This window comes from Melanotaenia boesemani, chromosome 15 (genome assembly GCF_017639745.1).
Source record: "Melanotaenia boesemani isolate fMelBoe1 chromosome 15, fMelBoe1.pri, whole genome shotgun sequence".
In the NCBI taxonomy this organism is placed as follows: domain Eukaryota; kingdom Metazoa; phylum Chordata; class Actinopteri; order Atheriniformes; family Melanotaeniidae; genus Melanotaenia; species Melanotaenia boesemani.
In genome coordinates this window covers 11,248,820-11,362,490 of record NC_055696.1, presented here as the reverse complement: position 1 = coordinate 11,362,490, position 113,671 = coordinate 11,248,820, and the positions used below count along the sequence as shown (strand labels likewise).

General features: G+C 37.7%; 2 protein-coding genes across 10 annotated transcripts; both read left to right on the top strand.

Annotated features, from left to right (window-relative positions):
* The first annotated feature begins 17,900 nt into the window (after positions 1-17,900).
* Positions 17,901-72,205, top strand: LOC121654571 (T-lymphoma invasion and metastasis-inducing protein 1-like). Of its 3 annotated transcripts, none has more exons than XM_042008775.1 (29): positions 17,901-18,333; positions 36,019-36,130; positions 37,471-38,129; positions 38,784-39,070; positions 40,134-40,406; positions 40,511-40,742; positions 41,419-41,591; positions 42,483-42,707; positions 44,081-44,266; positions 46,725-46,871; positions 47,039-47,113; positions 49,988-50,158; positions 50,981-51,085; positions 51,896-51,977; positions 52,241-52,327; positions 54,636-54,848; positions 55,999-56,132; positions 64,235-64,459; positions 64,772-64,840; positions 65,467-65,592; positions 66,005-66,113; positions 66,461-66,640; positions 66,782-66,900; positions 66,991-67,099; positions 67,922-67,980; positions 68,404-68,500; positions 69,357-69,444; positions 69,573-69,745; positions 69,871-72,205. In XM_042008775.1, the coding sequence occupies exons 3-29, from the start codon at positions 37,478-37,480 to the stop codon at positions 70,518-70,520; spliced, it is 5,046 nt and encodes a 1,681-aa protein (XP_041864709.1). In that variant the 5' UTR covers positions 17,901-18,333; positions 36,019-36,130; positions 37,471-37,477; the 3' UTR covers positions 70,521-72,205. The 3 variants fall into 3 exon arrangements, with proteins under 3 accessions (XP_041864709.1, XP_041864711.1, XP_041864712.1); XM_042008777.1 differs by lacking the exon at positions 17,901-18,333 and adding an exon at positions 20,740-20,758; XM_042008778.1 differs by lacking the exons at positions 17,901-18,333; positions 36,019-36,130 and adding an exon at positions 37,300-37,377.
* A 1,076-nt stretch (positions 72,206-73,281) lies between these two features.
* Positions 73,282-107,746, top strand: LOC121654860 (glutamate receptor ionotropic, kainate 1-like). 7 transcript variants are annotated; one of them, XM_042009195.1, is made up of 18 exons: positions 73,282-73,641; positions 83,001-83,168; positions 83,631-83,888; positions 84,675-84,856; positions 85,395-85,448; positions 85,648-85,818; positions 86,129-86,272; positions 88,935-89,042; positions 89,284-89,328; positions 95,486-95,602; positions 95,924-96,127; positions 96,658-96,881; positions 97,529-97,647; positions 99,295-99,512; positions 101,243-101,468; positions 104,724-104,974; positions 105,424-105,586; positions 107,220-107,350. In XM_042009195.1, exons 1-17 carry the CDS (start codon positions 73,560-73,562, stop codon positions 105,547-105,549), a joined length of 2,697 nt encoding a protein of 898 aa, XP_041865129.1. In that variant the 5' UTR covers positions 73,282-73,559; the 3' UTR covers positions 105,550-105,586; positions 107,220-107,350. The 7 variants fall into 7 exon arrangements, with proteins under 7 accessions (XP_041865129.1, XP_041865128.1, XP_041865126.1 ...); XM_042009194.1 differs by having other exon boundaries at positions 107,217-107,344; XM_042009192.1 differs by lacking the exon at positions 105,424-105,586 and having other exon boundaries at positions 107,220-107,746.
* The last annotated feature ends 5,925 nt before the right edge of the window (positions 107,747-113,671 follow it).

Here is a 113,671-nt window from a genome sequence, read left to right as displayed (position 1 = left end):
AATTTTGGGGTCTGTTCCTCATCCATCCATTCAGTTAACAACTACTCCCCACACAGGCAAGCACACCCTAACATACATCAGTTCATACAAACAGTATATTCATTGCTGCCTACAAACAGCCAGTGCATGACTGCTGGAATTGCTACCCTGAAAGCCTTCCTTTCAATGGGAATGGTGGATGTGCCCATGTGAATTGACATGACTCTGTGATCTTCTCCCAGGAAAATGAGAGATTGGAGGCCTTTTAGTGGAGTTAATACCCCCAGGGGGAGAAATCCAGAGGCTCACTGCAAAGTGTGTGGTTTAAATTTATGTTGGCTCTGAGGATTCTCAGTGGAATAATCATGCTGTATGTAACAAGGTAGGTAGCAACAATTTCCATTCAGTAGATTTTCTACTGCTTGTAAGTTTTACATTTGAAGATGGTTAGGCATGTGACAACTTAAAAGTGATAATACAAAACAGAATTCTTGGCATATATTTCATCATTTCATCATTTATTTAGTGTTGATGTACAGAATAAAACAAAAAGGACAAGACACGTCAGAAATATTTTAATCTAGAGAATCAAAATAAGCTGATTTTTTTCTAGATTTTCAGATTGTTGATCACATGTTTGCTTTGTGTTTGGGTACCTGAAGTAAAGCTTTATCAGGCCAAAAACTCAAAAGCAAGCCAAAGCTGCATGTGGATTTAGTTGTATTTGTGTAGACAGATGCAGCCACTGAAGCAGAAAGACAGACTGACTGTAAAAGCGGGTATAAATAGCCTGTGAGTGGAGATGATGAATAATAGAGACTACCAATGCAACTGACAGTGAGGCAGAGGGGCCATGACAGCAGTCCAGTAAAATCTGGTATAAAAGCAGAGGTCATAATAGGAATGCACAAAGGAGAATTAAATTAGAGACAAAATGAAACTACGGCAAGTTGTTTGATGATTATATTAGATGAATATCACCATCATGTGTCTCAATTATTGTTTTCGCTGTTGGATCAAGTTTAATTTCAATATATACCATCACTAATATGGTGACTGCCACCTGTTGGCAATGGTGCTATGCTGGTTTGTGCAATAAGATGACTCAGGGGTGGGCTTTTCTCTTCTCAGCAGAATTACGTTAGCAGAGGAAGGTGCTCATTACTGTTATGGGTATTGTTTGCTTTTATGTGTACTTTGTCTCGGAGATGTCACAGTTATTTTTATTTCTGTCTGAGTGTTGAATTGCTGTCAAGAAGAACCAGTATGATCACATTTCTTCCATTCTTTCCTAGCGATGGAGTACATTAACTGAACACTTGACAAGCTTTTTACTTACTTTTTAACGTTCACCTTGAAATAAATACAGATTTCTAGTCTATACTCTAGTATCACTGCTCCTGTCAAAGTACTGTTGGTCCCTCCTTTTAGGCCTTTCTCTAGTTTCTGAGGTGAAAGTTCACTTCTGGTACAGTTTCTACCTCTGACATTGTGGGGATACTTTAGAGACCAGGAGCCATAGGTCAGGGGTGAGACGACATAAATGGTGCCCATCCTATGAGACATGGTTGGGTGGTAGACAGGCTAATTAGAAGGCCCCTTTGACCTAACCTCTGACCCCAGAGCTACGTGGCGTGGGATCATTTGAGTGGAGCCCCTAAAAGCTACATGTTCTTAAATTAGACATTATCTTTTTCGTGTAATTTTTTATTATCTTTTTACCCAATTGTTATTTCACACTATACATAGTTTCAGGAAGAAGGAAAGGTGAGAGACGTATGAAGATTTTGTGCATGTTACATGGCTGAGTAGCTATTTAATTTAACTGAACAGCCTTAGCAGGATGCATAGGACAACACTGAGCATGAAGCCAATGTAGAAATGACTCCAGCGGGATTAAAAAACTTATTTAACACATCAAATCCTTCTCTTATTTATTGTCAAATAACAACCCAAGGGATTGACCTTTGAACTTAACAAACATTTTACCGCCACATGAGCATAACTGACACCTTTACCCAAGATTTAGCTTATTTTCTTTTTATTGGGGAAACCGCAGAAAGATCTTCAACACTCTACGGTTGATTGTAAAGTAGGGAGGCTGACATGATTGGTTAGCCACCAACTGTCACTCCTGCTATACATTGACCTGTGTGACATTCCTCAGATGCTTCTGTGTAAAAACTCCTTAAAGTCCAATAGTACCTTGTTAAATAGATGGATTCTTGCAAGATTCAAAGGACATGATTTCCATAAGAATCCATCTTGCCAGACAGCTTTGCATTTGTTGCCATGGAATGTCCTTTTTGAATCTATATATGACCAATATCAGCAGCCACAGGATATGACCTCATATCAGTAATGGGATAAACTGAAAACTGCTATCAGTTAATAATTGGAGAGACAGTGAAAGTGTGATTTGACAATTTGTCCTGCTCATAGATCTTATTCATTGAACTATCATCTGCTTAGATCATGCTAGTCATACAAGCCATCTGCTCACCTGCCAAGATTATATTTATTTCTATATTTATTTGAACATTTATAAAATTTTACAATTTATTAATGAAGCATGTAAGTGGGTCATCAGGCTAGACAATGGCTTGAATATAAATAAACAATAGTTTGCAAATCATTGGTTTTTATAGAACTATAGACAAACAGTCAAACTAAACTAATAACACACAAACAGTTGCAGGTTTTCATTTCTTTACTGAACATGCTTGGCAGCTGTTGCTGAGGAGACTGAGCAGATGGTCCAGTAATTGGCTGGTTGGGGTTGATCTTGGGCTACTCTTGTCCATATGTCAAAGTGGTCTTAGGCAACCTAAAAGGTTGCTACCAACCTAAAAGATATTTGGAAACATGAAACTTGAAGTCCTAGTAGGAAAGACTCTTTTTCTTTGAGTTTAGAACATCACAGAGTGCCTTCAAACTATGCTCACATGTCCATGAAAATAATAAATAAAGAAAAGTTTATGAGTTACTAATTTAAGACTAAGGTTTTCTTTTTGGGTGGTGCCTGTGCACCATTTAGTATTAGAGTGTTAGCATGTAGCATTTAATATACTTCACAAAAGAAGTACAGCTGAAAACTATGGGACCATGTCAAAGATGATGTTCATAAATTAACATAATTTATATGAATTTGCCCCATTCTTACTGTTCCCTATGCTTTTTCTGATCCCATGCATATTTATCCCTGCAGACAGACTCTTGATTCCATTATGTAAAATTATATTCCACACTTAAATGATTTAGATACACAAAGTGCTGCACAAATAAGGACAAATCACTTTGCCAGTGTTTGTTAGTAAAATTGGTGGTGAGGACACTCAGTGGAAAAATGTGTTTTATAACTGCATTTGCTGCTGGGTTCTAATCAAAATGACAGATTTATTTTTACTTGCATAAAAATTTTGGTTGGCATGTAAACTGTCTGCAAGATAACTTTTTGTATAGGTTCACCACACAAATTTCACACTTTGACAATAATTGCTCTTCTTCTTAAAAGCTTACAGTGTTCCCTGACAGTGTGCATCCATTTAAGACTTCCATATACATCTGTGAAATGTCCTGCACAGGTGTGAAGTGTTCCTCAGTCCCGCATGTCCCCATAGCTACTATTTCCTTTATAGACCTCTCCGCCCCCCTCAGCTCTTTCTATCTTCTGTCAATTACAAATAATGGATAGGCTCTTGGCTCTGACCCTCTTGCTCTTTGAGATAAAGAGAAAAATTGCTGTGCTAATATGCGCATATTTTGCATTCCTTTGAAATTTCCAGCCCAAAATTATATGCTTTGCCCTGTGTTTTGCTTAATTATTCATCTACTTGTGAAACATTTTTGGAAAGTAAAGTATATTCAGAGATTCTGAACTGTTGAAAACTGACTGGTGCTCCATGTGTTTGGTTCTCTCCATTAACCCTTTGGCCTATAAGACCTCTGGAAATAATAAAGAATGGCTATCATAATGTCCCAGATATTTTATTATATTGGAAAACAAAAAATCATACTATCATTAAAAGATGTTAACTGTAAATTGTAGACACTTTTGTTTAAAAAATAACTTGAATAAATCCTTTTAACTCTTTTTGTGATGACTTTTCAAGCTTAGTGCACCTCTTTTTTTTCCAAGGCTTCTTGCTTTCCTTTAGGGAAAATAGTTAACTCAACAACAGTGGTTTAGGTTAGTGCTCAGCTGTTTTCAGGTCTGCAGAAATGTAGGATTTAGGTCTCTGCCCAGGTCACTCTTGGACTTTCCTGAATTTTCCTGAAGTCTCTGTTGTGTTTTCTTTACAGAAGAAGGTAAAAGGCTTTAAAAAGCTTTCATTTGAGATCGCTTTATACATATGTTGATTCATGTTGTCCTCTGTCCTGAGAAGTCTCAGGACCCCTTTCACAGATAATTTTCAATAACACCATCACCATGTTTGACAACAGGGATGGTATAAATAAAGAGATGCACAGCACCTGGTTTCCTCAAAACACACTCTTGGCAATCTTGGTCTGATAGATAGATCTTTACTTCATCAGTTCAGAGTTTTTCTTTATGTTTTTAGGCTGTCAGGAGAAATGGTTTCTGTTTGAACCGAGAGATCTTCATCTCCACAAAACATTTCTCAAGCTCATTCATTGTGCCCATTGTCCAGCAATCAGAGGAAGTGGGAGAATGCCTTCATGGACAGCTGGGAAATATCAGCTCCAGCCATAGTACCATGACAGTTCTTGTGATTGTTGCTCTGACACAATCCTGTCTCGCAGATCTACAGTCAACATTTCCAACCTTATGGCCATGAGACCATTTTATAAACAGGTGTGTCTTTCTAAATTTGGACTCAAATCAAGGTGTAGAACATCTTTAAAGTAATTGATAATAGAATGCATGTCGTCCCAAAAGGGTCTAAATACTTATGTATATAGGATATTTCAACCTGTAACTTTAAATATATACAGATTTATTAATATTGATAAAAATGCTGATAACAAAAACAGTTAAAATTAAAACTTGTGCACCATGAGCTTTGTAACAATCTAGGAAAGACTCCCTCTTCTTATATTTCTGCTTATCATATTAATTACTTGCAGCGCCCTCAGTCTTGTTAGTCTTGGACAGCAATTAACCTGTTTTAATTGAGCTCATGCTGCCAAAGGAGGTGAGACAGTAACAGCTGTGATTACAGAGAGGAGCTTAGAGTGACTGTCAGTGAACACACCCCCAGCTTCTTAGATCAGACATTACTCATGTTTTCTCTTTTCCTGTACTGAGACAAACTCATTTTATGCACTGACTTTAAAACACTGATCATTTTTTAATTTGACTTATTCATCCTTTCTTTTAGGATTCATTACATGTAATGTATTACTTGCTGTCCCACATTTATTTAGAGTGATTGGTGTTCATCTTTCATGGCGAATAATTCTCTCATATTAAGAAAATAAAATAAATAAATTATCTGATGCAGAGTTAAAAAGAATTCCAAATCTAATTTCCTTATAGTGTAGATCAGGGGTAGCCAACGTTGGTCCTTGAGGGCACCAATCCGGCAGGTTTTCCAGATTTCCCTGCTCCAGCACACCTGACTCAAATTAAATGAATCCAACAGCCTATAAGGATCTCCACAATGACTCGTTAGTTTAAGTCAGGTGTGTTGGGGCACGGAAATCTGGAAAACCTGCCGGATTGGTGCCCTCGAGGACCAACGTTGGCTACCCCTGCTGTAGATGAACATTTTTCAAGGTTTTTGTTAATGGAATCGACTTTGTTGTTTCAGCCAGTACTATTTTTTAAGGGGCTAAGTTGCTCATAGTAAAAACTTTGTCTGGTGTTTTCAACCTTTATTGGAAGATCATTAGGTTCCTGCATAGGTTAATGTATGTGTAAAGTTACCCTAAAAAATCTTTCACAATATGTGACAATTGGATGAAGGCTAAATGTAAACCTGTGAGTGGAATGTAGAGTCATAAACATGTTAGTACACATAAATGCCTTTTACCAGGATCAATAGTTACTCATTAATTGTGATCATTTATTTTCTTGGTTAAGTTTTTTTTATATTTTTATTCAATTAATCCATTAAAAACAGCAAAAGGAGAGGAAGTCATCAAAAGGATCATTTCTGATTTATTTGGGATGTTGCATATATTTATTTGCTCTTGACTGTATTAACATCACTTCATCCACTTCTGACTTCTTATAGAGTTTATGAGAGCAGTTTGTGTAGAAGAGAGAGACCGGCTCTATTTATGATGTGCATAATTGAGACATATGATATGACCAGTGTTTTCTATTCTAATCCAGTAACTGGAAATCAATTCCCTAATCCACTATGTCATCGTCAGAGCATCTGCCATACAAATTACAGAGAAAATAAATGCAGGAAATGAAAACAATGCTTAACCTCAGAGAGACCTTTGATGTAGATCAATGATCATGTTACTGATTGCAACCCTCAATGACAAAAAAAAAAAAAAAAAAAAAAAAATACATTAAATTTGTCATCCCAGGAGAATTCAACAAATGACATTTGTTTTTCTTATATATAAAACTTTTTTATTTAGTAGATAAGAAGGAGATAAAAAGGAGAATCATATTTCTTGTCAATTTACTCCTAATTGAGGTGTTTATTAACTTGGCAGCATGATTTAGCCTCACTAAATCCCATCCTTCTCTGCCTCCTGTTGTTTTCTTCTTTCTGGCTGTTTGTGCCCCTAATTATTGGACCTTGCCAGCTAACACATCAAAAACCCACCAAAGCACTGATGTATTAGCCACACCAGTCCAAATCAAACATCAAAACTCACAATACGTTTTTTCCTTTCATAGCAGGGCACAATGGTCCTTGGTTTTGCTGATGTACACAGAAAGCTTTATAGCTGTTGAGTTTTGTGTCCTTACTTTAACAGCTCATTGCACAATATCTTGCACCTCTGCAGCCTAAAAAAATTTATTATTTAGTGTGTACTTATAAAAATGTAGGTATTTTTGGATTTCAGTGTATTTTTTTCATAGAACATTATGGGAATACAAGACAAAGGAAATAAAATATTTGTAAATAACAAGCAACCTAAGAGCAGTCCTTTTTCTTTTAGATTTACAAACAATATTTTTCAACCATTTGTATGTCTGTATTATTGATTTGTTTATTGTTAAAATACCCATATAAATGTACTCTGCTGAAGTAGAAAATATTTGTCTGCATGGATGTTTGCCCACATGGACTTGTTTAAGTGACTGTGTGTCTGTGTGCGAATGTGTCTCGTCCCTGTCTCTGTGTCTCTTTCTTGGTGGGTGGTAACTGTTAAACTCTTCCATTTGGTGGGATTACTCCTCCAGTCAGGCCTGTGGGAGCAGCCATCAGCCCGTCATCCTTAAGCAGAACACTATGCCTTCTGATGCTTTAATCCCTTCTTCCCTCTCCTCCCCGCCTTTTCCCACACTCAACCTCTTAACCTCGTCTCCAATTTTCTCTTCCCTCCCTCCTTTCTTGTTGTGGCTGTCAACTTTTAGCTGAAGTGGCTGAAACTCACAGAGGAGGTGGATGTGTTAAAAGCTGCAATGTTGCAATTCAGTGCCAAAATGCAGCCGTTATTTATGTTTTTAGGAAACAACTATCAGTGTTGTGTATGCTTATCTTAAATAAACTGTCCAAGAAAAAATAATGTAATTGTTATATATTTTTCAGATTTCTCATATTGTGAAACTAATTGATTAGTACAACATTATCCCTCATTTAGATTGACTTTTTAATCTGTTTCATATTTTAAATTCTTCAAGACAGTGTTAGACTGTGTCTTACACTGACAATATGAATGGGTCTAGATGATGTGAATCTGAGCTGACTGTGGGTCACAGATGTAACGAGACCATCAGAACTGACAAGCAAGAAAGAGTCTAATTCTGTCACTGCTGCTTGACCTGGAAACAACCCATACATGGAAATTTTTTAAATGAGCTGAGAAATGTGCATGTCTGTGTTTTGCTTTAGAGGGGGCGAGGGTGTAAACTTGAAAAATGAATCATTGAATCCTTAAAATAACAGTAAAAAGAGCCCATACACATGCCCATGGCACTGATGAGGTGTTTGAGTTAGATGCTAATGTAAACTTGCAAACATGCCCACTATAACCACAATACCCATTTTAAATGTTGCAATGTTACCAGAGAAATCAGATATATCTGAAGTTTTGTGAGGAACATGGCTTTTGAAAGGTTGCGTTTTGGGTCAAACTCAGATCTTTTCTTAACCAAGCTGCTTTGGTGCCCAAACCTAACCAATTTTACTGCCTCAACCAAACTTAACATTTAGCATGAATAAAAGTTAGATAAAACAAAAACCAGTGGTATCACCAGAGATTGGATTTGCATTATAAAGGGTAAAACAAAGAAAACAAAATGAATGACTCGCACAGGACTACTTTTTCTGAGAGTATCATTCTGTTGCTTCAAATGTATCATATGATAAAAATATAAGTTGATGTTTATGTTTATTGAGATCCCCATTAGCGTCAGCAGCATGCTGCATCAGCTATTCTTCCTGGGGTCAGTTTACAGTAGAAAAAGTATACAATTCACTTTTTTCACAGATTACAAATTAAATATTACAATAACATTTTGATCATCTTACTTTTTCGACTAATACAATATTAATTCCCATATATTGTCATAATTTATACATTAATTTACAATGTAGTCATACTTATCTTATATACTATCATATGAAAATACACTCGCACATTGCTAATTGCTAATGCTAATGAATCTTCATATTGCTTGCGTTTGTTTCTCATTACCTCTGCCAAAGCAATGGTTATGTTTTTTGGGGGCATTGGTCTGTTTGTCTGTTTGTCTGTCTGTTAGCAAAATAACACAAAAGCTGTGGACAGATTTTGATCACTTTTCCAGAAATCTCAAAAATGCAATAAGAAATAAGTAATTACATTTTGAGGGTTATCCAAATCACTGTATGGATCCAGGTGTTTTTCTTAAAGGATTCTTTACTATTGGAAGATAGGGATAATTTTACCATTAGAGCTTCTAACTCAACAGATAATGCCCAGAATATTGGCAAAATCAAATTAACTACGTAGCTGTTAAATAGTAATAATAAGCACATTTCTTTAAGGACAAGACTACACAAACCATTTTTTAATTTTGGTATGTAAGGGTATGTTTCCAGGGTCAAAGATTCTAAATAAGATGTGGCATCTATCCTGATAATAGAAATAGATAGCTATATTAGCATGAAGTACATATAAGACTGCTGGCATGGGGTTGGTACCTGGGTGGGCTGTTGGGCCTTTTGGGGTTTTTCACAGGTGAGTGACCTTATGGGTTGGCAGACGTTTGCACTCTCTGAGTGCCTCTAGTTATTTATTATCATGTATTTATGCTTACATATGACTTTTATGCTGCTTTGTGTTGCTCTCTTGCTTCTGAAACATGGTCATTTCCCCTCAATGAGAATAATTAATTATATCATGGTAAATGGTAAATGTCAATATCATAGTCATTTTGTATTCAAATGTTGGCAGATATCCAAGTTCTACATTTGTTCTGGATTTGGATCAGGACTCTTAAATTGGCACATTTTAAAATTTTGGTATTGTGAAAGTAAAATTTAGGACTAAATATGAAGGTCTATGTAGTCAGAAAACAACCGGTATAAGGCAACTGTGCAGGTCCTGTTTTAAGCCGTATAATTATTTAACAAAAATTTTTTTTTTTCAATCTGTTAATTGAAAATAGGGAATGGGGAACCTATGGTTCAAGTCACAGAAATAAAGGCTTTGTGTGGTCACATGTGTTGCAGTGCTATGTCTCCTATCGGCACCAGGGCTGGCGCAGTATGTACGTCATAGTGCCAGTATGTTTTTTGGCTTGACAAATTACACTCTAATCCACCACCAGCTCTCCACATGTGGACTTGTTTACCAACTGATTTGGCATTAGATGGTGCAATTTACTGATGAACTGACACATGGATAAGTGTTTCTCAAAGATGAAATGTTGTTTTGTTTCATTCTGGTGACTGAATTGTGTTCATGACGACAGTCCTTGTTAATTATGCTAGCATGCTTCATCTAACAAGTTATTTATAAAGAACAATTGTGGGAACATAGGAATTTTGAAAATGTTTAAAATTAATTTAATATTCATTTACATATTTACTGTATTTTTATTAAAATTGGTTTATATCTCAGATTAATTATATTGATAATGATATATTCTTTGAGGAAGAACTAAGACAATTTGATGATCTCGAACTTCCACGAATACAACTCATTCTTTTGTGTCCAATGTTAGAAGTGACAAATAAGCATTAGGCTGAACTATTTTCCAAGTCAGAGTCAATTTACATCCTCACTCAGACAAGGAGAGAATTTTTTTTTATGTTTTGGCTGCAGCCCAAAGGAACATGCTTTAATAACTAAAGAACAGAATGGTGTGTATTTATGTGTGTGTGTGTTAGTGGCTGTGTGAGTAAAGAAATAGGCCATGCAGTTTGTGCTCATGAGCTTGTGACAAGGTCAGGAGGTTGTTTGGTGTGTTCAGCTGTCTGAACACTGCTACATCCTTATCCATCTCCCATTCTTGCTCTTGCTACACTCTTACCTACATACACTATTTCACACATTTAATTTCTGTTTTTCACATCTTTTTTCTTTAATAAAAGTAGACACAGGGAATTAGAGAGCTGGGGTAAGCTAGCATGAAAACAAAAGAGACATGCTGTGTTCCCACCCCTCCCAAGTGCTAGTATCCCAGATTATCATCTCTGAATTTAGCACTCTAATTATTTCTGCTCCATGTTTACATTGGAGGGGATTATGGGTGAAGAGAATGATATTTTGCATTAACCCCACTGATCTGAAGAGCAATATCATGTGTGGAGAAAGCAGACTTTTATATTTCACATTTGCTTTGTTCATTTGATTCTGAGTTTTAATGATTAGGCACACCAAACAAATTGACTACTAAGTGTTGCCTCTTTCTCAGCCCATATCTCCTATTTCTCTGTGTAACTGTAGATACTAAATAGACATGATTCTGACATGTTTGACTTAGTCTTATCATTTGTGGTTGTTAACAATCCTCCTGAAATAGTGCAGAAACGTCATCTCTCCACATTTTGCTCCATGTATTATCTTCTTCTCAGAATTATAAATATTTTATGTAGTTATCTTCTGCTTTAGTCAAAATTCCTGTTGTTGAAAGGATTTAGTACAAAGCCCCAACAGAGAATTACATCTCAGACAAAATCCTATAATTATAATATTTTTGTCACAAAGATGTGCTTTGTCACCCATTTTAACATCAACCACATTGCTACTTATCATGTCTTAAACTTAACTGATCCCTTAAACCTATTTGAAGTAGTGCTGACTGTAGGAAAAAAGTAAATATGAAAAAATATATAAAAAGTAAAGAAGAGCTGTTTTAAAGGAGTGTAGCCTATAATACCATAAATATAGTGAGAGTGATTTAAGTTTCAACAGAGCAAGAAAAGCAGCAAACAAATACAGCCAATTTACCTTTGTGTTCTACATTGCAGATATTTCTCTGCACATAGATTGTACTTTTCTTAGTCCAACATGACCTGAAAAATAGTCGCTTGGTGAAATGAATGCAACATTATTGAGGTAAAGCAAGTTCTCATCAACTCTGGTCTGCTTAACTTGCCTTGTGTGGTGAAAACAAACATGCATTTGTGTGAAACTGATTGGCAGAGTATGTCACTTGTCCTATCTGGAATCTGAATTTCTTATTATTTTTTCTCCTAATGAAAAAAATATGTTTTACATAGGGGAGCAAGTCACCAATGCCTAAATTGAGATACATTTCCGCCTTGTCAGACAGATATAACAGCACTGAGGAAGTAGATTGTCATCACCAGACAGCATGTTATAATGTAAATTACCATATTCTAAGTTAGTTTTCTGTGCCTGCACCATGAGTTAAATGTCACATATTCTCTGTGAGATTGTTTTACAAAACACACCATGTGTGTTACTGAGGTTTAGAAACAGTAATGTGAGATTGGCTGCTAGAATAAACGGAATAGGGTACAGTGTTTTTTCATTACATAACTACATTGCAGATAATTAACTTTTTTCTCCCACATAAATTCTCATTATACTAAAAGCTTTTGGCTAATGTCATACTGTGTGACCTTGCAGATCAAAGAAAAAAGACCCCACTAGGCCATTAACAAATGTCAACATCATCTTGGCTTTTATTAATTTATACCTGTTTTAGGACTATCTCCCTCAAAGAGAAATCAGGAGGCTGATAACAGTGAACAAGAATTTAATCATGTGCCACAACTATGCAAGCATAAATGCATTTCATCCAATACACAGTTATTGTGTATTGGATAATAGTTATTTTTTTATATTGGCAAGATGAATACATACAATTGGATGGCAACTTGAAAATCAGCTACTTCATGAAATAATAATTCATCTTGATGAAAACAATTGCTTATGTCCACAAATACTGTATGTCATACCAGCCCAGAAATCTGTAAGCCCCCCCTTTTTGAAATCTGGAAATCTGTCACAATTCTTGCTGGAAACAAGATTTTAGCTGCTCAGCAGTATGTGGTCGTCACTGTTTGATGCTCGTCATCATGATGCTCCACATCCGAGACAGTTCTGTACTGCAGGCTGGCAGGCACACAAACATTATCAACCAAAGTTGACCAGTTTTTCATTAAGAATTTCTTTTAAAATTGATTTTCTGACAGAGTTTAGCACAAAGTAATGATCTATAATCCATACTCACTTGTAAAGATTAACTGGCGAATGATTCTTTTATACCAAATATTGACACCCTTTCTTTTCACCAGTTAATCTGCTAATTGTTTGATCTTCAAGTCCGACGTTACTTCTTCGTTCTATAAACTTGTCTATTATTTTTTCTCTTTCCTAACTTTTTTTTATTTTAGCTGGCATGAAATTTCAGATTTGCTTATATTTTCTACATACAATGAAGTTGGTCAGTAAAAATGCTGAAAATCCTTTCCATTGTTCTTGAATCCGTTATATGATGGTTCAAACAAATGAACATGTTTTGATTGTACTCTTTTTTTTTTTTAAGAAAACTTACCAAATTTTATGGGATGATAAATGAACTCTGCTAATAGCACTTTTCTAGTCATATGTTGACTACTCAAGGAGCTTTTACAATGCTTTTACAGTACATGTTACGTTCACACAAACACACACACACACACTCATATAGCACGTCTTTTAGTTTATACTAAGGTCTTTTAACCCAGAAACCATGGAAATGGAGTTCATAGTAATGTTTGAAACAATCATTTTTGTCCACAGTTGGTTGGAGGTATATCAGAGCCCTGCTACTCCATAGCAGAAGTTGCTACAGCTGCTCTCTGTCATCAACTACTTGGTCTGTTTTAGTGTGTGTAAATGATAGTTAGTTTCTACTGTATGATTCCTTAACACAGAGGGCATAGTTAGCCGTCAGACAGATGTTTTTTCTTACTTGGACTGTAGCGAGTTGTGCATGTTTTATAATACATTTTATCTGTTAGGGCAACCATGAGGGCAACAGTGAAGGAAACCCAAAAATGACATGTGAGAGTTATGAGAATAAAACTTTGTTCTTTTGCTTAACAGTTGTATGTGTAGCTCCACCATTCATTTTCTCCCAACTGTCACAAAGTGAGGCTGACCCAGATTTAGAAATGCAACCTTTAATAACTTACTAAACAGATTAAATTAAGGGCTCTGTAGTAGCAATGAAATGTGTATGTGGACAGAAATAAACTGATTTAGTTTTTGTCTGTTCACATTTTCTTATGAGACTGGGTTGCTTCCTCTGATGTAACCTGGTGATATAAGCTCCTTCCCTTTTCCTTTTCTGGCTTTTCCCTTCAGGAGTCACCACCGCAAATCATTTCTCTCCATCTAACCCTGTTCTCTGCATCTTCTTCTCTTACATGCCCTTCAAGTCAACCTGACAACTTCGTGTCCTCTTTTACTCCATCCATAAATGTCTTTAGCCTTCCTCTGGGCCTTTTGGCTGGGTTATCCACTATCCTGCCTCTGTACATGCCCAAACCATCTTGGTCTGGCCTTTTATGACTTTGTCTTGCCAAAGATCTGCCACTGAATTTATCAAAGTATTATGCCAAGCTCTACACTGTCTAGCATGGCATTACACTTGAAGCATGTCACAGTTATTGCTGATCACAGACAGATGCAGTCTCACACCTGATGCCTGCTTTCTCTCCATTTTAAGGGGCCTGTCAGTCACATCATTTGTCACTATTAATGAGAGCAGTTGTGCCTTCCTTTATATCTGTCCAATATATCTTATGTTCAAGTGTTTAGGTCTGTGTGTGTTAAGTACACAATTTTTACTTGTACATATGTGCATGTGCATACTGTACATAGTGGCACTCCATGCTAATGGAAAATGTAATAGTCCTAGACAGGATTTAGCTGATATGACTCTAAGCAGTTTAAGAGCAACCAGTAGCTAATGTGACTAAGAAAAAGGTAGCAGGCCAGAAGGGATATACTATTGTAGCCCAGCAATGCATGCATTATTCATCAGCTCTGCTTGCATGACTGGTGGTAATGATTTTGATCAAATCTGGCATGATGGGTGTTGGTTTGGTTGGAGAAATGGGCGTCAGCTCTGCACTGATACTGCCACCCCCACCGTTACATATACTCTGTGATAATATCTGATAAGGAATGAAAGACAGAGTCTATTGTACTGAAAGGCCAGCACAGGTATGTAGGAAGACAGGGAAAATGCTATGAAACCAAGTAGAATTAAACAGAAAACACATCTGGTGAGTTGGCTTTGATATTCATATAATCCACAGTGTGCTCACTGCCTACTGAGCAGCTGACAAACAATGAGTTTGTTCACATCACAATAGCAACATTCCAAACAACACATATAGACAGCGAAACAAGCAAACAAAAATAGAAATCCTGACATCCTGATGTTTCTTCAGCTCTCCTCTCTTCTTGCATAACATCCTCCACCTGCAGATGTTGTTGTTACCTCCTCTGTTTCTTGCTTGTTTGAACATGCCAGCACATCTTTCATTAAACTACTAACTAATTTATCTCCACTTCTTGGATAATTGCATTAAAGACCAATAAGGCTATGTTTAGGTAGGAGTGTGGGAACCGGCTGTCGTTCATCATCCTGTGTTGGTGATTTCCTGTTTTAGACAGCTAACAGCACAACACAACCATCTTTAGTTATTCTGTTAGATAACACACACAAACACACACACAGAATAAAGGAAGGAGAACGTCTAGTAGGAGAATGAGGTCTTGTGATCTGGCAGGTGCTAGGCGACAACCAGACAGGTCACATATGTGAACATACAATCTCTACACAAAAGAACTGAGATAGGCAAGAAGCACCACGCTAGTACTGTCTGAGCAAGGTGCTGAAATGTCATCATGCACCCGGGGGTGCAAATCTGCAAATGTGTGTGCCTGCCTTTGTTGCCTGAACATCGGTGTACACACATAGTAATGACTTTGTGCTTGTGACTGTCTCCCCTCTCCCCACCATGGAGGCTGTGTGTCAACTTCTTGTGTTGGGTGGATCTGTTACGTTTCCTGCCCCTTTTCCTGACATGTTTGCCTCCATAATTGTTAAATCCCCAAACATTTTTTTAGAAGCTTCACAGTGCAGCAGACATTCTCAGCAGAGATCACCAGCCTGTTATGTAATTATCCCTGTTGTCTCACAAATTCACATATTTAAAAGCAAAATATTTTGGTCAGTGATTTTGATTACAACAGGCTTGATTTGAAGTAGATTTCTATGGTTATCGACTTCATGCACCAATAAATAAATAAAGTTTCATAACAAATGAATTTGAATTAAATATGACACAAACCCCAGAGAGTGTGCAAAAACACTAACTTAGATCAACAACTGTACTTTTGTACAACCCTGTTTCCTAAAATGTTGGAACACTGCAACAGCATTGCGTTGACTGACACAAAACCTGCATTTGATTGAAAACAGTTCAAAGATGTTGAAACTAAATAGATGTTTTTCTTTTTTTTTTTTTTTTTGGAATTTGATGGCAGTAACACATTCCAGTAAAAGCAGGGGCTGTTTGCTGCTGTGTTGCATCACTTGTCTTACATCACGCCCTGTTGCTCAAAGGGGATTGTTGGTTTTCCTCTGCTTAAAGGGCACAAAATCACTTTTTGATACAGCTTGTCACTACATAAAGGAATTCAGATTAGAATTTAGTTCAACCTCTTCTTTTAACAACACTGTTTGGGTACCACAAGAACTAGCTACTGAAATTGAGAGTTTGAAATGTTTCTCATTATTGGTCCACTTTATATCATCACGCAATCTAAAAAATAAATTGAATTGATTTTTGGAGTTATTCAGTCTAGTTATTGTTATTATATAGAACCTGGTTACCAATTTTATGATATAGTATATCTGAAGTTCTGGATATTTTTGTACAGTCACACATGCTATGGTGCTATGGTGTTTGGATCTTACTGTTTCTTTTTCCTAAACCCTATATGGACTCATATCACATGCTGGGTTTTGGATTGTGTGCTAATAACAAGCTGTTTGGTCCTCCTTAGCCCCTAGATTCCACAGCACCATGATTTCCAAATCAAACTTTCCAACAATGGCTTTTAAAAGTTTTTTTTAAACCCATGAAGTGATATACAAATGTTAATATATTGTCTTACTGTTATTTCAAATTGAGTACAGGGTTTAAATTGTTTGTATATAATTGCATTTTGTTTTAATCCACATTTTCATAGCATAGAGTTTTTTTGGGAAATAATATTTAATGAGCTTCTGTCACTTGGACCTATGTTGGCTTTGGTTGAACACAAACTAAACAGTGAACCATGAAAATAATAATCAACATTTAACCATATTGAGGTACATTTTGGCAAATTTTAAGCATTTAGGTGCTTCATGCTGGTGTGGCGGTTAGCAATGTTGCTTCACATCAAGAGGATTCCTGGTTTTAATTTTGGCCGGTGCCTTTCTGTGGGGAGTTTGTAGGTTCTCCCTGTGCATGTGTGGGTTCTTTTCAGGTGCTCAGCTTCCTCTCACAGTCCAGAAACATGGATGTTAGGTCAGTTGTTGTTTCTAAACTGACACTGGGAGTGAGTGTTGTTTGTTTTTCTCTGTGTTGAAGTGGGCTCCAGCCCTCCTGCAACCCTGAATAGGATGGATCAGGTATAGAAATGGATGGGAGGTGAATATTGAGGAGAATATTTTCTGCATGTAAATGGACAGCAGAGTAGCAGAATGTTACTCTAGATATTTTGCTATAAGCTGGGTCACTGTGGGAATCCACTGTTGCAAGTCCAAGCTGATTACAACTGCTGTCAGTGAGAAAGCTGTCAAACTTTTCAGAGCTGCTCTTAAGCCCACAGGTAGTGATTACTGGAGTGATTACTGGAAGCTCAAAACATGGGAGAAAATCTGAAAAATGACAACTTGGGGTTTGGCTTCATGTTGTTCCTTGTACTTGGAGCTGTACTTACAAAATGCCCACTGGGTTACAAATCAGTGAGGATGGATGAAAGAGAAGTTGAGAGAGAAGCACCAGACAGAAGAGGGAGCAGAACTCATGCAAGCTTTAAAAAAAGAGAGATGGATTTCTCTTGTTCTCCATCGCTCACCTTTTTCACCCCTCTACTAAACCACATTTGTGTTCATAGTGTTTCTTTTTTTCAGTTACATTAAAAAGCACTTTTACCCATTGGATTATCTGTTATCTTGTCAGAAAAAAAATACTCCAACTTGCCGAATTTGCTTATATTTTAAATGCAGGCAGATGTGTTTGTGCATGCCAGGTCTTATCTAGTGTTTTTTGTGCTTTGTTTTTAAGCAGAACTCGAGGCCAGAGAGCCAGCAATTAACCATAGGACTGGGACATCTAAAGGCTTAGAGGCACAAACCCAGCACACATGCTGGCAGTCAATTGCCAAGCCAGGGGAGGTGAAACTGGAGCGAGAAAGGGAGTGATGAGAGAGGAAGTGGGAGGAGGGCTGGATGAGTATGTGAGGGAGAGCAGGGGAAACCAGAGAAAAGAGGGCGGGCTCAAACTCAGGCAGTGCACACACACCCTCTACTCAGCATACAGTCTGGTCTGGGCAGTCAAGAGGCAGCGTGTGCTAGTATGTGCTGTAATGTGTGTAGAGTGTAACGCTACGCCGGAGTCCAGGTGGTGTCTCACCGATGCAGGATTTCCCTCTTTTCTCTTCAGGAGGACACGTGCTGACTGTGTTTTAACTACCACAGGGAATTAAGGAGGACATTCACAGGAAATACTGGGAGCTTAACTGAAGGTGAGGACCTACTTTTATTCTTTTGATTATCTTAAGGGAGATTTTTGTGAGCAACAAAGACAGAAATGGAGACAGAGCTGAGTGAGGGGTTAAAGGACTTACTTTAGATAATGATCTAAATGTTAATGTCTTTTGGAGAAAACAGAAAGCTAAAGTGACAGTAAAAAGTCCAGATTTAAGCATGTTTCTTCTGTAAGTGTGTTATTTTGTCATGCATAGTGTGCTCTGTTGTGAGGGTGTGTGTCTATTAAATTACACCGACATTTGTTGTGAGATTGGACTGCTTTTTTAGAGTGTCTCTGAATGTGAGGTACAGTATTCTATTGAATGATCTTGGCTTTTTTCTTTTTATAATCACTCTTTATGACTCTGTGGAATACACACAAAGGGCTTCTTGAAGCTCTAACAACACACATATTTACATTTTGAAATATTGTAAGCTTGCAAATGTTATATTTAAATTGCTGTCATGCATGGGCCATTGTGTGTGTTGATGAAAGGAGTTTATCAATCATTAATGCTTTCCTCTGGGACATTGCCTAGTTTTCGACTTCTGCTAATTCATTGATAATAAAATGCCTTAACAGCCCTCTGGACTGGCAGCACCTGGCAATCCAGGGCACTGAACAAACTGCACAGCTCAAAGGGCAATTATAGTGATGAATTCTGTTGCAGTGCATGTATCTTGATGGTTTGCCTTTACACATGAAAGACTGACATGATATTATATAAGATAAATAAATCAAGTAGTACTTGCACCCAAAATACTACTTTAAATTTCTGCTCATCCCATCAAAGGTTTAACATAGGAAGAGAATCACTCACTAATGAATTAAGATCTGACAAAGATATTTATCTACTATTTGTGATCATGTGTGCTGTGTACTGTGAAAACATTAATGGGGAGAGGAGAGGACAGGAGAAGAATAGAGGAATACACTGACAAAGAGGGAGACTTAAGTGCTGCCGAAAGTCTTTTGGGAACAGCTGTTAAAGGCAGAGCTATGCTGAAGACTTGGCTGAAAGCAACAATAAAGACAGTTGGATGTACGATGTAAAGTGAAGTAAACACAAAAACAGTGGTGGAGGAGCAAATGTTTCTTTTTTGTCTTAGTTGGTCTTGCAGACGTCTTGCACTCATTTGTATGTGTGTGTTAAGTAGGTGTTAGGTCAAAGCTGTGCAGAGGGTCATTTTCAGGAATCCAGACAGCCAGCTAATTATGACAGATCAAAGAGCACAGTTCTGGACTTTTCTTTTCTTTTCCCTTGAGTTCCCGATTGTTAAGATAGAGGGAAAACCTATACTTCTTAGTTTGATCCATTAAAGAATTGTAAACAAATGCAATGCTTTTTTTGTTTTTCTTGATCACTTCTGGGGACTACAGTGGAAACCAATAACAACAATCTCTCAGATGCCTTATGATCATAGGTGCAATGTAAACTATTTATTATGTATTACTGTATTTCACTGTGTAGTTTGAGAGTGGTGTGGCAGTCTTATCGAGCAAACAGCAAACAAACACCAAAATATTCCTTTTATCAATTGTTAAAATTTCTGGAAATCAGTAGTTGAAGCTCAGAAGGAGTTCTTTAAGAATATCCACGCTCAGAATCACGTCACATACTTGCAATGGGCTTGCCATCACACAGTCACGACTGCTTTGAAATTCATGAACATTTAACTTTTACATTACATTAAAAAAGACCTTGTTAGGAAAGTTAAGCTTAAGCTGGGCTTTTATTACAGGAATAAAACCTGTTTTTCCTACCTTGCCAGAAAAAAAGCTGGTCGAAGCTACTTTCCTCCTTATATAAACTATAGAAACCTGCTGTATATGCAGTCCTTGCTCTCTCTGGGCAGTGTGTACCACTTACCTTAAAGGGGCACTGTTATGCTATTTTGACTTTTTTGAGCTTTCTACAGTGTTATAATGTTAAATAGTAATCAGAAAAGTGAGTGGCGCCATGTTTTTTTGTTTTGTTTTTTTTCGCATAAGCGCGTGTTTGAGTTTTCATGGTGCTGAAAACAGTAATTTCAGTGATGTCGGGGGGGGGGGGTTATTAGTCATCGTCTCCAGTTTGTACACTTCATGATAGGAAAGGCACACCCACCTTCACTGCTCAGTGAAAGGTGGAAGACACTGTGGTGGACACCGCAACGTTTTCAGTGTCAACATGTCACACAAGACATGCTTCTTGGGTTTTGAGGGAAAGCTACATTTGTTCAAATTCCAGAAGAAACAACGGTTAGACAGTGATGGATGGAGTTTGTTTCTGGAAGTTGTTTTTGTGACTGGCATTTCACCAGACTGCTGGATGAATAAGGGCCAGTACAACAAGCAATTTGCAGCCAGGCTTTAGCTGAAGTTAGGGTCTGTTCCTATCTACAATCAAGAACTGCATTTCCTATTCTGAGTCACAAGCTGTAAGTAAAACCGAATAAGTTGTCTGTTTTGTTTTGATAGTGTGTGAGCAATGGTCCAACTAAAGGAATTAACCCTCACTTACTTTACCTGATCACTACCAGCGGGTAACACACATGTAATGATGACCAGAAAATTAGCGATCAACACTGCAGATAGAAATGCTGCAAAAGTAGCAACCAGGTTAAAAACATCCAGCTGATTAGCCACATGAAAACAGATGTACATGGAGTGGCTAGAAATACAGCTAACTATAGTGTAACAATGCATGAAAGTGTTAGCAAGTAGCATCATTACCTTATCTATTTCTCGGCTGCAGATGTTTTCCACCTCTGTTGGCATTGTGGTACATTTGCCACATGTACACCTATTAACAGGGGCTTCTACAAATATATAAGGCGAGTGAAGGAGTGCAAACAATTTTATATTAGACTATAACTGGTAAGCAGAGTATTTACCAAACAGATACGTCCTGCTGCATTCCTTGCTGTGGGTTACTGAGCTGTTCACTCTTGTTTTTTAGCGTTTGATTTGGGCTTGAACATGTACGGCTGTATGTTTTGTGTGGACATTGTTAACTGAGTATTCAGTTTGTTTACAAGTTCTGCTGCTGTTTCTATAATGAAAACGGTGCGCCCTCCAAACAACTACTCCTGGCAGTTGACCAATCAGAGGCAGCATCAGGAGGAGGCGGGGCTCAGGGCAGTCTCATTCTGACTTGAAACTGACTTGAAATTGCAGGAACTGATGTCAGAGCGTTTAAAAATGTCTTAAAGAACAGGGAAGCTGACTCAATAGGTGTGTGTAACTGCTTGTCCAGCTAACTATGCTTTCTGTATTTTATTGCCCTCTTAGATTTATATTTTATGTTTCATATAGGTGTGGGACTTTAATTATAATTAATTAATTACAAAAAAAAAAATAATGCGTTAAAAAATTTACTTATTTATTCGCAGTTTGCATTCCAAACAATGCGGAATGTTTGTCTGTGCATCATTTCCGGTTCACCATTTAGAGCAACACATTCGTCGGAGCTCGGCTAAATCAGCTAATTTAACTACTTTGGTGCTATATTTAGCGAGTTTTGGGACCCGTCTAGTGACTCTAGTTCAAAGAAGTGACTAGTGACATACCAAGAGACTTTTTCTGGTGTTAGTGAAGACTTTCAGAGACTGACGTGAAAGCATGCAACGTTTACTCTTTTCGAGTAGTGGTGCTGACTCGGGCCTCTCCCTCGTCCAAAAGAACGCACAGCTGCAGTCAAGGCAGGAGATGTTTACCTCTGCTAGAGGTATTAAGGCCCATTTATGCTTGACACAGAAGAGGAACACGCAGCCGGATGGACAGTTTCATCTGTCTTCTTAGCACTGCCCACTAGTGAAAGAATTGACTTAACAACCACGGCAACGCAAAAGACGCATGGAAGCATGAGGACGACAACATATAACAACGTTTTAAACGGCCGTCGCTCAAAAACATTTAAAATTTTAAAAGTACTGTAACATGTTGTAGACTCTTAATTGGAGAAAAGCCAGAGATGCTAGTTAAAGTACTTTAAATTAAAATTTAACTCTGTTTTATTTTGGCCAGGGCTATTTTCTATTTCTTTTTCTACTGTTTTGAATTAAAAACCAATTAAATTTTCCCAGACATTACTAGAGCTTGAGTATACAATATTAATGTCTGTGTCTATTATTTGATTCACTAAAATCCATTTAAATAAAAAAATGCTGCTCTTTGAGGCAAGTATTGTTTTGTGATTAAAATGTGATTAACTGGATTATTTCATTACAAAGCCCATACTTAATTGGATAAATTTATTTAATTGAGTGCCACCCCTAGTTTCAAACTGTATGTTTTATGTTGTTTTGTATTTTGAGTGCTTGTTTTAATGATTACTGTCTGTGATGGAACTTGGACTGCTGCTGTCTTGGTCGGGGCTTCCTTGAAAATGAGACTTTGTAATCTCAATTTGACTTCCCTGGTAAAATAAAGATTTAAAAAACGAATCTTTCCTTTTTGTTCCTCTTTTTGTCATTCTATCTTTTTTTTAAGAATTCACTGCTTCGGTTGCTGTCACAAGGACGGTAACTATTGGCAGGGTGTTTTGAGGAAGTGATCTGTGACAGGATTTATAGTGACAGATAAAAAACGTTGTGCCTGTGTGTGTGTGTGTGTGTGTGTGTGTGTCATCACTGACAAAGACTTTCCGAAAGCCAGAGGCAGTAAAAAGGGGGGGTTAGGTGGAGACTAGCCTGTCTTATCTCATACACTGCATCCAAGTTGTTGTGTATGTGTGTCCATTTACTAGGTGTGCTTTGAGGGCAAGTATATCAGTGTGTGTGTGTATTTGTGTGTGTGCATCCATGCAACTATATGCTGCATCCAACTGCTGCATACAGAAAGTTAATATAGTGTGTGAGCGTGAATGGAGGAGGGGATTTTGTAATATGAGCCTTGTGGGTGTATCTGTGTTCCCAGTGTGTGCATATACTGACCCAGACTGATACGATGCTCTCATGCTAAGTCAGTTTACCTGTATAGGTATTCTCTTTTACACTCATCCAACCCTATGTAGTTTACAAAGATTTAAAACTCTCTTAAGAACATGCTGAACTTATTTAAAACCATGCCTTATTAAACCCAGATCTCCACCTAAGCTTATCTATGTAACAACCAAGATAAGTTTTAAGAGTTTTCCTCCAAAGAACAAATTACATTACAGTTAGCAGAAATAAACAATCACGAATACACCGGTTTTTTATATATTCTGCAACTTTTGCATAATCTGTCCAGTTTGAAACAAGTCACACTTCTGTTTATGTTAAACCTTAAATGTGTTGCATGCATTAAGTAGTAAATATACAAAAAATAAGTAACTGCTGATACAAAACATAAGAAGTAATTTTATGAGCATGTGGTAGACATGATAAAGTCCTCATGTAATCAACATGAAATGGATGATCTTTCTTCTCTTTCTGTCTCTGCATCATCTTTTGACTCTTTGGTTTTCTAAAAGTTGTCTCTCCAATGCTTCATCCCTCTTCCTCTGTGGTTCACTTATTTCTGCTTTTAAGCAAATGTTGAGCTAGGCATTCCCCAGTGCCTATCTCCTTGTATACAATCAAGCTGTTTAAATGTTTGTGTTTGACCATGTGCCTGTCATGTGTGTGCATGTTCCTAGACCCCCCCCCCCCCCCCCCCCCCCCCCCCCCCACACACACACACACACAATTATCTGCTGCTGTCACTTGCAGTCCAATAGCCAAATGTTGTTGAAGTCTGTTTTGGGAGAACTCTGACAACACTGACAGCTGAGGGTGGAGAGAAACTAAAAATGTTTTTCCTCCTTTCTGGTTTCATTATATGTGTCTAATGTCTAATTAAGGCGGTGGCTCTGTCATGGCTAAGTACAGTAGGGAATTCCTTCAATATAGATTGTAAGATAAGGTAGTAGTTCCCAAGCTCTCTAAATCTGTCAGGGTTGTAAAACAACAGGAACAGCAAAAGAATTTCAGCTAAAGCCGACATTTTATGATTTTCCCTAACCCTTGCAGCATTTCTTTCTTTCAATATATACAGTTTAGAGTTATTTTAATAAAACAGTAAGAATACTTTGATTGATTGTCATGGACCATATGATTATGGGTCATAAATAGAGTTTTATATGGTTGGGAACCTCTGGGAGTTGTGTTTATGTGTATGAATGTGTAGGCTTTTGACAAGGTTGGAAACCATGCAAGACATGACAGGCTGAATGAGTCAGTGTGAACATTGTGGCTCACTGACGTCTTTGCTTATTTGCAGCCATTTGTAATGTCACCAGTCTGGTTGAGCAGGACTACAAGAGTTGTTAACTGGGAATTTCAGGACATCAGGTGAAGAACATCAAGCTTTAACATCAATCACATGATGGGAGGGAAAAAAAACACTAAGCAAGGGGGTGCAAGACAAGCAAGAGGGGATGCCTTTAATGTGTGAAGAAGTCCAGATTGGGGGAGGGGTGTCTCAGTAATGACATGAGCTGGCATGTGCCCCCATTAATTTCCTTCCTTTTGTCTATTCCATGTCTGCTGATGAATAAGGACTTTTCCCCTTCCTTCCTTTTTTTTCTCCCACCCTCTTTCTCCTTTGCTCTCTTCTCTTTTTGTTTGCCTCCCTCTGTCACTCCATCATATTTCCTTCCATCCCCTTAGTGTGACTGCTTTACCGTCCTTGTCATGTCTCCCCATTATCTCTGATCAGTGTTGCGTTCCAGCCCACACATCAGTTCTGCTTGCTAGCTGATGATGGTGAAATGCTGTATACAGAAGGTTAGATATTTATATTTTTTATCTGTGGCTCCAACGGTGCAACAGAACTGAAGACAGCAAAGAAAGATGAACTCTTTCGAATTTGTGTACTAAGAGATCAACATACACAGGATGTGAGCAGTGCAAACCAAGTGTGCAGGAAGTTGGGGGGGGGGGGGGGTCTAATGGTCATTACCCCTTCAATTTGCACCCTTGTCCCACATTCTTTTTATTTATGTATCAGTGTGTTTCAATCATTGAACTTAAGACATTAGTAAAAACACAAAAAATGTTTGCTAGTTTTGATGCTGCCATTTAAAATTTTTATGTTAGTTCCTAGACATTTGCTGTCTATGGTACAACAACACTTTCTAGGATATTTCCATTAATTTTAGTTAAAATTTTTTCATTATTTCAAGCCACTTGGCCTCCAGTACAAGGAGGTTACATACCAACTCTGACTAAATTGGTGGTTAGTCAGCTCAGTCTGTAGATTGCCTGTCCCTCAACTGCAAGATTAATGACTCAATCTCAGCTTCTCTAAGTAGGAACTTGGTGTTTCTCCACAAATGAAAATTAAATGAGTCCTCCATCTAAACAAGATGATATGTCATCCCACACAAATACATTTTGAAAATTTGATGGAAACAGTCAATATGAAAGTCGGGTTTCATGGAAAAGGGAAACATGCCTTGACAAGAGATGTGTCACCAGAGCAAGAAGCTGCAATGAAACACCTCAGAGCAAGAAAGTGGAAGTACATGTGTGTGTGAAGTGTTAAGTAGAGTTTTAAGGGAGGATTTAGAGCAGAGGTGCAAAGAGTGTCTTCAAAGATCCTGTTTATGCTTTGTTTACACTGGGGAGTTTTAGCCTACCTTGGATCTCCTTTTTTATCTTGCAAATCTTTACCCTTCCTACTCTCTGAGCCTGTTTTTCCGACAAACTTTACATCCACGACTGGGTTGTAAAAGCAAAGGAAACAGGCAACTTAGCCATTGTCTGGCCTTGTCTCTCCCCCTCCATATTTCAATAAAAGGATGTCGACTTGGTTGGCAACTTAGTGCTCATCACATAGTCACACTTCACGCTCCTGCTTGTTGACCTGGAAGTGATGCAGTGGGATATTACAAGGCGGTTTCAAAAGCCTGTGTGTGCATTTGTAAGTGTGTGCTAAATATGTATGTGAATATGTGTGTGCGGGAGTGACATAAGCAAGGATGAAGGCTTACGGGCAAAGCCACATGGATTCCTTTGTTCTTTGGATTTAGTTTCTTTGGGGACAAAAAACCTGCATTGAGTACTGTATAAGGTTTCTATTAGTCTGCATTGTTTTGTTGTTGTCCTGTGGTGCGTTAGCGGTTAGGCACGTGAATGTGTTGACATGTGTGTGTTTGTGGTCAGGTTGTCTTTTTTGTCTCCCCTCAGGCTTGCACTCAGATGTCAAAGAGTCATGTGGAGCTTATACAGGTCACTAATGCACTGAGAAGGGAGGCTGTATTCACTGAGGCCACTCAGAGATCAAGCAATAACCCCCAGCTCAAGTCTGCACAAGAGTCAACTCCCAGGAAATGCACCCATTGACCTAGATCCAACCCCGTCTACTAAAGAGATGCCACATAACTGGCATGTTGTTGGCATCTTCGTATCAGCCATGGTATTGTGTTTGTCACATCTCATATTCTTTGTCTACAATCTTACGAGGTGTGTTTATTTCGACTTAAGTTTATGTTCATTAACCTAATTTGCATAATACAAATTGAATTTTAAAGTAGAAGGTGCGGGTGGTCAGGTTTCTCATGTAGCTATAAGGGATGTAATGGTTTTCTTTCTTGAAATTATGTTTATCAACTAATAATATTCGCATATATTTTTGATACATGCAGTCTGTTTAAACTGACTTCAGTCCTGAAAGAAATAATAGGTATAAGGAATTACATATGCAGATATTATAATGAATCAGGTAATCACATCTAAAAATAAAGATCTTTCTACACTTTTACTATAGTCTGAAGCTTAACCTTTGTCTTGTGGGGCAGATGTATTTTGTACTAGGATTACTGGAGTGGTTTAGTCTTTTGCAATTTGCAGAATATGTGTGCAACGGTCGGGGCGTAGGTCCTTTCATTGTCTAAATTTCTCACACCTTATTGCATGAGAGCGTTATTTATGTGCCTGTGTGTGAGATGCACAAATGGAGTAGAAGAGGGAGTGTGGTTGGGTGTCTCTTGCAAAACAATCATGCAAAAAAACTCTGCAAATGTTTTCTGACATAGATTAGATTTATTTCACATGTTAAGGTCTTTTCTGGCAAAAAATGCCATCCCTCTCTAGGTTTTGTTGTAAGGTTGTTTATTTTTGTGTGTGGTCAGCAGAAAGCCCTGAACTTATTGTATTGCTTTTGGTTTCTGTCCTATGTTGGCTTAAGATACAGAGACACAGCTGATGTTTGTCTGTGACATTCTTGCTGAACATTTTTTACCCCCATCGCTCACTGCAGTACATTGTCTCCTGTCTCTCCTCATAGGGGGCACTTTGTGAATGCTTTTGTTGATTCAGGTGCAAGGATGCACTAAGATAACTTCCCCTTCAACATCCCACCATCCCCCCTCCTGACCTGCTCTGTTCTGCTAAGATCTGCTGTTTAGGTCTTTCATTACCATACCTGCACCTCTGTCGGTTGATTCTTAGGTAGTAGGTTTTGTCCCTGTGCCTCTGTACCACCTCTGTACTTAATCTGAAGTTGTTTTTATTGCACTGTACTTTTCCATTTAAACATCATGACATCAGGATGACTTGCATTTCTTCACATAACTCAGTTTATTCTTTGATATATTTACATGTATATTGTGTGTATGTAAAGTACTGTGCAACTGTCTTGCAACTGTCTTTATATTATGCTTCTAGGGAGCCTGATTTAAGTGGTCTTAAGCAACAGTTCTTGAGGTTTTTTTCAAAGGCCTTAAAGCCTCAAAGTTTATCTTTGGACATTGGATACCTTTTCACCCATTTTCAGATGAATATGATTTTTTGTTTATTTGTTAAGACTCTTAACTCTGACCTATGGAAGCACAAAAAGGCACCTAACTCAAAGGATGAACCAGTGCTGTGTCTTTATAGACAATCAGTAGAAGACATTTTGTTACCTGAGACTTGTCACAAAGACACATAATATGCTCCCATATTTGTACTCAACTCAACTCAACTCAACTTTATTGTCATTCCACCACTGGCATGGTAGTACAAAACAAGCATCCTCAGGTCTTTGTGTGTGTGTAGCTTTGATATACAGTAATGTGCTGTATATGTTACTGTATATTTCATGCAAACCTGACTATGTTTGTCTGCAATTGTACTTGCATCTTCAAAAAAACAAACAAAAAAAACCAACAACAAACAAAAACAAAACACACACACAAAAGAAGACAGACACAAAACAGTATTTCTGCACAAACATGGTAATTCTCAAATTTAACCAGAAACTTGGCAAACCATAACATAATGTGCAGCTGCACAAGTAAGGGCAAAAGAAGAAGTAAATGTAGAGAAAAATCTACAGCAGATAAACAGTATCTGAAAATGTCACGACCTATGGGTATTAGTTCTGTTTGGTATAGTTCATGTTAGGTTTCTGTTTCTACCCTTGTTTTATTTCTCTAATCTGTACCTTCTGTATAGTAGTTACATTTCACTTCCTGCTCCCATGTTATACCTGGTGTTCAGTTGCTAAATATCACACCTGCATCTCAATTCTATTTTTTTTCTTTTGTTAATCCTGCCATTGCAGCAATGTTAGTTTAATTTAATAAATCCTGGTTCCTTATTCTGCACACCTCCTGCCTTGTAGTTCTGCATTTAGGTCCTTTCTCCTCGTCTCTGCCTCATGACAATGAGTTATGTCCTTAAGAAACAGGAGGGGGTAAAAAAATCCAGGAGATATGACACAAGACCTGACAGATGCAGCTGGCTCTCCTGTTGGTCCACCTACTGTTTGCTGAGAACTCATCAGAAATGGTTTCCATGGAAAGGCGGCTGTTAAGATACCGATCTCAAAGAAGGGAAACAGGGAGAAAAGGCTGAGCTGGTGCACCACGTAACAGTTGTGTTTTGAACTATATAACAGATAACATATGTGCTTGAAATTAAAACATCTCTCCTTGGGAATGTTTTTTTGTCCCCCCCCCCCCCCCCCCCCCCCCCCTTCTTATGGTTTCAGTTATATTGTCTCATTAATATTATTGGAATGTCATTAGCAGCAAGATTCATTAACTGTAAAGCTAACTACTCTCTTCACACACACAGAGATTCAGTCCCTCATCCTACAGGCTTTAGTCTAGGTAGCTTGCAGTATTTAGTCCTTAAACTGATTGAAACATTTGTGTGCCTGTACAGCTCCTCTGGGTGATGTCCAGAGAAGTTCAGGCCTGCAGAGCATGTGTGAAAATGAATTTGGAGGCCATCTGGTCACACCTAAATACACACAAATACACAACAAAGACAAAAGCCCCCTTCACTGACTCTCCCCCCATAGTCCCCCAGTCATATCGACACTGACAACAGATCGGGCCTGTTCAAATCTGCCCTACTTTGAACTGACAATGGATCTATCTCTATCAACCCCTCAGGACCTATCAGCACCACTGCACCTCTTTACCCCTAATGTCTCCTTCTACCTCAGCACACATCATTCATCTGCCTACCTGTGGCCCAACACTCGATTCTACCAGCTCCCCACCACATTAACAGCCTCTCATCCCCCTTTCAACACCATCATTTATTTTTTTTCCCCAGACTCTCTTGCTGCTCTCATACCATCCCCCCGTCTCAACCTCCCACCTCAATCAGTCTACCTTTGCCTGAAACCCTCTTATCCCTCTCGCTCATCCACTCAGCCACCCTGTTATTTTGCTGTCCCTGCCTGCAAAGCAGGATTGAAGTATTACCTGCCAATTTGGCTGCATTCAAACCTGACTATGTTTGTCTGCAGGTGTATATGTCACTGTCTGATTTTGTAGAGATGCCAGGGTTTATGTAATGTGAGTTTATTAAAAAAGATAGAAGTTTAAATATAAACTTATGCACATCTTAATTTGGCAGTAATTTCTGCCATTTTAGTATTTTTCCATTCTGACAAGATGAATGCAAACTCTGAAAGTGGTTTCATACATTATGAAACAAGCTTACGTAGTTAATGTGCTAATTCAAGCTTAACCGCTCTTTACAGAACAGCCCATCCACACTTCATTGCCTTATTGCCATGTCAACCAAACTGAGGCGAATTAGTTTCCTTAGATAAAACAGAAAAACAGGAAAGTTGGACACATCACAGCAAACTCGTACAAGAATCCAGTCATGCAAATAGCACAGGAATCCAGCGTGTGATTAAATTTTGCAGTGACAGAATCTATGGTTAAACAGACATGAAGAAAAACACCTGGTTGGGTCATTTAAGTTATTGATTTCTGTATATGTTAGAAATTAGTTATGTTTTGTCTTTCCTTATTGCACTCATTTGAAGTTTTATTCTTATTAAATCTTATTCCCTGACACCCACATCCTCCAGTCTGGGTTTCTGTAGTTACTGGTTACCACACCTCATCCCATTCTAATAATTGAAACAACACTCTTTTTTGCGTCTCTCGTGTTTAAAATAGAAAATTATCACATGAATATTCAGCTGATTGATTTTGATGGCTGTGAAACAATTGTCTTCGCAATCACTGTTTCATCAGGAAAAACCTAGTGAGCGTTGATTGAGGCATGGCACAAGACCTAGCTGATCTATTAATATTTAACAAACAGCAAATGGAAGGTTTTCATTTATCATTCAACCTTCTGCCTTTCAAGTGGCATATTAACTACAGGGGAAGTCCGAGGAGGATTTAGTTAAGGCTGACATGCCCGGATCTTGACCTCTCCAGAGCAAAATGTCTGATCATTGAGTGTAAAATCCTCACATTAAAATACATATCTTTTACACTCATAATGGAAGGTCTGAATTATTGGGCTTCGTGTCTTTGAATCCTCATGGGGACTCTTGGTAGTTGAAGTTGCACTTTGCTGCAGCCACAACTGAGTTGAGAAGTCTGCAGTTGAGCATCAAAAGCTCCACACATTCATTGACTCTCTTGGGATGCTCGCTCAATGGAGGGCTTGTGGAAGGAGAAATCTTCTTTAAAATATGGTAATCCCTGACTGCAGCATGCTGCATAGACAGTCAGCTGAAATCTGAGTGAAGGAGCATACAGCATAAGCTGCTAGAAAGAGGGAAGAGAGTATTTAATGAGGTTAGTGATTTTTAAGGAACCAACTGGAGTTAACTGACTGACAGTGAATTCCACCACACTGAATCTCTCTCTGATCCTCAGTTGCCACAATGACCCTTTTATTTTGCAGATATGTTGCACCACTATCTTTGTTTTAGGCTGCTGTCTTTATCTTTTTACTTTCCTTATCTGACTTTCTTTCATTTGCTTTGTTTCTATACGTTAAAAAAATTCTTCTCCACTTCTCTATTTGCAGATAACAAATTTAAGGGTTTTGTTTTGTCGCCTTTATGCTTTGCTTTAGATAAATGCGCTCCCTTGGAAGCAAATTATTATTTGTCTTTCACCTGTTTAAAAAAATTAATGTTTAATTTCAGGAGCTGCTGAGACTTGTGCTTAGAGGCATGCTGTTTGTGGATGTGAGTGTTTAAGCTCAGAGTGGGGGGAAGGTGGCACGTGCTTTGTCAGATCCCAAAAGGATGAATAAAAAGCTAATCTCCCTCTTCCAGGGAATTCTGTGTCTCAGACAGTCTTCTCTCTGAGGGAATGTGGGAGTGCAGTGTACGCTCCCATATCTACAATGGGATGTTTTCAGAGTATATCAGACTCTTGTCTCATCATAAGATAATTGTAGTTCCTCTTAATTTGTGAACAATGCATGCATACCTACCTACGTATGCATGTACAGACAGGTGCTCACAGATAAGCCCCCCAGTAATTTCTTTTGGGCCCTGAGTCTTTCTGTATTAAGTCTTCATTCGCGTACTATTCACAGTGTGTTCATTGTCTTTAAAAGCAGCTTTGCACGTTTCAGGTGTGTATTTCTGTTGGTGTGTACAAGTGTATATGCAAAAATGGGGAAATGGAAACACTGGTAAAAAGCTTTTATCAAAGATTTTTTTAATTGTAGTCCATTCTGACTAATTTTGGAACTAAGTTTTCCCCATCCATTATTTACACTTCCAGAGAGAACATAAATAACTTCACTCTGTGCCTTGCAGGAGGGGGTCTGGTAACAATGTGAGGAATGTCAAAGGTACGGGAAAAGGCCTGAGGGAACGATGACTCCTGTGACTGTGTAATGTTTTGTCGAGCTCAATAGGAGGTGGTCAAGGTTTGAGGGTGCAGAGAAAGGTCAGAGAAGACAAGCTTTCAGCCTCTCTGGTTACCCCTGTGTGGTCACTTCAACTGGGGTCTTTTTTTTTACTTAAAGAGAAACCACAAATACAGCAAAAATTGTGTTTGTATTTTAAAAGTTTAAGTTGTTACTATAAGAAAATGCCAATATCCTTATTAATCATCATTAGTCATTGGATTAAATACATTAGCAGGGTTTTATCCGGGATTTTAGAATCACGCACTTTTTCCTGCTGTCAAATTGGAATGAAACCCATAGCATATTATCCAGTCACATTCTTTTGTGGAACAATTAATTTGATGTTTATAGCTAAAAGCTGACAAACCTGATGTGTAATACGCTGACTAATAACTAGCAGCTGAGAATAACTATGAGTAGGATGTAGGATGAGTTCTCTGAGTGCTCTCCTAGTTTTATAATGTAACCTAACATGCTCTAAATGCAAGAAGTGTCACCTCTACATATTGACACTCTTCATAAAAATAGAACTTAACTTGCTTTCTTGGAGGTTGTTAACTTATCTTACTAAATAGCCTATAGAGTCATATTTATTGTTTATGAAATCTAAAGCTCTAACACAATTTAACAGAAATGATTGTGGCCATCTTAAAAATTATGCAACTCAGTGAAAGACCATCTATATTAAAACAAGTATATATGTGATGATTTTTATTTAGGTAATGTAGATCATTAATAAAGAGAGTATAACTGGCATTTAGTTACAACAGCCACTCTAGGATGACGTCTAGACTATGACAGGCTTAAAAAACAATGACACATGTTTTATTTTTACCTTACACTTGCACAGTACTGTTCAGTAGTACATCCAAGCCATGTGCGGTTTGAGTCTGCAGAGCTGAGCTGTATGTCAGGTTAGGGTGGAGCTGTGAGACAGGTGCAGGGATGAAAAGACTGGCAGGGGGGAAGTGTAGGGTGTGCCTACTCCATTGCTGTTCTGACAGGCCCTTGGTATTTTTCCAAAGAGTGTGAGTGCATGCGTGAGTCGAAAAACCTGCTCACATTTCTCCTGGGATTGTGCATGTTTTTTTGGCGTGCGTGCCATTGTACCCTGGTGGGTGCCGCAGGAAACTACCTACTTTCTTGAGTGTCTGTGTTCAGGTGTCTGATAGACATGAAGGCCTATGGGTGCTGAAGATTTTTTAATGCAACTGTCTTGTGGCAGTAAGAGTCTGACAGCTTTAATACAATGGTATTTCTGGTACCTCCAGTCTCAGTGTGATGCTCTGCCATGTCTTTGTTTTTCAGTCTTTTGATATTAACATTTCATTGAAACAAAAGAAAAAAAAGAACCTTAAAATGAGGAACTTTATCTTCTTTAACAGTGTTCTTGTTTACTTATATCTGCACAGTAATGATGCTGTGGCTGCAGTTGCATGGGGCACTGTGTTAATACACTTTCTCAATGTGCTAATATACTGTGAGAAATGAGACGCTGAGAGAAAGAGAGTGAATAATTATGTTTCCCTTTTGTCTCGGCTCCCTCAATTAGGCCTGAGGAGAGGCAGACATAGCACATGTCTATTTATCCACTTGAAGCTCCACAACAATAGGACCCCCCAATTTCTCTCTTTTTTATCTCTCCTGCTTCTCTGTCATTTTTCTATTTCTTCCTCCCCCTTTTCCCCTATCAAATTTCTATTCATTGCACAGTACCCCAATATTTTTACCCTCCCTTTTCTGCCTGTACCAACCTGAACACTCTCTTTCCTTGTGTGTTTCGCCTCTAGCCTTGCCTCACCTCTTAGCTCTGTGTGGGTTTAGCAGTGAGCTCCCCTCCTCTTCTTGTTATCCCTCTCTGTCTCCTGTGCCTTGCTGCAGGGCACAGGGAGAGGAAAAACGAAGAGACTAAACATTTTAGATTCCGCACAGCCGGAGGAAAGGCAGCAGTTTGATTTCCCCTGTGTGGTGTCAGATGGGATTGTTCTGTTTGTTTGGTTGGTCTCTTTGTGTGTGTGTGTGTTTTTCACCTTCCCTAGTATAAACGTTGAAACAAACTGATCTGATATTAGCTTTGCAACAGTGATGCACAGTCATTGTGAAGTTCATCTCTAAAATCTGACTTTAAGTTCTTGATAACCAAATATCTTTTGTGTGCTTGATTGTGTGTCCACAGCTGGTTTTTAGGAGTGGGTTAGTGCTTTCTTTTCAGCCACTATGTATGGACTATCAATCATTAGTATTGTGTGTGTCATGTATTTCTGCTTGTTACAGTGGGTGGGTGGACAGAACGTGGGTTTGCCTCATCAGGAAAGATGAGAAAGAGGAGTGATGAGGAATAAAGGGCAGAGTGAGAGGCAGAGGAGGAGAGGAAGAGAAGTCTCAGGGTCACGTTTGGCTTATATAACTGTTTCCCACAGCTGGGATGAAATTTGCTGTATTAGCTAAGCTGAAATACATGAGCACACATACATGCTGCATTGTGAAAGATGATCAGTATGTATTCTATAAATTTGCTCAACCAAGTATTTTACTTCTCTTGTTGTAATTTCTACTTCTTCCTTCTAAACTCTCATCTTTGTATATTTCCCAGAATTGTAGCACAGTCGATCACATGTATTTCTACCCCGGAGAATAAACAAATGCACAGTGTTATCTGATTATTATCAATAATCTGATAACTCTTGTAATAAAAATAGCAGCTGCAGCCAAAGTTTGGAGAAAGCAACATCGTATTCCTACCAACGATGTAGTCCCAAAGGAACATATTAATGCTAGAAAAAGAAGAGAAAACGTCTAAAATGTCTCTACAGACGTAAGCGCTTCAAACAGACCCTGTGCTGATGGCCATCTGCCTTTTAACTGATAAGCACTTTATCTTTCTTCTAAGAGGTTTTCTTTCGTCGTTTTTCTTCTTATTGGCTTATCAGACCACAGTCAAATCTGATAATTGTGTTTGAAGCATGGAGGGCAGCAGGCGGTCCAACAACTATTGATGCTTCTGAACGCTTGTACTGACGAAACAGGATCATAAACAAGATCTGCCATGTTCTGTGTAAAAACAACAATTTTTTAATCTGCTTTTCACTGGAAATGTGTACACAAATACACACGATCAAGAGGGCATACCTTCACACTACAGAGTATGCAATATGTTATGGAAACCTTGGTCTATCCTAAGGGCTGGTATTAGAGAAAATTAGGTTGTGTTGGCAAGGATCGTTTAATTGAGTCTTAAGTAGTAAATCATACTCCAGAGCTTCTTTCATCTTCTTTCATTTTACCAACAATGTGTATGTCTGCTCCTGTTTCTTTGTCTGCAGGGAGACAAGGGGTGTTTTCCCAAAATGTCTTGTGCACATGTCTGTGCATGTCTGCCTAGTTTTGGGTGGGCAGTGACTGTCAGGATGCACCAAACTGCTTTGTTCTTGATAATATTTCTTGCTTTTCTGTGTGTTATATTGTCCTGCAATGAACAAAATGATTGTCTGTAATTCTTTATACAATACACCTTGCAGATCCATCTACAGTTGTTTATCTGGACGCGTCTCTTTTGATCTGTGATGCTGTGAGAGCCCCACTAAAACACTTACCTTCTTCTTTCTCCAAAGGTTAACTGACACCAACCTATAAGCCTGTGTGGAACATGAGGTCAGTGGAAGATGAAATAATGCTGATGAGGGGAAGATAGTGGTGCCACTGCTCAACCATAGATAATTGCAGGTATTTTGGGGTTCCTTTTCTTATTTGACATTACCCTATGTAGATTTGTTTAGTAGATTCTTGATTTCAATGCAAGAGAAAAAAAAAAAAACTTGTTAAAACAGATTTTTAGTCACTCTCCCTGCAGTCTGAGCCCACGCTGAGAGATGATGGTGTGCACTATGATGATGCGTGATTCACAGAGGACAAACTGATCTGACAGCAGTTGACTAAGCAGTTCCCTGTGCTTGAATAACAAAAAGCTTTTAGTAATAGAGGTTTCTGAGACTACATGGTTGACAGAAACTAGTTTCCACAAACTGGATTCCTGGATCATTTTAAATCTCTAAATACGGTTGATGTAGAACATTTAACACTAAGCAGAAATTAATGTGGTCCTATAAACTTGAAGGCCATTCGATAATGTCTTCAATCACAAATGCACTCTACAGAAGACTTAAATTACCCAATTTTTTTAGATTAGTGATTAAGATTTAAACTAAAAAAAGAGAGAGAGGTTTTTGTATAAGACATTATAAGAGTCTGTATGTGATCTTTGTTTATCCTACAAAGGAATTTTTAATAAAAACAAAAAATTCTCTGTGCTACTCTGTCAGTGTGCATGCTCTATTAAGATCAGTTAAAGTGGCCTAAAAACTGGCACATGAGTTGCTGCCTTACATGTGTCTATCTGATCTCTGTTTTTATTTGCATGACAGTTAAATATGCAAAGCATTCACAGTGAAACTGCAAAACCAGCTTTAACCTGTCACTGTTAATTAAAAAGCCATCAAATCCTCTTACAATATTTTCTATCTGCTTTTAAACAGAACAATGCTTCTTTTAATTTTCATTTTCATTAGAAAAAGTGCTTAAAACACAATGGTATTCCAGTACTGTACAGATGTAAACAGTCTAATGGAGCATCTGACATCAGTTTTCTGTTTTAGATGGATTTCAGTAGTTGTAACCACAGACTTATTTGGGTACCAAGATAGTATTCACTCTTAGCACAGTACCTCTCTTATTCAAAAGGACAATGGAAGTTTTGTTCAGTTCTTTTTAAAGTCTAAACTCAACCCTCTTTCTCACACATTGACTGTTGTGAGTTCATGTGTTGGTAAATCAAATAATGGATGAAAGAATACTTTACAAACACCTGACAGTTACATGTTCTAGTAAGAAATTTGTCCTTTTCCACCCTTAACGGCTAAAAAGTGCAGACTTGCATTTACATCACAGATACAGTTTGATGGAGATCACTTTAAGTGTGTCCTTAATTTTTAAGCTTATGATTAGTCAGATTAAATTAAGGGGGGATGGTGACATTGTTTTACAAAGTTTTTATTCTTGCTCCACAGTTGAATCATGGGAAATGTGGAGAGTCAGAATGGAGACAATGGTTTCTATGTTGACAGAACAGGACATATGTCCCGTAAGCACACATCCCGCTCCATTCGCCTCTCCAACAAGCAGCTGGTCACCCGTCGTACAAGGCATTCCTCAACAGTGAAACAGGAACACAGGAACTCTGAAACCTCAACTCGCTCCTCTAGTACCCCAAGCATCCCACAATCCTTAGCAGAGAACGGACTTGAACATTTCAATGCAGCAGATGAGTTGGGAGAGTTCGGCATCAACCCACACTGGACACAACGAGTTGCTATGACAATGAGGCCAGAGTCCTATCAGCATGATGAGGACCCCCTGGCAACACCTACTCCTGAAACCTCAGAAGCAGATACTGTCGCTCATGATGGAGGAGAGGACTCGTTGGGGGATGGGGAGGGAGATGTTATTGGAGTGGAAAGATACCTTCAGCGGATGACTGAAGCTCCCCGAGAGGGAGGGAATTTTAAAAAAAAGCGGTCAAAGTCAGCAGACATGTGGAGGGAAGATAGCCTGGAGTTCTCACTGTCTGACCTCAGCCAGGAGCATCTGACCAGCACTGAAGAGATGATTGATGGAGGGGAGGAAGAGGAGGAGGAGGAGCAGTTCCCATGTCCCAGAGGCAGTGCAGGTGAGGATGGTAAACACACATGGAAGCACATACATTTTTGACGAAGACAGATATAAAGGTTTTTTTTATTCAGTCTATTGTGCTGCAAGTGAATTTTCATTGTGGCTCCAACTGCTTGACTGGACTTTAAATCTTCACTCGCAGAACAAATAAAAAAAAAGTTCCTGGATTTCATAAAAAAAAACAATATTGTGAAAATAGTTCATATATGTGCACACATAAGTATGGGTGTTTATTTGATTTACTGATATAGGGAAGGAGGTAGAAAGAAAATGCAGACTCTCACTGAGCAGGGACAAATGATTACAGAAAATCTGGTGATTGCAGGTTTGTTGCTATCCATCACTTGCAACAGTTGAGTTGATCACAGGCTTGTTAGTTTAACTGGTGTAGGAGCTGTTGGAGTTCAGTATTCTGTGCTGCCATAAGCAGTCAGGTGTCTCAAAAATGATGCATCACCCCTCTGCAGACACACACACACGTCTACAGATCTACAGTTAATTGCAAAAATCATACAACACAGAGTTAAAGAGAAGGTTGAATATGATGAAAAGCCTGATAGCAGTCATCAGAACTATACTATACTCACCTTGTTCACTCATATGCACACACATACACACATTACTCTACAATAACCACCTGTGTATGTTCCAGGCTCAGCTGAAAGGGCGTCATCCCTGGACCATCTGTGCAGCCAGCAGAGTCCTGGCCTCCGGGGGCAGAGGAGTCGCTATGTTAAAAACAGTAGAGAGGCAGAGTGCAATGGAGATGGAGAAGGGGAAGACGGGTTGATGTCTCCAACTGAGGAGGACAGTGGCGGGTACGGAGCATTCACGCTCCCCTGTCGACGCTCTCACTGTCTCTCTGAAGGCTTATCAGGGCTGGGGATCCCTGCTGCACCGTGCCCTGCCTTCCAGGGACGGCGTGCACAAACTACTCAGGTTTGATCGCATTTCACAAATGTATGTATAAATATGCAAAGCAGACAAAACACTGATCAGGATAAAAGACTTCCTTTGATACTTGGTTTGGTATTTTCCCCTTCTCCTTTCTGCAATAAACAGAGAATAATAGAGCACTTTGTTTACCAGTAGTGTCCAGGAAGTTCAGAAGGTTCATACATCACAGGGGACAACTGTCAGTTCAGCAATTAACATTTTGTTGACAACCAGGGATATTTCCTGCAGAAATGTGTAAGCATGTTGTATGTTTGCAAATTCAAGCCTATTTTTTTCCAGTTCATGAAAAGGGATTACAAGGATTCATATAGAAAGTGGGCTTCTTCTCCCACACACGCTCTTTCACACATAAGTATACACAACAGACATATCGAGCATAATTTAAAAGATGTTCTTATCATCTCTCTAAAGCTCTAAAGAGTAGGAGAAGAGGCATCTATCAATAGAAATTTAAATAAAATAAACAAATAAACCAATAGTTATTGTATTTTCTGTCATTGTTTCTGCAATGCACTTAAAAAAAAAAACCAAATAAGAGAAGAGTACGAAAACAGTAAACCGAGCTTTTTGTCCATCTCATTCCCACAACCCACAAGCAACCTTGGAGAGCAGATCAGCCTAAGTGCTTATTATAAATTCATCTATCCAGGCGGAGGGGGTTGTTAGATATAAATAGACAACACAAAACAGAAAAAGCAAAACAAGGAGGGAAAAGAACAGAGGGAGACCCTCTTTGGTGAAAGGATGGACAAAAGTGAAAAGCTTTCTTATATTGGGGATGCATTGGAAAACATGAACAGATTTGATGTACTCAGGCCTCTAAGCAGCATGCACTATATGCACACAACTGCAAGCTTTGAAACCTCTTGTGTAGTTTAGACTGTGAGATTGATTTGAGAGAACTAACTTCTTGTATTATGTAGACTGTCAGATCAGTTATTCAGGTCAGTCAGAAAGCTACATACTTTCACAAGTTTGCATTTAGACTGTCCCTCCTGTTTATGTTGCATCTGTTTTCAGCTGTTCTTCTTTTTTTTTTTAACAGGACATCTCTGGTGTCTTGGGTGAGGGAAGTGAATATGGCGACAGCGGAATTGATGGTGTTGCCACAGAGATAGATGGAGATGGAGAACTGGTTTCCCGGCGATGTAAAGCCATGTCTGCCTCTTTCTCAGTGTACTCAGCCACTGAGAGCAGTGTTTTTAATGGGAGCGACAGTGGGAGCAGCAGTGCTGGTGGAGGAGAGGGAAGAGGGGGTGATGGAAGCAGGGGAGGAGTGTATGAAAACTTCCGGAAGGAGCTGGACAGTCAAGTCTGGGTTTGTTACTTTTTCCATCAGTGTGCATTTCTTTAAAATCAAAGTATTTCTGGTAAATTCTCTATGTTTCTGATCTCTTCATGTCTCAATCACTGTCTTATCAGACAAATCTGGGCCGAGACTGCACGGAGGAGGCAGGGTCAGCTTTAAGTGATGAGCAGAGTAGTGGCACCCTCAGCAGTGTGTATCCATCTGACACTGTGATTAGCTGTGCTCAAGGCACAGTCAGGAAAGCTGGGGCTCTGGCTGTGAAGAACTTCCTGGTTCATAAGAAAAACAAGAAGGTGGAACCTGCAACAAGACGCAAGTGGAAACAGTACTGGGTGTCTCTGAAAGGTGCTGCACATGTTCATTCTTTTTATGCTTAAGATTAGTTTTATGCTTAAGATTACTTTGGGCTTTCTATAGCTTTGATATTGAATAGAGAGGAAGATTGCCGCTGGAGACATTTTCTTGCTTGTTGTTTAGCTCAGAGCCTGATGCTATCATGATGCTCCCTGTCTAATATTCTTTGCAAGTTCTTGTTATGGAAAACAGCTTATTATAAACAAAATCTTGCAGCTGTAATGTCACATTCAGAAAAGCATTGCACCTGACCCCAGCTCGATCAATCTCCCACACTGTTTCTTCTTTTAGACTGTAATCACATCAGAATAAACACAGTCCATGCCCTTGCTTGTCACCCTGACTGTCCTCTCTCACACTCCTCTCTGTGGCGGTACATTACCTCTGCTTTGCCTCATCACAATTTAATTTTACGCCAGGATCTGTGTCTAATCCAATCTGGTCCTCTTGAAATGCATAAGATATAACATCAGCAGCTGCATTCCTGCCTGTTTTCACTGTTCCTACCCACCGTCCTGACCTCATGTTATATGTTTGTGCTTATAATCAACAACAAGTATTCACATTCATTGTCTTTTTCTTTTTTTTATACTAATTCCAAATTCAATAAAAAATCAGTCATTTTTGTAGCTGATCTTTGTAATCATCCTTTTCTGTATTTTTCAAGGCTGCACCCTTTTCCTGTATGAATCAGATGGTCGCTCATGCATTGACCATAACAGTGTTCCTAAGCATGCCTTGTGGGTGGAGAACAGCATTGTCCAGGCTGTACCTGAACATCCCAAGAAAGACTTCGTCTTCTGCCTCAGCAACTCAGTGGGAGACGCCTTCCTCTTCCAGGTGAGAAAAACACTGGAATTTTATGCATCCATGTGACATTACCCTTGGACAGTTAAATAAGCATTATATAATAAGTCTAAAAAGACAATAAAGATCTATATCATTCTGAGTCCATCCATCCATTATCTATACTGCTTCATCCATTAATGATTGTGAGGGAGCTGGAGCCTAACCCAGCATTTAGCAGGTGAGAGGCAGGGTACACCATGGACAGGTCACAGGTCACCCCAATAGTGCCAACACAGAGACACTCATTCTAATTAACCTAACATGCATGTCTTTGGACAGCGGGTGGAAGCCGGAGTACCTGGAGAGAACCCACACATACACGGGGAGAACATGCAAATCCATACAGCAAGGCCTCTGTTTGAACCCCCCCTCCCCCCAGCCAAGAACCATCGACCTTCTTGCTATATTTATATGCTGACTTATTGTCTCGCAAGTCAGCATCACAAACCAGTGGAGACAAATGGATGGTGTTCTGCTTGGGGGATTTGTTTGTGTGGGTGTGTGTGTGTCTTTGGGTGTATGCCACAAATACATGACCTTTAATCATGTGTGGGGGATACGACAGTCCTATGTCCATGTGTTTGCTTTATGTTTGACATGTTTAAAGGCCACGCTGTCATATTGTGACATGAGCCACTGCAGTGATCATTGTGTCTATTTGAATGAATCTATTTATATTCATGACAGCTCTCCACAAAGACATCTAGTCTGTTTAAAGAAGATAATTAATAAAATGATGATGAGGTTATAGCCACACTGACGTCCTCATCTATTAAGCCAATATTAGGAATCAGACTTCAATCCTTTTAGCTGTCAGTTTCTCAATTCTATACCCTCTTTGGTATTGCCTAAGTTGCTTTCTCTTTTTCCTTCTTTCAACAGACATCAGGCCAAACTGAGCTAGAAAACTGGATCACGGCAATCCACTCTGCATGTGCTGCTGCTCTTGCTCGACAGCACCACAGGGAGGATACAGTGCGACTGCTGCGAACCGAAATCCGCAAGTTGGAGCAAAAGATTGACATGGATGAGAAAATGAAGAAAATGGGAGACATGCAACTGTCCACTGTCACTGATGCCAAAAAGAGAAAGACCATACTCGAGCAGGTAAGCAGCCTAGAGTTGTGCCAATATCTAAAACAGGTCAAATACCACACTAACAGATAGGGATAAAAAATAACACTGATCTTACAATAGAGCAAGCCCAAGTTCAAAAAGTCTTTCTTTTTTCATATCAACCAGCAGATGAGTAAAACTAAACAACCACGATATGCTGATGCGAACCAGACTTGTGATCTCATGTGTTACAAGCCTTACTTAAAAGTGCAAAAACACCTAAGGGGCTTTGCAGATACATATCTTTGCACATTTGAAGTGCAACCATACTCTCACTCACTGAAATTTTGGCACTAAATCATCTTGTCTGGGTGGCGTCATTGAGACAAAATGTTCCTCATAAGCACGTCCGACCACAGATGTTTTCAAATATCCCAACTGGTGCTCATTTATAAACACATGCAAGTGCAGCATAATGCAGAATATCCATAGCACATGTTGAAACACATGCAAAGCCTACAATAGCAGGAAGGTAAACCTAAGATCCCTCCCTAATCCTTCTATTTTTTCTTTTTAAATAGCTGTTCTCGAGAGTCTCTGCTAGATTTTCTACACCGGATCAATTCTGTACACTTTCACTGAAACAAAGCCTTCATTTTATCCCATGCATGTCTGGGGTTGCTGCTGAATATTAAAGCAGCATCACATGTAAACATTGCAAGGTAGCTTGAGAATATCATAATTAAAAATAAGCCTTCATACCTAAGGAAGTTTCTGCCTTTATATCTGTGTGTGTGGCATTCGGAGGACTCTCAGAGAATAAAATGTTTCATAAAAAGTACCAGGAAGTTGTTGATGTCAACTTTTCACAACAAGTGTAATTTAACACACACACACACACACACACACACACACACACACACACACACACACACACACACACACACACACACACACACACACACACACACACACACACACACTGAGACTTGTGTTGAATTAAAAATGAACAAAGAAATTTATAATTTTATATGAAGCTGTGGGATGAACAGGTGATAGCAAGAACTAATGCAATTAAGTCTAGTTTGAGTGTATGTGTGTGTCCTTGTGTTCCTCCTCCCACGGCCCACTCTGGGATGTTCTGCACATAACACAGCATGTCGGAAACTGGTGTGGGTTGTGAGGGTGAGTAATACCTCTCCACAGGAGCTTTAGCACTCCCACATCTCACTCCTCCTAAACAAACAACTAAACATCCATGTAACACCAAGTGAACCTTTATGCAGGTTGTTTAATTTTTGTTTTTCTTAATTTATGTTGTGGTTTTCATTAGTAGCTGAATCTGGAGGGATTTTAGTTAGCTGATGTTGCATAATCATAAATAAATCCATTTCACTTTTTATTATATTCCTTCCTACTGTCAGATCTTCTTGTGGGAGCAGAACTTGGAGCGGTTCCACATCGATCTTTTCCGCTGTCGCTGCTACCTGGCCAGTCTGCAGGGTGGCGAACCTCCCAATCCCAAACGCCTCTTGGGTTTTGCTTCACGTCCCACCAAACTGGCCATGGGTCGCTTGGGCATTTTCTCTGTTTCTTCCTTCCATGCACTGGTATGATCAAAAATACTCTTACACATTCATTCAGTAATTTTTATTCATCTCACCATATACTGTATTACAAGTGTTTTCTTAAGTAGAAGTACATTAACTTTGCTCATAAATGTAAAACTTAAACTCCGTGTCACATGCCTCTGCATGTTCCAGTAGGCATTGCGTGTGAGGTTCCCAACTGTCGGCCCTCAATAACAGCCCAGCTTGGAGAGTGGGTGTGTTTATGCGGCTGCGAACGTCTTGTCACATACGCCTACTGAAAGCAAGAATTTCTGTTTCTCTGAGAAATGCTCAAAATGCAATGCATTTAACCTTTGAATAAAACACAAAATAACTGATTAAAACAGTACAGATTTTTTTGTTACAGAAATGAATGTCAGTGTCAGCCTCTTTGCAGCCTTATAATCCTTTTCAGAGATTTAAAAGGCAAAAAATGTCCTGTCTGCGAGGACTTGTACTCCTCTCTCGCCTTACATCAGTGTTGCCTGTCATGCATTCTCACTGAAACTTACCTGAAAGCTTGAGATGATAATGAAACAATCTTCTAATTCGTACTTTTGTATGTGCTGTTGACAGCTTTACCTTGTGGCTAAAAGCCAAGTCATGAAGTCTGTGCTTCATACCACGTTCTTTGGTGTGTGAAGCGCCTCAAGAATGTACGGAATGAAATACCATCATTCATGGAATGATTGAAATTGATCAGTGCAATAAAAACCACTGAAGGGTGAAGTGTATAATACTGATATTCTTATAACAGTCGCATCTATCAGAAGTGTGATTTATAAGCTTGTCTCTTGTGTGGTCTTCCAAGTAAACATTAGTTAGCACATACCAACAATGGCCCAAGGAAGGACAACCTTCAACAAGCAACACAATTATGGGGACATAAGGCACATGTTTGGAAGCAATTACCAGCCAATCAGATCCCAAAAGTGCTTACAATGGGTTTGAAATGTTAATTTGGATAACTGTCACTGTGTATGTAATTGTTGACGTAGTTGCAGACCACCTACTCTCCGTTACTGAAGCTCTATTCTCAGATGGCATTTGCTTCGTTCAGTTGGATTACGTGCTTTGTCACACTGCAAAACATGCCTACAACTCAGTCTGGTCAAGCATCTGTACTGGAAAAATGTACATTTTGGTGCCTGATACCACAGATATAAGTTATGCCTCAATGACTTTAAGCTGTTTTGGCAGCACCAGCAGCAGCACACATGCAGCAGAAGGCAACCAGTTTTAATGCTGTGACTGAATAATGTATATGCTGTTGGGTATCATGCAGCTATATACTCTGCCAAGTATCACTGAGGCCGGCAAAGTAAAGCAAATGCAGTGCAAAAATATTGCTGTTATCCAAGCCACTGGATATATCAAACATATTTAACCCTCTCTCGCTCACACACACTCAACATCAGGCATCAACTGTGTTATTTTGTGATTGGTGAATCAATATAAACTCTGTTAGTAAGCTGCCATCCCTGAGGCAGTTTCCCACAAACAGGCTTAACACTCACTGCCCCCTGCCCACACCCACCCCCCAACTTTCCCTTTACTGTCTGCACCCTCATGTCCTTTGTCTGTGTCTGTCTTCTTCAGTCTCGCTTGCCTTTTATTTCTCTGCCTTATTTTTTACTCTCTTCTTTTATTTCTTTTGTCTATTGTTTTACATAATTAAATTTTGCCACTTATAAAAGACAATATTTAAATTAAAATGAAAGATTAATCGAATAAAGAAAGAATCCTGGCAACCAATTGACAACATTTAAAACATTTCAAATTAATTCATTCATTTTGCCTAGAGCAAAAGTTAACTCTCCTCTCTCCTCTCTCTTAGATGGTTTTACTCCCACATAATAGGAACTACTTTTGGTTATTTTATTTTCATTTTTCTCATACATTAATTCCTTCTGTTCACCAGGTTGTTATTATCTTTAGTAAAAAAAAAAAAAAAAAAAAAAAAAAGCAATAAGGCAGGTGGTAAAAGACCCACATGCACGAAGCTTATGTAAGAAACATCTTAAGGACAGTTTGATCTGTTATGTTTGAAGTGTGTGCATCTCACGAGCAATGACTGGTGAAGAGCCAGTATGTGCTTTGTGTATCCACCACACAAGTGCATACTGTGGACTTGCATAGTGAATCTAAATTGCTCATAGTCCAGCAGATGAGTGTGAATTAACCCAGAAATGCCAAGAGCTGTTTGTCTATGCTCCTGTAGTAGGTCAGTGAACAAGATGAGAGGTTGAAAGCATTTACAAGTACCATCTCTGAAAATGTGTTTATTGCTGTTTTCAGAAAACCTGAGATGCTCACTAAAAATAAAAATAAAGACAATACAAACTGAAGTTTTGAAAAATTTCTCTATGAAGAAGAGTTTTTGTGTATTCTAATTAAGTTGCAGATTTAAGGCTATTTAAGGTTCATGCCATGTTTTCTGTGAAAATCACTGTCCCAGGTGTCTGCCCGGACTGAAAGCAGCATCAGGAGACGGAACCAGGCTTTGCCTCGTACCTTCAGTAAACGCCGAAGCCGTTTCTCCTCCCTGTGGGGTCTGGACACAGTTTCCAAGAGGAAGACTAAGGGACATCCTTCAGTTGATCAGGTTTTGGCCCAGTTCACAAGTCAAAATTGGAAATTAACCACTTGACATTTATGACAATTATCTAGAAGTGCTACAGAAATTATATGACACTTTTGTTTATTTGTATTCATCACTGTTTATTATCTGTTCCATGCATGATGCATCTATTATGCTCTTTGTTCTTATAGGTGTTTGTTGATGGGATGGAGCCTGTGAGAAAACCCTTGGAGCGCATGTCTGAAGACTCTGCCAGTGAAAGATCTGTAAGCCAACTTTACAAGTCATGAGCACCATAATAACACTCCACCATTACACAGAGGCCATTTATAAACTAACTTATTAAAGGTATTGAATAGTCACAAGATTTGTCTTACATCAGTATTTTGAAGATGATTTCAAGGCAAAAAAATAAATAAATCAGGACAGCTGTGTGGAGTCCAGCGAGAGCAGCTGAAACCAGGAGAGCTGTGCTAATAAAGACTTGAGGGTTTTAATGAAAGTCAGGAGGAAGTTCAGCTAATTCAGATTTTTTAAACAATGCTAAATTAGAAAAGCAGTGGGTGAAGGATAACAACTCCTTAAACTTTACATGTCTTTGACAGCTTCATATTAAAGTCCATAGTTAGTGTCATCTTAAGTAGGTCACAGCTTGTCTTCCTTTCTTTTGTTGTTTCTCATGCTGCAGCCAAAATGAGATGAAAAGGCCACAGTTGATACAATGAATGTTTCCCTCTAAACAGTAATAATCTTCCAGAGGCGAAGCACAAAGTTCTTCATCAGTCTCTTTCTCTCCTTTTCTCTCTTTTTGTTTGGCATGCACTACAGAGAACCAGACTCTTGTAGCTGCAGGCTAATTACTTGTCATTGTTTAGCTTTATTGTAAACCATGAAAAAGATCACTGGAGCATCTGATGACCCTTTGTATTTTATAATAGGATAGGGGCTTCTTAAGAACCTGAGGCCAGCAGCATTGCTGGATTTTCCACCTCTTTTCACTTAAGTCAGATTCTTTTGGTGCTCTGGCTCTTGATTTGGTGGGTTATCTAGTGGAGGCAGAAAATGCCAACACCCTTCTGTGCCAGTGAACATTTTAAAGTCATTTGACAGCCATTGCTTTAATATTTTCAGACATCCACTTCACTCTTCCATGATGAGTAATTGGAGAAATTTCAGACTTATGAAACTTTAAAATCAGCAAGAATCTGTCTTGCTATATCATCAAATGATTCTTGAGTTTATTTGTAGTGCATTAATAGTTTTTTGCTGCTATTTCTCTTATGCTAGTCAATACATGAACTTTATCCCCCCCCCAACACTGACTATTCTCACACTGTTATTCTTTTTGTTTGTCGGCACGGTATTATTTATTTTTTTAGCTTGTCAAACGACACTCTCCCATCATTGTTGATGGTTTTCGATCTCTTTTTTCATTTGCTTCAGGCAATTTCATTTCTATCAGCATCACAAAGCCTATCAGCTGGAGGGATATTCCTGTCTGCCAATCCCACTGAGGAAAATCTGATTTGATATTTGCAGATCATTAGCTTTCTGATGATTCAAGAAATTATGCAGACATTTGCTACCAAAGGGCCTGGCAGTTTCACCATCTGTGTTCTCTTGTGTCCGCTATATTGACCACAATTTGCAAATGGATTGCAAATGATGAATAATACCTAAAGGTAAAAACAGTATCACCCTAGGTCAGCACAGGACTGCTGTAGTTTACTATCTTATCACAGGTGGTGATAACTATAACATCTTGTGTCCAGTTATACATGGGTAGCACAAGGAGGAATATTCAATTTCTATGTTTCATGAAAACTGATCAAAAGGCAGCAAAGATGTGGGAGAGGAAAGTTAGGTCTCTGACTGAACCTTGCAGAGAAAGGGAAACTGTAGCAATAACCCATTCTAGCTGCAAAGGCCCCCAGTGGCAGAATGAGAGCTCAGTTTCCTTCCACCCACGCCTAACCTCAGCTGGCAGGGTATGGGATGGCCGTAAAGAAATGCATAAGAAGTAATAGGAAACAGAGCTGGAAATATTGGATTGCAAAGATTTACAGTTACACTGTGAAAATTTTCTGCAAGATTAGCCCCTAATGAACACCTCTGATTAACCCATGCCAGCTTCCAGGGATCTGATTGTCAGTATCAGAGGGAATGAGAGAACAGGAGAGTTTAATATGCCTCCTGGAACCCCCCCCCCCCCCCCCCCCCCCCCCCCCCCCAGCAGAGGAATCCTAGATAGGCCAGGAGGGAAGCCAGATGGTGCCGAGCAGGGCTGGGAGTTCAGGGAGTTGGGGGAGGTACTGGTTACAGGCCCCCCAGTCTGTTGTCTGTCTGTCTGAGGAAATGTGTCCTTCTCTATGTATCTGTATTTTGCTTGTGTGTTAATGTGCTTGTAAAAACAAAACCTGCTGTTAAATATGGCTCACTCTTTCAATTTCCACCATTCTTGGACTTTTTCTGAAGTACAAGAATTCAGAACACAGAACACAAACACACACATATAAGTATAAGTTATTTTCACCAGGGACAAGAGGACCTGATTGTTAACTGTCAGCAGATTGTATGGTATAAACGAAAGATGGGAAGGAGGGAGCTGATGGGATGATCCACAGATAGGGGAAAGGGCAACAGAAGGAGAGGCAATGATTAATGGAGGGTGGCTGTGATAGGAGAATGAAAGAAAATTGTGGATGCTGTTACTTGATAGAAGATAAGTTACAGACAGTGAGAGGTCAAACAAAAGACACAGAAAAGAGGCTGACATGGTGGCAAGGTTGTTGTTGTTGGAGGGTACACTGATGGGTTTAAAGGTTGTATGTGATTATAACAGAATACCCATGAAAATGCAAGCACACTCACATAACATACTCACACAGTGGCATCAAGAGGCTCTTGTCAACACTGAAGTATTCATTTTTGTCATCAGATATTCTGCTGCTTACAGGCCACCATCATATGCCATCATATTAGTCTAATTATCTAAAAATATTGCAGATTTCCCCATTTCTCATTTAGCATTTAAAGGTTTATTGATTATAACTTGACCTGCTGTCTGTTTTTACACAATACAATACCTGCCCAAAGATTAATTAGCTGTGTATTTGTGTCTGTGTGTGTTAAATTTTCAGAAAAAAACTCACGACTCTGTAAAAAGTCTTCCTCAACAAAATGTAGAAAGTGATATTTGGGTTCCTGATTACCTAAAACCCTCCTGGGTGAGTCTGCCGAACAATCAGCCTGTCCTGGCGATCATACAGCCTGGCGAGACAGCACTGGAAATCCTAAGCACCATCTGCAAGGTAGAGTATTGAAAGTATCATATTATTGTTTCTAGAAGTTGCATGTTGCTCTCAACACATCATAGAAAGATGGTAATAGCAGACTAAAAATCAACCCTTCCAACAAACTGGACAGGAACAGTACTTTATTTTTCTGTGCTAGCACATAATTTTACTGTGTGTTAATCTGTACACACATAGTAACTAAGTCGATGAAGTCAAGCTGCTAAAAGTACAAATAATCTATGTTAATAGTTAAGTTTATATATATATATATATATATATATATATATATATATATATATATATATATATATGCTGTCCCATAAAATTGTTCATAGCTGTAGAGTTTACAATATCAGGAGTATTTGAATGAAGACAATAAAATGTTTGTATTTTGCTGGGTGTTGACAACTAGAGACAAGAATTCATATTTGTAATTCAGATTGCCGCAGAAAAAGTGCAATTATCTTGAATGCAGATGTATTAAAGGCTGCAGTAATGGTACCTGATAAGGCCTTTTTGGTGCTCTAGGACCTGTTAATTAGATTTAGAAATATGTGAATTACTCAGATGGGCTGATTTATTTATATTGCTTTATATTGTCAGAGGATACAAGTAGCTATATAATGTATTTGTAATAAAGTTGAAGATATTGATTGATTTGTGACTTTAAAATGTAAAGTAGTTCTTTAATTTAAAACAAACGGTGATAGCATCAAACACAGAGAGAATAAATATGAATATGTGAATAAATATATTGCGGTCAGATGTGTGATTTAGGAGTTTCTTCCAATATAATATCAACTTTTACCCATTGTTTTCCTGTCTTATTGTTCACAGACTCATAAGATTGATCCTTCTGGCCACTACCTACGTGTGAAGGTGTGGGTTGACAACCAAATGCTTTTTTATATTCCCAAACTTGAAGAGGACGTTTCTGATCTGGTAAGGAAATGCACATTATACTGCTGTAGCATGATGCTTGTACTGTAATGAGTTGTAATCACCCCTGTCAAGTATTCAAATGTATATTGTACAGTCATTTGATTATATTTATCATTTACAGTTTTTTCTTTTCTCTATTTGATGAATTGCAATGTAAGTTTAGAAAACATATCCGGTTTTATTTTCTTTTTTTTAACCTTCATTTTATCATTAATTGATTTCTTTTGATTTATCAGCAGAAATGGAGGCAAACGTGTTCATGTTTTATGACTTGGTTGCTGATTTGATTTGCAATGCACACAAAATCCCAAAGATATGAAACAGCCATTATTGCATATGCTATAAATTATGCAAAATAGTACTCCAAGTGTGTTGTTTGCACTATGAAAACCCCATTTCTACTTGTTTAAGTGTGTACATTTTTTTCTTATTGTTCATATAAACAATCCCACTTGCTGACAAAAACCTAAAAATCCCCCCAAAATAATTCTCCTTTTCTCAAAGTGTAACATAATTCATGCTTTTCTTCAAAAACCCTTTTATCTTCCATTTTTGATCAGGGACTCATCCTCCCTCTTTCATCCTCAGTGTATAATATTACACTATTATTTCTCCTCAATTAAGGCTATTTCATTCTGCAGATGTCTGTCTTATGTGCTGTTTTACACACAGCTGATTCTATGGTCTTGAGGTTAAAGCATAGATCTTATTCAGAATAATATGATGGCTTTGACTTAATCCGTTTAACAACAATGCTTTCCATCCTTTTTCTTTTTCCAATTAAATACATTTTTCTGTATGTGTCCACAGCTCTACAAAGAGATTGAGATTTGCCCCAAAGCTACCAAGGTGATCCGGTTTGACAAAGCCGAGTCCTGCACCATTGGATATGGTATGCTTGTGTGTGACCTTAGTCCTCAGTTCCTGGCACACTTTAAAATTCTGTTTCAAACTGATTTCTTAATGGATTTTTTGAGTCATGCTTTGATAATGACTAAAAGAGGATGACCCACTGAGTACACTTGTGGTCTTAAGTGGATCTAATTGCTTTATATTCAAGCTGCAGCAGTGCAAAGTGTCAAATAGACATATTTTAGAAAGGTCAAAAATAATTAATAAATGAACCTCACTGTGTCTAATTATCCATGTCTATAGGTTTTTCTGTGGCAGTTATAGATGAGGATGGAGTGCAGCAACTTCATATTACTGAGGTGAAAACAGGAGGACTGGCGTCAGCTAAAGGTACATTCTTTTATTAAAAAGCAAATATGAAGTGTGTAATGCTGTGCATTTGTTGTCCTGAGAACTGATATTTAGAGATAGAAGAAATTATAAAAATCCAGTAAAAGAATTTAATTATGTTGCTTCAACAACAAAAGACATGCATATTCTGGACAGGTTTCTCTTCAAACTGAGATTACATAGTCAACCCTCAAATTCATGAGAAACACCTGATTCCACATGACTTCTTATCAAGGCATCTTTGTGTATTTTGCATCACATCAGCGACTAAGTAAACAAAGCTAAATTCCTTTAAGTTGGAATGGAAGCATAGTATATCAGGAGAAGATGCGAGAGAAGTGTACGCACATAACTGTGAAGCAGCCTTTTCATAAAAATTATATGATTCAGTATTTTGGTACACCTGAGCTTTTGTGAGGATTTGAAAAGGCAGTCATTGCTAGCATAGAAATGGAGCTCATAGAGAGGCCATTCTCTGTCAGGAAATAAACCATCAGTATGTAAAATAATATAGCAACCACTAAATAGAAAAGAGTAATAATGGAAAAATATCTGGACATTCAGCAACATCTCTAAAAAAGACTTACATTTGTCATTGAAATAATTTATAGATTTTATCCTAAATGCACACATTTTCAATAAAATATAAAGTAAAAAAAAGATTGCACTAGAGCTGTAGATTTGTGCCAGTTTTGTCTTTCCTTTGTCTGCTTTGAGCAAACTGGGTCTCGAGATCATCCCCCACTCACTGGTCACTATCTTTTAACCAAGGCAGACCTAATGGGTTGGAGAAACATGCAATCTCTCAGTAGCTACAGCACTAATTTATAGAAAATAAAACGCACCACTACTATGCCCCAGGGTCAGACCAAGGTTACTCATGTGTGAGATTGTGGCCTCCTGTGTATTAGCAATCTAAAAGCTGCTAGCTTAGCAGTCTGCCAGTAGCCAGAGGATATAGCTGTACTGACTATCCATCTCTGTAGAGAGAGAAAAAGCTTGTGACATCCAGTTAAAAGAATAAGTCTTCCTGCAATATTACTATGTTTTGCTGCATCACAGAATTCATGCAACAACAGTATGCCAGGCATTGTGTAAGTAGATTCACATGTACACTGTAATAAGCCTGTACATGTATGCATGTAGTTCTTTTAAGAGTTGGGAGAATAAATAGTGATTGGAAGTGATTATCCAGAGCACAGCAGTGGGCAAGGAACTCAAAAGGGTCTGTTTTTCACTCTAAGTTCTTTTCCTTCTCCCCCAGTTCCACAGAATTGCATTTGTAGCACACATATAGACACAGACATGCAGCAGTATATGGCCAGAGGGGTTATCGCTATAAAGACTGCTCCAGCTGATATTTCACATCCCAGACAACTAGGTCATAACTTATGGCTAAATGTGTGCCTTGTGTGTTTATCTCTATAATGATGTGTGTCTCCTTTCATGTATCCGTTTATGGCAGCATTTTCTGAATGTCTTCTTAGTGTCTGCTGTTTTTATCACTCTACAGATAATTTAAAGTGTAACAGAAGTTGGTGGAAGTATTCAGGACCAGTTGTGGTTGTGTTAATGGGACCAAAATCCCTTTGTGATACTTAATTCTGCACTGAGGGGAGGTGAGATCGCTGCCAGGTCCCTTAAACAGCTGTCACAACCAATCAGGTTTAACTGGTGGAGTTGGCTGATTGAGTACTAATTCTCAATTAACAGTGCTGAGCACAGTGCTGGACAAGGGGAGGGGAAAGAGAAAAAGCCTCAGACTAAAGCTGTGTGCCAGTGAAGTTAGTGGCTTCCCTTTCATATATACTACCATATGAAAAATATATCAGATGACACGACAGGACAGAAATAGACAGACATTGCACTCTCCCTCCCACCTTCCATCCTGTCTTGTTAAATCAGTATTTGCCGCAAGCAAGCAAGCATGGAAGGATGCATTTTTAATGTATTGGAACACATTAGAGTCCCAACATGTCTGATTAGTCTCAGAGCTGCTGTTGAGAAGTCTGGTGCTCAAATGTTGTTTGTGTAGATCATTTGTCCACATTATCACCTATCAGGATAAGCATTGTGTTGGATGGTGTTTTGTGTTAGGTCATGACCCTAATGGATAACCTTGAGACTTGTTGAGTGTTTTTCTTCCCTTTTTTTAAAAAAAAAAAACATAATTTTTTTGTCATTTCTGGTGTGGAGTATTACTTCTCAAAATCAAACCTCTTTCAAGAACAAGTTGCTGTTATTTTGCTGTCCTGTACATTTTTAATGTTGCATTTTTCCCCCTTCTTCCTTTTAAATGCCCCATCAGGTTTGAAAGCAGGGGATGAGATTCTTCTTCTCAACGACAAACCTGCATCTGCCCTCCAAATGGATGATATGAGGGCTGCATTTGTAAACCATATGTTAACCTTGAGCGTCAGTGCCCTGCCCCAGCTGGACCCGCAGGTGCTGTGCACCCTTCCACCTCGGCGATCTGAAGGGGAACAAGACCCAACCACAGACATCTTCTCCCAGAGTCATGGTAAGACTTTATGTTTATTATAAAAAGTAAAAAGGGTTAGCCACTTGATAGTTTTTGTTTTAACAATGGTAAATTTTTTAGTGGATGTACAGGTACAGTCTCCACTTTCAAACATAGCAAGCTTTCTTTTAAGTTTTTTTTTTGTTTGTTTGTATGTTTTATGTTTGTAGTTTGTGAAGGTGAAAATCCCATGTTGTATCATAGGTTTTTGTTTTTCATTCAGGATATGTGAATATTTTTATAGTACAATCATCCATGGCCAAAACCCCCAACCTCATATAGTGAGAGGAAAAAAAAGCAAGATGCATCACTATCTGCAGGGGGCAAAAAGGGTGGTCTGCTAATTATGCATGAATGCTGTCTGATAACTAACCTGCAGGCAGCTGCCAGCCTTCCTCTGACCTGCTCTTTTTATTTTTGCAAGGGCACCATTTGTATTCCTTAGAAACAGGGGTTTGTAATGCACAAGATGACAATCTGGCTTTGTTTATACAGGGACTCATAGCAGCATGAATATTAATATAAATCTTTCAGCAGTGTGAAACTGTCATTGCTGAGGATGTACCATATGCAGAGGGTCAGATGGAGAGTAAAATACTTCAGTAGCCAGATGGAGGTCACTGATGATGTCATGCTTAAGAGAAGGCTGGTGTGCAAGATTTCTTAACACAGAGGAGACTTTAAATTGGAGAACTCTCCCAAACATGGACAGAATAACTAATCTGATACGGTTGCAAGAGAAGGACCCATTTATGAGCATGTTTTTATTACTTTTTCAGCATATCCTAAAAGAAACAAGGGGGTGCTGTTTGTAAAGTAAATAATATAAAAAGCAAATGAGAATATATGGCTTTCTATAAGCTACTTTTTCCAAACCAGAAGTGCATATATCCAGTAAGATCCCAGACAATGTTATTTATATTGAACATGCATGTGTAGAAAAGAAAATCTGATCAATTTAGTGCTTGTTGACTATTGAATATTGGATTTTCTATGTAATACATATCAGTTTTGGATTTTATATACATATATATACATTATAACTTTAACTTTGAGGCTATAACTGGGTGTCTGAGAAAAGTGGCAAATATTCAATGCATGAAGCACATGTGCACTCCCATCAGCTTTGTCTTTTTGTCATTGTTTGCAGAGGACATCCTGGATGAGGTGTCCGGTTTGACAGTGGAGAGCCCAGAAGAGAGTTTTGAGGAAGGACCACAATTAACCCCTCAGAGCCCTGGAGCTCATCCAGAAGACAGATCATTCATCGGTACTGGACAGAAGGTAGGATATGACGTGCAAAAGCACAACTTTGAAATGCTTACATCTGACACACCAAGCTACACACAGACACATAACATGCAACAGTTCAGTGTTCAGTGGTGTAAAGGACAGTTTAATGAACACCCTGGTAGACAGATTGTTGCAGTCAAAGATCAGCAGCTGCAGCATCCCCTTTAAATATCTCTTTTCTTATTTTTTGCTTGATGACCTTTGCTGCAGTGGTTAATTTCTTTTTCATGCTATTCGTCTCAGAGGACAGCAGATAAAAATGCCGTCATTGATCAAAAAGTCAACACCTTCTGGATCTATGTGGGAAGAGTGAGAGTCCTTGTTTCTGATATGTTGAAACCCATTGAGGACATCTGCTCAATATTTCTCATCCATTTTTTTCTTTCCCCCTGGCAAATTTGTATGTAACATTAAGCTAGAAAGAGGTAACCTTAAAAGCTTGGAGGTGATCAGTTGATGGAGATGGAAAAATTTGAAATCTTCTGATACACAAGCATTGCAATTACATCGTTATTTCCAAATGATGTAGCCTTTAACGTCTGTTTATTTGGGCCTGTCAGTCCCGGGATATTAATGGATTCATCTACAGTATAAATCTATAAATCAAATGTGTGTGCATGTTGGAGCACAAAAATGGACACAGACAGGTGAGTGGAAGAGTGCACGAACATCACTTTCTAATTAAGATTATGTCTGCTCTGATCAGGGTCAGTGCAGTGATTGCTGGAAGAGGCTGTGTGCCAGCCAGTCTCCCTTGGATACGGTTGTCACTTCCATTACCGGGGTAATGTCTGATAGCCAGAAACCACCAGAAACATTTAATTTTTTTTTCTCATCTCTGTTTGATAGTGTAGTCTTGAACAAAAGACGAGGAAAGGGATGGCTGAGTCGATGCTGCATTCTCTCCGGGATGTATGCCAGTCAGCTTCAGTCTTTAGGGAGGGCTAACGGGTGAGGTCAGAGCTGTCTCCATTCTAGGCTCTGTCCTGCTGGACATCCATGGTTCTGTGACTCCATTGTGCCATTTTTGGTTGGAGGGAAAGTTTTTGAGAAGATGAGACATGCAGGCATTGGAGACAGGAGGCCAGTTTATGTCTCATTTGATGCACTTGGTGTGAGGAAACCATTTAGTTATTAAATTTGAAAAAAAGAAAAAGTTGGTACAGTTTTGGATCAAATTTAAAATGAAAAAGCTTTTTCAATGCCACTTTCTCCCCATGCTGTATAAACAGTGGCACAAATGTTTCATTTATATTTTTCCCCATATATGTCCAGTCAATTCTTGGTTTAGCTTAAATATGATTACACATGAGCCAGAACTAAAGAAATAGGGATAAACATTTTCCTTTACATTATAACAAAGCTCAGGCTGTCTGATCTTCATCTCACCTCTCAGTCTCTCACTTCCTACTCCTCTCTCACATGTGCTGTCTGATTCGTGTCCTAATTTCCATCTGCTGTGTTTTCTCCCTGCCTTCCTTTTCATCTTTTCTATCCTCTTTATTTACCTCAACTGTTTGATTTACTGTCATATTTTGTTCCCATAATTGAGAACAATGTGACCATGTCCTGTCTCAGACAGTTTTTTTTTTTCCTTTATTTTTTTCATCTTCGTCCTCTCTGATCAGTCAGTCTCCTCATCTGCTAGTCTTTGTTTTGAATGCCCTTTCTTTCCTGCTGTCCTCGCAGTTTTCTTCTGATCTCAGGTTCTTTCCACCCCCCTCTCATCTAACCCCTGCTGTTCATTATCATAAACAACATGAGGCTGCTGTTGGCTCTCAAACAGCTCCTTCTCTTTAGCTCTCCAGCCAGCTGTGAGCCCTGACCTTAGTCTGAACACTTGGATGATTTTGTCAAAGATGATCCAAATTTGCAACACACATTCTATGGGAACTTTACATATATATATATATATATATATATATATATATATATATATATATATATATATATATATAGTGTCTTATTTGTATTGCAACCCCCATATTTATCACTCCTTTGTTTCTACTTCACTTTGGAAAAGCCCAGAACTGCTGAGGATTCTTGCACCATCACATCCTGTGCCTCCGGTCACATAGTGGCAGACGACTGAAGGAAAAAGAAGCAAAGTGGGACAATTTTAATTATCTCCACACTCTAATTACTTCATTCTCCAACAGTGTTTCACATCATTTAGTGGAGATAAATGAGTGTCTGGTTAGCTGGAGGATATGGAAATGTTCATTGTTTTAGACAAAGCACACAGCCACCTCCTTGTATGGAAAAACAACCAAAGAATATAATAATGATTGCTTAGGATAACATTGAGAAAAAGATTATTGTTTTTTTTATTTTCTTGGTGTTCTCCAAGCTGTAGTCAGCTGCACTCAAACATGTTGGTTATGATTTTTAAATGCCCATCATTTTGGTCTGAGGGCATTTGAATGGAAAATACATTATTCTATGTTTTAGGTGATTGATTTAATCATTGCGTGCAATAATTGTGCACAATGAAAGTCTTTAATGTAGTTATTCTAAATGCATTTGTACAGTATTTCTTTAGCCTTCTTTTTATACATTTTTTTTACTAACCCCTTCACTCCATCAGGCCCCAACAGCTTTGTTTGACTCATTGCTATACTTTAAGTTTTCCACTAGAGGGAGTTCTGTGCCGATTAATGATGCTTGCAAGACAAGGTCAATGTCTACTTTATTTATACAGCATTGGGCAGCTGGGGTTTTTAGTGAAAGTGCTGTACAATTCAATGTTTTGTGAAAACAGTGAGAATACAAACAGAACGATATGTTTTTTAAATTTAAGGCATTTACAGATGTTATGTGTGACATAATTATAATAATAATAATAATAATAACAACAATAATAATAATAATAATAATAATAATGATAGTGTATTTTCTAATAATGCATGCAGTTTAATTGCTTAATTGCCAACACTGTTTGCACTCACCTCATCCTCATAACTTAAATCATCTGCTCAATTGGATTTGAGAAAGCTCATGTCATAACATAATTGCACTTTTACTTGAGATTGTCTGAGTACATCTCATCATTCTTTTTACATATTAATGGATTTGCATGGTTTCTTGATTGTGGATGAGACTTAAGACTATTTCCCTTTATCCTCCCCCTCCCTCTCTTTATGTAACAAGTATGCACCTGTTCTTCCTGAGAATTAAGGTCCAAGAAGGACGAATGCTCTCTATAATTTTTCTGTAAAAACAAGCAAACAAAAGCAAATATTGTGGCTTTGAAAGTGCGGTGTCTTCTTGTATGTCAGGTATGTAGACATTCATCATGTTTACCATGGCTCTTATTGCATGAGGTTTCAGCTGATAGGAGAGAGAGCAGGTTTCTGCTTGCCTCCATGCTCCTCCCTGAGGCTGTACTTCTCTCCCCCACTGTACTGAAGTCAGAGATGTAGTACATTTAGTGACATGGTCTGTGGGGTTAGGGAATGCATGTGGACTTACTACAGAAAAGCTACTGGTGCTGTAACATTTTATTCACTTTCTACTTGGTTTTCTAAGTAGCTGTTTTCACATGAGGTCAGGTTTTGTGTGTTGCATATGTCTATAGGTCTGTCTGTACTGTTTGCTATTTACAGCTAAGTGAATTGAAATTGAAAGGTATTTTTGTTCGATTCAATGCACATGATTATAAGTACACTTTTGTTATTAAAGCAACACATTTTCTAGGTTTTAATAGTTTTTTTTTTTTTACAAAACTGACTTGGATTCTCTAACATGTGGAAACACTTTCATACTTGCTGGCAAATATCCTCCCGTTATTTCCATCAGCTGTATCATTGCTTTTTTTTTATCTTCAGTCTGAGATCTGCAATGCAATAAGATTTAAGGCAATGTTTTTTCCTGTTAGAATATTGTAGAGCTTGTTCCTCAGTAATAACAAGTCTCTAGTAGTTCGGTTGTACCTGAAACTCTCTGAAACTCAGCCCTGGATTTAGAATAACCATCAAAGCTGCTTTGACTAACAAAATGTAGATATTTAATGCATAGAACTAAAAAACTGTCATTTTCCTGGTTTGGAGTACCAGTGCCTTGCTATAGACTTTTTACTGTCATTGTGCAACTGACTGCAATATGTGTAAGCACACTGAGTCGATGTTTTGCATACTTCAGAGACTCATTTTAAAACTACAGCAGACCTTTGCTGGATGAATGTGACCTATGATACTAAAGAAATGTTTTTTCTTACAAAATAATGCCGAGGTTCTGGAGTAGCTCCAGGTGTAAAAGTGGAAAGATTTAGAGGTGAAACTGATGTTTTTAATACAAAGAAATTGAAATTGTAGTGAACAACTGCAAAAGGTAGATTGGGTTGTGATAAGTTAAATGTAAAAAATATGCAGTTGTCTACAAGTTTAACTTTAGCTTCTCTTTTTTTTAGGAATAAAATTAATTGTGTGAGTCATAGTTTATACACTAGCAGTCATACATTTGTGTCCAAACTTTTTACTGGCGAACAGCAAAGTTCCAAAAGTGTACCAAAAATGCAAATAGAAATGAAAAAATATGTTTTTTTGTGTTGTACTACACACCTACTACACTTTAAGAGCAATGTGGTTTTTATACACGAAGTGTACTGGATTACACTTGATATTTGAATAGACTGCATGGGTGTTAGTTAATGCTGCTGAGTACATGACTCATCATGGTTCTTCCCTAGAACAAGCTTTTTGTTTTGATATTTAAATGATTGAAATAACCTAAAGTATGCAGGAAGAGATGGATGGCAAACATGTAGAGAAGAAGTTGGAAAAAATAATAAAAAGAAAAACAAAAAGCGTAATAAAAAGAGAAACACAAAACTAGAACTTCAAATCCAATCCAAGCACAATGTCTTCAAACCTCTCTAACCTGTGATAAAAGGAGAGAGAAGTTGAACATAATTTCCTGCTGGAGGGTTTGGTTCTCAACACTTGTGTCCTCGTCTCCCATTCTCTCCTCCCCTCGTTTCTCCTCCCATCTTTCCTTCATGTGGATGTGATGTTTGATCCCATTTGATGTTGCATTCTGCTCTGCTGCTGTGACTGCACTCAGATAGCTGGACAGAAGAGGAAGAGATTCAGCACAGAATAAAAAGGAAGAGCAGAAACAGGGAGATGACACTGCACTGGTCCATGCAATCAGACTGGATTTAAAAAGTGATTGGATAGAGGCTGTAGGATAAGGTGACATGGGAGCGTTGTTCAGTGCAGTCTGTGTACTGACCTATTTGTTCAGATGCAGCTGTAGTGATTGTACTAGGAGCTCTGCGTTTTGCTGTGCGGATTGCTGAGTAGCCGGCATTTATATTTACACTTTGAAATCTTCTTCACTGGAAGTTCAATAACTCAACTATAGATTCTGCATCATCTTACATTTTTTGGAATGAATCCAACCTTCTGGCATCATATAATGTATGAGAATGGACAATACCTGGACTTGATAAGCAGGATAGGAAATAAATACCTGTATTCTTAGTGAAGCTTTTTTGACCTGTACAGATGTCGGCTTTTAGGAGAAGTAGGAATTCCAAACCCTCGACTGAATCCATCTATGACATGTTCCAGCAGGTGAGCCTTGCAATGTGATTGTATGAGGCTTGTGTTTTAGATTAGATACTGTTCAGGTTACTGATTATGTCATGGTACTGTATAGAGTTGGAAGATATGTACTCAAATCAATATCACAATTCATTTTTCAAATAATTGCCCAGCCCTTGTACTGTGCCAGCAGTGCTAGCTTTTATGTTTAAGGTCAGGTTCTGGTGGACACATAATTCAAACTATTTATGTAACATTCATTTCTTATCATATGCATTGATTGCATTGATCTTTCATTAATGTATCTTGCAATGAACCCAGCACTATTGTAGTGCATAAAATCACATAAAATGCCATACTGCTGTTTTCAGTTGCAGGTAATCATGACAGATGTTTGTGTAACTAATAGAATTACTGATTGTACTTTTATTAGGATGGAGATTGGAAAGTTAAATGGTATTTCTGCTGCATGACTCAGACATGCATGACTCCATCTGTCTCTTGGCTGTCACTAATTTGTCTGGCTGTCAAGGTCAAGACCCTGCTTTGTGTGGCAAGACTGTCATTCCAGTCCTTTGTGTATAGAAATAGAGAGGCTTTATTACAATGTAGATCATTGTATAACCACTTAGATCCCTATATATTTCTTTTGTTTGGCCACCTTGTCTTTTGAGATTTAATGTTCATTTCAATTTCAGTATTGGACAGATGATAATGAAAAATATTCTCAGCTATGAGTCTATGGGTAGCTTTGAATTTATATGCAACGTGACTGATATTTTTTGAAGTGGGGCTTACAGTGTATCGGCTAAATTATTAAATTGCATTGTATACTTGGTGGTTTATTTTGTGGCAGTTTCCTTCCAGTGACTAAATGTGACTCCATGATAGGAATTTTAGCATCAGCATTTTGTGCTTATTTTGGTGTGGCTCACATAGTGTTGTGCAACTGGTTTGAGTACCACAATGGAAAATTGGTTGTCAGCAGCAGGTTAACGGGACACAAACCACGGAATCACCAAAGACAGGTTTCCCAGCCGTGTCCAAGTTGCATACACACAAGCAGATGCAATGTATTGTCATATTACAATTAACAAAAACACATGCACTGGCCCAATGCAGATGAGGAATATTTGTGTGACATGCATTTGCAGCACTTCTGAGTAACCAAAGAGGATTGAATTAGAAGCAATAATCCCATCAAACTAAGTGGTGACTGAAAATGGATTGGTCCTGCTTTGAGCTTTCTGCACAAAAAGATTTTGCCTGGAAGCATCCGATCATCTGGACACAAAAGTATTCCACTGCAATGATTTTCTGCAGCTAGTCATACCACTTTGGGATTATTTTACTATCTTTGTTTTGGGCGGTTGGGTCTAAATTGAGAGATTCCCTGAGTTAAAGTGGTAATTGGGATTAGTAAAGCTAAGAAAAAGCCTGTTTTTTTTGTCTTGGATGACAGTTACAGCACATTAAATCTTAAGAAAATCTTTTTTCCTTTTTAAATTTCAGTTTAAATCTTTTTTTTTTCATAAGAAATAAAAAGATAATTCTGCTTTAGTCATTTGTCTCAGAGCCTAGTTCTGGGAAAATCTGTATATTAATACAGTCAAATTAACAAATGTCTTAAATCTAGAGATGTTAGACTTTTCTCTAACCATGGGATAAAAACATGTGTTCCAGAAGACCCTTGAAAGAGTGATAGTTGTTTTCATCTTTGGAAGAATTGTTGTATTATTTCCAGAATGTCTCAAATTAGTCTTAAGGCATCCAGCTTCTTGCCGTCAATTCTGCTGCTATATCTTTCTCGTTTTCTTTTTTAGTTGTTGGTACATCATGTTGTTTTATCTTTACTGCCGTGACAGTGATGGAAATGGATCAGGGGTGTTTGTCTTGCCTGTAGCTCTGAGACTTTTTTTCCAGCTGTTTTTGAAATTGATCATGAAAAACATTCTTACTGAACTGAGGATTTTTGTCATTGCTTGATACTTGATCAGTTGACATGGGAAGAGTTTTTTTTTTCTCTTCATTCTTCCAAAACCTGTTGGGTTTACCATCACTTGCTGTAAATCTGACAGGTCTGCTCATGTTTGGTATTTTTTGTGCCACTGATGTAGGTGTGTGCATCCTGGCAGGTTGTCAAGAATGCACTTTATGTGTGTTTCTTGAAGTGCTTGTATTCATTTGTCTCACAAGGTGTGGCTATTAATAATAAAACCTAATGCTGTAATAAGGTTTACTGAAGATTGTGATGTGGCACAGGGCTACAGCACTTCTTCCACAACAAGAAGCAGGACTTTAAATGAAAAGCCTTATTGTGGACTTGGTTTTTACAGAAAAAAAAATTCACATCACCAGATCTTATGCTTCATGTCTAAGAGCAAAAGAACTGAATATTGTTTTTTTTTTTTTTTTTTTTTTTGTGATGTACTGCTCTTTGCAAAGCTATTATCACTAAACTTGATTTATTTTGACCTTAAAATGACTTAAAAACAATTCTGCAAATTACTGCAAAATAACATGTTGTTTCTTTGTCTTTCTCTACAGAGCACAGAGCAGGTCACTGCTTTCTGTCGCAGTCTGCACGACATGAACCCCCTCGAGTGCCCTATGTCATCCTCCTCATCTTCATCATCTTCATCCCTCTCCCCGAGCCCTGTGTCAGTTTTACCGCCCACAGCGGGCAGTGCCACCCTGAGACAGCTCTCGCACACAGACAAACTGCGCAAGGTTATCAGTGAATTGGTGGAAACGGAGAAAACTTATGTCAAAGTGAGTCTTTAAAATCAAGCAGCTGTTTTTACTGATGATGATAATGCACAGTCTAGCACTCACACCATTAAGCTAAATTATTTCTGACATTTAAAATATTGGCAGTGATTCCCCATTAAACAGTTCTCACATCGGACACCTCAACATGTTGTGCTTCATTCAAATTGTTAAAAGTAAAAAATGTAAAAATGATCAATTTAAAATTTTGCAATGTCCTTTAGGGGATTAATAAAGTATCTTTTTTACATTTAATTTTTTTATTTTTCTTGCTTGGATATATTACAACAAGTTAATGTTTCTTGTCTTTTTCAGGACCTGAGCTGCCTAATAGAATGCTACTTGACGCCTTTGCAGAAGGAGAGCTTCCTTTCACAGGATGAGGTACTTTCCATTTCTAACATGTTAATTCTAAGAATTGTATGAGCATGTGGTCAAGTGGGTGAACTTTAAATTGTCTATATGAACTGCGTACATGTAACTGACTAATATTCACCTTCAAGAGGATTCTGATATGCATATGATCAAGAAAAAAAAAACAAAACAACATTGCTACGCATCTGCAGCTTGCTAATGTTCACATGGACAAATCATTTGTGGACCAATGAGACCCAACTTGAACTTTTTTTTTTAAATGACAAGCATTACTTTTCAGAGTGTGAAGTTTACATTTAAGACATGGTGGTTGTATTATGAGTGTGGACCTGGCAATTTTAGGCCATGACTCATGAGAAGAAATTTCAGAAACAACTTCCTGGCTTAAAAAGAAAGGAAGCTGATTTTAAATAAATAAAAATTTTTGGAGGAAGTAGTTCTGAATTATACAAATGTATTCAAGAGGAAATAAGTCTTCTTTTCTTCTTTTTTTTTTTTTTTGTATTTTTTACTACAGAATGACTAATGAAGAACCAAGTTAATGATGCACTCTTAAGTTTTAAAAAGAAACCATGACAGATTACTTATTTGTGTGTGTGTGCGTGTGTGTGTGTGTGTGTGTGTGTGTGTTGTAGCTGGACGTTTTGTTCGGTAACCTTGGTGAGATGGTGGAATTCCAAGTAGAGTTCTTGCGGACACTGGAAGATGGAATCAGACTGGTGCCAAATTTGGACAGACTGGAGAGGGTGGAGCAGTTTAAGGTAGGAAATAGTTATTCTCTTAATCTAAAGCAGGCATGTCAAACTGGTCCAGCAAAGGGCCGTGTGGCTGCAGGTTTTTGTTCCAGCCAGCCAAGAGCACACAGTTTGACCAATCAGCTGTCTGAAGACTGAGATCAGTTGATTGAATCAGTCAAATCTGGTGTGCTGCTGCTTGGTTGGAACAAAAACCTGCAGCCACACGGCCCTTTGCTGGACCAGTTTGACATGCCTGATCTAAAGCATCATTCAGGTTTTATTTTATTTGTTTTAGGATTTCACCGTAGGGGTGCTTCCACTTGGCTCTGCTGTTTAAAAATGCACCACTAGTTGTATTAAATCCTGACTTATGGCTTGTGTTTCATGTAGTGCTGTAGGCATTTTTGCAAGAAAACGTTTTTGCTTGTTTTTACAGAAGGTGCTATTCTCCTTGGGTGGGTCATTTCTGTATTATGCGGATCGGTTCAAGATCTACAGTGCTTTCTGTGCCAGCCACACCAAGGTCCCGAAGGTCCTGGCTAAAGGTAAAAACATGCACACATATACTGACCTGGTTTAAAGAGCACAATCACCATTTTCTTTTGAGCTTTGAATATTACTCATTTATTACTGTTTTCCATCAGAAGTGTTGCAGCTGAATGCCTATAAGTATGCTGTTTTAGTCTCATGTTCTGCATAACAAATTCTGAGCTGCAGCAAGTGTCAGCACAGATTCAGCAGTCACACAAGTCATAGATATAGTCAAGTCCTTAATTTGCAATTAAGCTTCCTACCTAATATTGACAGCTTGTTTAGTTTTCTTTTAGATACATTTATTCTGTCCTTTGCCCTCATTCCAAATCAATGAATGCTCATATTTCTGCTTCTCCAGCTAAAACTGACCCAGAATTTAAGGCTTTCCTGGCTGAGAGAAACCCCAGACAGCAACATTCATCCACTCTGGAGTCTTACTTGATCAAACCCATCCAGAGAGTTCTGAAGTATCCTCTACTGCTGAGGGAGCTCTACTCTCTGACAGACCCTGACAGTGAAGAACACTACCATCTGGATGGTAAGCCCCCCCCCCCATCCACACACACACACACACCTCATCATGTATAGGCACTGTGAAATGGTTTAATATCATTTATGCTCTTCACTATCAGAACGGTAATTATTGTGGACACAACTAATTAGTCATTGTCCCATTCAGTTGCAATGAAGGCCATGAATAAAGTTGCAAGTCACATCAATGAGATGCAAAAGCTTCATGAGGAGTACGGAGCTGTTTTTGACCAGCTCATCAACGAACAGACGGCAGATAAAAAAGAGGTATCACCCATTCAGTTCAATCCCATTTATTTTAAAGACAATAAATGATCAAACAATTAAATTTTTTTTCTTATAAATTCTCTATCTCAGGTGCCTGATCTCTCAATGGGGGATCTTTTGCTACATTCAACTGTGGTGTGGATGAATCCTCCAGCCTCTTTGTTTAAGACTAAAAAGGATCCTGAATTAGCAGCCTTTGGTAAGAGTTATGTGGAGTTTTGCAGTAGCAGGATGGAAGTTAGTTCCTTCCTGCTACTTACTTAAGAGATTACTGGTAAAGCAATGCACACTGGTACTTTTAATGTACATTTAAAATTAAAAGCATTATTTTAGGTAAGTAGGGACTTTTAAGAATCATCTGGGGATAGCCTTAATTCAACATGTTGCTTGATGAAATGCAAATGTATTTTTAAGTTCCATAAATATGGTTGAATTTGTTTGGATATTGTTTGCTGGAAAAATATATATAGTATAAATACTCCAGTTTATGTGATCCTAATATTTGCAGGCTCCTAACACTGCACTATGCAATCCAATCAGACTTTAAATGCTGTTGGGTCCCATTTCATTTGGTGCAGAAATATAGAGAGAAAGTTAGAGTTTATACACGTGAGGATTCCCTGCATTACTTTGTACATGAGCTGAATATTAATGAGTCATGCAGTTGTAAAACACCTTGAAGTACCCGTATGTCTTCGAATTTTCCTCGGCTTGCGCTGTTTTGTGGCAATGAATATTACATCTATGTGCTACAATGGCTGACTTTTGCCAGGTGATCGTGAGAAGTCTTTGCACATGTGTGATGTTGTGACTTTGGTCCATTTTCAGCTTTTGTTATACTGGAATGTGAGTTTGGGGCCTTTTTTTTTTTTTTTTTTTAACATTGTGACTAAAAGCATTTTCTTTGCGTCCTGTTTCAAGCTGCTACTGTTTGAAATAGAATAATGAAAATTAATTTTATGTATTCCACGAATACAGACCATCTAATGGTTTTATTCCTTTATCTCTCTCTCGTCCTCAGTGTTTAAAACAGCTGTTGTATTTGTGTTCAAAGACTGCTCCAAGCACAGGAGGAAAATGGTAAGTACTCCTCTATTTTCATATAACTTTTGAGGCTGAGAAACTATGTTTGAGGATGCACTCTGTAGAGTGAGCCTTTGTTTCCACTGAATTTTCTTTTTGGAATTGAGAATAGAAAGCTTTAACCAGGCCTCATTAACTGATCTTAAATTTCCAATTTTTGTTTTTGAGCAAAATCCTTTAAAAAAAATCTACATCAGAGCATCTTCGTCTTTGTACACACGTTCTTATAATGATAAATCCCATAAAATTTTTCATTTAGACAAGTTATGGCTACTGAGTGGAGATTTAATGTGAACACCTTGACTATTGCCTTATAAAGCACGGTGGAGTTGTACTGCACTCTTGTGCTCTCTGCTGTCATATGGATGCACTGCAATTGTTTTTATCCTCAGATATCCAACCAGTCTTTCCTTTTTTCAGGGTGGCTCTCATCGCGTGTCTGTGAGTGATGACAGAGATCCCTTCCGTTTCCGTCACATGATTGCAACAGACTGTCTGCAAATCCGTTCTCTTGCAAGTAAGTCTATTGCTATTTTATACCATTCAGTAAATGCAACTTTACACTTTTCCATCAGATGCCATTAACACTTTGAAGGATGATATCTGTTAGAAAAGCCAGTTAAATTTCTGCCAGACATAAAGTTGGAAAAATGATTGGTCAAAATCACTTGGTCCAAAATATATATAAAACTTGAATAAACACATGAATTACTGCAATTATGGTATACTGTAATTGATGACCTGTACAGTTTTGTTCCAACTGAAACATTTTATGTGCTTGTTAGTCTGCGTTTATATGCCACACTATACAAATGTTTTGGAAATTGCATGACGTGGAGACCTTGCATTAGTCTCGTCTGGGAAGTGGAGACTTCAGAACTAATTTCTGTCATTCAGGTATCCCCAATAATAAGAACCTGTGCAGTGTGGAAGTTTTTGGAGGGATTTTGGATTGTGTTTAAAGCTTGTGCTGGACTTTGACAACTGAAATCAAGTCTTTGCTAAAATAAAGTTCACACAATATTGATTAAAACTATCAATTCAAAGCAATAGAGGGGAGGAATTATATGATTCCTCTTTGCCAGAAGGGGGAGACAAAGTACACAATTTCAGTTTCTCTGCACATTTTAATTTATTACAAATGAAAGACATAAGATTGGATTTTGAAGATAGATAACTTGGTACTCATACTCAAATAACTACTTATTGTATGGCTGCTTGCAGTTTCCTTATATCCCTTCTCTGTAAGTGAACCTTAAATCACCCTCCTCCTTGCAGCTCTACTTTCTGTGTGATGGCCTCCAGCAAAGACACAGAAAGTGGCTGGGATACATTTTAAAATGTAGATCTTGTCTCTGTTTTCTCTGTCTTAGACACTGAATCCACAGCAGTGTGTGAAATAGTCCACACAAGGTCTGAATCAGAGGGAAGACCAGAGAGAACCTTCCAGCTTTGCTGCAGGTATTTTATTTATTTATTTATTTTTAAAAAACATCCACATTTATTACATGTATTTGAAGTAAATGACAAATTTAAATTCTTTCACTGGTATATCATTTCAAGGCCCTATTTGTTTTCATGATTGGCAGCTCACCAGATAGCAAAAAGGACTTCCTGAAAGCAGTCCACTCCATCCTCAGGGAGAAACAACGCCGGCAGCTTCTTAAGACGGAGTCTCTGCCACCCAATCAGCAGTATGTCCCATTTGGTGGCAAACGCCTTTGTGCCCTCAAAGGTTCACGACCTGCTATGAACAGAGCAGGTGATACAGCTTGAGTTTATCCTCTATTTTACAGAAATTTCATCATACAGTTGGACTCAAAATGTTGCACCAGTAACTCTATGGACAAACGCATGATATTAACACATTATCTTTATCTTTCTCAGCTTCAGCCCCATCTCGTACACTGTCTCACAGGAAGCTGGTGAGAAACCGCATCACCATTGATACTGATCTGGTTTTCCATGGCAACAACAACAATGGTGATTATGCCAACCCTTTCCAACACTCATCTTACCATTCCACTTCCTCACACTCCCAACATGCCCACCATCAGTCCCATAAACCACAAGGTGAGGATACGGATCGTTGGGTGGAAGAACAGTTCAACCTGGGTTGCTATGAAGACCAGTGTGAAGGCATCGATGTGAGGCAGGTGAAGGAGACAGACATTTTGAGCGATGACGATGAGTACTGTAAGTCAGTCCGATCTGCATCAGCAGAGCAGGAAGCCCTGGAGGTGGATATGGAAGGACTGAATTTGCAAAGCCGTAAGAAAAATCGGAACAATCAGGTGGCAAATATAAGTGAGATCATGCAGAGTGTGCAAGTCGATCAGATACAGCACACGGACAGTTCAGGCTCTGTAGACTCCTTCACATCTTGTGCCACCTCTGTCTCCCTCTGCGCAACCTCTACTGTAAAGCTGGCCCCATTGAAGCAGTGTTCTGTGGAGGGGGCCACAAACAAGGACCATGATGTAATCTGGGTGCGGCGAGATGATTTTACTAATGGGTGCAACAGTGACATCTTCTAATGGGGTATTGCAAAAGACACAATGAAGAGCGACAAATGGAGATGTCTTCCGCTTTTTTAATTAAAGTAGGAGTGAGAAAAAAATGCGAGAAAATGGACACAAGCTTTAAATATGTAGAAATTTTGGAACATATACAGCCATCTGTCACATAAAATAATCCTAAACTTATACCTGAAACCCCTGACTGTTCTCTCAATCCCAAAGTACTAAAACACCCACTGAGTGAAGATGATGTGCGATGAAATTTTAGTCCAGAGCTTTTTCTGTGAAGATGAACCAGAGAACCTTCATTGTGTTGGACATGTACCCTGGCATCTCACACACACTAGTAAATATTTTACATGAAGAAAACACTGCATGTACACGCAAATAAACAAGCAAGTGTGTGTGTTTATATATTGCAAGTGCACATAGTTTGCAAACACAGGCAGCTACTGTCCCTTGTGCACACACTGCACCATGATAATGTTATCACTTATCTGAGACTGCGGCCAAAATGTCTATTTTTCAACACAGGAATGTGAGTGTTATATTTTTGTGACTCAGAAGCTTTGTTTGTATTTTAACACCCAAGGGCTGCGTGTTACTGAACTTTTCTTCAGGGGTTTTTGGCTTAATGACTGCTGTGTAAAAGATGGTGTGCTCCAACTAGCTTTATTTTGCTTTGTATTGTTTTAACTTAATATCAGCCACACATCGATGTATAGTCAGGTGTACAATAGTGCCGTTAACCTCTTGTATAAAACTTTTTAAAGCTCACTTTCTCCTATTATATCCTTTTTAAAAAAAGATAGTTTGTACAAGAAATATTCTACCTAGCCACTATTTAATATTTAGTTTTTAAAATTTACTGTAATTCTTAATGTTAACACCATATACAGCTGCCCATTGTTATAAACTACCTTTTGTTTGTTGTGGTTCCAAATGCAGGCTTCATAAAGCCTTCGCTTATGCCCTTTATAAGAATGTTAAGTCATTAAGTTTTTTCCCAAATAAAATATAATTTTATTTTTGATCATTTATGCATTACACCAAGTTCATTAAAATACTGGACTCTCTCTTCATGCATAGTTCCCCAGATATAGAATAATTGCTCCAATCCTGTGTACTTGAATTGTCTTAAAGGGGGTATTTAACAAAGCTGTAATTAAAAGACCAATCATGCAGCAATCTCAATTTTCAGACATCTCCTTTTTTCCCTCTATTTTTTTCTCTTTTGTCCCATTAACATTTTACATCTCTTTTTGCATTTGTTTCGCGGTCCTGCAACTCTTCCAATCTTACACCAGGTGGTACTGTTTCACTGTCATCACAACCTGCTGTATGCTCTGCTTCAACACAATGGTGTACACCTTCATGGATGTATTGATTGTGCACTTAAAATCAAACTGCAAGGATGGAATCTAAGCTACTCTGATTCATAGTGAAGAGAGAGAAGATGGAATTAACACTTTATATGTTTTTCTTATTATTGTCTGTTTATTATGATGCTGGTTACTTAGATGTTAGCTTACTGTGGGCCTGACCCTTGGTAAGGACTTCCAACTGTGAGGTACAATCATTTGCCTTGAAGGTAAATCCTGTGAGAACCCTTTTAACTCCCACCCCTTTGTACTTTATAAAAACAATGTTCGTACTTCAATCTGTGGAGCATTATCATTTTTATGTGAAAATAAATTTCTTAAGTGAAATTTGTGTGAAATTTCTCTTCTTTTGGTTAGGTTTAAGGGTTAGGGTCTAAAGCATGTTATGCCTTTTATAATGTTTTATAATGATAAGTAAAACTGTTTCTCCAGCATTATCAGATATTTACATGGTAATGAATTTGAATTAAGCTATGCAGGGAGATAATTTGGCTCAATTTTCATATCAGGTTCTGTGAAGGTTGCTGCCCATGCACTACTCGTAATAGTGCTAATTTTTCTGAGATTAGGTTTGTCTAAAAGCTGTTTGTCTGAGGTTCATGCCTTGGCCCAGAGCTTCAAGAGACTTTAGGCATTGTGCCAAAGAAAAATGCCAATCCTGACTTGATATGGATTTCAAAGACAGCAAAATTCTGACATAGCTGGTTCTGGAAGTTTGCCTTTTTCAAATGTCACAATATTGAACAACAGTTAAAGTTTTCAATATAGTGGTGGTTAAATGTCTTGCCCTTAGAAATCAGTTAAAAAATAGTATGACTCAATCTGTTGTTGATAAGGGATGTTTGAGCACATCAGGCAACTAAATTACATGAAGTACACCCTAAATTAAGTACTTTGAGACTTGAGACTATATGGGAAAGCATCCAATGATCCAGACTGATTAAGAAAAAAATGTTCATGTGCAAAGACAGATAATCTGGCATCTGCCCTGTAACCTGAAGATTATGCTCGTCTCATCAGCACCGGTGCACAGAGAACCACTGCCAATCCATCTGCTCCTTAATCCAAAGCCACTACAGCCAAACTCTGCAGGACATGGTCAAAATTAGACCACATGTACTGTCAGTATAAAACCTTGGTTTCCAAGTTCCAAGCTTCCTGCCATCATTAAAACAAAACCAAACAAAAAATTCAGGTTTAAGTCTAATCAAAGTCAAAATCAGGTTTGAGCTGTACAATAAGGAGTATAAACTACTCATCTAGTTTCCGGTAGAAATTGTAGCTAAATGTGATTGTTAAAAAGTTTTATTTTGAAAAGTGTAGCCGAAAATCAATGTTGAATTTCTTGGGCTTGACGCAGACTCTTGCTTTCCACAACCTCTGCCGCCCTAGAGGCGCACAGAGAGGTGGATGTGTTTGTTCCACTGCCACTTTTTGCTTAGAAGATGTGAACTTCTTTACCATTTATTGTTTTGTAGTGGTACCTTGGATTAACGTGACGTTAGGTCATCCGACCTAGTTTCTTTTGCACAACGGAAAGATGCAGATCGGATCAAGTTTGGAATAAAACTTGGATTGCGCGCTGGCATGGCACGTCGGTGGTGTCCCCACTTGGATAGAAGCTGTTTCAGTGTGTCATGGTCCCAATATTCGTGGTGAGTTCGTCTGGGAAACTATGGAGCAGAGCAAGAGACTTTGCTGCTATGTTTTCATCACGGTGGGGCTCTGTCTGAGCTCAGCACAAGTCCTCAGGATCGGTAAGAGCAACAGCTGTTTACGCAGAACCAAATGGTGTCCTAAAGCTGTACGTGTTGTCCCTTTTCTTTCATGCAGTAAATAGTATTTAATACTATTTACTATTACATGACTTTCTCTGTAAAGTTTGTGGTCATTTCGTTTCAATTCATCAATATGTACCCCAACCTGTGGCATTGATTGTGAAATTGATCTCACTATAATAAAAGGCAAACGGGAAGACGTAAATTGTGCAGTCGTAAGAACAAAGTTAAAGCTTAATTTTTAATTCTAAGGTATTAGGTCATAAAATCATCTGATCCTCATCAAATCTAAATACAACTTTAGAGAAAACACGTGACATTACACCGTGTCATTATTTAAATGCCAAAAACTAAGTCGAAATTTGAAATTTGAAATTTATTTAATGGATAACCCCTTGAGATGCAACATCTCGTTTTCAAGGGGTCCATAAAACAAAAGAAACACCACACAAATGCAGAAACAGTGTGCAAAAACACACCTATCTAAACCTTACTGTTTCAGTAGGAATTAAGAGGGTAACTAAAAGCCAGGCGTTGCTGATCAAATGCACTTCATCAATTGATCATCCACTGAGCATATCTATATAAGCTTAAGTTTAGGCAGCAGTCATGTCTGTAGCATTCAGGTGCTTTTAAATATAATTTTAATTTTAAATAAATATAAATATAATTTAAATATAATGGCAAGGAGGATTAGCAAAAAAACATGACAGCCCAGCTTAGATTTGTGGAGTTCAATAAAACATCTGGAACCTTGTCCTTTGGACATCCAAGACCAAAGTAGTGATGTTTGATCATAACTGTTAGCACCATGTTTGGTGAAAACCAAAAACAACATATCAGCACATCATCTCAAAGTAATTTTCAAGTATAGTGGTGGGGGGGTGATGATTTAGGTTTATGTAGCAGCCACAGGAAATAAGCACCCTGCAGTGACTGAATCCCCCATGAGCTCTTTATGCCAAAATAATCTAGAAAAAAACTGTGTCTGTCTGACATTGCAGATGAATGAAACTGGACAAAAAAAGAAGCTGAAACTGGTTGAACGTGACGGTGAGCCCAAGCACCACAGCAGATTTACAGCTGAATGGTTTAAAAAGAAAGTAATTTTAGTGTTGCAATGACCCAGTCAAAGTCTAGACATTGACCGGCAAATTTAGTGGCAGAATCTCAAGAGAACTGTGCTTAAAGAAATACTTTTAAACCTCAATGAACAAAAGCAATAATTTAAAGAAGAGTTGGCCATTTTTTTCTAGAATGATTTTAAAAAATCATACTGAAAATGAAGAAAATGATGATGAAGTGATAGCTGCTAAAGATGTTTCTGCAAGCTATTTGTTCACATGGTGTACTAAGTTTTCAATACCCATTTTCTGCGTTCTGGCTTCATTTTTGTTCAGTAAATAATCACAAGGTATAAAATATGTTCTTCATCTGAGGTCATACTTAACTAATTTTAAGACCTGGTAAGCACCAGATAATCATTATGCACTGATACTTAAAACCTAATGTTTTCCATCTATGTTGTTCAGCAGATAAATCTGTACCAGAAAAGTAATGTATAGAAAATGGATGGATGGATGGATGGACATCCAGCAAAATACTGTAACTAAATGAATCCAAGGATTCCAGTCGAATGTTCTCTCTGAGCAAGAAGTTCAAACTCTCAGCTTAGTAAATTAATCATTTTCAGCAGGCACTGTTTGTGATACTGTTATCATAGTTATCTCTCACTTTTTTAAAGGTTGTTTTATTAAATACAACACTTGTAACCAAAATCATATACTGAGCTTTCAGCATGCTGTGCCATGTGATGGCTTGTTTGACAGTGTAGTAAAAAAAAGTAGCTAAAATGAACAGATTTTTTATTTTTCTCTGTATTCTCTTCTGGGTAACATATTAATGTTGAGGTCTTTTCACTCTGAGCATGTGTCTCATCAGCGTACTTGTGAAGGTAAGAGGAGTCAGAGAGCTGCACCTATATTTGATTAGAAAAGATGAGGCAGGTGAGTACTGAACACTGTGTTCATCATTTGAGCGGCTAACTTTCAGGGTTTGAATCAGACCAGAGATGAACAAGACTGTGTGAATCTCAGTGACTGATTGAACTGAGTTTATGTCACTGTCACCTGTTTTTAGCTTGTGAAGCCGAGCAGATCTGAATTCAGTAGTTCTGGTTTGGATTAGTAACACTTTTCACATGTTAGAGTATTCAAAATGTACAAAATGTGATGTATAAATGTGACATAATATATATGATAATGTTAGTACCGCAGGAAACTGCACATTTAGACACAAACTGTGTCCACCATCACCAAAAAATCCAAATATTTTTATGATGGAGCACAACTGGCCTCCAAACTAGTCTCACAAACTGTTCAGTAGAGTAGATGAAAATGAAAAGTGTCCTTTGTGGTAAATAATTTGTATCAGTTTAGGGTATATATATAAACATAGGGTCTCAAATGTGAGAAGTGATGAAGAAAAAATAGTTAAAACAGATGTTTAAGTGAATGGCATGTTTAAAAAGCTTATAGAGAACACTAGCAGCAGCCTTAAGTATTTTTTTTAACATATGCCCTCAACTGCAGATCTACTATATATTCACAGACTGTTTAAATGAAAGTCACCGCGATGTCACGCACTGGTTTGTGAACTGCTGTTGGAAGTCTTGTGTGTGGCAGCAGGCTGTGACCATTTTGGTCCTTGTGGATCTGAAATGACAAAATCTGGGAAAGAGGAAGGAGCTGGACAGTGGTACTTGAAAACTGACAAGACAATAGCACACATCTTTGAGCCATAATTTATGCTTAATAATTTTTTTTAGAAGAGTCTCTTGCATTCGGAGCAGAAACTGTAAATTTATAAAAAGAAAAAAAACATTATAATGATAATTTCATTGACTCCATATTCAGCAGAGAAGTTGATGTTTTCTTTTTGTTTGTTTGTTTCTTTGTTTTTTACTCATCTAGTTTTCTTTTACTTGTGTCCTGAAGGCATGCTTTGTGGATACACATATTCAACTAGACTAAAGGATGAAAAGATTAGATTCAGGTCAATGAGGTAAAAGTAATGAGAAAATTTAACAAATATACTCTATGTTCTTCTAAACACTTTTCACTGAGTATTATTCAACTCTGTAACTCAGGAATAAAGGAAAGACTGCCCACCTTGGTTGACTGCTATGTTAAAAGTTATCTGTTGTCATAGCTCAAGTTTTGTGTTGTAAAATCGCTTCATAAGACAAACATAAATATTCTTAATACCTTTTATTTAAGTCCTTGAAATTTGTTGCTAAATGTTCTTTATGGGTCTGGATAGAAATAGAGTAACATGTTAACTGACTGGTTGGCAGAAGCAACTTATTTAAGTATTTTAATTTAACTGTAAGGCTGATTCTGACTTTTTTTTTCTTTTAGAATGATCTAAAATCATGATGGAGAATTATGTTAATTCTTTAAAATCAATGCGCTACATGAACAGTTTTGCTTGTATGACTTTCTGTCAGTACTGATAATCTGTCAAAAGCTTATGTCTTTCTCTGAAACTGCTATAAAAATATCATATTTTACCATCTGGAATGAAGAGTTTAATTTTTCATATAATCCATACCATCTTGATGTGTGCTGGTTTATGTGTTAGATATCGTCTTAGCATGAACAGCATTTGTTCATTTGTAGTGAAGTCCAGCTGCACATGAAGAGGATTTATGATGTGAGGTTTAGCTCTGGGTCACATATTAATATTCAGGGTTGTTTAAGACCAATCCGTTCAGCTTCGGTAGTTCAGCTCAGATCCTTTGAGCAACGTGAGTCTAGAAATTTACAACTTGAAAAAATTAGCATAAATAGGCACATGTGTGTGAATGCACATATGAGGAAATACAGATCTTTAAAGTTTGACCCGGAGGTGTTTTCTGCTCAGTCGGTTTGCTTAAACTTAACAGGAGCTGTCACATACATTTGTAAAAAAAATTTGCTATTAAGAAAACAAATTAATCTTTTATAGCCAAACTGCCAATATTTGGAAAAGTGGTCACACTTTTGTGGAGGACATATATACCGTTATACTGTGGCACTGGCTGCCTTAGGAACATGATCGTTCATCATTCCGGCAGAAAACCAGGACTTTGGCTCTGAGGAAGAAAAAGAAAGCTGAGTCTGTAATGGAATTACACAAATTACCTTATTTATTTGTATATATTGATTCTGTGACTTTTTTGTGATGCACTGACATAATTCAGAGAATCTAGTGAAGCCAAGCCACTCCTATCCATTGCTTTCTTTCTTGTTTGTGGCTCTGAATATGTTGGATTTCTTGGATGGAGAAGAAAAATAAGTTAATGATGCAAATACTGTATATAGTGTATAAAGTGTATACATGGGAAATAAAGAGGAGGAATGAGAAGTGGAGGAAGTACTCAGTGCATCATGGGATGTCCTTCAGCAGTCTAAGCCTATGACAGCATAATTAAGGTATGGGTAGACCACCCCTAATCAAAAAAGGAAGGTTTTGAGTCTAATCTTAAAGATAGAGAAGGTGTTTACCTCCCATACAACAAACTGGGAGCTGGTTCCATAAGAGAGGGGCCTGATAGTCAAAGGCCCTACGTCCTATTCTGCTCTGAGAGACTCTGGGTACCACAAGTAAACCTGCAGTCTGAGAGCAAAGTGCTCATTTGTGAATACATGGAACTATGAGATCTTTGGTATATAATTGGAGCCTGGTCATGGAGAGCTTAATATGTGAGGAGAAGAATTTTAAATTCAGTCTTAAATTTAACGGAGCTAATGAAGAGAAGCTAAATTTCACTGCTGTGTATGTATGTCTTAAAATCTTTGCTTGTCAAATTATCATTGGTTTTGACCGGATTTCTGACCAAATACATAGAACATTGAGAATGAAAATTAAGCATAATGCAAAGACACAATGCACTGCATCCTCCTTTTTGTGAATTTGCTATTTATTTTAAAATTATTTCTTTTTGTTCTGTCTCTACTTTTTCTCTTCAGGCGTTATGTCCCTAGGGACATTTTTCATTGTTTTTCATTAGCATAAGAACAGTACTTTTTTAAAATTAGATTAATGCATGTTAGAGATGAGTATCATCACTAATTTCCTGAATCGATTCAATTCAATTCACAACAGCTTATTTTGATTAGATTTAGATTAAATCCGATTCTATATCCATTCATTTACAGCTAATTATGTAACACTACCTATTTTTCTTAAATGTTAAAAACGTTCTCAGATAAGTGTTTTTGTTGTTGTTGGTTGATCTGACACACATTCATTTCTGAAGTACCATAACAATACAGTCTTTCCCCAGATTCAGAGCCAGAAAGGCTGTGATGAAAATAAACAAATAAATATCAATTGTTAGTGTATTTTTTATTGTCTGTTATATTTAATTCTACTTCAGTTTATGACTTGAAGAATTGTCCCTTCAGCCTCCTACACTCAGAGAGTTATTGACCTGCAAAAGAGGGATAGAACACATTATAAATTACATGAATTTTATTGATAGGATAATATGTTTTTTCATGTCAATAATGTCATTATTGCCAACTCTTGACCACAAGAAGTAGAACATTTATATCATGACATACTTAATTTAGATCTATTCTTATTTTGAATGCATATGTATCAACCTAAAAAAAATCTTATTACTTTTAAAACCTGTAACTAACTGATTAGCAGACAAACTTTTAGTTATAAGCATACAGGTAACACTGGCAGTCAGACCAATGATAAAGTTCTGACTAATATCCCTCAACAATGCTCCTCTGTGTTGTTTTGTGATGTCAAACTCACCCTTTTAGATTCATTTTTAGATTTTAGATTAGATTTTTAACAGTTGTGTGAAAGGTGGGGCAGTCAAGTAAAGAGCTAGAACAGCAGTGAGGCCTGAAGTATTCTTCTGGAACATATTACACATGAACGCTGAGATAAAACTCTCCTACTCATCCATCTCATGATCCTTTAAAGCCATTGCCAAAGTCCACAATTCCTGTTTCTCGGGTGCTGTTTTGCAGTTTGATGTGTAACTCACTTCTGTTGAGTTATAGTGCTAAATGAGATATCTCAACTACAGCATTCTTTTTTATTATCATCAGAAGATTAAGTGAAACCAATCAGTTTGGTGTAATAATAAGCCATTTAAATCATTAAATTTTCAATCTTTAATGTTTAAGTTGAGTCATTTACTTAAACTATTAGGCAGAAAAATTAAAATAAGAACCTTTGCTATACTGTAACATGGCGCAGTCCTAGTTAGTTATTCTAATTGTACAAGGCTACTAATATGTCTCAGTAATCTTTATGCAAGTAGGTTAGTTCATGTTGTTCTGCAGATCAAAAGTCTTTTTGATCTAAAGTGAGAAATACTGAATCTTGGCAGTGTTTCTGCAAAATACAAATGAAGAAGATCCTGAGATTTTCTGTATGCATGTCATTCTTCTGAAATATGATTTAAAAAATGCTAGAAATAAATATATTAATACTAATAGTAATAATTGCTTCTGGTAAATATAGCTATAATTTGTAAGCTACCCTATGCTTTAATCAACCTGAATGTATCTTCAGTGTGCATGAATGCTCTGCAGATATTATTTACATGCAAATCACAGGCACATGTTAAAAGGCATTTATGAAGTCCTGTGAGACTGGTAGAACTTTTAACATCCATTTATAATATTTTGCAATGGCAGATAGATGTGGTTTCATGTGGCAAATTATTTCTCATTATTTGGTGGCTCAAAAAAGCTTTTAGTGCTTTGAGGTACATCACTTCATTTGTTAGAAAAAGAGAAAAAAAATCATTTTTATTTTAAATGTAACTGCAGCAGTCACAAACCTCAGTAGAGCTGAAGCTGCTCCATAAGAAGGCATGACAAATGACTAATACAAAACATAATTATTTGTAATTAAATAGCAATGTGAAAGATGGATGGGGAGAAAATCTCCATGCATACAAAAAGACCCAAACATCTTTGTCTTCATGCTCTAGAGATTGATCAGGTCTGCTTGACAGGTTGGAACAAAGCTCTAGTTCTCCAGCTTTTTGTTTACCTTTGACTGAAGGCAAAACAAAGCATTCATCCATCGTACTGAACTACACATCTGATATTTCTACAGTGCATTTTTCTGACAGTAGCCTGCTGATCAGTGGCTGCTGATTAAATTTTGTTTTTAATGGGTCTTTTTGTTTGATTACCAACTGGCTGCTGTGGCGTTTGTGACCAGCAAATAAGTCTCAGTGTTTTTGTGAGGTCTTCATTTTGAGTTTGTACATTGCATTAATGCATAATAGCAGACTATTTACAGATAAGGGATTTTGTGTGCTCAAATTGGCAGCCCTCCATGTTTCAGCCATTGACCATGATCAAGTTGATTTACTTTTTGTCCAAGATATTAATTCTAATCATGTTGCAGATAAACTTCCTCGAGTTATGATAATTAGCCTGCAAAAGGGTGAACAAAATATTTATGCTTTCCAACTTGCTTGCTATGTTTGGCCTTTTTGTTGTGAACAGCACGCCCCAACATGTGAGAGTGTGATATTGCTGCTTGCAGTTCATTGTATTGCTGCTCTGTGTTTCATATCCCCAGACCCGAAACTGCCCATGAGCCTCTGGGGCCTAAGATACCACAATTCAGAAATTAGTTTTCCCACTTGACACGACATTGCCACATTCAAATACTTCACAAATAGGTAAAACCGAAATCCCTCTAATGGGGCTTTAATATTTGGTGAAATCTTCTGATTAATTAAGTTAAATGTGAGGCTTTATATTATTAGGGTCACAACCAGCAAGCAATCAGCTTGGCAGATTTGTTGCTAGATTTAGCTATTTTCCAGACCTTAATGTGCACAGCACATACTTTCCTCATATTAACAAACAAACATATTGCAACAATATTTCTAACTCAGTGGGTGCCCTGGGCTCATTTCTTTCTAATGACAGCAGGAGACAGTTTGCTTTGCACAAATATTTAATTGGAAGTTTCAGTACATTTATGGGTAAGTATTCAGTTTTGATTGTGATGCAGCATGCAGGTGGATTTATTATAAACAAAGTTTGTAGTGCACTGTTATTTCCAAGTGACTGTGTCTGCTGTGTGTGCATTGAGTTTGGTGGTCAGATAAGTGAGAAGCAAGAGCCAGACTGTTATTTTCCCAGATAAAAGATATCCTTGGGAGATGGTTTGGTCTTTGAAAATAGAGCTGAAAATGGTATGGTGTCCAGTTAGTGTCCAGTTTTTGTTGTGAGTCCTTGTGTTCTCTGGATAAAGGAAAGGGGTGCTTCTTTATTGTCCTTGAAAAGTTAGCAGCCATGTCATTTCTCTTGGGAGAAATTTTAGCCTGACACTTATCTCATATCTTTTACTGAAGGAGTCTCATGCAAGCTTTGTGTTGCTGCTGCAAGAGAGAGACAGAGAGAGGAATCGGTGGCTACTGGCAGACCAATTCAGTCCTGGAGGCTTGTGGGAGCAAGTTGAGATTAAGAGGTCTTGAAGTGCAAAGGAAGGGATGTGGTGTCCCCTGGAGAGGCTTGGAGAGAGTGCTTTTATGATCCTCCCACTGGAGAGTCTGCAGGGACATTACGCCTATGGCCCTAGCTCCTGCCGGAGGGTGGGGAGAGAAAGAGGAAGTGTAGACGAGGTCTTGAGGTATAGTCGAACAGTAAATATAATTACTTCCTATTATCTTTTCCTAAGCTCTTTAGCTTGATTTTATTGGAAAACATAATGGCTTTAAAGAAAGGTAGGTAGGACAAATTCATAAGGTCTCAAGATGACCATGCTTTAATGACATTTCTGTCTTGACTTTTGAGCTTTAACTTATCTTTACAAAAACCTGTTTGAACCACTACATGAAGATGTTAAAGTCTTTTTTATCTTCTGCCTTTCGATATTTTAAGAGCAGTGGAGTGTGAAGGGCATTTCTACAAGTCTGCCTGAACAGCATTGTTTCTATAAAGTGCTGACAGCTGGTCCATGCAGCAATTTGGCGCAACACTGCAAAATCAGAGAAGGAGAAGAAAAACTACCTTTACATCTAAAATCTAAAACCTCCTCGCTGTTTACTTAAACAGATGGCACAAGTTGTCTTCATGTCTGCCAAGTTGCTTTTTCTTTATTTTTTATTTTATTGTAGTTTAGATTAGACTAATTATTAGCCTATTATTATAAAGCTTATTATTTTTCACATCTGTTTATTGAAATAAAATGGAAATTGCAACAGTACTCATCACATGAAAATAAATGTGTATCTTCTGTTATGCTTTCCTCATTTTAACTCAGTCCTTGTGTTTTTCATCCATCTTCATGTTCAGGTGGAATTTTTGAGACCAGAGAAAGTGAATTAGTGAGTATGGATGAGCTGGCTTTCAAGTTTGCTGTCAATAACATAAACCGCAACAAGACTCTGATGCCCAACATGACTCTCACCTACGACATCCAGAGGATCAATGTCTTTGATGGCTTTGAGGCTTCCAGGAGAGGTAGGAAATAATGATGAACCAACAGTTCACTTCTTTTCAGTTTTACTTAACAAAAGTCATCTCAGGGCACTTCACAGAGAAAGTTCATTTTCAAGACCAGTTCAATTTCATTCAAGTCATTTTTTAAAGGGGCTGATTAAGTGTTTTAAGTTGATTGATTTTATATTTTATTGTATTGTATTGGTGCCAGACATATTTTAAAATAACTACATAAAACAACCTCTCTGTGGTGTTGTTTTCACATCATTGTCTTTTACACAGTCTATGTTAGACACTGAGGTACAAGTATATGGTTTAATATGTAGTTTAAATTTCTCCAAACCACAACATTTTTTCAAAGTTTGGGCACTTTTTTCAACAGAGGACAAATCTGGCTTCAACTGAAATTCAGTTGGAAAAAAATAATCTTATTGACCTATACCATACTCATCCATCTGACATTACACTATTCTTTTCCACCAGTATGTGACCAGTTGACTCTTGGGGTGGTTGCAGTGTTCGGCCCATCACACAGCTCATCGGTTAGTGCAGTTCAGTCCATCTGCAACGCCTTGGAAGTACCTCACATCCAGACTCGCTGGAAGCACCCATCAGTGGACAACAAAGACACATTTTTCATCAACCTGTATCCCGAGTACACTGCAATCGCCAGAGCCATCCTGGACGTAGTCACTTTCTTCAAATGGAGAAAATTAACTGTGATCTATGAAGACAGCACAGGTAGGGCCCATTAATTGTATCAGCCTGCCACTGTCACTTTTAAAAGATGATTCACAAATCATTAAAAGTGCTATAAGCCTGTGCCCTGAACAATGCAATGCAATGCAAATGAAACATCAGATGATAAACACACAGATGCGTAAGCATCTTAAATTAAAGCAGACATGCACAAGCAAAGTTGCATTGAATTAACCACATTAATAATTGACTGAGGACAGCGTTTTACTTTTGATTTTACTTTCAAATGCATTGCAGGTGTGGAACCTTACAATAGCATGACATTTAAAAGCAGTAAAATGAGACTGAGAATAGGTGAAACATGTCTGCCTTGTGTTTCTGAACCTCCTTGTACATTGATATGTCATGATTGTAATTACAAAATATAATTCTGTACACCTCTTTGTGCTGACTGGTGAACCCAATCTGTGACAGGGCACCAGTTCCTCATATCAAACAGCTGCAAACACTCCTACCCTCTGACTTCATATTAAAGAGAGCCAAACCAGAACACAGATGGCCTTGAATCCTGTTTTTCTGCACATATTTTATGTCACGACCCCATAAATATGAATTCAAAAGGTCACAGTTCATTGTTTTTTAACCTATAATTTTCTATTAGAAATTCAGTTTTCAGAAATGTCTTGTTGGCAAACTCCTTCACATGTATACACTGCTGTGCTCATCTACGCATATATAGAAACACAGTGGGTGGATGAGTACAGTTAACCCAACAGAGGTGTGGCTATTGCCTTGGAAACACTCTAGCTCAGTTTTTTTTTTTTTTAGGTCTAATGCGAATGCAGGAGTTGATCAAGGCACCAGCAAAGTTAAACTTAAAGATCAAGATCCGCCAACTCAGCCCGAGTAACCAAGATGCCCGACCATTGCTTAAGGAACTTAAGAAAGACAAGGAGTTTTTTATTATCTTTGACTGCTCCTATCGCACAGCATCAGAACTCCTAAAGCAGGTCTGTACAGGCACTGGTTTTATATACTCTCTCTCTCTCTGTCTCTCTCTCTCTCTCTCTCTCTCTCTCTCTCTCTCTCTCTCTCTCTCACTATCTCTCTCTGTTTCTCTCTCAATACCTTTATGTGTTTGTTTACTAATGGTGCCTGTATTGTGTTGTGATTAATAGCCATTAAGAGAACCTTTTTTGTGGCTCCTCAGGATGACATAACACTTCCTTCTTATTGTTACACTTTTAAAGGGTCCACAATTTATTATCCAACTGATGGATGAGTTAAATGGTCACAGCCCATTTAAGTCAGTGGTGATGGTTTAATAATTAATCTAGTGAGTCTAAAAATGTGGCCCATCCCTATGTTCATTAATTTCAGCCTGACGGATGAATGGAACAGATGAGAAAATCTTGTAGAATAAATAAAAGTGGGTTGTGGTTTCCTGATATCTCACATATCATCATTGTTCTTTGTTCATGTTTTAAGCTTCACTGTCTATCACTGAGTAATCTCGGTGTTCTCCTTTTCTTTTTTCTGATCTTGTAGCTTTCATCAATGGGAATGATGACAGAATACTATCATTTTTTCTTCACAACTTTGGTGAGTAAGTAAAAAGGTAAATTAAAGCTGTTTTACAGACATTAACACAACGTAAAACCAAACTATCTGTGATCATTTGCTATTCTACTGACCAGAATTTACTAGGAATGTTAAAAGAGTTTTGGTTTGTCACTGAAAAAGTTGCACACAGCCTGAACTCTCACAACTACACATTTCCATCTCCTCTGTCCTCATCCAGGATTTGTTTGCATTAGATCTGGAGCCCTACCGCTACAGCGGGGTCAACATGACAGGATTCAGACTGCTTAACTTTGACGACCCAAAGGTGACTTCCACGATGGACAAGTGGGCCATGGACAGAATGCAGGGTCCCAAACAAGAGAGTGGCCTGATAGATGGAATCATGACTGTAAGCCTTGTTATGTTACTTTACACTACAAACAGTCGCTCTGCTGAAAGCAGTGCAGGTGCAGCGATGCACATATTTGGGCTTCTTTAGTATAATGTAAACACTGTATTCCTGTTATATATTTTTCATCATTATATTTACACTATATCCTGTTTACTCCTTTATTAGAACACTTCCTAGAGCAAATAACAGTTTCATCTCATTTACATCTGCAAGACATGCGCTCTTGGCTCTGTAGTTCAGTTGTTTACAGCCAATGTTTTTCTTTTAAGTGTAAAAGTAAAAGTCCCTTTCACTGCTTCCTCTGCAGACAGATGCAGCCTTGATGTATGATGCAGTGTACATGGTTGCTGTTGCCTCCCAGCGGGCCACTCAGATGACCGTCAGCTCCCTGCAGTGTCACCGCCACAAACCTTGGCGCTTTGGACCTCGTTTCATGAACCTGTTCAAAGAGGTATGGGTCAAATTAGAAACAGTGAAGAAACCTGCACCATCACCAGTACCTGCTATTCCTTTTGCTTTGCTATGCATTTTTAATGATGTGTTTCAGCACGTTTTCAAAGGACTTTGTGAGCAAAAGAATATTTGCTTTTGTATTGACCTAGTTTTGGTTTTGAAAATCAGCAAAATGTCATCTCAGGTCATAATGTTTTATAGGTTCTCTGTCACAGACGGTGCTTTTCCCCAGAGAGTGCTTGACAAGAAAATACACAGCATTTATGTACTTATAAGTTGAAAGCATGTGGCCCAGCCTTACTGTCAGACTGGATGCCTAAAGACAGAAATGAGGCCTTTGATGCATGAATCTTTTGATCTCTTAAGTCTTAAATCCAGCTGAGGACCGTTGCTTGCCACGGAGAGGGAACATTATCACTCTATCCCCTCACTACTTTTCCTCTTTGTGCCTCGATTTCTTCTCATCTGTGTGTTTCTCTCTCCTCTTTAGCTTTCAGTTCTGTTTGCCCCTGTCCATCTTTTAAAGCATTGGTCCTAATGTGCTATTCATCACTTCATTATAGCCTGTTTGAGTGTAAGAGCTGGTAAAATATCTCAGGCAACACTCAATTAAAACTATTTCTGACAATAGAGCAGAGAATATAAGGACACAGTTTTCATCTCTGAAATTAAATCTTGGACAATACAACCTGTGTGTTCTCTATGTCCTCTGGTTATTGTTAATCACAATATTCATGGTGTTTCTGTGGATGAAATTAATTAACAGATATATATTTCATGCGGACACACTTTTGCCATTGTCATTTCCTCACCTAAACCAACGAAAACAGGCTAATATCCTGGATTTTACCATTATTTCCAATTAGGATTGCAAATTTGTGTACTTATTTGGAGTTTTAACCTGATTTTGATCACATTTGTACAGGATGTTTACACAGAATATAAGAAAACTGGCTACTGAAACTTATGTAAAGATGGGCATGGGTCATGTATTTTGGGTATATTTTTTCCATCATAGTCTCGATGATCTTTTTCAGCAAAGAAGCTCATTCAAATATTTCAAAACAGGATAAGACCTTTTTTTTCGCATTTTGAAAGTCAAAATAAAATAGTACATGAAACAGAACACTCCAAAAGTCCTAAACATTACCGACTTTATCATGCACCTCAACCCAGTTATTCATACGCTGCTGCTCTTTCTCAGCTGTTGTTGTGGAAGAAAGTGCTGCCATCTGATAACTGATGTCATTAGAAGGAAACAAATCACCAGACTTACGAATGTGTGGAGAAGTCAAGAAATGAACCAAAAAGAGGCAAGCTTCTATGAGAACATAATTATAAAACCATAAAAACAAACAAACTGAGAGTTATTGAGTCAACAAGATATCTTCAAAATATGTCATTAAGTGATCTGCAAGGAGGGGAGGCTGAGACTACAAGAACAAAGTAAAGCAGATTAACAACCATTTCCTGGGATTATTAAACATTGTTTTCATGTGCATGATTCTTAAAACTTTCATTACATATTTTTTTAAGCTTCATACAGCTGCTAAGAGCAATTTGCTATGTGAAGACATAAAAATGTTTCTACCAGAGAATGCAATCGCTCTGCCTCCCCACGTGTGTTGTAAACCAAACTGCTGCATTGTGAGTTGTTGTGCATGTGAGTCCCAGCTGTGCAGTCCAAAGTGAAAAACATCTTTCAGCAACTGGCTTTTTAGCCTGTTTAGACCAGAGTCATACTTGCTTTGGTTTCTCTGAAATTGTAAGCTGGACAATCAAGACTCCAAGTCAGGTTTCACTTTACTGTTGGTTCTCTGAACTGAGATTCTGTAGATCTTTATGGTTTGGAAGAAAAAAGCTGAATTACTGGTATTGTTGCACCTCCTCTTCTCATATTTCTGTACTGTGTATAGTACATTTTGGCACTCAAACTAAATTTACAGAAGATTGTGAGCAATTTTACAACAGTTTGGGGCAAGATCTACCAGAATCCAACAAATTTTTAATACAAGTCACAGGCTGTAGGTTTTATTAGTTCATTTACTGATAATATTAATTTGCCATACTGTTAAAAGCTGCTTTTTATTTGCTAATTTATTTTTAATATTTTAATTGTTTATTTTATTTTTTAAGAATATATGTATATATATTATTTATGTATTTAGTTTTTATTTGGACAGTTATTTGTGTTAAGTAGGAATAATGATTTAAGAAGAGTGCTACTGTATGTAGCTGTGAAGCCATTTATTGTTAAAAGGTACACATGTGTCATGAGTAAAAATATAAATTGTGGTAGCAATAAAGTCCATTATCCCAGTGCAAATTAACTAGATGAATATGAAGTCGTTCACACAGAGGAAACTTGATCTATGTTTAGATTGTCATGAGACAGGCTAGTTTTACCATATCCCTGCTGTTAAGACAGCATAAACATGAACTCACATGTTATGTGGATGCAGATATTTTGAGACTATGCCTCAGAGGTACCTGGATTCATTTTTCTGTATTCACCTGATGCAGTTCAACAAGTCTTTTAGATAAAACATCCCTTCTCCTTCTGGGAGTCTTTTCAAGCTATTTCAGTCAGGCTAGCACATTCAAAGAACTCGGATGATTTCTCACTACTGTTTTTTTTTTCTGCATGTCCCTTTTTGTAGGCACAGTGGGATGGACTGACAGGGCACATTGTTCTCAATAAAACAGATGGCCTGAGGAGAAACTTTGATTTGGATATCATCAGTCTCCAAGAGGACGGCACTTCCAGGGTAAGTACAGAAGCCTGAAACAGCCAATTACGTAGCTCTCCTGCAGCATAAAGGGCCAGGCTGGCCAATTCACATGTGTATGACAAAGAGAGAGGGGACACTGTAAACATGTTTCCTATTATCTGTCCATTAAATTATTATGTTTTAAATGTGTTTTGGTACACATATTAATGCTGCAACAACTGACTTTTTCTTTTTATGCTGTCTGTGCTTCATGTTGACTTCTTCAAAATTTCAAAAGGGTATTGTGGAAGGTGCAAGTCGCCTCACGAAAAGGTGGATCAAGGTTTGTTCCAGTGCCCTGTTTGGTAGAAACCTTTGTTGTTTTCCTGTCCTTCCCGTATACTCATTCCACATGCCACGCACCTCCCTGCTACCTACCTTGTCAAGCTGGTTACTCTTCACTGGGTTTGTGTGCAGCAATACCATATTTGACATTTCAGTTTTCCTCCTCTTTGGGTACAAACTCTGAGTGGTCTGACACATGTCAAAACTTTTTTTTAGCAGCTTTAGAAAACAAACTATTTTGTTGTAGTAGACAAAGTGTTACCTATGAAAGGAAGAATAAGCAATTTACTTTCACTCACTGTAATGTCGTTTATGTTCCACAACCACTGGCTGTAGTTAACGATGGAAAAAAAGGGAAATAAGCAAAAGAAAGATCAGTTAGCTCCTTGGCTAAATGTCCTTAACTATTAAAATGCTGTTGTAATTTCATGGAATTTAAGCAGCCAAATGGAATTTATTTTGTGCAAAATATGTCACCTTTAGTGACAACTAAAGATGAGATGAAGAGCAGCTAGTAGAGGACCAGAGGGCTGTTTTAAAATACTGAGATAAGTAATTACGCTAGGATTTCCCAGTTATCCTGACGGAACTTATCCTTAATTTTTTTTTTTTTTTTTTTTACAACAGCAGAAACACATCAGTTACCATGGAGATTTATTCTGTGCAGCTAGCCTGCTCCAGACCAGGCTAAACACCAGGCTTCGTTAATACTGGAGTTTGCCACTCCCAGTCAGAAGTAATTCTCAACAGAAATGACTTTTTGTACAGTCTTAAAGCAATTTAATTAAAGCCATGTTTTCATTCAGTCATATGTTCTTTGCTTGTTATTGATTAAGTAGCGATAAAAGGAAATAACTAGGCTCACAAATTACCATTCAATTATATAATTTAACTGTCATCATTATCAATGATTAAAGTCACTGTGATAGCAAATTATATGAAAGATTACTAAACATATATGCAGACATGTTTGTTCTGTATCATTTGTGACAGCCCCACCACCACCTGTTTTGAGTTTGTGTTGCAGGTACGGACTATGGTGATTAGTGGCACACTTGGGTCCGGTGTGCTCTGTCTCCTATTTAAGAGCTTCACCAGCTCATCAACTCAGTGTGTGACTCCAAGGCTTGAGCCGGGAGATCACCTGGGCTTATGCAGGCACAGCATGTTTGGTTTTGTTGGTTGGGTTGGTTTGTGTTGTGTTTCACATACATTCCCATACATACAACTGCTTACATCACCTTCACATGTTTAAATTGGTTTCTCCTTAATAAATTATATTTTTGTAAAGACCCACCATGTGCCTGCTTCCCATTTAGTTGCAGCTATTGAGTTGGGCTGTAACACTGCAGTTGTTAAAATTACATTATTTTTTACATTATTACAGTCATTTTTAAGAAACGCTTTTATCCAGAGCGATGTGGTTAGGCAGTAGCATTAAGGTACTGGAAGGAGTCAGTATTTGTCCCCTGGGGGAATCAAACTCTGGTCTCCCACATTGGAGACAGATGCTTTCAAGATCCAGTGAAAATTTTTTACATATATGTATTTTATTTATTTCATTTGCTCTATGTTCAAAATGACGACTTTTAAACTTTTGTATCCTTCAGTCCACTTAGCTGTCAGCTGGGACCTTGAGAGTACAAAAACACATAAATTTGTACAGTTTCCAGGTCCAGTGTCTTCAGGGTTCTCTCTCCCTTATTGCAACCCTGAAAGATTCACCTCCTGCAACTGAATTAGCTTTGCAGTTGTGTAGTGACAGACATCTGACCACCTGTGACTAGATTTTTTTCTATATTCACTTACACTTCACCAACTAATGCTGCTGTTAGTTCAGCATAACTATGTCTATCTATTTTTGTTGTTAATGTACTAGCACTTTATGTTGGTCCACTATTTGCAAGGCTAGAAGTGCAGCCTTAATCCCCTTTACACATAAAGTACTGCATGGTACAGATAACAGCTAGTTGGCTTGGTTGGTGCCGTTTAATTTTGTTGCCGATGAGGATGACAGAGGGGGAAAATGCCCTCTGCACACCCATTAGACTCACAGTCCTAACATAAAGTTAACACAATTGAACAAAACAGTGAGTACTATTGTTTAGCACCGTTTTGATTTATAACAGCTAAAGCAACATTAAGATGTCTGTTTACATCATGACCTCCCATGAGACTTAGCTGTTGCCTTCACTCAGAATGCTACAATATTATATGATTTAATTCTTCACAAGCATTATTACTAGTTGTTGCTCACTTTAAGTAAAATAAAATTAAATAAAGTAATACTTTATTAATCCACAGAGGTGAAATTATAAAGTTTTAATAGATAATAGGCCTCTTCACATACTGAAAAAATATCAGGGTCCTCCTTTTCTCACCTAAAATAATAAATATCTGATCCAAGGTTGATGTTTTTTTTTTTTGTTTTTTTTTTTGTTGTTGTTGTTTGTTTTGTTTTGTTGTGTTTTTTTTTTTTTCTTTTAGCTTTTTGTTGCTGTTTTCTTTTTAATCATTCACACTGAATCGGTCAAGTTTTGGTTTGAAATTGGAACTGTGCAAGCTAAAAATCATAAAGTAAAACACCTACACACTGTCACCATCACCTTTGGGAAAGCTTTCCTCTGTACTTGTCATGGACTGGTTTGCAGATAGGTGTGTGGTAGATGTTGTACTGTTAGTTAAATGGATCAGTGTTTGAATGTGTTTGGAAACCAGACAGCCCAGTGACTATTTCATATTTTTCAGACTGCCCTGGAAGTACATGCTGCTTATGTCGCTTAATGTTGCATTTATATATTTATATATAAATTTACTAATTTATCATTTTTATATATATTTATATGTTTATAGTAATGTATAACTTTAATTCCTAATGCAGAATAAACCAGTGAGTGTTGTGAAAAAGGATCTCCCACATGTCATGATTTAATCTTATGAGAACTAGACTATTTTATTGTACCAGTAAATATGTTGCCTTCAGATGTGAAATATGGTGTTTCAGCACCAGGGCTGACTGTTTCATGAAGTGGTCTTTCAAGGAATCATATGCCCTTCATCAAATGTATTCAAACAAAAGTATAATAAATTAAATGGAGAGTTTGCGAATGGTTTTTAGAAGCAATTTGCTAAAAAGAAAATTGTTAGGTATACTGACTGAATAAAACGAGTCAACTTGCTGGAAATGAAATTTATGCTTGAAATTAAATTATTGCTTTTTAAATATGCTACTTTTTATTTTCGACAATGTCTTAGTATGAAGTATTTTTGTGGTTGTTGCTTGACTTTAGCACAATAATCTCAGGCTCTTCACTTTTTATCATCTCTCTCATTCTCTGTAAAAATAAGTCTAGTTTAGGAAGGTGTCAAAGTTTTAGGGGGAATTTTTAACAGTTGATTTTTTTTATAACATTTTCAGGCAATGTTTGAGTTAAAACCTCGTCTTCTTCCTCAAAACCATGCAAAAATCATTTTCATGTAAGAAAGTAAGAAATCCAAGAAAGTATTCTTTGCTTTTGCTTATCTTTGCTTTAACAATTTGATGGCTTAAAGAGTAAATGCTGCAGTTCATTCCCTCAAAGTCAGTTTGTTTGCAAGGCTCTTCTTACTGTCTGTTTCAGCTGTCAGTTATGCAGTCGGTCGGTAGCTGCCAAGATACAGAAACATTGATTTATACTATAATTTTTATTTCATTTAGTACTTTTCACCCTCAGCAGCCTTCCCTCATAGGAAATACCACTGTATGGTAAGCACAGTCTATAAACGCTTGACTTTATAGTCATGAAAAATGAATTATCAGTCAGCTGCAGTTGTGTTAGTTCTTGGGCACTGGAGTGTTAAATACATTCTGAAGGGGATGACGAGACTAAATACAGTGAAAGCCTCCTGAGAAATGAAGTATTTTCTCTTAAAGTTGTTGACTTCTCAGGAAATATTCCCCTCCCCCAGCTTTCATGGCTGACTTTAGTATGCATTTGATCTGTGGTAACAGTTTTCCAGTGTGATTTGTCCTGGGTGAGGATAAGCTTTAGGATTCATAGTGTTTTACTCACAGTATATGAAAGAGAATTCCTGTCAGGTTTTATAACACACTTTGTTGGTGGAGGCTGGTGTGGTACATGTGATAAATTAGCAATGCTATACATAATAAGTCCTTGCCTTGGGCTTCAAAAGATGATGACTTCATGATTGACCTGGGCTTTGTTTTAAAATTTATTCTAAAGGCTCATCCAAAACGTCATACTTCAATAACCATGAAGGTGATTTTTAAAAAAGGACATTTACAAAAATAACCCTTTTAAACAATGTAAAGAATGAGCTAGATTATGTGACTCTTCACTATCTGAGACCAAAGTGCCTCCCACATTTCCAAAAATATTATTCTCGCTCTGCTCATTTATCTATGAGTTTGAGAACAATTCAATTAATTACATCCAACCCCATTCACAGTGTTCTTCATCTGCCGTATCCAGAGAGATAAGACAGATTTATAGACCTCAGCACACAGTGCCACAGTGGGAATATAGAGTGCTTTTAGCAAGGTCATAAATGAGCACATTTTCCATCCACCTGTGTGGGTTAACAGAGAAATGTAATGAAGAGTGAAAATATTTCCTTTTTGGTGAACAGGTAATCCCAGACAGTCCTATTCTGAAAAATGAAATGTGGAAAAATAAGTCTTTACCTACTGCAGAGCTCAGTTTAATAAGAAGCACTGATGCGTTCACTGTTACTCATCCTCTTATGTGACTGACAGAACAGGTCATTGTTTCTGAATGAAATCCCAAAATGCTTTACTTTTTGTTTACAGATTGAATTGCCAGAGGAGGAAGGCTTGTCACTTGCTTTCGTTCTATTAACAATGAAGTGTAATAAGATAATGCGATAAACTTTATTGCATCACTATCATGAGCTCCCATGACCCTTGCTTGGCTCTTAAACAGTGAGGGGATTTAAGGGGTGGGGGGGACAAAATCCAGCTGCCAGACGCCTGGTCTAATCTGATAACTGTTGGGATTATACTGCCTCGTCAAACCAGGCAAACAGCCTCATTTCCACCTACTGTGACAGTTTTCCTCAATCCCCCCTGACCCCTACTTACTCCACCCTTCTTCATTCATGCTTTCCCTGATAGTGAGTATTTATCATTACGTCAAGTGGACTTTTATCTTCTAACTGTATTTATTGTTATTTTTAAAATAGCATTAGATTGTTATCTGTTAAATACTGAAGGCCAAATAAACATAAAACAAATAAGCACCCAACAATCAAAGACCTTGATTTTCAGTTTATTGTCTCATCATCAACAAATAACTGATAACTGAGAATAAATAGAGGGAAAGAAGATTACTTATGCCATTTTTGTGATACTTTTGACAGTCTTGACATTAATATGAACAAGGGTAAGTTAACAGATAGCCATAATATGGTAACATGTATTTTTCAAATATTTATGATGAAAAAATGCAGCTTTTTTCTGCCTCCTTGATAAATTGAAATGTAAACAAAAACAGAATCCAGCATATCTCATAAACCAATATTTTATTCATGAAAGAACATAGAAAATATAAAAATTCTGAAAATGACACATTTTACTTTTTCATGAAAAATATTTATTTATATTTCATTTGGTGGCAACATGCTTTAAACCAGCTGGGATGGGGAAAATAAAAAGCTTAACATAAAAGCAATTAATGGATTTAGCTTTTATAGCTAAATTGTTGAATTGGTCACGTGACTGAATCTTTAGAAGGTTTAAAATGTGCCATTAGTCAAGAGTATTTTAACCTCAAAACTAATTTTTCATTTTTCTGTTCGCTGAGTCAGAAAATGTGATTAATTTGCAGTGCATTGATGCAGGTTCTGGCTTTCTGTTTAGAGTTGGAAACTCAGTCAGTTTTTGTATCTTCTCATAGAAAAAGAAACAAAAAGCTCATTTACCTTAACAGTGCATATGGTAGTAATCAGAGACACCCTTGTTGAAGACTTCACAGTTTATACAAAACTTTAGAGGATGCAAACATAACTACACTGTTGTTTTCAACAGTCTTCTATAGCGACTCCAGCAGATGGTATTAAATGTCATATGTGCCTTTTTTCTTAATCAAAGCCTAAAATGTGATTCCATATATCTGAAGCCCTGTTTCTCTTTTCAGGTTGCTGTGTGGAACTCATACAAAGGGATGACCCTGATGGAGAAGTCCAACCGGGACAAGAATAACAATGTGACAGACTCGATGGCTAACAGGACACTTATTGTCACCACCATACAGGTGCGAAGGCAGAAGACAGCAAAAGAGAAGGAAAACAGTGCACTTAGGTGGAGTTAGTGAGTAAAATGAAGGAAATACAAAGATAATGGAGTAGAAGACAGTCTTATCTGAAGTCATTGTATAGAGAAAAGGCAGTGTTAAAAAATTGATTATTCAAATCTACTGGATTCAATAACTATTGGATATATTTTCAAATTTGTCACTCATGCAGACGTCATCAGACTAGAGCTATTAACCCAGCTTTCTTTAACTAAGTACTTATAGGTCATTAAACTAGTTCAGAAAATTCTACATTTTGTCCCCCTCTTTCTTTCTATGCAGGAAAATCCATATGTGATGGTCAAAAAGTCAGACAAGGAGCTGGTTGGAAATGATCGTTATGAAGGATACTGCATGGACCTCCTCAAAGAACTCTCAAACATATTAGGTTTTACGTATGAAGTCAGACTGGTGGGTGATGGGAAATATGGAGCCCAGAATGACAAGGGAGAATGGAATGGGATGGTTCGGGAGCTGATCGACCATGTGAGTGAATAGTTATTTTTTTGCAGAGGAAAGTCTTTACATTAGTAATAAATAATGAATCATTTATTTTCCTCATTTGGGCTAGTGTGTTCACAAGAAACACGCCCACACACAAAACCTCATATTGTTCAGTAGAAAATAAATTTTGAACAATCTGGGGAAAAGTTGTCTAAAATTGAGTTTATAATTGCTGTCAAGCCTGTTTGTAGGGTCTCTGTTGCCTACAACGGATGCTTGCAATGGTCATGTTGTTTTCTGTAATCAAATTAATAAGAGCCAGATGCAGCATTAGCACATTTAGGTCACACACTCACTATAAGATGTGGATCATTTTGGTAATAAACCAACTTGTACATAAAATGAGTACTGAGTTTCTTTTCTTTTTGATTGTGATTTCTTTATTTATAGTCCTTGTGAACAAAACAAATCCTTCTTTAGTTTCTTATTTTTATTATTGTTGCTGTTGCATAAAATCCATTTTAACACATACACACATTTAAAACTTTGACTAAGTCGAGTCTTTGCATCAGGTTGCAGACCTTGCTGTGGCTCCTTTGACCATCACCTATGTTAGAGAGAAAGTCATCGACTTCTCCAAGCCCTTCATGACTTTAGGCATCAGCATCCTCTACCGGAAACCTAATGGCACCAATCCAGGCGTGTTTTCCTTCCTTAATCCTCTGTCTCCGGACATCTGGATGTATGTGCTGTTAGCCTGCACTGGAGTCAGCTGTGTGCTCTTTGTCATTGCCAGGTAAGAGAATGGATGGATGTTTTTGATAAAAAGCTGCTGTATAGAATCGAGTAAGAAACATTCAAACTCTTGAAGAAATTCTGCACAGTATTTTGTACTGTTACACAGAACAGGGCCTAAGAGATGTATGTTTGAAATTTGTGTGAAGGGATTTACTCAGTGGTAATACATGTATGCATTTCTACACTACAGTTTCAACAATTTGAAAACCCCAGGTCAGCTTGTCCAAAAGCTCTGTTCTTAATAAGGAAGCCACTGCTGCACATTTGAAAAAGTAATATACAAATTCTTACTTTACCATTAATGTTATAAAATAAAAAGAAATGTGCTTTTAGCTATCAGTTGCCAGACAGTATTACACTGTGATTTTTAAAAAGCTTGGAGTGATTGTAAACACACTTTGCAAAAGCCCTTTTCAGCAAGTTGCACTTAGAAACCTGCAAGTGAGAATGAGATTTTGATCATGAAAATGTAAATCATGGTAATATGTAGACTGCACTGGAAAATGGAAGCCTGCTTTTATGAGAAATGCACTTAAGTTGAACTTCATGAAATTTCACTAAATGTCAACATGATGTAGCTACAATGCATTCCTTATTTGAGTTTCCTGTAGTCTTTCCCCCATTCTATCTTTTATTGTCTTGCAGGTTTACTCCATACGAGTGGTACAACCCACATCCATGCAACCCCTCCTCAACTCTAGTGCAGAACAATTTTACTTTATTAAACAGTTTCTGGTTTGGCATTGGAGCTCTCATGCGGCAAGGTAAACATATGACTATTCAAGCAATTAAAATCTAAACTTTTAAATAAGTAGTGGATCAAAGCCCTACTTATTTCTGAAAGAGGTTCAACCAGAGGGTTCACAACATAAACAAAATACTTATTTTTTCACTTCCATTTACCATTGTTCACCTATGACTTGACTTCCTCCTCTGACACTTTACTGCAGCCTCTGGAGGGCGTTTCACTGTAAACAACTGGTGTTTTCATGTTTCTCAGAGCATTGTGGCAGATACAGTCCGGAAGCTTTACATATATGTTTTTGAGATAAAACATATATTATTTATATTATAGTCATGGTTAAATGATAAACACACCCTGACCCCTACAAGCCTTTGTTATCACTTTTTTTTGTTGGACTGGTAATTAAGTTGTCATTAATAGTTCTTATAAACTAATATAATGTTAACATGGTATCTCATTAATGTAAGCCACTTCACAATGTCCTTTTTTAAGTTGAGAGTGGAGACTAGATCAAAGCTAATAGACCTATTTGCTGATTTTTATTTTCTTTCTTTCTTTTTTTTAGCTCTACCCCTGTTAGCTAGTTAATGCTAGACTAAAATTTGACTAAAGGTCAGAGATACTGATCCGATGTGTTTTGGGCTTAAAGTGTTCAAACTGTTAATCTATGGCCTATTTTGCTGTGTTATAATTTCCATATTGCATAAAATAATAGTCACAGTTCTTTGTGACAAACATGTAAATGGTATCATCACAGAGTGTAGCTGGGGCTCTGTGCAGACATACCCACTCTTTGTCTGAAGCTCACTGACTTCTCGGTGGACTGGTTTTAGGTGTGAAGTCTAAAATACATCTTTCTAAAGAAGCTCGTCTGTCACATGCATGAATGAAATGCAGTCATCCAAGTTCACTTCAAATAGCTACTTTATTAACAGCAGCTACTGATTCATGGCACCTGCGGCTGTACTCATTTGCATCCACAACCAAATAATTGGGTACTTATAGTAAAGCTATCTTGTAAGTAAAAAGAAAGTTTAGACAGTTCCCATTAACAAATATGATAATGATAAATGTAGTGGAGACTTGAGGGCCTTCTATGCAGAAAATGCTGACATACCTGGATCTTTTTTTGTTTGTTCTTTTCAGTGAACAATGGAGAAAAAACAAAATGTTGTTATTCTGCTTGTTTAGTTTAATATTTTATTTAATTTTGGTGTGTTCTTTGTTTTTCTACATTCAGCTCTTTTCTCATGTCAGATTTGATTTCAGTAATTTGTGATACTGTTTGCTTGTTTTCACTGATGTCTGTTTTGTAATTTATTTTTTGTCATAAAGCAGTACTAAGGGGGGGAGATTAATATGCTGCAGAGTGGGGCACACAATTTATCATTTAGAGCAGAAATGGAAGCCCAGTTGGAGCATCTGTTAACATAACCCCAAGTGGATTAGAGTTCTTCAGGAAAATCACAGTGTTTTAAGATAATCAGCTCACTGTATTCACACTAAACAAACAGCATTTAAATTTACTTGCATACATTCTTGTTGTAGCATAATGATGGTAGCACACTTATTCCTACATTATCAAAATTATTCTATGTCTCTGTCTTAATAAACCCTTTACCTATTTCTTTTTGTTAACCTTTTGTTTCTCTTTCTGTGCTTCCAGGCTCAGAACTGATGCCTAAGGCTTTGTCCACTCGGATAGTTGGGGGTATCTGGTGGTTCTTTACTTTAATCATTATCTCCTCCTATACGGCCAACTTAGCAGCCTTCCTCACTGTGGAAAGAATGGATGCACCCATCGACTCTGCAGACGACCTGGCCAAACAGACCAGGATTGAGTATGGGGCAGTAAGAGATGGATCCACTATGACCTTCTTTAAGGTAAACCCTGTGCAAGGTCCCATATATTTCAATGTAACTATAATGGCAAAAAAGAAGCTTTTAACTTTAAAAAATCACAGCATCTAAAGTATATGCTCTGTTGCTTTTTTTTTCTCCAGTTAAACTGTTAAAATTCTTGCATGATTTTAGGATGTTATTGTCCCTTAATGAAATGTTTCTGATTGTATCAGCTGCATCAAAGCAGAATGATTTTGGCAGTAATCCTGTTGTTTTTGACCATGATGTCCTGCACTAATGTATATGCGTGCATACGTGACTAAGGAAGTTGTGGTGCACACTTGTAAATATGGCTCCTTTAAAAGCACTTGTGTAATTCCAACCCTACCTGACAGATTTAATGTGAACAAATTTAATGCAATATTTCTAAAATAACTATCACCATAGGATTTCTTTTCACATTTGTAGGCAAGAATTAAGATTCAGGATTAATTTTATTATCATTCATGACAATGCAGCATGAAATTACATGCATAGTTTAGTTTAAAAGTACAGCTAAAACATAGCAATGATGCTGAAAAGACTGTAGACAACAAAGCTAGATCAGTTTAGGTGTGATTACAACGGTGTAGTCCACATGAAAACAGAGAAATCCAAAGCTTAAGTTTCAGTTTCCTCAATTACTGACATTCCTGCAGAATTACAGTTTTGACTTGTCTCTGGTATGTGGCCATATGACAGGAGCTAAAAGCCACCCATCTAATGTTTTTCTTTTTTGTGGGAAAATTGATGTCAAAGTTAATCCACTGGAACGTCAGTCCCTCAAATGGTAGTGTAAAACATGATCAGTGCACATAAAAAGACTCACTTATCAAGGCAGGTCACCAGAAATAAATTCTACTATTGGTTCGCAACACTTAACATTTTGTGTAGTGATGTATTTATTTGCACCCTGGCATCCATGCAAGCATGCCGTGTTAAAAATGGTTTGGAAATCTACTTTTTTCAAATAACATTAAACCTTAAAGTCTGCTTAAGAGATAAAATAGAAGCCCTGCTCAATAAACCATATAAGGTATGCCGAGGGAATTCATATCACTGACATTTGTTCTATTTAGCAATAAGTTATGTAATACCATGTTGTATTATGTAAGATGTAAAATTTAAAGTTAAATGGTTCCATCAGCTGCTGCCACATTCACTTTACAGCCAAATAGCTCATGAAAAATAGAAAAATAAATGCAACCTGATTGAAGAGTTCACAGATGAGTGGTATATCATAAGAGATGAAGCTTGTTTTTGGCAACCATGTTGAAATTTGCTATATGTTGACTTGATAGATCATTTATCAGTGCCCTCGGGCAAGGGTGTCACTTCCTTGCCTCACTATCACCACCTCTCCTTGCATCCTGTGGCTCAGCAGGGTGATTCATGCAGGGCTTTATCCTCCAGATTGCAGCCAGTGATTACGTCTGCCTGTGAAGAAAGAGGCAGGCCCTGTTGATGGCTTCAACAAATTGAATCAGCTTGAAGAGATTTAGAGCACAGCTGTTCCATTTTATGACTGAGCAAAGAAAGACACATCCACACACAATGCGACATACATATCCCGATGTTAAACTTATATGTATTTATGGCTGTGTGGAAAATCTAGTTAAGCCGATTGAAACTTGTGTGTATACTGTAAGTGCAGACGCAAACATGTAAAGCCTTTGATTTCTATACAAATGCAATCCATTTCTTACTTGCTCTTGCCTGTTTGGTTTCTTTAGAAATCAAAAATCTCCACCTATGAGAAGATGTGGGCTTTCATGAGCAGTAGGAAAAACACTGCATTGGTGAAGAATAACAAGGAAGGGATCACCCGGGTTTTAACAACAGACTACGCCATGCTCATGGAGTCCACAAGCATTGAGTACATCAGCCAGAGAAACTGCAACCTCACACAGATTGGAGGTCTTATAGACTCCAAGGGCTATGGAGTGGGAACACCTATTGGTAAGAAGAATGATATATTCTGTCAAGAATGTCTTCAACACAGCAAGACTCATGGTCATCTAAAAAAGTTGCAGTTCTTGTTTTACAAACTACAGTAATCAGTTTGTTGACAGGAGTTATAGATATAACAGTATACTAACAAAATCACATTTTTAACTAATTATTTGAGAATACTGACTGACATAAGCAATCAGATATTGGATTTTGATATAGCCATTGTAAACTGGAATGTATGCACAATTTTCTTGTTTTTTGAGTTTTCCACTTTTTAGTTATCACAAGTTTTATTCACAGCTGCCAACCTGCAACCCCAATATGTAAATGCACTTCCATCAAAAAGCAGTACCAGCTGTTCAGAGATCCAGTAATTTCCATGTGGCCAGGTTTTTGACCATTTTGTTAGAGTGAGAACTTAAATTGGAAACAAGTCAACCTGCAGTGTTGTGTTTGAAGTCTGTACTGTTGGATGTTAACTTCAGCAGTGCTTAATAACTTGAGAATCTCTTGTGCTTTATATTTTCACCATAAAAGTCCCTTTTAGAGGCTCTCCTCTCAGTGGACATTAGGAAGTCATGAAGAAGTTGACAAGTAGTAAGAAATTAAAGCCACTCTCCATTTCAATATCTTACTTCTTAGAAAAAGTACACTGGACTGGACTGGATGTGTCATGAACAGTTCATGATTGGACGATCTGGTTAGTTGTATGGTGTTTTTATTTTTTGTCAGCATAGATTCGGATATCTAAAAGAAATAAATATAGTTTCGTGGCACATTTACTCTCTCACACTCATAGTTGACTTTTAAAGTAGAGATTCTTATTTCATGTCTAGATAAAAACTTTATTCAGCATTGTTTATTATAGATTAACAATATAATGTTTGTTTCCTTGTATGTTTCCTGTTTTGTTACTATATGATCTGGAGTTTAGAGAAGGTTCTGTAACTTGGTTGACCGAACCCGATTTAGCTTATTAAAGGGGCAATAACCTAGGTTTGCTGTTGTGCCTTTTCTGTAGAGCAAAACAAAGGGTGTAATAAGCCACACCTCCTCTTCCCCCCACTCACCTTATTTGCAAACAAAAGTGCAAACACACTGAGAAAAACAATATCATTTTGTGAAACATATCAAAGTAACTTTTAACATTTATGTTGTTACTTACTCTCCAGGAGAAGAGCAAGCTTCGATCCAAATTGTAGCTTCTTTAACTCTCGCAGTGCTCTCCTCTTTGAAAATACAAGGCCAATGTTAATCCGGGTTATGTCCCTTTCTCTATCCAACAACCGTTGTTTTTTCAAGGTAATGACCATTCCTGGTCGTCTTCTGGTCGATGTTTCGTTCCACTCTCCACCATTTTGCTTAGAAAATATGCGCTGCCATTGCTAGCTGGCTGAAGCCTTTTATAGGGAGGGAGGACCGAGGGCTCCGAGAGAAGGAAGGAGGTGGCGATTCACATGAATGTACATGAACGCGTGTTCGGACCTGCTGGTAAACACGGGGCTGGAGAGAACACAGACAGACGGTGTGTGACTACATGCTATACTCCAGATAGTTCTTCACATAGCCATTTTTTTATTTCTCCAATCTAGCAATGATAAATTTCCACTAGCTGCCCCTTTAAATGTGAAAAGAAAAATTATAATTGTTAAATAATCAGGAAATAAGATACACATTGCGAATGAAAAGAAAACTTGAGCATTTTGTAGAACATTTAAGGCTATTATACTCGCAGATATCTTTGAGTATGTCTCTATAAGTTTAGCAAATCTAGCTAATGGGATTTTTTTCTCCATTCCTCAAGATAGAAGTGCTCAAGAACCTTCAAGTTGGACAGATTTTTCTGGTGTAACAAAATCCTTAGGTCATATCAGTGATTCTTGATCATATTGAGGTCTGGGTTTTGACTGGGTCATCTCAAGAGATTTAGATGTTTACCCTTGAAACACTTGAGTGTTTAAGCTACAAGCTTAGGTTAGATGTCACAGTTAATGAGAAACTTCTGTCCCAATCTCAAATCACTTGAAGACTGCAACAGGTTGAATGGCTGCAGTTTAAAAATCTAACTGTAGTCATATTCAATACCAGATGCTCAACAACTTCTCATGGGTTAAATGTTCCTGTACATAGCTCCATCCATCATTCTTCCTGTTCTGACCAATTTTCCAGGTCCTGCTGATAACAAGCATCCCCACAGCAGGATGCTGTCTTTGCAGAGTTGGTGTTTTCTGGATGATGAGAGGTGTTGGGTTTTTACACCACCAGGACTAGAGTTCCTCTGTTCTACATGCTTGGAGATTTTTCTATGCGCTTTCTTAGTGTGCCGTTTTAGCAATGGATTTTTTTTTTTTTCTGCTCACTCTTCCATGAAGACCATCATTACAAAGTGGTCAGCTTAAAGATGTGTTCTTCTTCAGTACTGGCCATAAGCTATTTGGAGAGCTCCTTGGTCTTCATTGATGCATCTCCTTGATGTTGCCACATACTCAGCAGTGCAGACGTGTCCAAAGTCGGTCCTTGACGGCCGCTGTCCTGCACATTTTGGATGTTACCTGCTACAGCAGACCTAAATTAGATCAATGGGTCAGCATGCTTGGGCAGAACGTGACAACAAGCTGTTGAGGAGAGCCATTTAATTTGAATCGGGTGTATTGGAACAGGAAGACATCTAATACCAGCAGGGTTGCAGCCCTTGCAGTAGTGTTGAAGACTCTGGGGTCTTTAACTGCAGCCGTACATGAACTGAGATCACTGGAAACTAAAATTACAAACAGAGAGACTTTCATTTAACTAATTATGATATTATCTGCAATGGACTGGTGACCCTGCCTTTCACCTGCTATTTGCAGGCTCCAGCTTCCCCGCAACCCTTAATGGTCAAAGCGGTATAGATAATGAATGAATGAATGAATGAATGAATGAATGAATGAATGAATGAATGAATGAATGAATGAATGAATGAATGAATGATCTTATGACTGGCAGATTAAATCTTGATTAAGGGCATCATAACAAAGGGATTAAAAACAATTTTACACACTGCTTTTCAGTTGTGATTTTTACTAGACTTTTTTTCTTTTCCTTGTACTTTACCCCCTGAGAAACATCATATTTTGTAGGTTCATTACATCCAGTCCAAAAATAAATATTGTTTAACTCAAGCTTGTAAGTCAACAAAGGAAAATTGCTGAGAGGGTGAAAAGTACAAAAAGCAAGAAAGTGCATGTAGTTGCTCTATAAATGTCACATCTTTCTCACCAGGTTCTCCATACAGGGACAAAATCACAATTGCCATCCTTCAGCTGCAGGAAGAAGGGAAGCTCCACATGATGAAGGAGAAGTGGTGGAGAGGAAATGGTTGTCCAGAGGAGGACAACAAAGAGGCCAGTGCTCTGGGTGTGGAGAACATTGGTGGTATCTTCATTGTCCTGGCTGCTGGTCTAGTTCTTTCTGTGTTTGTTGCTATTGGAGAGTTCATCTACAAGGCCCGAAGGAACGCTGACATAGAGGAGGTAAGTGAGGGTGAGAACTGCTGTTTATCCATGTGATTAAGACAAATGACTGACTCGCATAGTGAACTCTGCTCAGTGTCAAACTTACCTTTATGCAAAGATTTCATTTTATCATTCAAGGGGGGGATTATTTGTAGACTGTAAATCAAGAAATTAGAAAAGTATCTTTGTCAGTCTCTGACATTAACCTTTTATTTCTTATACATGTAACTGAGACTGGATTCACCCATTACTTAAAGCTATTTTGGATGACAAAATATTCTCTAGAATTTTATTGCATTTCACACTTTTATCAAAGGACAAACCAGCAATTCTGTGCACATCATTTATTTATTTAGTTAGCTTTTTTGTGTTTTTCATCCACTCTTAAATATGTTTGTTATCACAATATTTTTTCATGTGTTCATCTCTTTTGTGTTTTCTTCTCCATCCCATTTTTTTTGCATCAGGCCTTTTGTTTCTTTTATGGGGTGCAGTCCCGTCAGTTTCAGCGCCGTGGCTCCACCTCGTCCTCTGACAGCTCCTTATCTAATGATCTGGAGAGCGGCAGGCTACTGAGGGATGACGCAGAGTAGCAGTTCATACCCAAATCATACACACTCTAGGCAATAGGTTTGTAAATGGGTGTCTTTGTCCGTAAAACCCTTAAACTTTTCCTAGTTAACCTGCACCTCCACTCAGACCCCATTACTCCACTCCTTTGTGCTCTCAGTACCTACCTAAGAATTGTTTCTTTTGTCTTGTCACACTATCAGCCATCCTGAGCCCTCAGTGCTTTCTCAATGGGTTTATTTTCAAATGTGTTTTTTTTTGCTGCAAAGCCAGTGATATATTGAAGCAGAATTTCATAAATGTCATTATAGTTTTAATAAGCATTTCTCTTAATGTGAATTAGAATTAAAATAATTTATTTTGGGATAAAGAATGTACCTTTTTGCAGGCTAAAAAAACTGGCAAAGAGGTGGAAAAATCTGCATGCAGGCACAGCTTCATCATGAGTGACCGCTTATTTTAATGCTCTTGCTCTATGCAAAGAGCACTTTACAGATGAAGGCATAAAAAATGAAGAGTCTTAGATCCGAAAACAATCAAGGACACATAAGGAAAGACCTTTTTTATTTTAATTGTGAGTTCTATATTTCTTTGAGTTTAAAATGATGAAAAAAAATTTTTTTTTCTTTTTTTAAAGCTTCTAATCTAAATCTAAATAATGATCCATCTCCCTCTGAAATGTTGTGTTAAAATGAATTAAAAATATTTTCAGGAAGCCATTCATGAGCCAACAAATTGAGCAGATACTGGATGTTGCAGTTGTCTGAGCAACTGGACTCACAAGCAGAACCCCGGCTCAGGAGCTAAAAGGAACACAATGAGATTTATTATAGCTTGTTACATTTTTGAATTGGTGTTCAAGTTGGGTCAAAAGAAACTGGGTGGAGGAGAGTGTGGCAAGCTGGGCAGGCTGAGTGCAAAGCTGAGCAGGATGGTACTGAGCCTGCTGGCAGGCTGTAGGTTTTAGTAGTCCTGAGAACAGAAATAGAAAAGAAGTTCACACTTAAGACACTTTATGTTCAGAACTCTAGAGCTGGCCAAAGAACATTTAGCACCTTATAGACTGAAACTACAAGCAAACCCCTACAGGAAGCCAACATTGTTTGAACAGCCTTCCGCGAAGCCTATGGTTAAAATAGGAAGGTCTTGTTTGGTCCTTGAACATAGGAACAGATAACAAAAGCATACCTCAGTGTGGCAGGTGATGACTTTTAACACACTGCCAGGGGAAAGGAAAATTAAAAGCAAATATACATGATTTAAGATGAATGTGTTTTTAATGCCATCTAATATTCTGCTGCTCCAAATAAGCCTGAGGCTTTTCATTTCACTTGAGCATTTCTTTGATAGTTTTGGAATAAAGAAAATGATCAGATCATAAATTGGGGAAATTGTTTTTTATTATCTTGAAACAGGATGTTGCACAGCAGACACTGGATGTTATTATGAGAAAACAGTTATACATCTGTTACCGCTCTTACAGTTTTATCATTTCTGGCCAACAGGTTTATGAGTCATTGGCTGCCTGCTGACATTCGGCTGTTGCTTAACTCTTTAATTAATCAAGTTCCAGAACAGAGTAGCACATTAACAGTCTTTTAAAATCGTGACCAGATTTCAGACTTAATTCATTAATTGGAAATCAGATCTGATTGTGTCAAATAGTTCTTTTTATGTCTATATCTTTCAGCAGTGCATGTCTTTTAGTGCTGTGATGGAGGAGTTGGGAATTTCTCTGCAGTGTTACAAAGGGACCCGGCGGAGATCACGACCACACAGTACAGCAAGGTCCCCCTGCATCCTCTGTCAACCCAAACGGCTTGCAAGGAGGGAAGAAGGGAGGCACGACTCCAGAACATGAAACTTGGATTTAAAAAAAGTAAACATTTACATCAAAGAGTTCTGTTTGATCATTTTCCACCTCTCAGATCTGTTTGTGAGCCACCAACCTGATGTAAAGTCTTTTAATCATCATTCTTTTCTTTAGACAGACTACGTAGAAATAATAGCACTACACTGTAGATGTAGTTTACAGAATCCCAACCCTGTATTAGCATTCATGTTAAAACAGGTTATGACTGTAAAAATAAAACCTCTTTCAAAGTTTAAACCATTTTTGTTCCCTTGTGGCTATAGTTATAAGTAATCTGCAGAATTGAATCTGCAAACTTTATATTCTCCTATTGTGTATGTGTATAACAACTTCACTGATTTACAGAATTAAACCATTTTTGCATTTTTTTTTTAATTTAGTGTGTGATTTGCTGTTGTTGTTTACTGCTGGCAGTGGGGTGTGTGCATATGTCTTTGTTTACCTACTGCCAGCTTGAAAAGTTGCTTCAGAGTGGTTTGCTGAGCCAACCATAGCCAGGGAAAAGAAATAACAACCTCTAAGGAAAGACAGGAACACACCTGCTTTATTTATTTTTTATCATCACATCACAGACATCAAACCAGACACACACAAACTGTAGCCTCACAAAGATGTGATACAGGGAGAAGGGAAGGACAAAATGAGAAAGAGATTGTTTATTAAAATGCAAGAAATTCTGACTGGGTCAAAGACAAAACCTTTTTTTTTCACCTGGGACTAACAGTGTTGTTTTTCACTGAACCATTTTTCCCTTTGCATTTGTCAAGCTTGAAAGCCTGAAGGGAAGTCTTTTCTCCCAGTTGTCACAGCAGGTCCTGAGGGCTGTGTGTATTCAAAAAGGTGAAGAGCATCTACCACACTGAGATTGTGTACTATACATTACAAGCTTTGCATGTATGTTACATACCTTCTGCTATAAAATGTATGGCCTGAGCCTGTTTCCAGAAAAGTCCTAAATTCAGAGAAAATGTAAATATAATCTCAAGCAGCTTTAATATGGGTCCAAGCAGATTGCAACAGATTTTTTTACCTTATTGAGAACATACTATATTCTGTCTCATGCAGAAACCGTGACAGGAGTATAACCACCAAGGGATTTTAATTCTGAACTTTGGTATTCTCAGAGAAAGTGTCATTGTCTCTTACACTATACTCTTTCTCACTTACTCATGCATGACAATCATACTGGACCATTTACAGATAGATATTGAGCATGATCTTATACTCTTTGTATGATAAGCTGTATCTGAATGCCATTTTAAACTTGGTATTCAAAGAAAATCAGTGTTAGTGTTGATAACATTTGAATGAAGACTTGAAGAGTTACAGATGTCAGCTGATTTCATATATTGTTAGAAAAATTGTTGGACTTCTAAGTAGCAGGTTGGCAACCATTTGTCATCGGTCAGTAGCTGTGTTTTCAGCTCTCTGGGACTTATGGCTTTATCTTTTTAGGTCCATTTATGTATTAATAGATCAGCTGCATCATGATCCCTGATCATATGACCAAAGTTTCATATGAACTCATGTACTGTAACTAATCAAAAGATGGACATTTGTGGCATCCCCCAGACTTTAAGTACAATATCCTTTAGTAAATCAGATCTTTGATATCTAGTTGATGTTGCTATATTTTTATGAGTTTTCACAAACAGAAACTGGTTGATTTACAAAATCTAAGAGGAATAACTTTTTAAAATCTCTTTTAAGTTTGAGTTTGTAATATTTAAAATGATGTCAGAGAGCATTGTAATATAACTATTGCGTCCTGTTGAATTACATGAAAATAACTTTTATTTACCTTAAAATAATCCTTTTATAACTTTTAAAGCTTCTATGTTATATTTTAAAAGCCTTTCATCAGTAGCATAAAAAAGATTTAGCAAAAACTGGCATGTTTACACTTACATTTCAGTATGTTTTTCTTTACAAACTGGAAACGGTGAATACTACTATGTTACATTTGTTTGCAATGGGCAGCTTTGCTACTAAAGACCACTCCAATCTAACGGCAGAATATTTACAACTTAAAATCAACTGTTTCTGCATGTCTGGGAAAGTAAGCCTGTTGTGCACGACAGAATCAAAGCACATTAGTGTTTAAATAATGAGCAATACATGAATTCTTTCAATTTAATATTCAGACATTTAGTGTCTCTTTGTTCATCACTTGGAGAGTGATGTCTCTGCTCTGATTACTGATGATGAATGAAAATGTTAGCAGCTTTAAAATCATTATTTTTCTGCAGCATGAATACAGGGACCATCTAAGGCAATCATCACTCTATAACACATTCCTGCTGGAACTTCATTCATGAGGACATGCTGAAGGACATCAGTTCTTGAAAGCAAGCAGAAGGAGTATTAGCACTGCTCCATTTCAACAACTGCAAAGACAGTTTTCAACAGCAACTCTTTTGCACCAAGTTCTGTGTTTCATTTTACATTTGGAGCATCCTGATATTCAGATTAGTTACTGTGATCTGGAGCTGCCCTTAATTGTTAGAGACAAATCAAAGAGAAGATGAAAGCATGACTTTTCTTGTGCATGTTGTCTCTTTGCCATCTCTTGCCCATGCTGTTTAATGTCCCCTCCCCATCAGCACCTATTTCAATTATTCTGTCTTGTGTGCTCTCCTTCCTCCTGCCCTGAACTCGGTCAGCAGACTGTGTAAGTGTTATGGCTTCTTTTGGAAAAATAGTGAAGCCATCAATTTAGTGTTCGGGGCATGTTATAAATACTGTCATCAATAAAATTACAATCAATATAGTCATTCAAAACACATGGAAATGTAGGACAGGCTGTACTCACAATTTCAGCATTACAAAATTGAGATAAGAAACTTAAATCAGACAGAAAGACAACAGATAAGAAAGTGTTCATGAAGGTCATTAAGCAGTAAATCTTAACACAGACCATTATCAATACTGTCAGGACACAAATGCCCTCCAGCTCCCAGATTTTACCACATAATGAAGCTACTTTTCACACTGGAAAGAGAAATAAATTATCTAAGTAGTTTATAAATGATTCAAGTCAGAGGTTTTATGGTGACGTTTCTCTTGGTAAGGTAGTGTATATTCTAAGAGAAGTGGACCAAGCTTTTCTTAATCTCTTCATGTAATGAGTTTACTCTTTTTTGGTATTCAGATTAATTCTGGAATTGGACTCAATCCTGTGTAATAGTGTTTGGTTGCCTCTAATCCCCTAACCCCATAATTCTTAATCAAAACCAAAGGCTGTATTTTTTTTATTATCTAATCCATCATGAATGAGGCCATGGATTACAGCTCTGACCTTGGCATCCTGCTCAGCTTAGCAAGACTCCTGTCCTTCTTCCAAGAGATGACTTTGCCTGACTAACACTGTTGTTGTCATGTTTCTGTATTCACCTGTTGTTGCCCTTTATCTGGCACTAATTGAAATACTTGGAAATTTAAAATTTCAACCATAAAAACTAGTATTATTTTAACATTGATATTGCAAGACTTTAAAAATTGGAACTTTTTTTTCTAAAATAACAAAAGTTATGGCAAGTGGTCATTACTAACAGTTTTTTCTGATCTCACTGAAGTAGCTGGGATGTAGCCTGGTCTTTGAAGATTGGTCTGGAGAACTCACTTCAGTTCTATGATTTCATGGACTAGCATGCAGAGGCATTTTGTATGTCCAATAAAGTGTACAAATATGGTTCTTCACCCAACAAAGGGGTTAACATCCTTCTTAGATTCATGCAGCAAAACTCTTTGTCTCAATGATCTTGAAACACAAAGACCTCCCCTGTGGTGTTGCTGCAGAGGTAAAAGATAGATGGGGAAAGATAAAAGGATAGTGGCATCTGTCTGTTTGTGCTGTCAATCAGATGGCCAGAGATTTTTCATGCACTCCTCCTACACAAATGAAAAGAAAGAAATTGAGAGAAAAATAAAAGGAAACTGAGGAAGACAGACAATTTATGGAACCTGTTGCTGGTTTTATAAAAATGCCAAAAAAATGGGAAGAAATTTCACTTTGTGGGGCTCATTAGTAGGAGGTCAACAAGGCAAAGAAACAACTTAGCAAAGTAAAATTCAGATTTAATAAATTCAGCCACCACACCTGATAAAACCATCTCTGTTTTAGAAATGTATTGTGTAAGAAACGCTTCTAATAAATCCATCAGACCTGTCAAGTTTAGTCTGTGCATCGCTCCACCAGGCTCTCAAGTGTACAAACAAGTACAGAGGAATTAAATTGAAGCTATGACTGCAGCATGAAAGAAAGGCAGACATGTGAGTGTGTGTCCCATCCATCACTATGAAATGAATAGTCCCTGAGGCTGATAAGGCAGATCTGTGTCAACAGCCTGTCAATGAAGACAAACGAGGAGGAGGAGGACTCTAAGAGGTGCCGAGCATCTTTTATCTTCCTCTCTTTGTCTGCTTCACTCAGTGTGTGTTCCCCTCTCTTTTACCATTTGAGTCCTGGTTGTACATAATTCAGGGTGAATGCTGTCATCTGCTGGCATGCAGGTGAAGTGATCTTATAAATGAAAAGAACTTCGGTTTATCACAGCAAATCAGAGCAAGCGATAACCCAGAGTGTTTCTATTTTGTTGTTTGCTCTTTTTTTTTCAAAGAACCCTAGGGTAAGAAATCTAAATAACATGACCCATATGACTGTTTCTACTTGGCTGTATTGTAACACAATATCAATTTCAGTTGTGATCATGTGAAACTGTAAATTTAAAAGATGGTTTGGACTGGGGAAAAAAGGATTGAATTACAATCTTCTGGTCAAATCTTGCATTTAAGGCCATTTTCAAGAGCAACCTTGAACAAAAATGATCACATGCATGTTTTTCTTTGATAAAGTCACTAAATTGTCTATAGAAAAGCTACATATATCTTAGGATGTCATTCTAAGATATAAAAGGATAAAACCACCAATACAATTATTTTGTAATTTTAGAAAATAAAGTATCCAGTTTTTAAAGTATTGCAATATCTACCAATATTATAATAACACTGTTTTCAATGGTGGAAAATTTAAATTTCCAAGTATTTCAATGAGGGCCCGATAATGGGCTACAGGATCTTTGCAGAACTGTTGTTTTGTACTTTTATACTGTGAATCAGAGTTACAAGCTAATAAAATCCCACAGATCCCAGCACCATTATGAGTCTCGCATCTTGTTTTTGTGACATTAAATCCTGAATGGCCTGAAATTTCTTTAAATTCAGTGACAAAAAATCAGATATAATTATGTTTACTCCCCCAAATTCTTTCAATTGCATTGTTTATAGTCTTGAATGTCTCTGATCTAGTATCACACCACTCTCTCTTACTATGTAATAAAGTGATACCATTTTATTCCATTTTTACTTATTGCTAATTGTGCTGCTTATTTGTTTAGATTGTTTTATTTTAACCAAGCAGGTCATTTTATTTGCAAATGCAGCTATAAGATGTTGATGTTTAAAAACAAAGCTAAGGTTTTTGTCTGTCACACCTTGTCAGTGTTTGACTAAACAATCAACAAGCAAATCCCCATTTTCAGACTAAAGACTTTTCATCTGACTGAAATTCTTGGTACTATAATAAACCGATTTTCTATGTAAGAACACTCCTGATCAATAACATGCTTTGTGTATAACTTTTGTTTTAATATGGGTCTATTCCTTTTTTTTAAAGGATCACTCCTAGAAACATAATTCTAAGTATTTTTTTAGAATGTCATCATGGGGAATGTGTACTCCTTGTACTAATAACATTTTTGAATGTGGCCCCTGGGCTTTGCCATTCCACAATCCTTTGTTTCTTTTTATTAAGCTATTGGTGGATATGCTAACAGACTACTGAAAGGATCATTTCAACCATCTTTTTTGGTGGGTAAATTCATATTATCAAGAAGCATTATTTTTATTATGCATAATTCATAATCAGTAACAGCAAGATCCTCAATGCCTGAGGCAGCCATACTATTGGCACCTCAATGCTTCATGCTTAGTCTCCTTACAAGCTGCCTCTTGTTGTCACAACATGTGTTCAACTACTGGAGAAAACTCCATCTTTGGTAAATCCATTACAGATTAACAAAAAATAGCATGGTATCAGAAAAGATTTTTCTAGGCACATCTTGCATGCAGGTCAGATATTATCTTTTACCGATTGTGGATCTAAAACGTTGACACAGAAAGACACAGAGTAACCTATGGATGAACATTTGCGGTCTACTCTCGTTTTGCATCAAACATGCTTAGACTGTGCCAAGAAGGCCAGTCCTGCTGTC

Bases quoted from the DNA above. Each gene is read 5' to 3' on its own strand.
- LOC121654571 (XM_042008775.1), top strand. From the start codon at position 37,478: ATGGGAAATGTGGAGAGTCAGAATGGAGACAATGGTTTCTATGTTGAC. The intron at 40,407-40,510 runs GTTTGTTACTTT...CTGTCTTATCAG, and splicing joins AGCTGGACAGTCAAGTCTGG to ACAAATCTGGGCCGAGACTG. The intron at 44,267-46,724 runs GTATGATCAAAA...TCACTGTCCCAG, and splicing joins TTTCTTCCTTCCATGCACTG to GTGTCTGCCCGGACTGAAAG.
- LOC121654860 (XM_042009191.1), top strand. From the start codon at position 73,560: ATGGAGCAGAGCAAGAGACTTTGCTGCTATGTTTTCATCACGGTGGGG. The intron at 97,648-99,294 runs GTAAACATATGA...CTGTGCTTCCAG, and splicing joins TGGAGCTCTCATGCGGCAAG to GCTCAGAACTGATGCCTAAG. The intron at 104,975-107,216 runs GTAAGTGAGGGT...TATATCTTTCAG, and splicing joins GGAACGCTGACATAGAGGAG to CAGTGCATGTCTTTTAGTGC.